Source organism: Anabrus simplex, chromosome 4 (assembly GCF_040414725.1).
Source record: "Anabrus simplex isolate iqAnaSimp1 chromosome 4, ASM4041472v1, whole genome shotgun sequence".
In the NCBI taxonomy this organism is placed as follows: domain Eukaryota; kingdom Metazoa; phylum Arthropoda; class Insecta; order Orthoptera; family Tettigoniidae; genus Anabrus; species Anabrus simplex.
In genome coordinates this window covers 318,441,194-318,585,372 of record NC_090268.1, presented here as the reverse complement: position 1 = coordinate 318,585,372, position 144,179 = coordinate 318,441,194, and the positions used below count along the sequence as shown (strand labels likewise).

Genomic DNA, 144,179 nt, shown 5'->3' with positions numbered 1-144,179 from the left:
CACACTGAACTGCATTTATTGCACTTGTTTTCTTGTGCTTCTTATCCGGTAACTGTGACTTTGAAAACATAATTGTATGTTCCTTTAAAATGGAGATAAAAGCAGACTGGAATTCCACACCGTCGCCTGCCATGTTAAGCATTGAACTACCCGGAAGTCATCGAAGTGTTATCACAGTCTAAGGTGTTATATACATGGCACGTGCACGACCTTGAATATATTTCATGAATAGGGAGTAATAATAATGCGATTGAGGCTCACGAACGCAATATTTGCGACTTGTAATCCAGGTGATGGTGATGATTATGGAATCTTATTGGAATCTTCAAATAAATTTCATAAATTTAGATGAATCTCCATCGTTGTCTGAGGAATATTTCAATCCAAGTGATATCACGAATTTCGATCACTAGCCACTGTTGAAGAAAGAGTATTTCCATACACGAATTCATCTTCCGAAACTATTAGTGACCATGCTAAAAATAATGGATAAATTTATAAGGGCAGGATTCGCTGTAAATAGTGTATATAAAAGGTACGTGTTACCTTGTGTGAATGTGGTGTGTGTGTTGTAATTATGAATATTTTCCATGTTTTTCAATTGTTTAATGTGATTTGATCTGATCGTGCATTTATGGCAACGACACAGATTGTGTTCAACGTTGTTTGCCACCATGAGGACTTTTAGCGCACCTTAAGGAAAATTTGATAAGATTAGTGTCGAGTAAGACTAGACTAGGATTTAATTTGCAATTTCTAAAGATTTAGGTGAAAGATCGTCTCGTTAATTTTTCCGCAAAGGCAAGCAATTTATAAATTAATCTTCAATTAACTCGCATGTGGATGAGAATATTTTCAATACATTTATATTCATATTCCGGAATATTTTCAAACTAACTTGAAACTTTGAATGCTATGTAAATATAAAAATTCAATGTTTACAAATGGCATAATCAACTTGAATTCAAGTGATAATGAATAATAATAATTAATTAAATATAAAATTTTGGAATTAATTTTGATTTTCCATCAAAGCTTAAATTGGTGTTATTAATGAATGTTACTCACTTTAAATACTGAAATTCATCAGAATTCAATACTGACCACACGTTGAGATTACTATAAATTCATGGAACGTTAAGTTAATTTTTCTGTGGAATAATAAGCGAGATAGCTGCCTACTAATTTTGTGCAAATCTTTATTGAAGTCTCTGGACTCTTTCAGTTAAATACTTTAATTTTTAAAAGGCAGTAAAGGCCTAATTTTTTGTTGTTAATTTTCATTCCAGAACAGTAAAGCTGGAGGACGAGGATTACTTTGGTTATAAAGTGCTACATGAAGATCAGACATTATGAAAATTCATTGTAATAAATCCAGCAAGGATATTTTGTGTTTGAACGCTTGTGTTGTTTTTAAAATTTATATTTTATTTTGCTTGGTCGTCACCTCTTTTCCCTTAAATGCCTCTAAAAACGGAAAGCCAGGAACGAACAGTCCACCTCGGGATCTCTCGCTCACTGGCTCAGCTTAGCCAGGCAATAATGGGGGCACTATGAAAGAAACTTATATGAAAACACGTCACTTATTTTTGAATGCAGTAAATCATAATGAACATCACTGGGCATTTTGTGTTGATTTGGAAGTAATAGCTTTGTTGCTTTGATTACAAGACAGGTTTACTAATTTTTCTTGTTTTTTTATGTTTGTGGGACAGTCGAGCAACAGCATAGCGTTATGTGGTGGACTGGCCTATCAGAAAAGGTTATATTCCTGGTGAACATAATATTAAATATCCTCCTCTAGAGCAACGTGGAAAAGTACTTCTTCCGCCTCTGCATATAAAACTTAGGACTAATTAAAATTTTTGTGAAAGCTCTAGATAAGAGTGGAGAAGCCTTTCAATACTTAAAGACTCAGTTCCCTAAGATCAGTGATGCTAAATTAAAAGAAGGCATATTTATTGGTCCACAAATTAGAAAACTTTTGAAGGACAGCATTTTTTAGGAAATACTTAACCCTAAGGAATTACGAGCATGGAAATTGTTTGCATCTGTTGTCAAAGGACTTTTAGGGAATCACAAGCAAGAAAATGATCGCCAATTAATAGAGACATTACAAAAAAAACTACAAAGAAATGGGCTACCGTATGTCACTGAAGATCCACTTCTTACATTCACATTTTGGACTTCTTTCCTGAAAACTTGGGGGCTGTAAGTGATGAGCGGGGAGAGCAATTTCACCAAGACATTGCTACAATGGAGCAACGGTATATCAAGGAAGATGGGATCCTCTGATGATGAACGATTATTGCTGGTTTTTACAAAGGGAAGATTCCAGTTCACATGTATTGCATGAAGAGTAGTTTTCGTAAGTCTTAAGAGCAGGTCAGTTCTGTCATATCTAAGCTACAATTGAAAATGTTCATACAAAAATTAGAACAAAGTAATTTTTAATAGATCAAAAATCCTGATTTATTCAATGTATCAAGTAAATTCTGTAACACAAAAAAGTGACATGTTACACACTTTTTACTGTCATTTTCGTGTTCAGGGCATGCAAATTAGTTAAGATCAGCCTATTTTATTAATATTATGGGGAAAAAGTTCCAATTTGTTGAGTAGGTGAATTATTTTTATATAATTTTCACAATTGTTGCTGTTTTGTAATTGTAATGCACATTTTACATTACCAGAATACGATCTATATAACAATATTTCAGAAAACTGTACTTACTTAGTAATCCATCAGATATTTTAAATTCGCAAAACATGGTATAATATATAAACAATTTTAAAATCTCAAGTGATAGCTGACATGAAACACACTACATTTTTCAAAACTAGATGCACAAACAAGCACAAAGAAAAAAGATCTATTAATCCCCTATAGGTACAGAAATATAACTTTTTAAAAATTCCCAGTCCAGAATGTTTGTTAGGGATATTCAGGTCCAGACTGGGATGGGTTAATTAGCGATAAAAAGAAAAATCATATTTAGAGGTTAGGATGGTTTTATTTTCATATATTTACATCTTTTGTGTTGGCCAGGAGTGAATTTAATTTAAATTGCAAAATAATGCAAATTTTGTGAATAACACCACAAACACCACAATCTGCAAAATAAAAACTTTTTTCCAACACCACTCCAAACATTTTTGTCCACAAACCGATATTTGAATTTCTTTGGTGTATATTCGAGAATGATCGACTATATTGTTTCACGACGGGCAATCAATACGGTACATTGTTGAGTCTCATTACACGGCGACTTAAGAGTACTGGAGTCAGTCTTGGATAGTAGAGCTGGGGCCGGTGGTGAGCAGCTGTTATCTTGTGACATGAATTGTTCAGCTGACTACCTCCAAAAGTTATGCGATTGTTGTTCAAATTGGGAACTACGTTTGCTTCCTGTTACATCAGTACTGAGTGTAAAGTAGAGAATTATATATAATTTAATAAAAAGTGTGCAAATTGTGTGTCATCATCAAACTAATCTGTTATTTGCGGGAATCAGTTTGTGACAACGTGTTTGTTAGAGTAGGCAAAGATAAGACGCAACGTAAGTTAAATATTATGAAAGGAATTCAGAAATAAATTTTGCGCGTGTTTACAACTTTATACTGGCATGTGACTACAATCAACCGTATGATAACAGTGTTTGTCACTGAGCATCGCAAAACTGGGTTGCCGAAGGTAGCAGTTTCTGCCAAGGACAGACTTTATAAGAATGAAGGATTAATAATTTCTTGTGGCATTCTTATGTGCAAATATTGTGATAGTCAGTTAGATTGTCACAGGAAAGATGCATCAGACAAACATTGTAAATCAGAGAAGCATTCAAAATGCCGAGAAACTTTGCGTCTTGAAGTTAGTGTTTCTAGTGTGGCCACATTGAAAAAAAGTTTTCAAATGCTAGTCACGTGAAGGATTCGAAAGAAGTGTTTATTTAGGGCACTACTACTGCGTTTGTAAAAGTTAACAAATACTGAGTGACACAAAAAACGCAACACCCAATAAATTATGTGTAATTATCCATTTAATCAAAGTGAAGCGCTTCAACCAATTTCTTAAGACCGGGAATGTTATTGGCGTTGCTTTGCGAGCAAAGAATGAAGTGTTGATTGTTTATTGCACTAGCCTCAATTGTTTTTTCCTGCACAATCTGGAAAACACATCGCTGGATGTGAGCCAATAGTGTTTTCCCGCTCTTGTAGTGCTTATTGTTGTACCTTTAATTGTTCCCCTTTCAATCACACGTGTTTGTAGGACCTTTCTGTGATTGTCTTAATCAGCTTTCTGGAGTAAACATGCTGTTAAGCCCTGAACAAGCTGCAAAAGCTGGTGTTTTGGTAGAAGATGGTCGCAGCATGCATTACGTTGCAGAAGTGTTGAGAACTACACTTTCCACGTTTTCCAGAACCGTACAAAGGTACAGGGAAACTGGAGGCTTTGCAAGGAGACCAGGATCAGGCCCGAGAAGAGATTGTGAGAGAAATGACCGCTTCTTACAACTTCAAGTTCTCCGCAACCACCACACCACTGCCGTTGAAGCATGAAATCGACTCCACCAAGTTCAAGGGGTCAATGTTAGTGACAGAACCATTCGAAGAAGACTGGAAAAGGCCAATCTCAAGTCCAAAAGACCTGCTACAGGTCCGGAACTCACTAGAGAGCATCGCACAGCTCAACTACGTTTCGCAAGGAACATCTTGGCTGGACAGTACAATAATGGGATCAAGTGTTGTTCACCGATGAGTCGCAATTTGGCCTTCAATAACCTGACGGAAGAGAGAGAGTTTGGAGAAGGCCAGGAGAAAGGTATTCCCCTCGCACATTTCCATTCAGGACACCTTTTCAGGCTGGTTCTGTGATAGTGTGGGCAGGAATCAATACAGCTGCAAGGACGGATTTGGTCTTCGTGGAGAACGGGAGCCTCACCGTACATCGGTAAGTGGAGTAAATCCATCTGGAGCATGTTGTGCCTTTCACTCCATTTATTGGTGATGATTTTACACTAATGCACACCCACATGTTGCAAGAATTATGCAAGAGTTCTCGGATGAAACAGGGATTCGTGCTACGGCTTGGCCTACTTGAAGCCCTGATTTGAATCCTATTGTGCATGTTTGGGACCAGCTGGGGAGAAGAGCCCGTCAGCACTATCCAGAGACCCTACAAGACCTATGAAATGCCCTCCTGGAAGAATGGGAGATGATTCCTCAACAGGACATTACCGCATTAATCAGGAGCATGTCTGAAAGGTTGAATGCCATCAATGGTGCAAGAGGTGGCAATACATGCTTTTGAAGGACGCGAACAGAGGTCCCCAAGATCGTGTCCGAGGTCTGTGAAGTTAAAGTGTGAAGTGTATAACATCAAAACAGAAGTGCATTACTTTTATGAACTTACTCAATATTTGATTAGGTGGTGAAATCAATAAATTAACTTATTGTTATTATTCCAATCAAATATCATCAACACGGATCAAGAATGATATTTATCACACGTAATTACTCAATATTCTCATGAAATGTGCATCTCTGGCTTTATTTGATCAATTTGTTTTATAATCCTTTTTTTCTTTTCATTGTTAGACATTTAGATGGGACCGTACCATAATATTCTATCATAAGATAGTGGATTAGTGTCATAAATTTAAAATAAATTTCAGTTTTGAAAGAAATTGAAGTGTTGTGATTTTTGCGGCGCTCAGTGTACCGGTAGAGAAACTAGACAATCCTGCTATCTGTACTTGGTTTAATAAGTATGTTCAAGTAAGTGGAGATTTACCATCAGCAAATCGGATTTGTCAGAAATACATCCCCATGACTGAGGAAGGAGGAAAGAAATTAAGGAAGAGTGAAAAAAAAGAAAAGAAGACAGGTTTCTGGTATGTGGCGAAACAACTGACAAGAATGGTAGGTGTTTTTAACATCCTATTTCATCCACCAGTACCATAAAATGAAATGAACACCTATCTGGCTGCCTCTGTTGTTCTAGATTCTGCCAATATACAAAATTGCGTCAATGCTATATAAGACACTTTGAATTCCAACGAAATTGAACAGGAGTATGTAGTAGCAGTAGTTATGGACTCTGCACGCTACATGACAAAATGTGTAACTACTCTTCAAGGACTGATTGAAGAAGTAGGTAATGTCCAGCGCTAGGCTCATAAAGTAAACCTTGTCAGCTGCATGTCAGAAAATGAGCTGGCCGAATTGAACATGTCAATAATAAAGACAAAGAATGCCTTCTTAAATACGCAAAAAAGTAAAAGCATTTCTAAGAGAGAAATATGAAAACACAGAACAAGAGGATGAAATTCTGGCTTTTCCAATGCTTCTGTTTACAAGATGGAATTCCTGGTTTAAGGCTGCAATGTACAGTCGGAAACAAAAGTCTATAAACACCTCAACATTTTGTGTAAATATAAGCTAATCATTTTACTTATCTCCACTTATAAAACAAAATGACAGACTTGCAGAGACATTTTGGCATTATTAAGTAAGTGTAGAACTAATGGTAAGATATCGTTCATTTCTGAAACAGAATAAATGTTAGGAACAAAAGTGACCATACATTCTCAATTTTTCACTCTCAGTACTTTGTGTTCCACCTTTTGCAGCTATCACAGCTTCCAAACGCTGGGACATTGATTCCACTACGTTTCTGGTGACTTTTGGTGAGTTTTATTCCATTCTGTCGGTATGGCAAGTTTCAAATCGTTCTTCCCCTTAATGGAATATTTCCTAATCCTCCTACGGAGTTCTTACCAAAGGTGAGAAGGTGAATGCAAATGCTTGGGAACTTTGTAAAGCAGCCATTCTTTCACTATTTTAGCGTTACGTTTAGGGTTGTTGTCTTGTTGAAAAAGTCCCAGTTTTTCAGCAGATTCAGATTTTCCTTTAATATATCCAGATACTTCCATTTATCTATTTTATTTTCAATAAATACTAAACTGTCCTCCCTACCACTGGACATGCAACACCAAACAAGAACGTTCCCACCTCCATATTTCGTTGATGGAACAAGATTTTTCTTATGGAGGCTTCCATTAGGTTTTCTGCAAATGTTCTGCTTTTCATCTCACTTTTTTCCGTGAAGAGAACATTATTCCAATAATTGGCGTCTTTATCGGCATGCAATTTTGCAAATTCTAATCACTTTTTTCCATCTTTCTTACTGATCTGTTCCAAAAACCCACACTTTTTTATGTTTTTCTCATTGTAATGAGAAGGACAGTCTTTCCACTAGTCTGTGTGATATCCACTGCCAGTTCAGTAGCTGTGGATTTAAGTGAAGAATTGTTCGTTCTAATGATTAATGATGTGTCGTTTACCTCTTTTAGAGAGTTTTGGAGGTTTACCACTTCTGGGTTTATTTTGTACATCACCTCGTGCCTTGTAATTTCTAATAACTGTGTGAACACTCGAATGGTTTCTTTTCATTATTTCAACAATTCTTCGCAATGATAACCTCTCTGCATGAAGTTCAGTTAGAACTTCCCTCTGGACAGTTGGCATTTCAGTTATTTTGGAACATATTTGTGAATAAAACTTCACACTTGATCCCACAGTAGTAAAATAAATCTTAACACACAACTCATATGGTACCAGTGATTGACTCTTTAAGTGTATGTTGACTTTTGTACCCTGCTCAGCACGACTCATAGGGTTGTGTGTGTTTAAAGCGCACGTTCCTAGTACAAGAACAGAAGTATTCACAGTCTGGGAGGACTGTCGCAAGTGCAGGTATCAAAAAAATCAACATTCAGTAAGGCTTGTCCAACAAATCATGGAATAATGGGGTGTATGTAGCTTTTGTTTCCGACTGTATATGGCCACACATGTGGAAGATTTGGTAGCATTTTTCAAAACACTGGAAGATTCAAATTCTAGGGTCAAATTTTTCCAACAAGCATCGACTTCAACAATACAAATTATAAAACAAGAGTTTTGTCCGTACATTGCTCAGAACTTGAAAAGAATGGCATTTATGTATCGGTCATGTCCACTGTAACAAGGAAATGCACTTCTTACTTTTCCGTAATTTCTCTCTGTCTGTGTGCATGTACACGCATTACAAGAAAACGGCTGAAGGGAATTTAATGAAAATCGGTATGTAAAGTCGGGGGGATGAGCGACTACAATCTAGGCTGTAAATAATTTTATTCACACTGAGTGAAATGCTAGTTTAGGGGAAGGCCTAAAATTTAAAGCTCAAATATTTATATTATTAGTGGTCCTATCGATAAGTACTACATAACTAAAGTTATATAGAATTAAATTTCTGATCATTTATGTTTTATACATTTTTTACCGTACCGGATATGATAACACAGATATTCATGAATTTGTATTTTTGTTGCTACGTCCATATCAATGCTGAGCCAAAAGAAAACGGGTTAACAGAATGAGTTTAGTTAATGTAAGAACCTGTAATTAATAATTTATTATTACCTGTGTATATGATGTGTAATCCACTAGAGTATTAAGCAACACATTGTAATATCCAGAATATCACTCGCTAAGACGAGTGACCTAAATAGGAACAAGGCACCTGGAATTGATGATATTCCCTCTGAATTACTGACTGCCTTAGGAGAAACCAGCATGGTAAGGTTATTTCATTTAGTGTGCAGGATGTATGAGACAGGAGAAGTCCCATCCGATTTTCAGCAGAATGTTGTTATACCTATTCCCAAGAAAGCCGGTGCTGACAGGTGTGAAAACTACCGCACCATTAGTTTAGTATCTCATGCCTGCAAAATTTTAACATGTATTATTTACAGAAGAATGGAAAAACAAGTTGAAGCTGAGTTGGGAGAAGATCAATTTGGCTTCAGAAGAAATGTAGGAACATGTGAAGCAATCCTGACTTTACGTGTGATCTTAGGGGATCGAATCAAGAAGTACAAGCCCACGTACATGGCATTCGTAGATCTAGAAAAGGCATTCGATAATGTTGATTGGACCAAGCTATTTATGATTCTGAAGATGATAGGGATCAGATACCGAGAACGAAGAATTATCTACAACCTGTATAAAAATCAGTCTGCAGTGATAAGAATCGAGGGCTTTGAAAAAGAAGCAGCAATCCAGACAGGAGTGAGGCAAGGCTGAAGTTTGTCCCCTCTCCTTTTCAATGTTTACATAGAACAGGCAGTAAAGGAAATCAAAGAGAAATTTGGAAAGGGAATCACAGTCCAAGGAGAGGAAATCAAAACCTTGAGATTTGCCGATGATATTGTTATTTTATCTGAGACTGCAGAAGATCTCGAGAAGTTGCTGAATGGTATGGATGAAGTCTTGGGTAAGGAGTACAAGATGAAAATAAATAAGTCCAAAACAAAAGTAATGGAGTGCAGTCGAACGAAGGCAGGTGATGTAGGAAATATTAGATTAGGGAATGAAGTCTTAAAGGAAGTAGATGAATATTGTTACTTGGGTAGTAAAATAACTAACGATGGCAGAAGTAAGGAGGACATAAAATGCAGATTAGCACAAGCAAGGAAGAGCTTTCTTAAGAAAAGAAATTTGCTCACTTCAAACATTGATATCGGAATTAGAAAGATGTTTTTGAAGACTTTCGTGTGGAGCGTGGCATTGTATGGAAGTGAAACAAGGATGATAACTAGCTCAGAAAGAAAGAGAATAGAAGCTTTTGAAATGTGGTGTTACAGAAGAATGCTGAAGGTGAGATGGATAGATCGAATCATGAATGAAGAGATACTGAATCGAATTGGTGAGAGGAGATCGATTTGGCTAAATTTGACAAGAAAAAGATATAGAATGATACTGCTTGTTGTTTTAAGGGGCCTAACATCGAAGGTCATCGGCCCTATAGAATGATAGAACACATCTTAAGACACCCAGGACTTGTTCAGTTGGTTTTTGAAGGAAGTGTAGGTGGTAAGAACGGTAGGGGTAGACCAAGGTATGAATATGACAAACAGATTAGAGCAGATGTAGGATGCAGTAGTTACGTAGAAATGAAAAGGTTAGCACAGGATAGGGTGGCATGGAGAGCTGCATCAAACCTGTCTATGGACTGATGACTCAAACACAACACAAGACGAGAACTATGTAGAATATTATTTACATTATCTCCAGGTTTTAGGCACTCTAGAAATTACTAGAAGATCTGTTATGGCATATCCTTCTAGAAGCCTGGTCAGGAAACCTATATAAAGGGACAGTCTCAATGGTGAACAGGAGTTATTGTTTAACAGGAGTTGTGTTGTGGTTAAGGCTGACATACTAATGTAACCAATCAGGAGTCAACTGTTTCAAGGGTGCAGTCTCCATGTGCTTAGTGATAGGCAGTTGTTAAAAATGGTGGTTTGTTGATGTTTTCTGTACTAGTGTTTTTTTTTTTTTTTTTGTGATGGCAGTGATTAAGGTTATGCGTGTTGATGTGTAAATAATTAGTTCTAAATAAATAAGTGTACCAATTGATAGTATTTTGTGTGCGTCTTTGTGGATACATCACTATCCCTAGAAAGATATTGGGGAAAAAACTACCTGGCAAGGAAACTGGACTAAATTACATGGGCATGATCAGCAAAAAGTTTCAAAGAGCACATTATGCATTTCCAGAACAATGAAAAGCAACAGATGAAGAAAGAAAAAAAAGGTAATACAGCACCATAAGGAGTAAGGTGCCATAGAACAACAGCGTGTTTCAAATAAAAGGATCCATCTAAGTAGGACAAGAGACTGCGCGAATTCACTTAAACGTGTGTTAAAAAACAAAACAAAAAACACAGCCTTGTAGTCAGGTTCACAATAGGACTAAAGGATACTTAGGACAAATGGAAATAATGTTCAATATCTAGTAAATTTAAAGACAGTCCTTTTTTTCACAGATTTTGGAATTCAGTGGGGAAAAATCAACAAGAGCAAATGAAATTAGACCAAATTACAGTGCACTCCCAATACTTATTCACATGTGGATAATTTGCTTTGCAATTAATTTGTGGGTCTCAAAGAGTTAATGTTTTAAAAAGCAGTAATTCTTACAGTAACTAATCATCACATGTAGTTAATTAATCTCTCTGTTGTTTACAGGAATTTTAATGTGATGTGATCCAAGAGACAAAATTACAGCAATCCAAAAAGCCTGGAATTAGTTTCTCTGCAGTGCAAACTGCTACAAGAATGCACACTTGCAAACATATGGGCATGGTACTGCAAGGTGGGTATAATACAAGCTTCCTTTACCTTCTAACCCGAGACAATACAAGAGCAATGCACTTTCACTCAGAATCTATCCTCCCTTTCTCAATCGCACTGCCCCATGGTCACTGACCTACTGCTCAACGAGTTGTGAAATGTAGGTGTGTCAGAAATCCACGGACAGTCATAACAGTACAGTTGAAAAGTGTGAATGCAGAAGACCTTTTGCAGTTTTCAATCAAAGTCAGTTTTGTGAGTTTTCAACTGTGATTAGCAAGGATGACAAAGCTGTTAGTGGTAAACTGTAAAAGTACTGTAAGGAAAGGAACAGAATTAAGTAACTTAATACATACCGTATAATCCTGAATACCACCCATACTTTTTTTTTTTACATAAATATTGATCCTTAAATTTGGGTGCAAGTCATATTTAAGCCTTTCGTACCGTGATCTCATAATACATTGTTCCGAAGATGCGTCAACAGTGGTTTCATGTCACGCGACTTGGCAATGAATAAAATCCCGCTCTGTTGATCACTTCAGTGTTAACAGAACCACACGGTGTGGTAGTTGATTAATACTTTGTGTTCTGAGTGGTAATGAGTTATGAATTCAAAAAGCATTTGTGGTCATTACTGTGAGTGAGAAAATGATGTAACAGAAGCTGAAACTATCAGAAACTGTGCCGCCGGCAGAAAATATAATATTGATGAATCATGTATTCATGATTGGAGGAAGAAGAAGAAAATATTTAAAAAATAAAATAAAAAAGTGATTGTAGAGCTTTCTGAGGACAGAGTGCGTAGTTTCCTGAAATTGAAGAACGGCTTTATAAATACATGACTGAAGGACGTTAACTAGGTTATGGTGTATCAATTGAAATGTGTCAACTAAAATCATTAGAGATTGCAAAGGAACTTTTAAAGGAGGGTTTTACTGCAAGCCATGGGTGGATAAGGAACGTTTATCGAGGAAACAGATTGTGTATGCGAAGACATACAAATGTTTCACAATGTCTCCCTGTTGCCTACGAAGAAAAGTTGACGGCTCTTTCATCGCCACGTTATTTGTTTGCGGAAGCATAATTCCTATTTGCTTTCTCAAAACTGTGAATACTGATCAAATACCCATTATTTTGAAATGCCATTAGACAATACGGTTCAAATTAAGCGTTTTAAAAGTGTTATTATAAACACAGGTGGTAATGAAAAGTAACGCTGCACGGTAATGTTATGTATGTTACAGTAGCTGACGGAACCAAACTTTCTGTGTATGCGGTTTTGAAAAGAAAAACACTTCCGAAAGGCAATTTTCCATCTGGTATATTTGTTTGAACCCAGGAATCCAGCTGGATGGACAGTGGGCTAATTAAGGACTGGGTGAAGTATGTTTGGCAATGTCGCCCGGGAGCTTTATTGCAGAAGAATAGCCTCCTTGTGCTCGACAGTTATCATGGTCATTCTACAGATGCCATAAGGAATTGATAAGTAAAGGAAAAACTGATTTGGCAATAATTCCAGGACAGCTGACCTCTCTGCTATAGCTGTTGGATGTTTGTGTCAACCGGTCTTTCAAAGATGCTTTGAAACAGTTCTATACCGAGTGGAAGGGTCTGCCAGCGATCATGCACAGACACTGACTGGACGACTGAAACGACCCAGAAGTGGAACTTCTACGCAATGAACACAGACTGCATAGGATTGTATCTCCAACGAATTGGTGAGGAAAAGTTTCAAGAAATGTGGAATTTCAAATTCTATGGACAGTAGTGAGGACGGCTATGTACGTGAAGGTGACGGTGATCGATGTTCCAATGGTGGTAGTTCTGATGATGTTGAATCGTGACTGATTTGTACACTGAACTAGTTTTATTCCTCATTGGGGTGTTTTTAGTGTTTTTATTAGGCCTACTTGTAAAATGTTTTAAATTAGCAATTTTGTGACACATTTGAAGAAATGAAAATACTTGGTAAGTAAACATGTGATTTTTTCTTCCTAATTTTGTTATTATAAATTCAGGTGTGCGGGTCTTATTTGGGGGTGGTATTCGGGATTATACGGTATGTATTTACCGGATATGACAATATTACAATAGAAGCTGAATGATGGCCTAGAAGTGATATTACGGAGGCAGAAATTTTCTCTCAGAACTGGAGGGTTTATTGCAGACACAGGATACATTTCAAAGATCTTCTCCAAATCAGCTTCAACTTCTTTTTCCATTCTTCTGTAAATAATGCATGTTAAAATTTTGTAAGCACGAGATCTTAAATTAATGGTGCAGTAGTTCTTACACTTGTCAGCACCTGCTTTCATGGGAATAGGTATAACAACATTCTGTCTAAAATTGGACGGACCGAGCTCGATAGCTGCAGTCGCTTAAGTGCGGCCAGTATCCAGTATTCGGGAGATAGTAGGTTCGAACCCCACAGTCGGCAGCCCTGAAGATGGTTTTCCGTGGTTTCCCATTTTCACACCAGGCAGATGCTGGGGCTGTACCTTAATTAAGGTCACGGCCGCTTCCTTCCCAGTCCTAGCTCTTTCCTGTCCCATCGTCGCCATAAGACATATGTGTCGGTGTTGTTGAATATGTTCCTGCCATCTTTCTGCCTTGTCTTCTTTCTGTAGAAGTGATTTTTCCATCTGAGCACCTAATATTCATACACCTAGTTCTCCTTTCACCAAAAGGTTTTCTTGACTCTACTGTATGCAGTATCTACCTCTCATATAATACAACCACAGGCTACATCTTTCAACATCCTTGGACTCCTCTTTCAGCCATTCTTCCTTAGCTGTCCTGCACTTTCTATCTGCAAGTTAGATAATAACATGTAAATAATTATGCCTACAATTATTGTCATTGCTTTATATCCTGAGCTGTGATCAATGCTTATACTGCACAACCTCAATTTTCATTCACTATTCATCCAATCTTATTACCATGCATAATATTTTTACCAGAGTAGGATGAAGGTGTACTATAATTAGGCCTTTCATCAAACTGGTATCGAAAACTTAACAACTGCTTGCACTAAACCTCAATTTACATCCACGTTTGTTCGATCTTATTATCACAAAGAATATGTAAGAAAATTGAGGTTTCCTTCAGGAAGAGGAAACATTTGATAATTACTCATATGGGATGGGCTGTTGAATCCCTGGCAAGCACGACACAAATGTGTCATCGACATATCTCAACCATTTGGAAGGCTTGAGTGTGCAAGACTGAAGAAAATGCTCTTCAAATTCTTGCATATAGAAATTAGCAATGACTGGTGGCAATGGCAATCCCATGGCAACATCATCCAATTGTTCATATAATGTTCCATGTGGTTGAGATATGTCAATGGCACATGTTATCTGGCTCCATGGTGAACACGAATTATCCATATTTTTGGATCACTTGAACACACATCCAATTTGCCACGGAGACTGAGTGTGGAGGATGTTTGCCATTCTTGTTTTGGTTTCTAGGAAATCAGACGGAACTTGAGGTCATTCGGTTTACCGTAAACACACCCATTCTAATATATATATATTATATATATATCTTATATATATATCTGTATGTATCCTCTTACCACCATCCTTGCCAAAAGCGTGCTGTGCATTACAACCTTAACAACAGAGCAAGGGAGGTTTGTGAGGAATATAAGTTAAATGGTGAACTCGAGCTCCTAACCAGCAACGGCTTCTCAAGGAAACAGATTGACAAAGTGCTACATCCTAAGCCAAAAGACAAACTGTCATGCGATTCTTGTCCTTTGAATCTGGCTTTCTTGTCATACATACAATCTGTCACGGATAGGATTGAAAATATTTCAAGAAGGCACAATATCAAGACCATCTTTAAGTCTAATATCATCATAGGCAATTGCTTGCGATATGTTACAGACTCTAATGGTTTAAGTGTGCTGGAATATACATGATTCTGTGGATTGGTTTATATTGGTTAAACATGTAGGAAGGTAGCAACAAGGGTTAAGGATCATCACAGGCACTTATGTCCTTGCTAGCCAGAGAAGTCTGCTGAGGCAGAGCATGCCATACTAATGACCATAAAATAATTTTTGATGCAACATCTGTCATTTGTAAGGAGAAACATTTTATACCTAGTCATCCATGAAGTGATAGAAATTGCTAAACACGCAGATAATTTTAACACGGGATGGCTATGTAATGAGTAGATCATGGCTATCCTCCATAGTTAACTCTTCAACATCTTTCTCCTTGACTCTGGAGGCCCTGGAATGAATTATGTAAACACTATCATGAGTCTAGTTACTGTGGAGAGGCAATTGCCACTAACATCTCTATCATTGCTCTCAAGACGAACCTAGTTGCAGGTTTGAAATGTGCCGGCGTATAATAATTATTACACGACCTAGCATCCCCTAAAATAATCTAATTATGGAAAAAGATGTTGGCCATACATAGGGATTAGAGGATTAGGCAATTAGGCCTAGCAGTATTTATATTGACAATCAGACCACTGTGAGGGTTGACAGTAGACCGAGTTCTTGGTTCAGAGTCATTTCTGGGGTTAGACAATGCTGTAATCTTTCACACTTATTGTTCATAGTTTACATGAATCACTTACTGAAAGGTATAAAATGACAGGGAAGGACTCAACAGAATAGAAATGTAGTAACAAGCTTGTCCTATGCCAATGACTAGGTGTTTATGGTGGAATGTGCTGAAATTCTACAATAAAAAAACTTGGAGCTTCAAAAGAGGTGCAGAGTAGGCTAAGAAAATGCATTTCTAATGCATGTTTACAGATCAATTTTGCTGCATGGAAGTGAAAGCTGGGCAGACTAAGGATATCTTATTTCTAAGTTACAGAAGAAGTGACAAACATGAAAGTAGCAAAAATGATTGTCTGTACAAACAGGCAGGAACAATGGGTACTCAGAATGAGAAGATGATAGCCAAATTATGAATGAATTAAATGAATGAAGCTGTAAACTAGCTTTCATGATGGAATCATGCTAGGCAAATGGCAGATGATAGGTTACCATGTGGAAAATTTAGTCATGGACAGGAAGAGATGCAGAAGGAGACAAAGATGACAAAGGTTAGACTCCGATTTAAAATTTCTTTAAGAATATGAGGTGTAGAACTAAATGAGACCACAGTGCTAGTTGCAAACAGAACATAGAGGAAGGATGGCAGTTTATAAAGATGTGAGATTGTGCTTGTCTTTTTGTGTTCTTATGTTTGTTTTGGTCTCCACTTTCTGTGCTCCCTCTTCCCACACTGACCTGTCATTGTGTTTCTCCTATTTTGCATTTATTTTCTTGTTCCTCTCTCTCTATTTATATGACTTGATTTGACACTTGTTTGTTCCTTTCCAATAAGAAAATGGACGTGTAAAGTTAATTTACAGAGGCTTTCAGACTGAAAGCTAAAAGGCACAACTATCTATAATGAAGACGTATGTATATGGATTCTAACGAATCATACCACAAATAAATAATATTAATATAGACTTTAAGAACACTTATGCTGTTGTTCTGAGGTGGTTGCAGCTTTTCTTAGGCACACTCTCAATAAAGGTGACCCAAATGTAACTTTTTAACCATATAACTGTACTCCTGCCATTCTCAAATTTCTGGTAGTACCCAAGATGAAATTCCTAAAAAGGATATTGGCCAAGACAAGATAGGACTGAATATGAAATACAGTAATACGAGAAACATTACGCATACGTGAGAGATAGAGAGAGAGAATTACTTATTTTTTTCCTAGTGGTTTAATGTTGCATTAGCACATCGGAAGTTTTTGGCGATGCAAGGATGGGAAAAGGCTAGGATTGGGAAGGTACTGTCAATGGCCTTGATTAAGGTAGGCCTACAGCCCCAGAATTTGCCTGGTGTGAAATTGGGAATGCAAAGAAATCTATCTTCAGGGCTGCCGATTGTGGGATTCAAATCCACCATCTCTCGAATGCAAGCTCACAGTTACATGACCCTAATTGCATGGCAAACTCGCAGAAAGAGTAGAATGACTGAAACTGAGATGGTATGGGCATGTGAAAAGAATGGGAGGAACAAGGATGCCAAAGTTAATGCTTAAGACCTAGAGGTACACTAGACCCAGATAACCATGGAAAGAACAAATTGAACAAGACCGAAGGACAACAGTAGCAAACTTTCAAGATAACTTTGATGAAGAATGGTGGAAAGACAGACAAAGATGGAGATCAACGACCTATAACTCAATCCAAGATCAAACTGTATAAGGTAAAAATGTGAAGTTAGGAATCCAACATGGAACAGCTTATGCAATAACACGGTACGCTAACTTACGTCCGGATAGTGATAAGACCACTTTCTGTATTACTTATGTCCGGTTAGTGACAAGACCACTGGTCTGAATTGGTTAGGTCAAGCTAGTGATGAGATCATTGGGTTAGGGACATGTAAGGAGGGAGGGGGGGGGGGCTGTCTGGTAGCATTAGTTCCCAAATTAGAGCAGCGAAATAGACCACAGGCCTTAGTATCCACCAAAGGTACAAGTGATGCAAACAGCCAAGACTCTTATAGGGGCATCGCACTTGAAAACGTTGCTTTCAAAATCTTTATGAAAATTCTTACCAGCAGACTTATAGAAGAAGTGGACACCCATCTACTATAATGTCAGTTTGGGTTCAGAAGAAACAGAAGTACTCTACAAGCCGTAAAAAACTTAATGGAATGGATTTGATAGAAGACTCATTGAAACATGTGGGTCATAAATATCATGAAGTCTTCATCAATTACAGCAAAGCTTTCGACTTCATAAACAGGGAAATTGTAAACAAAAAACTTGGATGCATGATTGGAAATTAACACTTCCTAACAATAATAACAACAGAGATCGGTGAAAGACACGCTAACAATATTGGACAAACCATTAGAAACAGTGTCAAAATCCAAATACCTAGGAATCACCCTCCAAACAACCCTCAGATCTTTTAGTATCCATATACAAGACAGCATAGCTGCAGCGATAAACGCAGTCTAGACTTTTAAGAACCTTCAAAGACTAACAACAAAAAACCACCCTAGAGCTACAGTGGCTGTATAGACTATTTAGAATAATCTGGAGGAAGAAAGATATCCCAGAAGAGTGGGGAAATGGTTTAATTATCCCGATATTTAAAAATAGGTGATAAAAAGGAAAGTAATAACTACAGAGGGATCACCCTCATTGCCCATGTAGTTAAGATATTTGAGAGAGTATTGGAAGGAAGACTGAAGAGGAAGCTAGGAGAAATGGAAGAAGAACAGTATGGTTTTAGGAAAGACAGATCAACGTTTGACCTGATCTTTACATTAAGACTATGATGGAGAAAAGATGGGAGTTTGGAAAAAGACATAGGCCTAGTCATGACATTTATTGACATTGAGAAGGCTTATGACAGTGTGCCCAGACAGTTGATAGAGGACACATTAAGGAAAAAACAAGTTAACAGAGTGGAAGTGCAAATGATAAAAAAGCTATGTATAAAAACTGTGTTAGTAGTGTGAAGACTGGTATAGGAAAAACAAAATGGTTTCAAGTTGAAATTGGTCTCTGACAGGGAAGTGTACTATCCCCCATACTATTCAGCATAGTTGTGGATGAATTTCATAAGAACATTAAACAGAGATTGGGAAGACACGCAAAAAAAGCCATGTTGTTTGCAGATGATATGATAGAAATTCAGTGTGACTTACCACACTTATAAAGCATGATAAAAATGCAATATGTTAGAAATCTTAACTGGAAAACCTTGTAGAGGAGAGATGTGTTCACTGCGACAGCCAAAAACCCACCCGCCATCCCCCAGAAATAATTTTGCTTTTATAACTTAAAATAACCTATCACGCGCCATAGTCCATCGCCTAACAATGTACCAGCATTTCTATTGGGTGAGATACAATGTGATATGACGTCACTCCCAGCAATGAAGTAAAATGAATTCTGTTACCAGCCCACACACAAGAAATACACAACTGCACAATACACAGGTGAATGCAATCTGTAAAGAAAGAACTCTATTCAACTCACCTTAATATAGGGGAGGGTACAGCATGCTTCCAGCTTAAAAAAACTCATGCACCCTCGTGTCAGCAGGAAAGTTCATCTTTAACAAGAACTCTGCCAAGTAGCCGGCAAAGTGGACTTTCCTTCGGTCTAAGCAATCCAGACCAATGGCTTTGTCACTAACCTACCCTAAACAATGGAGGTGTCACGCAGGATATTAGAGGCCTAGGGCCGCTTCTCGGCTTCTAACCTTTCCTTGATCCAGACCAATGGCCTAACCAATCCAGACCAATGGCTTTGTCACGAGATTCGTAAATTCAAAAGTAGCACCGCAGCACTAAGACTAGTTCTTTATATGAACAGTTGGCAGCTCTGTCCACCGCACGATAAAGCCCTTCGCGAGACGCAAGCATGAGAGAAACAAATGACAGTGCAATCGCACCTAGATGCATGCGCTGGAAAACGGTAAGTTGTTCTGAACGTTTGTCGATGATATAGTGATATGGGGTGAGGATGAAACGGAAGTGCAAAAACAAGTAGATGTATAGAATCAAGAGATAGAGAAATTTGGGATGAAAGTAAGCACAGAGAAAAGTAAAACAACAGTGATGACAAGGGGAAGGAAGGAAGAGGAAAGATAAAACTGAATGGTAAAATTCTGGAAGTGGTTAAAAGTTTCAAGTACTTGGAAGTGTGATCACAGAAGATGGAAAGATTACCGAGGAAATTGGGAAAAGAATACAACAAGCAAACAGCTTCTACCAGAGTGTAAGGGGTATTTTGTGGAACCAAGATGTCCCGAAGAAATGTCAGAAAGTATTATATTCAACCTATTATGAACCCATACTAACCTATGCAGCTGGATCGTGGACTACAACAAAATGAGAGGAGAGCAGAATACAGGTAGCGGAGATGAAATTCCTAAGAAGTGTCGCGGGCAAGACCAGAAAGGATGGACAGGGAAGGGCTAGGGATGGGAAGGAGGCGGCAGTGACTTTAATTAAGGTACAGCCCCAGCATTTGCCTGGTGTGAAAATGGGAAACCACGGAAAACCATTTTCAGGGCTGCCGACAGTGGGATTCGAACCTACTATCTCCCGAATACTGGATACTGGCTGCACTTAAGCGACTGCAGCTATCGAGCTCGGTAAAAAAAAAAAAAAAAAAAAAAAAGATTCCATAACCCAAGTGAGGACTGCAAGTGTGAGTTATGTGAAGTTAATCACCCCCTGGTGGAATGCCACTATCCAGAAAGCAATAAAGGAAAGGAATATGGCTAGGAACAATAAGGACAAGGAGAAACAGATGGGTGTAAGAAAAAATGAAATCAGACTGAATTAAATCAGAAGACGTACTTGGAAAAGGAGAAGAGTGGTGGAAAGACAGGCAGCGATGGAGGTCCTTGATTCACAACCTGACCCGGGAAGCTGGAAACGGGAAATGAAGATGATTATATATACTTTCTATAGCAACATATGGAACTGATGTAATCTGGGACAAACTGACAGTCAGTGACTTAATCAAGCTTGAAAAAGTAAAAGCGTGTTTCATGAAAAGAGTATTAGGAGTAGGGTTAACAGCACCATTGAGACTAACCTACGAGCTGTTGAGGGAGAGTTTCTTCATTGAGGATATCAGAAATCAACTGCACCAGCCAAATACACACGCTTACGATCCCACTCTCTAAACATTAGGTTACAGGGAAAGAAGAATGACATTTGCAACGACTTTTATTCAACTGACGCAATGATGACAGAAGAGTGGAACATATCAAACTACGAATTAAAAGACATTTAATGACACGTTTTGCACTTCATGGTTTCCACCACAAAGTTTGTATTATTAAAAGATTCCATAACCCAAGTGAGGACTGCAAGTGTGAGTTATGTGAAGAACAGTGTGATCAATACCATGTCGAACATTGTAAGAAGAGATCAGTAGCTTTAAAAACTCTTTAGATTGAAATATTGTAAACCTTCTAATGGCCATTAATATTATAGGCCTATCTGACAAAGAATCTGGAACACTCATCACAGATGTAAAGTCTTCACAAATGAAAGCCTCGATAGTGACTGTCGGCTAATAACTGCCACTTTGTGAAACATTCCAATGAGAAACGCAAAACCAAAGTGTACGCCATAGATAAATGTTTGGATCTACAATATCCTGAGAAAAAGGAAGCATACCAGTAGAAAATTAAAGACAACCTACCACATGATAAATTAAGACCAGACCAAGGAGAGGGGAACAGGTTTAAAGAAATAATTGTGGGCACTGCAGTCAATATAGTTTGTAAAACAAGCACCAAACTAAAGGATGAAGAAACCCCCTTGGTGGAATGCCACTATCCAGAAAGCAATAAAGGAAAGGAATATGGCTAGGAACAATAAGGACAAGGAGAAACAGATGGGTGTAAGAAAAAATGAAATCAGACTGAGAGAATTAAATCAGAAGTACAGAGACTTGAAACTTAAAGCAAAGAGATTAATCAAATTGGAGAAAGAAAGATGTTGGTTGGATTTCACTGCCAAATTAGAAAAGGACAATAAAAACAACAACAAGCTCTTCTACAGCATTCTGAAAACTAGAAGAAAACCATACATACCAGTGAGAGCTATAGAAAATGAGGATGGAATGGTTGTATGGAAAGAGACAGACATAAGACAAGTAATGAAGAACTATTCTGCGTAGTTATATACTGGAAAGGATGCAATGGAGAAGGAAGGAGAAGGTTCAGAAGCTCAGAGTAAGAGGAGTGAAAGTGAGCCTCCCCTGACCTGGTCAGAGGTTGAAAACGCTTTAAAGCACATCCGGAAAGGCAGATCACCTGGCATCGATGAAGTGAGTGTTGACATGATAAAGGCTTCAGGAATTCCTGGACTTCAGTGGTTTTTCAGGGTTATGATGCCATCTAGAAGGAAGATAAGGTTCCAGAAGATTGGGCAAAGGGGATTATATTTCCCCTCTTCAAAAAGGGAAGCAGAGGTCATTGTAACAACTGCAGAGGAATCACATTCCTGTCATGGATTATTTATATATTCAGCTTATGGTACAAGTTAAGCTGTGCACAAATTGAGTGGATTAAATGGATTAAAGATTATGGATAAAATTGTTGATAAACAGCTCAGGAACATCATTGAATCTCAGCTAGAAGAAGATCAATGTGAATTTAGGGGTGAGAGAACTACCACTGACCTCATCTTTGCTGTTAGGATGATTAGGCCTATGGAGAAATACTGTAAGAAAGGAAGAGATATCATGTTTGTCTTCTTGGACTCGAAAAGGCTTATGACAGTGTGCCTAGGGACAAGATCTGGGATTGTATATCAAGAAGAAATGTTCCAGACTCCCTTTTCAGAAAAGTGAAAATGCTGTATACCCATTGTCAGAGCTGTGTCCATTAGGGAGCGGATATTCAGATTGGTTTGTTACTTCTAAGTGAGTGCAACAAGGCAGTGCATTGTTACCACTGCAATTCATCTCTGTAACGGACAAAATTCTAAACAGGGTGAAACAACAGTGTGTGGTACTGATTTCAAGGCATTGGCTTTTGCAGACAATGTGGTGATTTGGGGTTGCACAGAGGATGAAGTACAGCAGAAACTAGGTGCCTGGAACAACCTTTTTAAGGAGTTTGACCGGTTACATCGTGCATTCCTATCTACGAAATGTCACTGTAAAATTTGTCACAAATGGAACATAATAATTGCCTTAACATAGTTGAAGTCTAAAATCTGCGGTAAATTAAGAAATAGCCTATATTATTTTTGGAGAATATTATGTATACCTACTTTACTACTTTACAAGTACTTTTGGTGCTACGCTTGCAGTAACACACGTATGTCTTTTGTTTGTCTTACACTTTCAATAATTTCGTGTGTGATGTCTGTGTTCACTGAAGTTCTTTGCTTTCGTTTCATTGCTTCAGTTGTCAATGACATCATTTCCTGAATTGTATCGCGATATGCAAAATTTAATAGGCGACAAAAGCTATGGCCAATGTACATAAGAAGAATTCTGTGGACTAGTGATTTATTGGTCCAGGGATCGTGCTACTTTCGTTCAAACAAAAATAAAAATATTTATCGGTCCAGGGATCATGCTATTTTACTGTTGACCTCCATTTTGCTGTTTGAACTGGCCGCTCTAGTCATGTGGACAAAGATAATGAGAATCCACAGACATAGCACTCCCATTCCTCGGTGCTAGCCCTGGACCTCAAGAAATTAACAAAAGACGGCACCAGCAGTGGAATACGACATAAAGGAGTCCTGTCTACAAGCCTTAAGTATGTTTTCATATTTCTCTAATAACGACGGTATTTCTTAATTTACCGCAGATTTTTCACTTCATTTAAGTAAAAGCAATTATTATGTTCCATTTGTGACAAATTTTACAGTGACATTTTGTAGATAGGAATGCGCGACATAACCAGTTTGACCTAAAAATTAGCCTTACAAAGACTGCAGCCATGAAGGTTAGCAGGCAAAGAAGAAGTAGGAACTAAGCATCCTAACCTAGGACCATATATCGGAGCAGCAGTTCGGTTTTATGAAAGAACCAAGAACACTTTACGCTGTTAAAAACCTGTTGGACAACATACAAGACACATTAAGATTACCCAAAGGAAAGTTTATTGCCATATTTGTCGACTTCACAAAAGCTTTTGACTCCTTGAACAAGTCCAAACTGATTACAAAATTAGGAAAATTGATCGGTCATGATAATCCATTGAAGGTAATAACAAACAACCTTTTGGCACAAAACGAAGTAAGAATTCATTATGGCAAAACAATTTCAGATCCTGTTAAACAGCGCAATGGTGTATCACAGGGTGATCCTATCAGTCCGCTTCTGTTCAATATCGCCACAGCAGACATTACAAAAATAATTCATAACTCAACCAAATTGTACCTATATGCTGATGACCTAGTCATAGGTTCTAACAACAAAAACGATCTTCAAGTAAATATGGACATCCATGAAAAATATGCTGAAGACAACAAACTTAAAATTAACCTGGACAAAACAGTGCAAATGGTTTTCAGAAAGGGAGGAAGATTACCAGTGGGTGTTGGCATAACATACAAAGAAGAGAGGTTGAAGATAGTGAGCTCCTTTAAATATCTCGGCATCACACTTCAGTCAACGTCGTTTAAATCCATATAAGGGAAAGGGCATCGGCAGCCAATGGGAGTCTTTATAACATACATATGACCCTACAAAATTGTCTTTAACCACAGCAATGTTCCTCTTGCAAGCAAAGGTTGTTCTAGTAATCACTTATGGTCTGGAAGTAATTTGGGATTATCTCATGTTAAATGATCTAAATTGCATAGAGAATGTGAAAGCCAGATTTCTCAAACGAACGTTAGGCATTTAAAAAATGGCACCATCTAGAATGGCATATGTACTGGCACAGGAACCTTTTCTTATAGAAGAACTTAGACTGCAGCTACCAAACAGGAAGCAGAATTCCTACAATTGAGAAGAAGGAAAAGAGAGGAAATAGAGCTAAGTTTCTACTCCATTGAAGTCATGATCAACAGGAGTTGAACTGGACCGAACAACAATTTAGGGGGCCCAATAAACAGACTGGCAATTCACGGTTTTCATCATAAATTATGCATGCGGAAAGGTTTCCATGAGCCCTCTACAGACTGTGTGTTCTATGTGGTAAAACAGTGTGAACGATATCATTTCAGCAACTGCGAAAAAAGAGTAAAGTCACTGATAAGACTACAGCAAGGAATAAATTTTGCACATTTGTATGCTATTCTGTTTAATAACATTATGCTCAATGAAAAGAAGGTAGCAGAAGTTGATCACTTCCAATACCTTGGCAGCATTGTTACCTGAGATGGCCGTTGCTCAGATGAATCATCAACAGGATTCAGAAAGGAGCTCATTCATACCATCAAATCAGGAACCTCCTCTGGGACAGCCAAATTATTTTAATATCTAAGAAAACTTTGTATCAGGCTTACTTTGTACCAGTAAAAACATACATCTGGAAAGTTGCACCATCAACAGAAGGGATAGCAGCAGACAGGTCAATGCTGCAGAAAATGAAACGAGATAAGATCCGGAATGAAAAGGTCCACAAAGACATCCAAGTGAAACCACTCATTGAAATTCTAGCAACATCAGGACTGAGATGGTTTGGTCACTTGAAGAGGATGGATTTGAAGACAGTAGCACGAAAATGGTTTGACAAAGATCTGGGGGAAAGCGACCTAGGGGCAGACCAAGGACACAATGGATCTCCCAAATAACAGATGATCTGCAAGAAAGAGGAATGGAATTGTGTAAAGTTGAAGAAGAAGAAGAAGTGTACTTGCATAGACATAAGTGGAGAGCAGTCTTGTACTGCACCCAGGAAACTGGAGATGGTCAAATGATTATGAATAGTTAGTTTCCTGTGATAGTACTGGCTAGTTCCCCACACTTTCACTTTTGGCCGGTTTACAGGTAGACAGTGTTTAGTACACTAGTAAGAGGTAAGTTACTATTTAACTCACGGTGGCTAGTTTAAATGTATGACAGTGTTTAGTATAGTGATAAATGGCAATTTGTCACTCAAGTCAGTTGATTCAGTCGTTCTTGCGTCGTCAACTAGATCAGAGATAAGATGATCGGCCACCAACAGCGAGTAAAACTTGTTAGTGACGTTATTCGTTGCGTGTTAGATTACATTTTAGAGAAAATTTAGGATTAGGTGACTGAAATTAGGAGTGAAAACGGATAACCAGAAGGAATTATGTCGGAACAAGTACAATTATTTTTAAATAATTAGCCGAGGAGGATCAACAGGAATATTCGTTAATAGCCGGGCTGAGCAGCTCGGACAGTAGAGTGCTGGCCTTCTGACCCCAACTTGGCAGGTTCGATCCTGGCTCAGTCCGGAGGTATTTGAAGGTGCTCAAATACATCAGCCTGGAACAATAAAAAACAAATCCTGTGGCACAGTCCATTGGTATTTGAAAGTCCTCAAATACATCAGCCCCATGTTGGTAGATTTACTGGCATGTAAAAGAACACCTGTGGGAAAAAATTCCAGCACCTCAGCTCTCCGGAAACTGCAAAAGCAGTTGCTGGGACGTAAAGCGAATAACATTATTTATTTGTTAACCATGCAAATGTCAGAAGTAACATTTAATGAGTTACTGTATAAAGTTGAACCTTTGGTACAAAAGAGAAATACTATCATGCGCAGTGCATTTTAGTATTCCAAAGCTACTCGTAATGAACGTATTCATTAATAAATTTTAGAGTGTTACAGAGGCTTGCAGACTGAACTCTGAAAGGCATAACGGTCTATAATTATGATGTATGCATGAATGTATCTTATGTCCATGTAGCCATTGTTCTCAGCAATTAGAACGAATGATCGAAAGAAAAAGAAACTCACAGGGATGATCAACTCCGTAATTTTAGCCACAAGTTATGAACTTTACTAAATTGCACCTATTCATACGTGGTAAGTAGCAAGTACAGTGCTTCCTCCACTGTTCCGATAGGTGCACACGCAGGTGGTGGGAGGTTCACTTGAAAGGGAAAATAGATGGGATTCTATTCCACTTGACTAAATTGTTTACTTACCACTTACCACTAAAGTAACAGTTCACACGCTACAAGTCACTTAAAATGAAGTTTAAAATTTAGTTACTACTAAATTACTGTCCGCGTGTAACCAGGCCTTTTGAGATCTCTGGTACAAAGCCCACAACAATTCATACAGTTAATTAACCCATGTTTAACTATATATCAGTAATCTGTTAATTTTACTTCTTGGGTAGGCTACTTAACATTGTAAAGTCACAGATACTGCAATACACATCATTTTCCAACTCCGTGGTTTAAGTATTTTCATGAAATGTGGCAGCAGTGAACCACACGACGTGAGCTCTATCAGCAACGATACAAACTGCCCTCCAGCCAATTAGAACACAGAAAATGGTCACATTTCAGACACTGACATAATGTCTGCTTTAATTTTCCTATATAAGTACGAATACCTCTAGAGACATATTGGTAGGTCCCCGGCAAGCACGAAGGAGGGACCTCTCCTCTCAGCTACATTAGATATTATTTCACATAATTTTTGCATGATTTCCACCTTCCTAAAAATCCATCCCCGTTAGTAGGGCCTAGGTCTAAAGTGTAACCCTAACCATGTTACAGCGGTACACATATGAACAGTCCTTCACCTTTAAAGGGAATGTGGAAAAATTACTACAAGAGGGACAGGGACAACTCGCTTTATAGGAAGATATTTGAAGATAAGCTGAGCTGAGTGGCCTTCTGACCCCAGCTTGGCAGGTTCGATCCTGGCTCAGTCTGGTGGTATTTGAAGGCGCTCAAATACGTCAGCCTTGTGTCGGTAGATTTACTAGACGTAAAAGAAAATTCGTGTATGCTGGAGTCTCGAAAACCGTCAAACAGTAAGTGGAATGTAAAAACAATAACATTATTATTAACTTGTTATTATTTGAAGATAATCAAAATAATGTAGTGTGCTCTTACAGTCAATTCCTGAGTCTTGTTCAATACTCTTCAAAAGATTCCTCACAGCTTGTACAGTTTTGTCTAACACTGCATCTTTCAATACCGTTCTTCTGTTCACTTTGCAATGACACATTGGACAATAAGCAGTTCTGTTTATGGTGATCAGTTTGTTGTAGCAGTCCGAGCAAAAATGATGATTGCAGCGAGTTGATACAGCATTCTGCATTGGTTCTAAGCTGTAAAGTATAGGTAAACAAAATATAAGTTAAGTAAGGTCACTTTAATACATACTACGGGTGCACAAGTGGAATCGTAGAAACCTACCATATCGGGCACAAAATATTAGAACGAAGCAAATTTACTGCTTCTGACAGTTTCTCTAAATCATTCATCTTTTCTACACACTATATTAAATCTTCCACGCAAAAAATTCGCTACGTAACACTTCCACGGTCGTTCCACACTCGACGGAAATCAATTTTAGTAACACAATGACCACCTAATCATCTCGAAATTGAATTATTTATAATTCATAGATAATATCCTATATTCAAATGCAACTTCATTACTACGCCGTAATACAATAACCTTTCTCAGAACCACTGTCATCGATAACAACATGTATAGCTCCTGCCTGTCGTTTAGTTTTGGCGGTAATAGAAACATTTTGTGCAGATAATCGCAATTAGCCAACCTAATGTTAGGGAATATATATTGTTCTGGTTCTACGCATAAAATGTCGCATGGATTACATCACGAATGAAGTATCAACAATAGAGTGCTCGAAAACCCTAGAGTGTATAGTGCATCGTTTCGTAATATCATTCATTCCAATTGTTCATATTCGTTTAAATGTTTTTCATCTGCATGGTCATAAGCAATGTTGGCTACGGTTGGCTATACTCAAAAGAGCATCGTATTAGGTGCAATGGTGGCGCGTGTGTGTTTGATGTAAACAAATCAGTACCCTCAGTACCTGTAGATGCTCTAACGGATTCTCTTTAGTGTTTGGTTAAAAATAACGTTGAGTGTCAACTCTTACCCATTATCTTTGTTTAGTGTGGGTAATCTTAGAAGATTGCGAATAGACTTGGACATTTAACTTACATGACTTTACGAGTTATTTTATGGAAGGAAGATGTTTGAAGCCCACAGCATTAATGCCGAACATAAAGATCTCATACACGATGTGGCGTATGACTTCTATGGTCTCCGAATGGCAACATGTTCCAGTGATCAGTTTGTAAAGGTGAGAAATTCTTACATTTAACTGTTAAGAGTGGGATGAAAGATAAAGCTCATTGCAGGTACCTGATTTAAAGTTTGCATGGAGGTTGAGGGCAGCACAGTTTCCATGGCCCTTCGCCTGTAATGATAAATTCGTGGTCTCCTCTACCAAAAGTTTTAAATCTCGCAAACCTTTTTCACAGGAAAGAAGGGAAAAATTAATTGCAGGACACAAGAGGTATTGGGAACGAAAGGAAGCATCCAAAAGAACTAGTCATATGCACTCCCAAGTGGGCTTAAATCACTAATAAATAATTGTTTAATTAACTTGAGAGGTACATTTACTTGTAGGCCGTTTACTCTGATGAAAGAAAGACATTATAATTTTACCTTCCGCAGCCCAGCACTTGCTACATTCAGCTGCGCGCGGAACAACTGTCGTTTGTTTACACGCTCGGGAAGGATGTCAAGAGGCACTCAGTGCTGCCAACCTCCGTACTTAGGAAATAATGGGTGGTACTACGAAAGGTGGTGGTTGTGATTATTGTTACATTGGTTAGACCCTTGGTCTGGCTTGGTTCTCGCCGTGCGGATAGTTAGGATAGGATCCGGACAAGACCCTTGGTCTGGACGGTTAGAAGCCGCGAAGCGGCCCAACACCCCTAGTTTCGTGAGGAAACACGATTGGTCTGGACGGTTAGGATTCTTGCCGTGGACAAGACGATTGGTCTGGACTGTTAGGTGCCGTGGACAGGACCATTGGTCTGGACGGTTAGAAGCCGCGAAGTGGCCCTAGGGCCCCTTGTTTCGTGAGGAAACACGATTGGTCTGGATGGAAGACGATTGGTCTGGGCGGTTGGGATTTGTGCCGTGGACAAGACAATTGGTTTGAACGGTTAGGATTCTTGCCATGGACAAGACGATTGGTCTGGACGGTTAGGATTCTTGCCATGGACAAGACCATTGGTCTGGGCGGTTAGAAGCCGTGAAGCGGCCCTAGGCCTCTAGTTTCATGTGGAAATACGATTGGTCTGGACGTGCGGACGGTTAGGATAGAACCTGGACAAGACCATTAACGTAAGTATTAAATTAATTTACTGCTGTTGTGTATGTCACATTGTTTCCTTTACATGTTGTTTTTTCTTTGGGCTTTTATTCAGCCGGGGTTGGTAACGCATTGTATTTATCAGCATTGATGGCAATGACGTAACATTCTGTTCATGGTGACCAATGAGAATGCAAGTACACTGACTGACAGAGCAAATGCAACACCAAGAAGGAGTGGTTCGAAAGGGATGAAAGTTGGGGAAAAAACAGAGACGGCACGGACGTATAATTGATGTTTATTTCAAACCGATATGCAGGTTACACAATGCGCACGGCATCGACTCAGTAGGATGTAGGACCACCGCGAGCGGCGATGCACGCAGAAACACGTCGAGGTACAGAGTCAATAAGAGTGCGGATGGTGTCCTGAGGGATGGTTCTCCATTCTCTGTCAACCATTTGCCACAGTTGGTCATCCGTACGAGACTGGGGCAGAGTTTGCAAACGGCGTCCAATGAGATCCCACACGTGTTCGATTGGTGAGAGATCCGGAGAGTAGGCTGGCCACGGAAGCATTTGTACACCTCGTAGAGCCTGTTGGGAGATGCGAGCAGTGTGTGGGCGGGCATTATCCTGCTGAAACAGAGCATTGGGCAGCCCCTGAAGGTACGGGAGTGCCACCGGCCGCAGCACATGCTGCACGTAGCGGTGGGCATTTAACGTGCCTTGAACACGCACTAGAGGTGACGTGGAATCATACGCAATAGCGCCCCAAACCATGATGCCGCGTTGTCTAGCAGTAGGGCGCTCCACAGTTGCTGCCGGATTTGACCTTTCTCCACGCCGACGCCACACTCGTCTGCGGTGACTATCACTGACAGAACAGAAGCGTGACTCATCGGAGAACACGACGTTCCGCCATTCCCTCATCCAAGTCGCTCTAGCCCGGCACCATGCCAGGTGTGCACGTCTATGCTGTGGAGTCAATGGTAGTCTTCTGAGCAGACGCCGGGAGTGCAGGCCTCCTTCAACCAATCGACGGGAAATTGTTCTGGTCGATATTGGAACAGCCAGGGTGTTTTGCACATGCTGAAGAATGCCGGTTGACGTGGCGTGCGGGGCTGCCACCGCTTGGCGACGGATGCGCCGATCCTCGCGTGCTGACGTTACTCGGGCTGCGCCTGGACCCCTTGCACGTGCCACATGTCCCTGCGCCAACCATCTTCGCCACAGGCGCTGCACCGTGGACACATCCCTATGGGTATCGGCTGCGATTTGACGAAGCGACCAACCTGCCCTTCTTAGCCCGATCACCATACCCCTCGTAAAATCGTCTGTCTGCTGGAAATGCCTCCGTTGATGGCGGCCTGGCATTCTTAGCTATACACGTGTCCTGTGGCACACGACAACACGTTCTACAATGACTGTCAGCTGAGAAATCACGGTACGAAGTGGGCCATTCGCCAACGCCGTGTCCCATTTATCGTTCGCTACGTGCGCAGCACAGCGGCGCATTTCACATCATGAGCATACCTCAGTGACATCAGTCTACCCTGCAATTGGCATAAAGTTCTGACCACTCCTTCTTGGTGTTGCATTTGCTCTGTCAGTCAGTGTATTTACTTTAGCTATGGCCGATGGCGGGTGTTGCTCTCATTAGGTTATAAAAGTAAATGTACTTCTGGGGGTGGGCTGGTGAGTTCTTAGACATCGCAAAGTAAGACATCCAAGTAAGATTTGCATTATTTTTGCTTCCTTATTATGTTACAAACTCTGGGCTGCGGAAGGAAAAATTATACCAAGAAAGAAAATTAGCTCCCATTCCTTCAAGAATATTGATATCAAATTACTCAAGTTGAAAGGCCAAATTAGAGAGATATGTTTTAGTAAGGTTTAACCTTTTCAATATAGATTAAAAGTTGTATAAAATGTTATCTACAACATTTATTCAATAGAGGTACCAGTTTCGACATATACAAATGCCATCATCAGCCTAAATCAGACAAATCACAAAAATTGAGCAATAACATAGTAATTAAAATTGCCGTGGTGGCATGTAGGGATACACAACATCATACACAATTTTTCACCAAATAAATACATTGATTAAAATATTTAACATGCTTTAGCTGTTTAAAGATAAAAATTTCATTGTTCCGTATTGAAAGTATTAACGTTAAAAATTAAATAATTGAAAGAGGTTCAACCTATTCAATACATAGGAAAGAAATGTAGTGATTACATTTTATTTAATAGTAAAAATAAATGGGACCGTTTTCGACCTTAGCCCAGGTCATCGTCAGCCGTGAAAACATGTAAAACAATGCATATGAAAGAGAAAAAGAAAAGGATTAATTAAACTCTGGATCGGTATAAGATGAAACAGTACGTAATATTAAGAATGGTAGTATGGCACACGCAATGATAGGCGAAGATTCACAATGTTTATGAATATTGGAGAACAGTCAAAAGGGTCAGTTTCCACACTCTGTCAGGCACAAAGTCACAACACTATCAAATAATATATGAAGATCATAAATAATTTGAAGTCGCAGACGAATAGATTTGTAGAAGCAAACCGCCAGCTCCCGGTGATCAGCGCGGCACATTCAAGGTCATGCGCTGCGGTCTCGAAGGCCAAAGTAGAATGGAGAATATCCTGAAGGTCCAGTATTTGTCTCGGTTGCGGGAAGTTAAGTACGTGTATATAGAAATATACAACGCAAATCAGTATAATTGAATGAGTATTTGTGCTCCTGCTAAGTTCTTGGAAAACAGTTGACTTGAAAAAACTTTTGCGTTGTATATTTCTATATACACGTGAATCTTCGCCTATCATTGCGTGTGCCATACTACTATTCTTAATATTACGTACTGTTTCATCTTATACCGATCCAGAGTTTAATTAATCCTTTTCTTTTTCTCTTTCATATGCATTGTTTTACATGTTTTCACGGCTGACGATGACCTGGACTAAGGTCGAAAACGGTCCCATTTATTTTTACTATTAAATAAAATGTAATCACTACATTTCATTCCTGTGTATTGAATAGGTTGAACCTCTTTCAATTATTTAATTTTTAATGCTTTAGCTGTACCATCAACCTTTTCTAATCCATTTCTTTTACACTCTGAACGTGTGAAAGTCTTTAAAAGTTTCTTGTTACTGTGTGTTAAAATTAAAGTGATATACTCATAGCAAATACATATTAATCTGATCGTTCTCATCTGCTTACATACAAATGCTCAAATCATCTCGCGCCATTTTACAGTTGCTTTTAAAATCTTTTAGTGATTATCTGTCAATTCGTTAAAACCACTTCTTATTCAAATGCCGTTCAAGTAAGAACAGAAATTTAGTTGGTAACACATTGCTCGTGTAATGGAGCTTGTGGAACTATGCATTTGTATATATCATAAAACACGACTTAGAAACGCTTCATATGCTTGTTAATATTTACACTGAGAAATATATAAAATTGTTTAGTATAAGACGGTATAGTTTAAATACGGTAGTTGTTTGTCCTTCCGTTCTTCACTTTGGGCGTAATACAGGTCATCTAAAATTTCTCAGTCCACTCGGGAATATTTAAAGAAGTCTAAAGAGAAACCAAACCAAAAGAGGAATATATTAAAGTTTAATGGGCCTGGACAACTGATTACCTGCCGGCAAAATCGTTGTAGCCCTCACTTTTCTAGAATGCTGGGTTTCCATGCATAGACGATTTATGCGGTCAAAGTGAGGCGTATAGGAAGTTATGTTGGTGAACATCTACGTTAAGCGCCACACAAGTGTTATTGCCATGGCAAAACTTCATGAACTGGGGTACGAATTGTTGCCACATCCACCTTATTCACGGGTGATACATCGATCGGAATGTTGTATCGATGGAGGAGGAACACGTGTGTCGCTAAGTCTTAGTGTGGGCAACGATATAAGTAGGGGATGAAAATGACGAAAATATAGTAAATGGAAGAGGAATGAAAAGAAATACAAGTGGAATTCGGGGCAACCATATTTGGCCCACAATAACAAATCAGTGCCTGGGAAAATCCCCGTTGAACAGGTGGGTGCAAAAACGTTGTACGAGGACGGTTTGAAAAGTTCTCGGAATCACCTCTAGATGTCACTGCTAGAGCAATGAGGTTCCCGCACAATAATCACACATCCTTTGTGAGTGAACATGTGGCGCGTCAGTGCTCTAGCTGCAGGAGTGTGGTAGTGAAGACTCTTTGTTGTTGTTCCCGCGTAGTGATTTGTGACAATGGAAAAAACTGAGATTCGAGCAGTGATTAAATACTTTGTAAAGAAAGGTATGAAAGCAAAGGAAATTCATGCCGACTTTCAGAACATTCTTCTTCTTGCTATTTGCTTTACATCACACCGACACAGATATGTCTTATGGTGACGATGGGATAGGAAAGGCCGGAATTGGAAGGAAGCGGCCGTGGCCTTAATTAAGGTACAGCCCCAGCATTTAACTGGTGTGAAAGTGGGAAACCACGGAAAACCATCTCAGGGCTGCCGACAGTGGGACTCGAACCCACTATCTCCCGATTACTGGATACTGGCCGCACTTAAGCGACTGCAGCTATCGAGCTCGGTACTTTCAGAACACACTGGGGGACTCTGCTCCTTCATTTTCAACTGTTGCCAAGTGGACCAGCGAGTTTAAATTTGGTCGGGAGAGCTTGGATGATGATCCGCATAGTGGACAGCCAAAAAGTGTTACGACCCCAGAATTTATTGCAAAAGTGCATAAAATGGTCATGGAGGATCGTCGACTGAAAGTGCGGGAGATTGCTGAAGCTGTAGGGATGTCTTCTGAACGGGTATATTATATTTTAACCGAAGAATTGGGTATGAAAAAATTATCCGCAAGATGGGTGCCGCGGCTCTTGACATTGGACAATAAACGCACCAGATTGGAAATGTCCGAACAAAGTCTGGCCCGTTTTCAGTGCAACCAACAAGATTTTTTGCGCCGGTTTGTGACTACAGATGAAACTTGGGTCCACTACTATACCCCAGAGACAAAACAGCAGTCAAAGCAGTGGAAACATGCTGATTCACCACCACCAAAGAAAGCAAAGGCAGTGCGTTCGGCCGGAAAGGTCATGGCCTCAGTTTTCTGGGATGCAAAAGGCATTCTGCTGATAGATTATCTTCCTACTGGCCAAACAATTACGGGGCAATACTATGCAAACCTCCTAGACCAACTACAGGAAAAGATATGCGAAACAAGGCCTGGTTTGGCAAGGAAAAAGGTCATCTTTCATGAGTACAGCGCTCTGCCCCACACAAGTGTTATTGCCATGGCAAAACTTCATGAACTGGGGTACGAATTGTTGCCACATCCACCTTATTCACCTGATTTGGCACCATCAGACTTTCATCTATTCCCCAAGCTGAAAATTTTCCTCGGTGGACGGAGATTTCCTACAATGGAAGAACTGACAGCCGAATTGGAGAGGTATTTTACAGGCCTGGAGGAATCTCATTTTCGAGATGGGATCAGGGCATTGGAACATCGCTGGACCAAATGCATTAGTCTACAGGAGACTATGTTGAAAAATAAAAGCAGTTCCACTGAGGTAAGATACTTAATTCTAGTACATTCCGAGAACTTTTCAAACCACCTACGTAAGCCAATGGAAGAAAGTCAACGTGTTTAATGGGAGATTCATGTCTTATATTTTAATGCGTAATCAGAGCTTTTATTATCGACTGTATTATTTACATGTAGGGCCTATAATGTATTATAGCCTATGTATTATATATACTGTAAATGCATATAAATATGTTTTGCTCTCTTTACAGATTGCTACCTGTAAATGTAAATACCAATGTAGAACACTGAGTTTGGAGGACAACAGAATGCTGTTTCAAGAATTCTACAATTTAGACTACAATGCACAAACACGACATTTAGCTTCGTCATGCATTGAAATTGCAGTTATCAAATGCAGGGAGACCGATGAGGCCATTTTATGCAGACACTGCACATTTAAGTACTTTTAAAGAATAAATGCAGAACAAATTCAGGTATACCAAAAAACCTTATGCACGATATATAGAATTACTGCTAGACGTTTGCAAATGCTCCAAGAGAAGACAAAATGTGGCATTCCCTTTGAAGACAGAAGAGGTACACGTAAGAATCGTCCAAACAAACTTCAAAACAATGTGAAAGATTTGATAAGAAAACACATTGAGAAGCTACCAAGACAAGAAAGCCACTACTCGATACATAAGAATGAAAAGCTCTGCCTGAGTTCCAATTTGAATGTTACTAAGCTTTGCCAACTCTTTAAAGAAGAGAATCCTACATTACAATGCAGTGAAAGAGCGTACAGGGATATTTTCAGGGGAGAATATAATTTTCGCTTTGGAGTACGACGTTCGGACTCATGTGGGTATTGTGATAGACCGTTCTTTCAGACTGTTAACAGTGAAAATTAAACTGAAAGAAAGAAAATAGAATCAGAGAACAAACTGCACCATTTACAGGTGGAAGCAGCCTATTCAATGCTGCAGAAGGATACTGAAAAGGCTACAACAAACAAAACCTACATTGTCATATGCACAGACCTCCAGCAGGTACTGTACTGTCCTACCGTTAACCATTCTGCAGTATTCTATCAACGTAAACTGTCAACTTACAATCAAGCAATACATAATGTTGGAGAAAATAAGGTGTGGATGTCTGTATGGCCTGAAAATGTAGCCAGACATGGATCAGCAGGAATAACCTCTTGCCTACTAAAGTACATAACCTGGGCCGATGACCTTAGATGTTAGGCCCCTTTAAACAACAAGCATCATCATCATCAAAGTACATAACCTCTGAATTTTCAGTACTAAAATCAAGTGAAGAAAGAACTTTCAGTGGTGTGGTCAGATTGATGTACAGGGCAGAATAATAACTGGAAAACTATTGTTTTGTATCAGTATCTGCTGAACTTGAAGTACTTCACACCTGTGGAGCAAAAATTTCTAAACACGGGCCACAGCTTTTTGCCTTGTGATCAAGATTTTGCATTAATTGAGAGAAACCAGAAGAACCACATTGTGTACAAACCGTTTGAATGGGTCCAGGTAATACCAACTGCAAGACCAAGCAACTCATTTTTGGTTTGCTACATGCAGCAAGATGATTTCATTGATCTGAGCGCTATTGAAAAACAAATCTGCAAAGATCCAAATTGCAAAATGACGGATGGATGATGGTATCCTCAGATTCTCCAACAGTACTTCAGTGTCGCAAGAGCCATAACTACCTACAACCTTGGTACTACGCAAACTTAGCATTACTTTCTAGAGGTAAAACCAACATCTCAGTCCCGCCTGTTCTAATAAGCTTGGATAGACTACCCAGACTGCATAAAGACCCATTGCCTGTATTTGCGGAAAAGAAAGCTAATCTTTTAGACATTTGTCGATACATTCCTGAAAAATATCGAGGTTTTTATGAGAACCTAAAGACGAAGTGACAGTGTACTGTAATGTTTATTCATCATTGCAAAACATTCTCACAACAATATTGCTGGTGTTCGGTGAATTCTGTTAAAAAATGGGAAGCTCTAACAATGTACAATGCAAATTAGAAGTGTGGTTACTGTTTCATTATTTTTATACAGAGTAAAGCAATAAATGATATTAAAAGCTATAAATATTTTCAGTAGTATAAACATTGTAACCCGCAATAACGTGCTACTTCCGTTACAGTTACAGCCTTTTTGCACAGACGTCCAACGATCATCTCTTATAGCTTGATTTTAAAGTCGTACGTTGCCAAAATTATTATGCATTAATAACTAGTGAACTCATTTAAACTAATTGTCAATGGCAGAATAAGCATTCACAAACAATTCACTTGTATATTTGTTTTTCTTCTGTCCTGAAAAATTTGCATTTTGAGGGTTACGTTTTTGCCAGCAGATATTCAACTAATGGTATATGCAAATACGGTATATGTGGCTCACCTTGGTCAGCATGCTGAGAAGTTTGACCTGTGAAAAGGAGGTGCGGACTAACGTGCTGACATGTGGAGAGTAGTGAGGAAGATATTAGGCTGGAGAGGAGAGTGGGGGGGGGGGGGGGGAAAGAAGTGGTGGGAAGCTTGGCAGAGTTCAAGGCAGGTCTTGTGAATAGTGTGGTGGGGGTTTGTAACGTGATAGGGTATTGTGTATCACGTAGAATATTGAACATCTTTTCGGAAGATCAACACACCCAAACTCTTTAACTAAAAAATCAAAGAGGATGTTGGTTTTTTCTGAGATTTTGTTCAGGTTCGAATTGAAGTTAAAGAACTGATCCAAGTGAATGAAGCAAATTTCAAGATTCGAAGCATAGCTTCAGCAGCGTAAAGTAGGATTTAGAGGTTCTCAAGAATGTAAAGAAAGGCCCCGTTCTCGACGTCACAGAAAGTTGCTTCATTCACTTGGATTAGTTCTTTAACTCCAATTCGAACCTGAACGAAATCTCAGAAGAAACCAACATCCTCCTTGATTTCTTACAAACCCCCTCGACACTGTTCACAAGCTGCCTCTGTGGATCCATGGTAGAGTGTCGGCCTCCGGATCCCAAGATAGCGGGTTCAAACCCGGCAGAGGTAGTCGGATTTTTGAAGTGCGGAAAAAAGTCCACTCGACACTCCATGTCGTACGATGTCGGCATGTAAAAGATCTCTGGTGATACATTTGGTATTTACTCGACAAAATTAATTAAATCTCAGCCATAGACGCCCAAGAGAGATCCAGTTTACTCTGTCTGCCATCTAGTAGGCCTAGAGTAAAACAGAACGTCGAAATTGACGAGTAGACAGCCAGATGGCGTCAAATCGAAATGTCTGCACACGGTAGCTGAGGCCATACGATTATATATACTGTTCACAAGACCCGCCTTAAACTCTGCCCCTCCTCCCACCCCTTCTTCCCCCTGCCACTCTCTTCTCCAGCCTAATATCTGCCTCACTACGCTCCAAATGTCAGCACGTTAGACCGCAACTCCCTTTTCACAGGTCAAACTTCTCGGCACGTTGTCCAAGGTGAGCCACATATACGGTATTCATATACACCATTAGTTGTCCAGGCCCATTAAACTTTAATACTTATTTCTCTTTTGCTTTGGTTTCTCTTTAGGCTTCTTTAAATATTCCCGTTCGGACTGAGAAAATTTAGATCACCTGTATTATACCCAAAGAGAAGAACGGAAGGACAAACTTCTACCTATTTAAATGATACCGTTTTATGCTAAACAATTTTATAGATTTCTCAGTGTGAATTTTAACAAGCGTATCAAGCCTTTCTAAGACAACATGTTTTATGAGATATACAAACGCATAGTTCAACAAGCTCCATTACACGAGCAATGTGTTATCGATTAAACTTCTGTTCTTACTTGGACGACATTTGAATAACAAGTGGTTTTAATAAATTGACAGACAATCACTAAAAGATTTTAAAAGCAACTGTAAAAATGACGCGAGATGATTTGAGCATTTGTATGTAAACAGATGAGCAAGATCAGATGTATTTGCTATGAGTAGGCTATATCACTTTAATTTTAACACACAGTAACAAGAAACTTTTAAAGACTTTCACATGTTCAGAGTGTAAAAGAAATGGATTAGAAAAGTTGGTGGTACAGCTAAAGCGTGTTAAATATTTTAATCAATGTATTTATTTGGTGAAAAAATAGTGTATGATGTGTATCCCTACATGTCACCACAGCAATTTTAATTAATATCTACTTCCTCAATTTGTGTGATTTAGGCTCATGATGACATTTGTATATGTCGAAACCGGTACCTCTATTGAATAAATGTTGTAGATAACATCTTATACAACTTGTAATTTGTATTGAAAAGGTTGAAACTTACTAAAACTTATCTCTGTGATCTCAGTTCAATACAGAAACAAAATTAAGTTTATATCTTTGAATAACGAAGCTCACCAAGCAAAATTCAACGCGTATCAATATAGTAACATTAAAATCAAAATTGCAAAATTTGGCAAGGACATTAATTTTTTGAAACAATGCATAAAACAATCTAACGCCTAACTTCCTCAAAGTGAATATAAAAAGACACCAAAACTCACCTCAACACAAGAGTACTCAAAATAAAGTTAATAGGATATGGATTAGGAACGAAATTAAATTCTTGTACAAGAAAAAAAATATTTTATAAATAACCAATTATATGTGACACACCTTGTAGCAGCGTGCCTCATCTCAAAAGCCTAATGGAACATTTTCCTTGACGAGGTTAATAGAAAATTATTCGAAGAGTTAGCTCAAAAACAGCTCATGTTAGATGAGAAGCTCAACATACTTAAGGCTAATGTAACGGAAAACAGGGATACTAAAGAAACAACTGAAAATCATAATCATTTAGAGAACTTGATTGAGAAATTCCACCCTTATGTTGTAAATTTGTCAAAAACAGTATTAACAGGGCAGGACAACGTGATACAAGAAAAAGGTCCGAAGCATAACTGGCCGAACACGAACATAATCAGTGCCACCACCAATTTCTCTGAAATTTTATTTAGATTGAAGTTAGGATTGAAAAACTGTTCCAGATGGGTAAAACAATTTTCTGTAATATTGACTAGGGGGCCTTTTTGTATAATTTTCATGCCTTGGTTGATATTGTTGTTGTTTGAGTCATCAGTCCATAGACTGGTTTGATGCAAGCTCCATGCCACCCTATCCTGTGCTAACCTTTTCATTTCTACGTAACTATTGCATCCTACATCTGCTCTAATCTGTTTGTCATATTCATACCTTGGTCTACCCCTACCGTTCTTGCCACCTACACTTCCTTCAAAAACCAACTGAACAAGTCCTGGGTGTCTTAAGATGTGTCCTATCATTCTATCTCTTCTTCTCGTCAAATTTAGCCAAATCGATCTCCTCTCACCAATTCGATTCAGTATCTCTTCATTCGTGATTCGATCTATCCATCTCACCTTCAGCATTCTTCTATAACACCACATTTCAAAAGCTTCTATTCTATTTCTTTCTGAGCTAGTTATCGTCCATGTTTCACTTCCATACAATGCCACGCTCCACACAAAAGTCTTCAAAAACATCTTTCTAATTCCGATATCAATGTTTGAAGTGAGCAAATTTCTTTTCTTAAGAAAGCTCTTCCTTGCTTGTGCTAGTCTGCATTTTATGTCCTCCTTACTTCTGCCATCGTTGGTTATTTTACTACCCAAGTAACAATATTCATCTACTTCCTTTAAGACTTCGTTTCCTAATCTAATATTTCCTATATCACCTGCCTTCGTTCGACTGCACTCCATTACTTTTGTTTTGGACTTATTTATTTTCATCTTGTACTCCTTACCTAAGACTTCATCCATACCATTCAGCAACTTCTCGAGATCTTCTGCAGTCTCAGATAAAATAACAATATCATCGGCAAATCTCAAGGTTTTGATTTCCTCTCCTTGGACTGTGATTCCCTTTCCAAATTTCTCTTTGATTTCCTTTACTGCCTGTTCTATGTAAACATTGAAAAGGAGAGGGGACAAACTGCAGCCTTGCCTCACTCCTTTCTGGATTGCTGCTTCTTTTTCAAAGCCCTCGATTCTTATCACTGCAGAATGATTTTTATACAGGTTGTAGATAATTCTTCGTTCTCTGTATCTGATCCCTATCATCTTCAGAATCATAAATAGCCTGCTCCAATCAACATTATCGAATGCCTTTTCTAGATCTACGAATGCCATGTACGTGGGCTTGTCCTTCTTGATTCGATCCTCTAAGATCAGACGTAAAGTCAGGATTGCTTCACGTGTTCCTCAATTTCTTCTGAAGCCAAATTGATCTTCCCCCAACTCAGCTTCAACTTGTTTTTCCATTCTTCTGTAAATAATACGTGTTAAAATTTTGCAGGCATGAGATACTAAACTAATAGTGCGGTAGTTTTCACACCTGTCAGCACCGGCTTTCTTGGGAATAGGTATAACAACATTCTGCCGAAAATCGGATGGGACTTCTCCTGTCTCATACATCTTGCACACTAAATGAAATAACCTTGCCATGCTGGTTTCTCCTAAGGCAGTCAGTAATTCAGAGGGAATATCATCAATTCCAGGTGCCTTGTTCCTATTTAGGTCACTCACAGCTCTGTCAAACTCTGACCTCAAAATTGGGTCTCCCATTTCATCAGCATCAACAGCCTCTTCATGTTCCAGAACCAAATTATCTACATCGTTACCTTGATACAACTGTTGGATATGCTCCTGCCATCTTTCTGCTTTGTCTTCTTTCCCTAGAAGTGGCTTTCCATCTGAGCTCTTAATATTCATGCACCTAGATTTCCTTTCTCCAAAGGTTTCCTTGATTTTCCTGTATGCAGCATCTACCTTTCCCAGGACCATACAGCCTTCGACATCCTTGCACTTCTCCTTCACCCATTCTTCCTTAGCTACCTTGCACTTTCTATCCACTTGATTCTTTAATCGCCTATATTCTTTTCTGCCCTCTTCATTTCTAGCATTCTTGTATTTTCGTCGTTCATCAATCAGGTCTAGTATCTCCTGAGTTATCCACTGATTCTTAGTTGATCTTTTCTTCCTTCCTAACATTTCTTCAGCAGCCCTACTGACTTCATTTTTCATGACTCTCTACTCTTCCTCTACTGTGTTTCTTTTGGCCTTTTCATTTAGTCCTTGTGCAACATGTTCCTTGAAACGATCCATCACACTCTTTTCTTTCAACTTGTCTAGATCCCATCTTTTTGCATTCTTTCCTTTCTTCAATTTCTTCAACTTCAGATGGCATTTCATGACCAACAAGTTGTGGTCAGAGTCCACGTCTGCTCCTGGGAAAGTTTTGCAATCCAACACCTGGTTTCTGAATCTCTGCCTAATCATAATGAAGTCTATTTGATACCTTCCAGTGTCTCCAGGTCTCGTCCACGTATACAGCCGTCGTTTGTGGTGTTTGAACCAAGTATTGGCGAGGACTAAATTATGGTCAGTGCAGAATTCAACCAGCCGACTTCCTCTTTCGTTCCTTTGTCCCAATCCAAATTCTCCTACTGTGCTACCTTCTCTTCCTTGGCCTACCACTGCGTTCCAGTCTCCCATCACAATTAGATTCTCGTCACCTTTGACATATTGTATTAAATCTTCTATCTCCTCATATATTCTTTCAATTTCTTCATCATCCGCTGAACTAGTAGGCATATAGACCTGCACTATTGTGGTGGGCATTGGTTTGGTGTCTATCTTGGCGACTATAATTCTTTCACTATGCTGGTCGTAGTAGCTTATCCGCTGCCCTATTTTCTTATTCATTATTAAACCAACTCCTGCATTACCCCTGTTTGATTTCGTGTTGATAATTCGGTAGTCGCCTGACCAAAAATCCTGTTCTTCCTGCCAACGTACTTCACTTATACCAACTACATCTAACTTTAGCCTATCCATCTCCCTTTTCAGATTCTCTAACCTACCACAACGATTCAAACTCCTAACATTCCACGCTCCGACTCGCAGAATGTCAGTATCCATCTTCCTGATGATCGCCCCCTCTCGTGTAGTCCCCACCCGGAGATCCGAATGGGGGACTAGTTTACCTCCGGAATATTTTACCCGGGAGGAAGCCATCATCAGTACATCTTTCATACAGAGAGAGCTGCATGTGCTCGGGAGGTGGTTACGGCTGTAGTTTCCCGTTGCTTTCAGCTGTGTAGCAGTATCAACACAGCTAAGCCATGTTGAGTATTATTACAAGGCCGTATCAGTCAATCATCTAGACTGCCGCCCTTGCAACAACCGAAAGGCTGCTACCCCCCTTTCGATGAACCATTCGTTAGTCTGGTCTCTCAACAGATACCCATCCGATATGGTTGCACCTGCGGCTCGGCTATCTGCATCATTGGGACACGCAAGCCTCCCCACCGCGGCAAGGTCACATGGTTCGCAGATATTAGTTGATATTGGTTGATATTAGTGAACTGAAATGAAATGTCATATGGCTTTTAGTGCCAGGATATCCCAGGACGGGTTCGGCTCGCCAGGTGCAGGTCTTTCTATTTGACGCCTGTAGGCGACCTGTGCGTCGTGATGAGGATGAAGTGATGATGAAGACAACACATACACCCAGCCCCCGTGCCATTGGAATTAACCAATTAAGGTTAAAATCCCCGACCCGGCCGGGAATCGGACCCGGGACCCTCTGAACCGAAGCCCAGTACGCTGACCGTTCAGCCAACGAGTCGGACTTAGTGAACTTATGGTTAGTATCACCCATGTACTGTCCCATTGCTGAAAATCTGTTATATTTCAGGGCGTTAACATGCTCTAAGTATCTTGTTTGAAAGCTCCTACCTGTACATGTTGCCCGGTCGGATGCTGTGTAGCACGTCTGTTGCTCCATCTATGCAGCACAGCAGTGAGTTGTATGGCCCATTTCTCTGGCATGGTCGGTCACATATCGAACTGGGCCTTGAACATTGTCTGGAATGTGTGGAGGTTTTACTTTCACGACTCTGTTACCATTGTGACTACTGGTGGACCTCAGTCTGGCTTTCAGGGTTATTCTTCTATTTAGATCACTTGCGTCTTTCCTCAAGTCTTGAACATCAGATTCCACAATCTGAAGTATTGCCTGAAACAGTTCAGAACTGTTTCATTAATTTCTTGCTCAAGTCTTAATCGTTGGACTCCACAATATTAGGTATTGCCTGGAACTACCGGTACCCTTATCAACCATTTCACTCTTCTTTTGCCTCAAGTCTCAAACACTGGACTCCTGTTCTCACGTGCTCCCCTGCCCCCCCCCCCCCTCCCCCTCCCCTCTCTGTTTCTCTCAATAATGTTTAAACCCCTTATTTCTCACTGAACCCAGTTATGTTATTAAGAGACCAGCAGTGGGAAATCAGTATACTTGCATGTCTAAATGAAGTTTTAACACCATACGCTGACTTTGCTCAGCATGTATTCAAAAGAGGCCAATAATTTTATATTTCACACATAAATTTATTGCCATAGTTGTGATGACTGAGTTTGATGACCCATCATCATCACAACTTTGAATTGGCACCCACTATGTGAGAGTTTTACTAAGAATGACAACAGCAAGATCATCAGACCAATTGAAAAAAGTGGAAATATATCTAACAGAAAATAAAAATTAAGAGTACTGGAAGGCAAGTTATGTAAGAGAGAGAAGCATAGAATTGAGATGCAGATGAAGGGAGAGCAAAATGTAAAATGGAGGAGCAGAGACATTTAAGAGTATGAGAGACTATTTTTACAATTTTGCAATGGTTTTCCGCTTCCTTCCCATTCCTAGGCCTCATCGGTCTGGAAACGTCGACCATATGTACTTTTACAAGTTAATAATTAATAGCATCATTACCAGCATTTCATCATGTATTCTTCTGTACTATAGAAGCACCTACTCAGCAGGAGATTTTTTAAAGCTGTGGTAAATGAATTGAAGGGACTAATATCTTTAATCGTATTTGGAAGCTTATTATATAATCTGATTTAACGGAGTCTACATGTCTTGTGCTCGATGAAAATATTATTTCTTGTTCGCGTCTGGTAATTGTGATTGTCAAAATTCTTTCTGAAGTGATCAATTTTTTTTTTCACGTGTAGAATGCATTGCGTGATGTATATGCTTGGTACTGGGAGTATCGTTAGTCACTTAAATAATGGTCTGCAATGATCTAACCTGTTACGCATCGATATAATTCTGATAGCGTGTTTCTGTATTTGAAAAATAACATCAAGATTTAATTTGTAGCAACCCCAGAGACCAATAGCATAAGAGATGACTGAATGGAAATAATCCAAAATATGCTATTCTAACATAATCTTCACTACAACTATTAGACAAAATCCTTAAGGCAAAGCAAACAGAACTCAGAGACTTCATATAGATGAAAAATTAAGATGGGACTGTCATATTAAAAAAAAAAAGGGGGGGGGGGGAAGTCTCTGAGTTTTGTGGTCAACGTATTTTCAATTGCATTTGCATTTAATATGAAGTATTTGTTTTGCAGTTTTGTGGTCAGATGCCTTAAATTCCATGTTTTTTTTTTAAGTGTTAATTTGTTTTTCCTGAACCATGATTCTAACCTAGACAAGACTGCATTTGCTGCAATTTCTATAGACGAAGGGTCAGGATTATTAATAATAATAATTATACAGATCTGCAGTTTCTACTGTATTATTGTGAGGGAGATCATTCACATAGATGAAGAAAATAACAGGCCCAAAAATACTACCCTGCAGAATACCTGTCTATGTTTTTCACCTGAGAGTGATATGTCTCATTATGCCCTTTACTGTTATAATGTGTTATTTCAACACTCTGGATCGTTTATCCAGGTGTGATCTAAACCAGTTGTTAACAATTCCTGTAACCCCAGTCTGATATAATTTGTGCAACAATATTTCATGATCAGCAGTATCAAATGCCTTTGAAAGGTCAAGAAATAGTCCTATCACAGTTTCATCATTATCAAGAGCACTGTGTAAAATGTGCTAAAGCAGACAAAGTACTTCTCTCAGCTCTAAACCCGTATTGTGCATTATTTAACAAGTTATATTTGAGAAAAAATTTAGTAAGCCAATCTGTCATAGCGCATTCAAATAATTTTGAAATAAATGTAGGTATTGATATTGGTCTGTAATTATGTAAATTGTGTAAGTTTCCTCTTTTAAAGACTGGGTTAACTTTAGCTATTTTTAAGAGATTAGGAAACTGACCACTAGAAAATGATTCATTGATGAGATCATTTAAAGGCTGTACCAGATAAGGAGCACATTTTTTAACACGTTGAGTGCCGAGCCGATTGTAGCACACTATTCCACTGGTGCCAGGCATGGTTTTGAATTGCATTCCGCTGGTGCCAAAGCAATTGTACACGTTGTAGTCTGTTTATATAATCTTGGGATGTATTTATATGATGTACTAAGTAAATTTTATCTCACCATACCATGGTCATGTGTGACGCCATATGGTGTCACATCAATTTTTTAGGAAAGATAAAATATAGCGTGACGCCATACGGCGTCACAGAATTTTTTGTCATGGAATGTGCAATACATATTTCAAATACGGGATATTTATTTGCTAATTCAGATGAACGCAATATTTATGAAAACCTAGTAAAATGCAAAACAAGTACTTATATTACATTACATATTGTTGTGAACAGTTTTCTGATAACTCTAAACAATGGAAATATGCGTCTGGGCATGCCCAAGTTCTTGTTACTCGTTGTAATTTTTCAAACCTTATTGGCATCGTTGTTCTAATATCGTCCTTTGTACACTTGTTTCATGTGCTATTTTCATATTTACGTTTGCACATCTGATCGGGAAGTTAAGGGGAGCGCGCTAACTATACGCTACTTGGCTGCTAGCGCAGCTCGACGCAGCCCGGTTGGTTCACGTCCGCTGCTTCGCTCCTCCCTACCTCTCCGCCACACCCCAATACTCCCGCGGCACTTCTAATTTTATGACTATTTATTTGTTCAATTTTGGCGTTTAAACTTGCGCTGGGTACATGCAGTTTTCACCTTAGCATTCTACTGCCTCCCACGAATATTCCTACCAAATTTCAACCGAATCCGAGTGTAACACATGTATGTGTTCCCTCGTAAGATTATTTCCAATATCTTCCATTTTTTATATTTTTGCACAACTATGTAAACTGAGTGATAATACATACGTAAACGAGGAATAAACAATGCCTGGTGCGCTTTCACCTGTGACAATGACTGGTAAAACCAGGAAAGGACAGGGAGTAATTCCCAGTTTTACGGGAATGAATGATAAAAGGATCAGCAGTCAACAACATTTATTATAATCTTTCAGAAAAAAAAAAACAATAAATTATTTGAATAATTTGATCCATGATTAAATACGAAATTCAAGTGACATACACCTAGCCTTGAGCCGAACTGACCACCGGCCGTGCACATGATAGTGATTATAAATTGAAACTGAGAAAACTCAGAATTATCGGAATATTGCATTAAATGTGAAAGGCTGGCGCAAGCCAAACCAGTATTGAAACTTTACATAGTAGTAAATGAAAATTCAAAAACATCAAATGACGAAGCTAAATAGAAAAAACATGGGTTGCTTTAACAATAGATTGAAAAGGACACGAACTTGAGGCAGACTTGCAACATTAAATTCTCCACCGGGGAGATAAAATTAACAATAATGAAAACATTGAGCTGTCAGATTAATAGTCCAACACTGCAGTGTAAAATACAAATCCTTTTAGGCAAACCAGCTCAGTAGAAAATGTCATCTTCTAAATCAGACGTGCTGACATACATAGATTAAAAGTGTCCATAAAAGTAAAGCAGAATGCTAACTCCAAGCTGGCATTAATGAAATTTAATAAAATAGAATTGCTGAAGAGGCCAGCTGGTGCGAAGTAGAAGGTACTCGGGTTGACATTCTTCATCTATACAACAGGGCAAGCCCATGTCAACAGCCGCAAGCAGGGCAAAGTGAATACATGTGGTGAGAAAATGCCGCTTCTAAACACGCCGCGAGGCTAACAGGCCGGATGCATAGTCCGCATGGACATTGCAGAGAATTGGCAATTCTATTGAGCTGCCCGAAGCAAAGTGAGGAACCGAGTCCTCGCGCCGAGTCTTCAAGTCAAGTTCTGGAGCAGAGTCCAGTGCAGAGTCCAATACGGAGTCCAGCGCGGAGTCCAGAGTGCAGAGCAGAGTGGAGTGGAGCATGTTGAGTAGCAGTCCTTAAGAAGCACTGCAGAATATTCCAGATTCAACAAAAAATAGTGCTGCAAGACTAACAATAATAATTACTAAAAAGTACATGAGAAACCTTACCAAAAAATACAAAATAATGAAAAAAAAGAAGTCCAGAAAGAATATTCATAATTTCCATACAATTAATAATATAATAAAGGCAAGGGAAAAAACAGAAATAACCAATGAAAAAATAGAAAGACGCGGAAGAACACATTCTCGGTACCAGAAGGAGGCAAGTTACCGGTGACACAAGCAGTCATGTGAAGGTAATGTGACCAATCAACAGGCGACGTAAAAATGATGTAGGTTAGCGAAGCGAAAGGAAGAAATAAGCAAACAGTGTTCGTAAGACCTGTAACATGATTGCACGCCACGGGGAACTTGTTATAAATCAACGAAAAATAACTGAACGTAACATAATTAAAGGTAAGCGCAACATCATACTTAAAATCAAACAAGTAGAATAGTACCGAAAATAGTGAGAATTGCCAATAAATCATACGTTCATGGGCGCATGAACCAATGACCACTGGCCAGTCAGTGGCTTCGGAAGAATACTGTGGCGCCACATGGTGGCATAGAGTGAAAATACATAGGTGGAATAGACCCTGAAGTTCGCCCTTTCACGTAGTAACAATTTTACGCGCATAGATGTCACAGCTGATTATCTATGGTGCATCGCCTGAAACTCAACTGTGCCGCCATATGGCGTCACGCCATCTCAAATTTGAAGACCACCGTGACACCATATGGTGGCACGTGGCACCCAACGTGTTAATGATTTTTGTGAGAATTTCATCTACACCTATGGAAATTTTTTTCTTCATAGACTGTATGATTGTAAGAACTTCCAATTCTGTTACTGGAGTATATTGCATGGAGTTTTGCACAAAGGTTGGGAGTTCGGGTATTACACCTGATTTATTTGCATTTTCAAGTTTGTATGGTAGGGATAGAAAGAAATCATTTATATAATTAGCCAAATGATGAGGGTCATTCATTTGTATTCCCTTATTTTTTATGGCAGCAACTTTATTTCCAACTGCTTATCTGTTGGTTTCTCCCTTGATTTCATTGCATATGGTTCGTGATTTATTGCACGACTCTTTGACTTTCTTGTTATTGTGCATTATCTTAGCCGTCCTAAGAACTCTTTGATAGACTGATTTGTAGTTTTTAGCATACTTGCAAAAATCCAGCTCAAACTCTGCCGTGCTAATCTACTTAGTAATTTGCATTTTTGACGTGAAATCTGTGTACCCTTCGTGATCCATGGCTTTTTTGAAGTTTCATTAATTACTGCAAGTTTTTTTTTGGAAAATTTAATTCAAATTTCATTTATAACATGCTTTAAGAGTTTCTGTACTTTTTTCCATTGCCATGACCAAATGTTACTGGAGCCTAGGTCTGAAGTTTAAGACTTTCGATGAAACTGCCACATGCATCTGCAGTGAAAAAATGAGTTAATTGTGTTTGCTTCATTTTGGTTGAATGCTTGTTAACATTCTCAATTTCTAGTTGCAAAATTTGCGCATGATGATCTGATAATCCCAAATTTATATTTGTCGCTTGCATTTTAGAACAATGGAAATTAATACAAATGTTGTCTATCGTAGCTGAGGTGACAGTTACCTGGGTGGGTGTAAAAATTAAGTGTTTTAGATTACAGCTTTGAAGAATATGCAGTAGTTGTAATGTTGGCAGAATGTTTTCTTCAGCGAAAACCATCTTAAAATCACCACAAAGTATTACTTCTGCGCGAACGCTAGATGACTGTTCAAAAACATGCTGCAGGTTTTCCTCATACTGACGTAATGCTGGGTGATGGCACGTTGAGCTTTATTGGTACTGTCATTTCCTGTCTCAGCTGCATATAGTGATCGCAGCAGGGGTGGGCAGATAAGCCACTATGTAAACATACCGAGGTCGGCCGAGAATACCATGCCACTGTACATTTAAGGAAAATAACACACAAACCAAAAATGTTATATGGCACAGTTAATGTTGTACAAAATTTGAGTTACAGAATATATTTTGCTTCTAGGGAGGAAATGTTTGCTTTGAGAAATCAAGAAATTTGTGTAATTGAATTTTGAGTAAAATAGAGAAATAAATGCATGGGAAGAATAGGACAGACAGCCGGGAAATTGAAGTTACTTCGAAATACTGAAAATTCAAGTAATGTGGGTTCGAGATATTGATGTTCGACTCTAGTTACATTGGAGAAAGAAGACAGTGAGTGTCATGCAGAATGAATCAACTAAAATAAAATTTCACAGAAAACAAAAAGCAACAAAATAAAAATCTGGTATTTTAGGAAAAAATTAGATTATCAAGCAAAATTGAAATTGAACTTGCAAAACTACAAGAATTGAAGAGAAGAAATGGCCTTATTGTGTCAAGCAAAATGAATTGAAATTGAACTTTCAAAACTGCTTTTCGTTTTCTGTGACATTTTATTTTAGGGAAGAAATGGCCTTATCGAGGAATGAAGTACAACTTTTTAATACAAAGGAATTATCATTGTTGCACAATAATGGGTGATTTTTTCTTGTTTTCAATGTGCACATAACTGTTTTTCACACATGGTTATTATTTAAAAATTACTATAATTATCATGCAAACAAACTCATTTTGTTAAATATATTGCACTCAAAATATATAGCACTCAAAATTCTTTAAGAGAATAGATTACAAGCTCCTGCACTTTGTGAAATGTTTATTATGTTCTTTTGTTGACTTTTCTTTACATTGTGCTTGATGGAAGTGTATTTATGGTTTATACATGTTATGGTTCAAGTAGATTTTCTTTTTCTTTCCGATATGTTGCAAGTTAAAGTAACTGTTTAGAATTAACTTAGTATTTATAAAAATAACTTGGTTACTCATGCAAAAACCATATATAGTATATTTTTATTTTTAATATATATAAAATAGATAGCAGAAATATAGTGGACACTGTATGTTGTAATCACGGATAATGTTATCAACCGTATTATATAATCATTTTAATGAAGTCCCGTATGGACAAATACTGAAACATTGAAAATCTTCCGTTTATTGTGATCATGAATTCGGTTTATGTTATCACATTTGTTTTCAAGGTTTTATTCTCAAGTAGGATATGTGAGTAGAGTGCATACAAAGAAAACACTCCCAACCTTTAAAAACCCGTTTTTACACTGCGCCTGTCTTCAAGGCCACTTTCAAGTCTCATCTTTTGTAGCAGGTGTATGGTAGAAAACTAGTCAGTGCAGATGAATATCCCTCCTGCATACACTTTCTCTTTTGTTTCTTCCCTTACAGTAGTTTATCCAAGGACCACTTGCTTGAGTTTTACTAAAGCTTTTGCACTGTACAGTTCTTAGCGTTGTGGTGCAATGTTAGCTAGTGTGAAAAACAAACATAAAGACTCAACCATTAAAGAGAAACTTTCAATTATAGAATGTTATTGCAAATTGCCTACAATGAGTTAACGCAATGCTGCTGTAGAGTTATGAATTTCGCAACCTCTTCCATGCAAGCTATTGAAAAATTGACACAATATTCATAAGGCAGCAAAAGAAAACAAAAACTTCAACTGCAAGCAAAATCGTGGTGGAAAAGTTAGTCAAGTTGAATCTCCTCTAAAACTTTGGTTCTCAAATGTTCGCGAGAAAGATGCTCATGTTGACGGTCCTCTGATGCGGAAAAAGGCCAAAGAACTAGCAAAAAAAATTGGGAAAAATTAATTTCGTGGTAATGGAAGGATGGTTTCACCGTTGGGGAAGGAATGTGAAAATATAGTGTACAAACGAACGCATGGTGAGCAGAAGGATGCTGATTCTGTCGCTGCTGAGAGGTGGATGGAAGAGGAGTGGCCTAAAATTGCTTCTGAATTCCCTCTGTAAAACCTCCAAGGAACGATTAACAGTTTTATGTTGTGCGAGTATACCTGGTGAAAAGAAGACTGTTAGGGATTGGAAAAAGTAAGAACCCACATTGCTTTAAAGGCATTAGTAGGTTTCTAGTGGACTATAATTCCAAGTCTAATGCATGGATGACTGCCCTGATTTTCAAAGAACCGGGCGAGTTGGCCGTGTGATTAGGAGCGCGCAGCTGTGAGCTCGCATCCGGGAGATAGTGGGTTTGAATCCCACTGTCGGCAGCCCTGAAGATGGTTTTCCGTGGTTTCCCATTTTCACACCAGGCAAATGCTGGGGCTGTACCTTAATTAAGGCCATGGCCGCTTCCTTCCCAGTCCTAGCCCTTTCCTGTCCCATCGTTGCCATAAGACCTATCTGTGTCGGAGCGACGTAAAGCAACTAGCAAAAAAAAATTCAAAGAATGGCTACTGATGTGGGATAATAGGCTGGACCGTAAAATAGTTTTGCTGGTTGACAACTGTGCAGCACACATTGTGAATTGTGAGCTCAAAAACATCAGTGTGGTTTTGTTACTGGTGAATAAGGCTTCATTAATTCAATTAATGCGATCAAGGAATCTTTCGCACCATGAAAGTGTATTATCGCTATGAAATGCGCACAATAATCTTAGGAAACATAGAGGACTCACATAAAACTAGTGCCAGTGCCCGTGCCAAAACAATCAGCCTTCTCGATGCCCTGCATCTTGTAGCCATGTCATGGGATAATGTCTCAGCTCATACAATAAGGAACTGTTTCTGGGTTGGAGGATTTTTAAGAGAGTTACCGGAATTAGAGGAGAATGTTGAACTTGGTCCAACAGGCTGAATGGAAGATGAATTTCAGGAATGGCTGAACATTGATCAGGGCATCATTACCGATGCGAAACGGACAGAAGATGGCACATGTGAGGCAGTTATTTCCAAAGAATTAGATATGAGAGGTGAAGAACATGGAGCAGAAGATAGCGATGCTGATGATGACAATGTTGCCGAAGCTTCCCGAACACCAGCGTATGCTGAAATGCGACAGGCGCTAGATATCTTGCGACGAGGTGTTCAGCGTAGGTCAGTATACTTCCGAAAACATTATGAATGGATTTTTGAGAGACAACCAGAAGCAGACAACAACTAGAAACTATTTTGCATAGCTGAAAGCAGTTAACTGTATTGCAGTGCTGTGTACCGGTATCTCTTTCATTGTAGTGTATGTAGGTTATGATTCAGTGTCTCATTGTAGTGCGTGTAGGTTATGAATAAATACAGTAGGCTACCTATCATTTTTTATTTCTCGGCTACTGTTATCAATCGGTTAATGTTATCAAATTATCTGCATCCCAGGGTATATTAGATCTTTGTAAATTCTGATGATGAAGTCTTTTCCACTCCTATCCAAAAGCAAAGCTGTTACACCAACTGGGAGCTATAAAGTTTTGTTGTAATTTTACTCTTCTAGGTCTGGGACCAAGATGAGCATGAGAACTGGCATTTAACAGCCAGTTGGAAGGCACACAGTGGTTCTGTATGGAAAGTAACTTGGGCACATCCAGAGTTTGGTCAAGTCCTTGCCACTTGTTCTTTTGATCGAACTGCTGCAATTTGGGAAGAAATTGGTAAGTAAAGTCTATAAGCTCATGAACTGTTTATTGGTTAAGTTTAGAGATGAGTCGATACCGCCTTGTGGCGATACTTGATGCCGGTATATAATCTTTGTCTGAATACTCCAAAACTTTCATTCTTGAAATAGAACAGTAAAACACAAATTTCTAATCATCATCTTCATCATCATCTTCCTTCCAAGTATGGGCCATATGTCCTGTTACGCTCTTGCATTTTTCTTTTTGCAAGACTTGAAAGCAATTAAATATCCTTCCGACAGGTTGCTAGCCTGAAGGAAGTAAGACTATTGGTGGAGCTGCCACCTCTCAGCTAATGGACTAGCTGAAATGACAGCATTTCCTCCGTAATTGATGTAACGGTTATACCGCCGTGACTCAGTCGACAGAGCCTCGTCTGTGAGAACAGGTTTATTCATCCTGGGAAGGTGAGGTTGGCATTTGGGCAGGAGAGGTTCACAAATTTCTAAATACAGTATTATTTATTAAATAGGCATTTTTATATTAACACTTCAGTATATGTATAATTTTAAAGGAAACTGAAAATATATTGTGATATGTTGTTCTAGTTATTAGGTAGTTAGTCATCATTCCCTAAACCAACTGTTAAAAAAGTATTCTACATAATTTTGAAAAATCAAAATCAAATTAATGATAAAACAGAAAATAGTGTTACGAGGCGACATGGTCAGTGCCTGCGATAAATCTTCTCAGCCGTTACTCTTGGCTTTCTAGACCAGGGCTGCTATTTCACTGTCATATAGCTCTTCAACTTCAAGTCCTGTTTATTGAGATATTGCCAGATATGAAATGGCAAAAGGGACGTTCTTTATTGAAAACCTATAAACTCAGCTAACGCTGCCCTATACAACGACTATGGGGAATTCTTGAGTAAAATGAAGCGGAAGAAACACAAAATATGGGACAACTTTTATGTCACTGATACTCTAACGACAGAGTGGACAATAGTGTATACAAACTGAAACCCTCAGTAACTCATTTTGCCAGACATGAATTTCGTCACAGGGTTTGCCAACTCAAGAAGTTTCATGTACCAGATTCACAGTGTTTATGAATGTGGTGTCATCGGCAGTGTGATAGATACCATGCTCTTAAATGCAAGAAATTGAAGTTTTCTTAGACTGAACTAAGCACAGATTAAATATGTGCACATGTATTTGAATATTTGTACATCTGTATAATTCATTGTGTCACTAAACACTTTATGTATATGGCCATTGGCTGCAATAAAACTTTTAATAGCTCCTCAGCTGTAATCACATAGACTGAGTAGACCTCTAACCCTCAGGTCCCGGTAAAAACCCCTGACCTGGCCTTGGTCTCCGAATGAGAGGCAGGCACATTACCCTTAGATCGCGGGGCCGGCTTAGGTTTCTCCTAGGTACATGAACTAATTTAATCTTAGGATAATCAAGTGCATACAAGAGTAATGTTCTGCATATACTTCGAGTTACAGAAAAAAAGTTCACACTTGGGTTTGAAATATCTTTCCAGATATTGAAGAATGAGTAAAAGAATGCAGAGTTGTCAAAAATATATAACACATGAATTAAATAGGATTCCATCAGGAAATGAAAATTCCGTAGAAATATTGAGCCCTTATTGAAGTGCTCATTTAGTTAATTAGTCATTTTTTCAAATGTACAGAGAATATTTTATTTTTATTAAGTACTAGTAACTGGCAGGGAACATCCACATTCATCAGCACGTATCGCAATTTCTGCAGGGAGCTTGGAGGTAAGATAGGTAACTTAAAGGGTCCACCTTTTCAATACAAATACATGTTATAATGTTTATTTACAAGATATTTTTACTTGGAACTAGTTTCAACGCTATTTAGCGTCATCTTCAGCCAAAATGTGCGAAATAGGGATAGGTGTATACATGCAGACATGTACATTACATAAAATGTTACATCATTATTATTAAATAAGAGTAAAAGAGACATGAAATAGTGGATTACAAGGTCAGAAATTGTCAGTCATAAAAATGGTCCATGAAGGATGAATCAAAAACTTTACAAACATGAGTTGGGAATCAAAAACACAATCCCCCAAAAACACACAACACAACAAAACCACGTGGAAGTTCGAGATGAACTTGGCATTGAAGATTCAAATCTTTCAGTCACTGTTCTATTGAATGTCGCCTGCCACGAGTGTAGTATAAAACATAAGTTAGAGTTCAATAAACACAATCTTCTCAAAAATACACATAACATTTAAAAAAATTAGGATTGAGATGAACTTGGCAGTTAAGGATTCAAATTTGTAGTCACTGCTTCACTAAGCGCCAATTCAAAACCTGCTGCGAAGGGTGAAATAAAATTGTACAAGCATGAGTTTGGACTCGTTAAACGCAAAACATAAGTTAGGGTTCAATAAACACAATCTTCTCAAAAATGCACATAAAAATTTTAAAAAATTTTTAGGATGGAGATGAATTTGGCAGTTAAGGATTCCAATTTGTAGTCACTTTTCCACTAAGCGTCAATTCAAAACCAGCTGCGAAGGGTGAAATAAAATTGTACAAGCACGAGTTTGGACTCGATAAATGCAGTCTTTTGAAATACATGTAACACATTTGAACTTTGTGTAAGCTCGTGATGAACTTGGCACTTAGATTTGTGTTCACTTATTCATTGAATGTCACTGGTGCGAGTGTAGTTCAAATACGAGTTAGGACTTAACGGAATCATTCTCAAAATTGCACACGACATTTGAACCTTTGGTTCGAGATGAACTTGGCAGTTAAAGATTCAAATTTTTAGCAAAACAGTCCATGAAGGGTGAAATAAAATTATAACAACCATGAGTTAGGACTCAATAAACAATAACATCTAAATACATATAACACATTCAAATTTTGTGTAAGTCATTAAGGATTTATGTTGGTAGTTCTCTTTCCTGTCCTTTCACCATTGTTATTTTGTTTTGGTGTTTTCCAAATTTGTACTCTTCTCATCACCAGATGGTTCGCTCTAGGCTATGTGCTACAGTCAAAGATAAAGGTAGGGTTTTCCACCTGTTCAATACTACGAAATAGTGAAATTAACATCGCATTTTTGTTGTCATTTTTGGTACCGGCTTCGGCAACTTTATTTGCAATCATCAGCCCAGGAGATTGTTGCAGGACATTTTGATGGCTACATTAAAATATTTATAACATATGTATGTACATAAACAGAACCTTCTAAAATAAGTTTGGTTATTTACAATTGCGTATATACCGTAAAATTTATGTAGTTGAAAAACAGAGACTAAATCACTCCTTATGAGGTTCTAGAAAAGGCGTAAACAATTTTCTATATACAATCTTTTAAATGTACATCTCCTTGCATTGTCAGCTGTTTGTAACTATACAAAAAATTAATTATAACACCAAGTTTCAGGTAAAATTTCCTTTTTAAGTGTATCTGAATAAGATTGTAAATTTTGTTTCAATACGGACCAAAAATAAATTTTTTGACATTAAATATGTGCTACGGGTCATAATTTCATAACCTATGTGCACCTGTTACTGTATTATTCTTATTTCTTTTCATTCCCATGCCTTCAACCTCATTGCAGTACATCCTTTCCCGCCCTGGCTTTACTCACCCTTATTTGTCTATTTTTTTTTCTATTGCCGGGCTGAGCGGCTCAGATGGTTAAGGAGCTGGCCTTCTAACCCCAACTTGGCAGGTTCGATCCTGGCTCAGACCGGTGGTATTTGAAGGTGCTCAAATACGGCAGCCCCGTGTCGGTAGATTTACTGGCACGTAAAAGAACTCCTGCGGGACTAAATTCTGGCACCTCGGCATCTCCGAAGACCTTTTCTTTTCATCTTTAGCTCTATTCTATTCTTCTATCCTGTCAGTCTTTCGTTGCATTTTATTTTATTTATTTCTTCTACTGTACCACATTCGTCCCTGATTTGTCTGATGACCTTGCTGTTTATTCGGCAACTCACGTACGATGGAACAAGAAACATCTTAATTGGAGCTAAGATAATTTCGTCACCTCCCACTTGGAAGGTTAGCGCACAGTGGCCATACAGTGATGAATGAGAGTACTATTGCCCCCTATACCCGGATAGGCTCAGCCGGTGAACAAGTGTCCCAGAGGTGGACTGTTCGTAAACTGGCGTCACTTATTTTTAGGGACAGTTTTAAGGAAACCAAGGACCGGCGACAATGGAAAAACAAACAATTAAAAAAATAAGGCTTGACATTTATTACAAATAGCACTCCTTTAAACAAAATGAAACAAAATATTATGAACAAAATCTATGCTTCTAGCAAACCCTAGCACTTGCTCCACGCATACATAGGCCGTTCGAGGTGAGTCTCCTACTGAACTTTATAGTGTTTTGCCCTATTTCCAATATTTCATTTTAACTCTTAACTTTCTTTACATACTTCAGGTTCCGAATTGGGTCGAGAACTTTCTGGCCATATATCTACTTTCTCTTTGCCTGCAATGTGATCCACTTCTTTGAGTACCTCATAAATGACGGCTTCTTTTTATGAGTTGATGTTACAAGCCACCATCAAACTTACTTATGTTACTTTATTATCAATACTCTGTGGAAGGACTGCATACTACATCAGTTTTTGGATGTCCATGTTTTATTTTCACCTAGTGTTTAGCAGTGCTACGCTGGAGACTTTTTAACCGTTCCAAAGTGATCAAGTCTTTAAACATTTGTTAATATGTTCACTTTCATTTTATACTTTGACAAACAAGCACATAACTTGTTTATATTCTTTCAAGCATTTTATTTTTACTTCATCCTTTTAATGTCACTTATTACTAAGGGTCTATTATATGTACTACATACTTGTATATCTTTGTTCATACGAACTGTTTCAGCTGATGATGGTGTCCGTAGATACCGAAACCAGTACTGAATAAAAAATGTTGTGATCATATTAACAACATATTATGTATTGAAAAAAGGTGAATCAATCTTCTTTCTGTTGTATGTTAACTGGACATGTCGGATCTCAACAGGATGGATGTGGGCGATGTCATGGAGGATATGGTCTTGATATGCGAAACTATGAGGGATGTCATATACTTGATTGTGCAGAGGCTCATGACCTAGTTGTGACCAACACATATTTCAAGAAAAGGATAACACATATAGCTACATATACCAGTGGAGGTCATGTTACATCGATTACTGGATGGTTTGACAACAAGATATGAAGATAGTAATGGATACCTCACCAGCAATGACGTACGATAGATGGACTAGAGAGTGCAACACACAGCACCACATCATAACACGACTTTCCATACATGGGTTTCACCACAAGATATGCGTAAACGAGAAGTTCCATGAGCCAGACGAAGATTGTAAGTGCATTTTGTGTGGACAGAAGTGTAGTAGATATCACATCATGACATGCACGAAAAGACCCAGGACAGTTACAGACTATAGCAAAGACTGAAATCTTAAATTTAATTAATGCTGAAACTTGAATGTACATTTCTCTATTAATACGTTGAGTGCCAAGCCGATTGTAGCACACTATTCCACTGGTGCCAGGCATGAATTTCAATGGTATTCCGCTGATGCCACAGCAATTATACGTCTTGTAGGTTGTTTATATAATCTTGGGATATATTAATATGATGTATTAAGTAAACTTTATCTCATCATACCAAGGTCATGTGTGATGCCATATGGTGTCACATCAATTTTTACTAAGCATAAAATATAGCGTGACGCCATACGATGTCACGGAATTTTTTGATGATTTATATGGGATGTACAACACAAATTTCAAATATGTCAAATTTATTGATAATTCAAACTAACACAATATTTATGAAAACCTGCTGAAATGCAAAACAAGTCCTTATATTAGGTACATTACATATTGTTACCCCCCACGGGTGGGGGACGCAGATGAAGAATAGACCCCCGGTATACCTTGCCTGTCGTAAGAGGCGATTGAAAAGGGGCGACCTAGGCGCGGCCACGGATTGTGGTTTGGTACCATCTTTTGGACCACTTGTGGGTGGGAAGGCTTGAATACATCCTCACGTAATTCCTGCCTGTCGTAGAAGGCGACTAAAAGGGTCATGTGACCATCAGTCTCTGCTTTTTTTTTTTTTTTTTTTGGTTAGTTGTAGACTGATTCAAAATTCTTGATGTGCTTGCTCCTGTGGCTGAAGAAGTATCAATTTGAAGATTTAGATGCTCCTGGCTTGTAAATGGAATATCTTTCTATGTCCCTACACAAGGACCTCGGTCATCGTTGTTCACATGATTGTGTACACCATTTGCACCAGCATCGTCCCCACCAATAATGTCACTATCAGTATCGCCACTGTCTTCCGCATCACTCAATACATCCATCATGCTGTCAGTGCACTCATCGTCACTAGCGTTATATTCACTGTCATCAACACTTACCTACATCTTTCTCTCCATAAGAATCCATAATTCACAAATATACAATTCACTAAGTAACTTATCATTTCTACCAAGAATATTAGCAGTATCTTGCATTTCTTTATATTTTTGCACAACTATACAAACGGAATGATAATCCGCACATAAACGAGGAAAAAAACAATGCCTGGGGCGCTTTCATTTGTGAGAAGGGTCACTGGCCAGTCAGTGATTTTGGAAGAATACTGTGGTGCCATAGCTGGAATAAACCCTGTAGTTCGCACTTCACGTAGTACCAATTTTACACGCATAGATGTCACAGCTGATTTTCTATAGCGCATCGCCCGAAACTCTGCTGTGCCCCCATATGGCGTCACGCCAACTCTGATTTCAAGACCTGTGTGCCGCCATATGGCGTCACGCCATCTCAAATTTGAAGACCAACCTGACACCATATGGCGTCACGTGGCACCCAATGTGTTAAATGTAACGGATACCAAAGTGATCCCAATATAACAGCATTCCCCTCCAATACCACTTGCTTGTTCTGGATATTTGAAAAACTGTCAAACTTCCTAAGGCACCTAAAACTGGACCTGAGCGTATCAGGTGGTGGAAAATGAATGTCCACAAGAACGAAATGAAGACGGCTTTAACCAACTTCTTAGTGAAGCCTGACCAGTCAGTTGAGGACATGTGGAAAGATGCTGCAACTCTGGGAAAAACAAAAGCCGGGCGAAAATACATTGATAAACAGACCTGGTTTTGGGATGATGAAGTCCAACAAGCTATCAAGGAGAAAAAGGTAGCCATTAAGACTTGGTGGAAGACACACCTGGATACTCACCTTCAGAGATATCAAGTGCTGAAATCAGCAGCAGAAAGAGTAGTGGCTGCTGCAAAAGATCGTTGTTAACAGCTGGACACACCAGCAGGAGAAAATAACGTTTATCGCCTTGCAAAGTCCCGCAATCGTTCAATCCAGGACATTGGATATGTCATGCATATCATGGGAGCTGATATCAATTTACTATGAGACCCACAAGCTATCCTTCAACGATGGTGATACTATTTTGCAGATATCAGCAACAAAGAATTTGATCATTCACCAATTGCAAGCTCTGATCCCGTCTATGGACCTGTGCCTTTGATTATGGCAGAGGAAGTAATGATTACCATAAAAAAGATGAAGAATGGAAAAGCAACTGGCCCAGATGACATACCAGCAGAAATCTTGAATATTCTTGGCAGGGCCACTGCAGAATTCCTTGCCGCACTCTTCATCCAGATCATCATCAAGAACAAACTTCCCCATGCATGGACAACTAGCACGATAGTCCTAATCTGGAAGGGTAAAGGAGACATGAGCGACTGCTCAACATACCGTCCTATTCAACTCCTCTGCCATACACTGAAGATATTTGAACGAGTGCTGGACAACATTCTCAGAAACATTGTCACAGTAACATCCAACCAGTGTGGATTTGTTAAGGACTGCAGCACTATTGATGCCATCCATGCCACACGTCTATTGATGGAAAAACATAGGAAGAGGCAGAAGAGTGTACACAGGCCTAAAAAGCATTTGACCGAGTCCCACATGACCTCATCTGGCCGGCTCTTCGAAGTCATGAAGCCCATGTAAGCTGGATACAACTTATGTGTCACAATGCAACTAGTGTGGTCCGGAGTCCAGCTGTAATCTCTCCGCCTTTTGATATCACTGTGGGTGTACATCAGGGCTCAGCTCTATTACCATTATTATTTATCCTCTGTTTGGATACAGCAACGGCTGACATACAGACATTGCATCCCTGGATCCTTCTTTATACGGATGATGTGGTACGTGCCCAACAAACATGCCTTGGACTCCAATGCCAGACACAAACTAGGAGTGACAAATTAGCTGAGAATGGTCTGCGCCTCAACACCCTGAAAACCAAATACCTAGAATGTGGCCCCCAAACTAGTGGGACCATAAGGATCAGTAATGAAGACTTGCAGAAAACCATGCATTTTAAATACCTAGGGTCAGTTGTCACTTCGAACTCTGATGCCACTTTTGATACCCGAGCGTGGGTAAATGTAGCTTGGCTCAAGTGGAGACAAGTCACCGGAGTCCTCTGTGATAATGCCTCACCATCTAAAGGCAAAAATTTACAAGACAGTGGTACGCCCAGGAGCTATTTTCGGGGCTGAATGTCGTCCAGTGACAAAAAAGCATGAGAAGACTCTTCATACAATAGAAATAAAGATGCTTCGATGGACTCTTGGACTGACTCGATGTGACCACATAAGAAATGAAGACGTTCAACAAAGGCTTGGCATCGCTCCAATTGTTCAGAAAGTGAGGGAGATATAAGAATCATTCCGTATTGACGGTTTTGCACGACATTGGTTTAAAACCTGAAGATGTCAGCAGTGCCTTCATAATATACAGGCCATACTTATCAGATGAATTCAGATGTATTCTTGGTTAAACCATGGGAAATTTTTGATCAAACTGAGGTAATTGAATAGGAGACCATAAGGCTGTAATAATGGATGTAGGACTCGTACCAAAAAGGCTTAATAAGAGGGTTACACAAGACAAGAAATTGTACAGAAAAACTAAAGTTGATGAATTTGGGACTTACCTTAAATCACAATTCAGTTGTTGGATAAGTGAAGGGAGTAATGTGGATACACTTTGGGCTAAATTTAAAGGAATCATTTGAGAAGGAGAGAAGAGATTTGTACCTGTTAAGAAGCGTAAAATGACCTCAGACCCTGTTTATTATACAAGGGAAATAAGAAAATTAAAAAGAAAATGTAGAATAGTAAACAGGAAAATCAAAGAGGGTAGGGAGAGTAGAGAAAGTAGAAAGCAGCTAATGAGGAAACTGAATAGAGTGAAAAAGGAAGCAAAAGAGAATTATATGAATGGCATACTTCAAGAGGGTAATGACCACAAAGGGAAATGGAAAAAGCTGTATTCATATATCAGGAATCAAAAAGGAAAAGGAATCCAAATTCCTACAATGGTGGGAGAAGGGGGTGAACACTATTTAACAGATACTGAAAAAGCAAACCTATTTAGTAGGGAATTCAGAGATTCAGTAGATGATTGTCAGGAGTGGAAACTGAAACAGAAGATAGAGAGGGAGAGACACAGAGGGAAACAAGAAGCTTCTCATTCACAAATGAAGATATTTTCAGAGAAATCCAACTGCTTCAGCAAGGAAAAGCAGCAGGAAGTGATCAAATTACTGGGGAGGTATTAAAGACAATGGGGTGGCACATAGTGTGTTTATTTAAAATTTCTCTTTGACTTTGTCATAAATAATAGTGTAATACCAAAGGAATGGAAGGAATCTATAATAATACCAAGTTATAAAAGAAAAGGTGATAAAAGGAAACCAGAGAACTACAGACCAATCAGCCTGACCAGGATAGTTTGTAAAATACTGGAGAGTTTAATATCAAAGTACATCAGAGGGATATGTGATGATAAAAATTGGTTCATGAGGAGCCAGTATGGATTTAGAAAGAAATTTTCTTGTGAGGCACAACTGGTGGGATTTCAGCAGGATATATCAGATCAATTGGATTCAGGAGGTCAGTTAGATTGCATAGCCATAGATCTTTCCAAATCCTTTGATAGAGTGGAACATGGAATATTATTAAAGAAATTGGAGGGAATAGGATTGGACGTAAGGGTTACACGTTGGATAAAAACATTTCTAAATTCAAGGGTTCAGAAAGTCAAAGTAGGAAATAATGTATCGCAAGAAGAGAAAGTTTGGAAGGGAATTGCACACGGTAGTATAATCGGTCCGTTACTTTTCTTAATGTATGCAAATGATTTAGGGAACAATATAACGTCAAAAATAAGATTGTATGCAGATGACATAATTGTTTGTAGAGAAATACACTGACTGACAGTGACAATGCAACACCAAGGAGGAGTGGTTCGAAAGGGATGAAAGTTGGGGAAAAAACAGAGACGGCACGGACGAATAATCGATGTTTATTTCAAACCGATATGCAGGTTACACAATGCGCATGGCATCGACTCAGTAGGATGTAGGACCACCGCGAGCGGCGATGCACGCAGAAACACGTCGAGGTACAGAGTCAATAAGAGTGCGGATGGTGTCCTGAGGGATGGTTCTCCATTCTCTGTCAACCATTTGCCACAGTTGGTCGTCCGTACGAGGCTGGGGCAGAGTTTGCAAACGGCGTCCAATGAGATCCCACACGTGTTCGATTGGTGAGAGATCCGGAGAGTACGCTGGCCACGGAAACATCTGTACACCTCGTAGAGCCTGTTGGGAGATGCGAGCAGTGTGTGGGCGGGCATTATCCTGCTGAAACAGAGCATTGGGCAGCCCCTGAAGGTACGGGAGTGCCACTGGCTGCAGCACATGCTGCACGTAGCGGTGGGCATTTAACGTGCCTTGAATACGCACTAGAGGTGATGTGGAATCATACGCAATAGCGCCCCAAACCATGATGCCGCGTTGTCTAGCGGTAGGGCGCTCCACAGTTACTGCCGGATTTGACCTTTCTCCACGCCGACGCCACACTCGTCTGCGGTGACTATCACTGACAGAACAGAAGCGTGACTCATCGGAGAACACGACGTTCCGCCATTCCCTCATCCAAGTCGCTCTAGCCCGGCACCATGCCAGGTGTGCACGTCTATGCTGTGGAGTCAATGGTAGTCTTCTGAGCAGACGCCGGGAGTGCAGGCCTCCTTCAACCAATCGACGGGAAATTGTTCTGGTCGATATTGGAACAGCCAGGGTGTTTTGCACATGCTGAAGAATGGCGGTTGACGTGGCGTGCGGGGCTGCCACCGCTTGGCGGCGGATGCGCCGATCCTCGCGTGCTGACATCACTCAGGCTGCGCCTGGACCCCTCGCATGTGCCACATGTCCCTGCGCCAACCATCTTCGCCACAGGCGCTGCACCGTGGACACATCCCTATGGGTATCGGTTGCGATTTGACGAAGCGACCAACCTGCCCTTCTCAGCCCGATCACCATACCCCTCGTAAAGTCGTCTGTCTGCTGGAAATGCCTCCGTTGACGGCGGCCTGGCATTCTTAGCTATACACGTGTCCTGTGGCACACGACAACACGTTCTACAATGACTGTCGGCTGAGAAATCACGGTATGAAGTGGGCCATTCGCCAACGCCGTGTCCCATTTATCGTTCGCTACGTGCGCAGCACAGCGGCGCATTTCACATCATGAGCATACCTCAGTGACGTCAGTCTACCCTGCAATTGGCATAAAGTTCTGACCACTCCTTCTTGGTGTTGCATTTGCTCTGTCAGTCAGTGTAAATAACAATGAGGATTGTTCAAAATTACAAAGAGACCTAGAAAGTATCCAACAATGGGTTGAAGAAAATAATATGTAGGTTAATGGAGGCAAATCAACTGTTACAACTTTTACAAACAGGAGCTTTAAAACTGAATTTGAATATACTTTGGTTGAGGTAGTTATCCCAAAAGATGGCAAGTGGAAATACTTAGGTGTGAGATTTGAAAGTAATTTGCACTGGAAGGGTCATGTTGATGACATTGTTGGGAAAGCATACAGATCGTTACATGTCATAATGAGGGTACTTAAAGGATGCAATAAAGAATTAAAAGAAAAAAGTTACTTAAGTATGGTTCGTCCATTATTGGAATATGCAAACAGTGTTTGGGATCCTCACCAAGAATACCTAATAAAATAAATAGATAGTGTACAGAGGAAAGCAGCAAGATTTGTAACAGGGTATTTCAGGAGAAAGAGTAGTGTATCAGAAATGTTAAAGGAACTTGGGTGGGAAACTTTAAGTAAGAGAAGGGAGAAAACTAGACTTATAGGATTATATAGAGCCTATACAAGAGAAGAAGCATGGGGAGATATCCGTGAGGCTTCGGTTGGAAAATAATTATATCAGCAGGACAGACCACAAATATAAAATTAGAAGGAATTTTAGCAGAAGCGATTGGGGTAAATTTTCATTCATTGGTAAGGGTGTGAAGGAGTGGCACACTTTACCAGGGGTAGTGTTTGATCCTTATCCAAAATCTGTACAGATATTCAAGAAGAGAATAAACAACAACAGAGAAATTAAATGAAGTGTTAGAGGGCATTCGACCAGTGCAGGTTATTGTAAATAAAAAATGTGTGTGAATAAATTAATTCCATCCCCTGGTCTAAGGAGTTTGGACAGCCAAAGTAGGGGACTGCCTGTAGGGGTGAAGTACAGTGGGGACTTCGAGGGCCCTGGGACCGCTATGGTAGCTGTGAAGGCCCTTCAGGAACTCTGAAAAGTGGTGGCAAAAGGGGCTCTGGTTAAGACGCAGCAGGTCGTTGTGCTACTCAGGTTCCAGAATGGGTAAAAAAAAAAAAGTAAATGAATGCAATGTAAAGTTTAATCTTATACCAGTTGTATAGTATCATTTGAAGTAATTCCACATACTGTATATCAGTTGACTATATTTGTAAGTAGTACAGGAGATATTATAAGTAGAATTTTGTAAACAATATTAATTTATTAAGGATGAGCTGTGTGTTTAATAGAAAAAATTGTTAGCATAAATTGTAAAATATTGTATTATAGGAAAATTTTCTTCCCTTGTTAATTTAATATTTAGTGCTTGACAATAATGTATTTTAGTGTACCATTTGCCACTGAGGTAGACACCTCATTCGCAAATAAAGAGATTTGATTTGATACTGTAGAAAGCACACCAAGCCCATCAGCTGATCAATTGAGGTGAGCTAAGCGAATGTTACAAACTGTACTTGTAAATGTAATTCATAAGCGTTGGGGACATTCTCTGGATATTTGTGACTGCTAAAAGACAGAAATTTATATTTAGGTATATTGCATGTCTGTTCTTTAAATTTAATACATCAGGATTTATGTGAACAGTTGTTATTAAGATAATGAGACCTCATAGTTTAGGTTAGGTATGGTCTCTTCATGTGGTAATAAAATTTCAAGGGACGCAATACTTCTCGTGGAATATATTCATTTAATTGTAATCGTATAACACGTTTTTGCAGAAATATAATGTGTTGCGAATTTAAATATAGTGTGTGAAAGTTCGCAGTTTGCTACGATGCTAAGAACGTGTGTGTACCACGGCGAAAATACAACTATACAAGTAAATATACATTAATATTTTCATTTTCTTCGTACGAGAGCAGGTTACCTTAATGAAAAATGAAAATCCCAACCGAAATAATACCTGTTACGAAGAATAAAGGAGTATGTTTCACTCATTTTTCCAGGCTGATTATGAGTTCTGCTTTTGACTTTATTGTTACTCAGATTTACAGCAGGCGTTTTATTGTTAATACAGAATAAGCATAAAACTGGACATTAACCAGTCGAAACTATGTATGGTTATTTCTTAGGTGTGTAATGTTCAATACGTGCTGCCTTTTCTCCCCAGAATTAATGCGAGTAAAAACAATTCCTCGGCAGTTTCCGGGAATGTGGGAAGTAACTAACAGATCTTGCTGGTCAGTGCAATAATATTTGGGAAAACATGGACTATTCCTAAATAAAGTATGATACAAATGTTTGTGTAGAAGAAAGGGTCTGAAAGATTGTGCTAGAAGTGTCAAGAAAAAGAAACAAAATTGCAACAAACTAAACTACTTAACAACTTTTAACCACTATTGTCGATTTACATCCCATTCAATCACACCTTTTAAATCTGCAATTTCAACGTATGGTCACCAACGTCAACAAGAGCTATTTATTCAACAGCACTCGCCGTGGTCAAATGACGACAAGTATGTAAATCTTATGAAGGTCAGTATTGTCTTATTACAAGTACAATTATCAAATCGACGAGATTTTTGGATCTTCATACACTCTTATCCTTCAGGGATATAAAACTTTCACCAGACCTCATTACAATGAAATTTTCAAATTTAGTTCTTAAAATTAAATTTCAAATCTTTCTAATATGTTAGACATGCTACTTGTTTTAAATATTTTAGAACAACTCATTCTACTACAATTTTAATGTGTCTCTCCTGCTAAACCCTAGTTATTAAGACATGTCACCAAAGATTCTGATTTTATGATACTCTAGTAAATTCAGTTTGAGATTATGAAATAATGGTTTAATAGTTTTTGAGGCATTGTTTTCAAAATTGACGAGATCTTTGAATCTTTATAGACTCTTATCCTTAAAGGATATAAAACTTTTTTACCAAATCTCATTACAAAGAAACTTTCAAGTTTAGTTCTTAAGATTGAATTTCACCTATTTCAAAGATATAAAACATGCTGCTTGTTTTAAATATTTTAGAATAACTTGTTCAACTACAATTTTATTGTATATCTCGTACTAAGCCAGTGTTAATAAAGTATGATCAAGGTTTGTGTAATTTATGATATTCTAATAGAGTAGATTTAAGTTTGTGAAAAATGTTTCAATAGTTCTGGAGTCATTGTTTACGAACATAACCATTATTCGAGATTCAGATCTGGCTGATGATGCTCTATAAGGGAGCGAAACATGTCCCACAAATAACTTGTCAATTAATGAAGATATTTTAAATGTGACAACATTATAATGTATTGAACAGGTTGACTAGAATAAAAACTTTGTTATTACAAATAGAATAAAAACTTTGTTATTACTGTATTTTTGACCATCTAGAGGTATGGAGGTCCTCCCCCCCCCCCCCCCCCCTCCCCAACCCCATGGTGCAACAGTCCCGCTTGGTCATGGCCTACCAAGCGACCACTGCTCAGCTCAATGTCCTGCAGATTAAGTGGTGCCCTGAGGTCAGCACGACGGATCCTCTAGGCCGTTATTCTTGGCTTTCTAGACCGGGGACCGCCATCTCACCATCAGATAGCTCCTCAATTGTAATCACGTAGGCTGAATGGACCTCGAACTAGCCCTCAGATGCAGGTAAAGATTCCTGACCTGGTCGGGAATTGAACCCAGGGCCTCCGGGTAAGACGCAGGCACGCTACCCCTACACAATTATTATTATTATTATTATTATTATTATTATTATTATTATTGTACGTTTGTTGTCTCCATATTTGTGTTAATGCATAGGGTTTAATAATTATTTGTTGGTTACATTGACGAGTAAAACCCTCAAGCTTCAACTGTGTGGCTCACTCTTCAAACCTACTTCTCCTAAAATTACATAGACCTGAATTAAAACTTATGATGCGATTACATGTGTTAATGATCTCTTCTGTTATATTAATAGAACATTTGTGAATATTTCATAATTGTAAGGTACAGACGTATCGTGCTTGCGTTGCACGGGTCGGACGAAGGAAACAGTTCGCCTCTTTGCGTGACGTAATTGGAGCTACAGAGTACGGCCTGTACATCACAAAGGCAGTAATGTCAGCAATAGGATAAAATGGAGGAGATGTAACAAAACAGCAGACCCCATACTTCGGGATAAATGCTAGAAAAGCGAGAGTTCGTTGTCCTCAAATCTCGGGCAGGTCGATCACCATAGCTGCACTTTTAGCGAATGAATTCAACTCAGTGTGAAATTCTGAAACTTATGTTTATGCACAAAACTAGTTAAGGGCACCATATATGTATTTTCATTTCAGAGGTCTTGCTACAATTAATAGGTAATTTCTTTCCCAATGTTTAAATTACAGGAGCATTTTGTTGTATACAGGTAGAATTTTGCACCATGTGTTGAATGTTTTGAATGTTTATCAAGTGTGTTTCTGTTTTATATTTATTGTGTGTCTATGAAGTGCTTATGCACGGATTATGGTTATATCCGAATATGATTGTTTATTTTTAAATTAGTGTGGAGTAGTTACTGAAGAACCTAGGTGCAGTTTCCGCCAATTTAGTAATTTTCATTGGGTTAGGTGAAGCTCGTAGTGGATATACCAGTATACGGCACTGGGAGAGAAGAGAAAATTATCATTCTCTATCTGAATTGGAGGGATCCATTTAGGTGAACTCTAGCGCATACATTGCAGATTTTTTGGTTAATGATTTTACCTTTTTATTAGTTAATTTCAAGCTTAAGGCAAAGTAGTTAGTGGTATTTCAAACAATGTCCAATAGTGAGAAAGTATCACTAAATAATGTTACAGGTATGAGTTAGTAGTTGTGCACATTGATGTTTCTTTTGTACAGGAGAATAAGATCTTTATAAAGACCATGTTAAAAATGTTCATTCTGTTGTAACATGCTTAACTTGATATGTCAGAGTAAATTAAGTATTTAAAAAATCTATGATCATGATAAATTCTTTTATTTACATCTTTTTAATATTGTGCGGTTAAGTTCTAGAGCACCAAAATAGCTTTTAAATCATGAGACCCTACCCAGTGACTACTCCTAGTTTTAATTTCTTCAGTCCTTTCCATTAGGTCTGTCATATTTTTCAATTATTTTCAGTTGGGGAAGGTTCAGTTCCTGGAGAACGAGGTATGAGGCATTGGGTAAGGAGGACTAACCTCGTCGACTCTCGAACATCGGTGACAGACGTGAAGTTTGCTCCTAAGTCACTGGGTCTGTTACTAGCCACGTGCTCAGCTGATGGTGTAGTGCGGATATATGAGGCTCCTGATGTTATGAATCTTAGTCAGTGGACTTTACAACATGAGATTTCTTGTAAATTACCTTGCAGTTGCCTTAGTTGGAATCCTTCATTTTCCCGGTAAGAAATGATTGATGCATAAGAATGTAGAAATTAGTGGATAACCTCTGTGTTCATTTGTGTTTTATATATATTATTTTTTGTTTCTAATGCTCCAGTTATTTATTTTTTATATATTTTTTTTTATGGGTACGGCACTGGAGAAAGAAGGCTGTCTAAGGTACAGGCTGTAAAGACAGCTGAGCTGTACTTGTCACACCTGTCTTCCCAGCACAACCCAGTTCACTCATCCTCAATACACACACATCTACAGCTGATAAAGCAGATAACAAAGCCACTCCTGTTTTTGGGCTACAACTGTATCCTTTTAAGAAAGGAATTGCACATTAGACCTGCATGCAATGATGGTAGAGCAACTGTCATTCTAAAGTAACACTCATGCAGTTTAAGCGTTAGTGTGAATAGTGGATGTGTGATGAGTGCACCTAATGCAATAGGCTCTACGCTGGGCCGGGCAAGAAATGACATCACAGCAGTTGCTCAAGGTGACTTGCATTGGTACACTAGAGACAGTGCAGCATGATGTGCATTCTCCTCAATGTTGACATACTGTAATTAACAAACATTAGTAGTGTATTGGACCATACTTCATGACTTACTATCCTCCAAATCATTGCCCCAATCACCTCCTGTGTTTTGTCACTGAAGAGAGACTCATTCTGTATAAGTATAAAGTGTGCAGTGGACAAATTATGGCACTTGCACATAGATTTAGTTTTGGGTCTGCAGTTAGACTCATTCATCATAGTCCCTTGAAGATTGTAAGTTCAGTCCAAAGCATACTATTGCTCATCTTCCTTATTGCTATATCTAGTTAATCTTAATTATTAAGTTACTAGCTGCAGCACCCGTTGCTGATGGGACAATCGTATAAAATGTGCAGTTATCTAACTCCCTAGCTACTATCCAACAATATTCAGACATGCTGTTTTACTCGGGACACAGCAGTAATCCCATATATCGGAGATGAGTGGCAGCAGAAGAGACAAATCACATCATAAGATTGGTCAATATAATGTTATTGTTGATCTGTTTTATGGGCTCTCGATATTGTAGGCCTTCACATTTAGTTTTCTTCCGACTCTGGGATAATAGAGCACCCATTGTAAAGGAAGGCCTTCCTTCTTTCATGACTCCCTCTTGTTTTATTCTTCAAGCGATCGTTCCTTTACGATTTTTCTCATATAAAGAATGTGGATACCCGACACAACTTGGATTGGGAAGAAGCTTGCGGGAGAGCCTTGAAGTGAAGAGATTGCAATGGTATGGTCACATGAAAAGAATGGATTCCCATAGGACTCCTCGAGCATACTTTGACTGCAGTGTTCCTGGAAAGAGCCCAAGAGGAAGACCTCGTGATGTTTGGGAGAAGCAGATTTTAAAGGACCTTGAAATCAGGGATGCAAACTGGTATCACAGATATGAACATCATCTATGGATGAACGGGACAAACTGGAGGAGGCTCGTACACAACTGCACCTGGCTTGCTGGACTGAAGAAATGATGATGATGATATTACAGAGTAGCATATTAGGCTAGCTGCTGGCTCTCTTGAATTCAGCCTTTCTGCAGAGACCTGGTCAAAGGAGTTTAAGACTTTGGATTTTGCAACCAAACCATTTTATATTACCTTCTTCTTCTTCTTCCTGTTCTTCTTCTTTAATCATCCAATTTTGGTATCATGAAATTTCGATTGTTTTAATTCTACTTGTAATGTTATGCCATTCAGTTCTATTTTCTACCATTCTAATGCACTATTATAACGGAGCATTTGTAGTGTGCTTAATTTGGATGATATGTTTTATTAGTCTTCCACATTCTCGAGCCTTCAACCATCCCTTGCAGGGTAAGTTTTTCAAATCCATCCTTCCTAATAGTGTGCCTGAAATATTTTGCAATTCTTTGCTTCAGTACAGAATTCAGGCACATTTTGGTCTGTAGCTCATCAAGTATCTAATAATTGGTTCTCTTGGCAGTCCATGGAATTCTCAGTATCTGCCTTCAATAGAACATTTTGAAGGCGTCAATGTAGCAAAGATCAATCTTTTTTCAGCATCCAATGTTCAGATGCATATAGGAAGATGGTGAACACCTATGGACCAGACTCATTTTAGTAGTGATAGTAAAGTAAAGTGAACTCGTGTTCCATTTTAACCACATACTAGCCCACTGCCAGTCTTAAATTTCTGGCAGTACCGGGAATCGAATCCAAGCCACCAATGACAGCAGCTAACACTGCTAACCATTATGCTCTGGAGGCGGACAGCGATGATAATATCATGGCTCTTCCCTGTTCTTGTAAGCTGCACCATAGCCGTTTCGGCAATAGCTACTCTTCTTTTCATTTTGGCAGTGTGGCAACCCATGTTTGTAAGAAATGACCCTAGATAAACAAATTGGTCCACCACCTGCAAATTGTTCACGTTTCATATTTTTGAACCGTTTTGATCTGTTAATGATCATCACCTTGATCTTCTCTCTATTAATATGTAAGCCAGTTTCATTGCTTACCTTTTCAACTCTGCGAACGGAGCATTTTCAACTTCAAATGAAGCTGTTGATGTGTCATTAGCATATCTCAGCTTGTTAATCAATTTTCCTCCTATTTTGATACCACCCTGCCAGTTGTCTGTTGCTTTCCTTATTATCTCTTCTCTTTAGATGTTAAATGAAATAGGGCTCAATACACAGCCGTGACGGACACCTTTTTGCCATCTTGAAATTATCACTCAGTTTATTGGCAACTTTGACTTTACCAGTGCTGTTCTCATACAAAGATCTTATTATGTAGACGAGTTGGAGTGACGTTTCTATTTCAGTCAGTATGCCAGTATTTTATGCCACTGCACACAGTCGTATCCTTTCTCGTAAACGATGAAGCAGATGAATGCCTGAACTTTGAATTCTCTGCATTTTTGAATGATTTGTCAGATGTTCAGAATCTGTTCACTAGTTCCTCCTGGCATGAATCCAGTCTGCTCTGGTGGTATTTGTGGCATAAGATATGCTTTAATTCTTTCTAGGATGATATAGAGCATTACTTTACTAGCATAGAATATCAAGGCTGGTGTTTTGTAGTTTTGGCAATTGTCCCAGGGTTTTTTCTTTCTTTTTTTCTTTTTTGTAAATTGGAATATAGATTGAATTTGTCCAATCAGAGATGCCCATTCATTCGTTTTCCAGATTTCTTAACTGTGTGGAAGATTTCTACTGCCGTATTATCCTCTTCTACAACATTGAGTGGTTTCAGCCTCTGAAGGGCTATTGGAACTTTATCTTTTAATATTTTTCTGTTTGTCTTCTTTGTTACGTGTTGGTGTTTCTGTACCTGTTCTGTCTTGGTTTTCAGTTTACATTAATTTCTCACAATATTCTCTCCATTTTTGACATCCATTTCCTTCTGACATCTGTCTCCGCCAGTGTCTCACTGTCTTCAGCCTTTATCGCAGTGTATTATGGATAGAAGTGTTGTATTATGTGTTTTATTTTGCAAAACATGTCTCATTTTTACCCCTGTGAGCTTCCACTGGCTTCACAGATTTCATTCAAGAATTTATTTTTATCAGCTCTACATTTTTGTCTGGCTTTTCAAGAAATTTCATAATATCTGTGTACCAGTATTTCACTCTCGTTTAATCCATTTTTTTGATTTTCCTTCATGGATTTTTGGTTATCCATGTTTAATTACTGATCTGTGGTTTTTGTTTACTACATGCCGGATTCTTTGAAGCCAAGGATGCCTGATCTGAGATGTTTCTTGTATGTGCTCAGATAGTATCAGCACCTTTGTGAGGATCTGTACAGTAGTGTGTAAAAGTCTTTGAACTCCAGTTTTGGCTGCATTCTTGTGCTCCAGATACCATCAGTTATGGACAATCGTCTATTGCGTTTGCCAGAATTTTAGCTTCAGTTCACTTCCACAGTCTTTTCCAGGATATGTTTTGATGTCTTTCACTGAAGACTTCCACCTTGAATGGACCAGGATACAGTCTATCTTATCATGGAACTTCTCTCTAGGTGAGCGCCATCTGTACAATCGTCTTGGATGATGTTGGAATCCAGAATTGGCTATAAAGAGATTGTTGCCTACACAAAATTTTATTAAGAGTTCATCTCTGCTATTCTGAATTCCAAGGCCAAGTATTCCAACAACTTTGTGCAAATTGTCATCTGAAGTAGTGTGCCCAATTTTTGCATAGAAATCGCCAGCTATTACTTTCATTTCTTGTGCTGATAGTTTCCTGTTTGTTTCTTCCACGGTTTCATTAAAAATTTAATTCATTCGTCCTCTGCTTCACTGGTTGGGGTATAAACTTGTGTATTGTTCAAATTCACTGAATTTGCCTTTATTCAAAGAATCTATTCGATCATTGATTTGTTCATATCCAATTACTGTGTTTTGGATTTTCTTGTTTACAATGATGGCTACTCCATTTGTAGAACAGTTCCTGTTGTCAGAGAATATTTAGCATTCCCATTATTGTTTATAAAGTGACCTATGCCTTCCAGTGAGTGTCATATATCCCTACAATTGCATATTCAGGTATTTATCTTTCAATGACTGCAAGTTTTCCTGCTTCATTTATGCCACGAGCATTCCATGTACCTATCTTAATGGTCCTCCAAATAGGTACTCATTCCAGTTGCCTTCTTTCCATTTAAGGCCTGGTTTTCTACATCAACCTAACTGGTAGTCCAATTCATTCTCGCACACCTGGAGTTCGAGTAGTGCTGATTGCCAGTCGGATAGTTTGACTGCACATTACTACATAGATCCATAGTCTGCAATTGTTCTTGGGGTGTTTGAAATGCAGTGGGACCCTGTTTACTTCTGCGTATATATGTAGGTTGCCCGTAACCTAGGCACCTTTGGTGGTGACTGCTCCTAACATGGATGAGTACAGACACTACCTGATGGATTTCATTAGCATTTCCTCCTTTGAGGGTCCCTTGCCCTCCTGAAGGAGTTCTTCCGCCTGAAGTCATTGGATCCTTCAGAGTGTCAGGTTATTTACTGCCACCCAACCTTCACACTGAGTCTGACTGTACAGTCTATTACATCATCAAACCAGAAGAAGACTAGCCTGACATAAATATAACAGCTGCAAAATAATGTGAAGGAGCAGTACAGAATTATTATATAGGAGCTACATAGCCTACAGTATATCAGTATTGAAGATGTAGTTATAAATAAGTCGTTTTGATAATACCATGGGTACTCATTGATTTATATTACGGACATGGCCCCATGGTGAACAGGAATTATCCATATTTTTGGATCACCTGAATAGCATACATCCAGACATTAAATTTACCATGGAGACTGAACGTGGAGGATTTTTGCTATTCTTGGATGTTTTGGTTTCTAAGAAATCAGATAGAACTTTAGGTCATTTGGTTTACTGTAAACCTACCCATACTAATAGGTACCTTCATGGGTCCTCTCATCACCATCCTTGCCAAAAGCATGCTGTACTTAACACCCTAATCAGCCGGGCAAGGGAGGTTTGTGAGGAGGATAAATTAAACGATGAACTTGAGTTCCTGACCAGAACATTTCTGAGCAATGGCTATTCAAGGAAACAGGTTGATGAAGTGCTACATCCTAAGCCAAAAGACAGATCGTCACCTGATTCTCGTCCTTTGAGTCTGGCCTTCTTGCCATACGTACAATCTGTCACGGATAGGATTGGCAATATTCTCAGAAAGCACAATATCAAGACCATTTTTAAGCCTAATATCATCATAGGCAATTGTTTGCTATCTGTCAAAGATCCTATTGGTTTAAACTGTGCTGGAATATATATGATTCCTTGCTTCTGTGGATTGGTTTATGTTAGCCAAACATGTAGGAAGGTAGCAACAAGGGTTAAAGAACATCGCAGGCGCTTACGTCTTTGCCAGCCAGAGAAGTCTGCTGTGGCAGAACATGCCATACATAATGACCATCAAATAATTTTTGATGCAACTTCTGTCATTTGTAAAGAGAAACATTTTATTCCTAGAGTAATTCGTGAGGCGATAGAAATTGCTAAACGCCCAAATAAATTCAACAAAGGTGATGGCTATATACTAAGTAGATCATGACTACCCTCCATAGTTAACTCGTCAACATCTTTCTCCGTGATTGTGGAGGCCCTGGAATGAACTACAGAGGAACCTTGATTCTACGTTTTTGAAGGGACCACGAGAAAAAAAACGTACATCACGGGAAAATGGATGAACGAATGAACCATCAACAATTTGGCTAAATATCACAAAAATGAAATGTGTACACTTATAATATTACAAATGCCCCTAAACCAAACCAAACTACAGCCCTAAAGGTCCTTCTGCCTACCTCGGTCCGAAGGGCTGCAGATTACGAGGTGACTCATGGTTAGTGTGACGAATCCTCTCGGCCGTTATTCCTGACTCTCTAGACCGGGGCCTGCCATTTCACCATTAAATAGCTCCTCAATGTTAAAGGTAATCATAGAATGACTGAACCTGGAACCAGCCCTCATATCCAGCTAAAAATGTTACCTGACCTGTAACCGAACCCGGGCTTTCCGGGTGAGAGGCAGGCAAGTTGGACGTCGGGGCTGGCTTCAAACGTTAATTACCAGTACGTGACTTAAAAATCTCAAAACTTTACATTCAGTTTTACCGGGGAAGCTTCGTCAGTTTCCTCTGAAAATTTCGTCATATTCCTTTAAAAACTTCTTTCAGTTCAGCAACTTTGATCAGCCAAACTCTTCGAAAAATCTAATACCCGTAACGCCAAGCCAAACAACAATCGACCACAAGTAGTTTTTCATTATCTAATCCAATAAAATAAAGCACATTAGATACAAAAGCGTCCAACATGGTAGCAAAATCCTTTTTCTTTAATCTTCTATTATAATTTGGTCACTGGTATAGTGTTCCTACTCAGTTTATGGAAATCTTGTACCATGTAAATTAGGCCTACATCGACTTTTAACCCTCAGACACTCGTGCTAGGAATTGGCGCAGTGTTACTCGCGCGGGCTACATATGTAGTCCAAACCGAAATTCAATCTGAATGACTCATACACGCTATTTTTAGGTTTCTTTGGTAATAATATCTTAAATAGTAGTATATATTAATATTCTAAGCCAAATTTGAAGACCATATATAGGTTTATCTTTTGTTGAGAAGAGGAAATAAAAACCCTTGAAGAAAAATTTGATTTCACCTCACACAAAGGGAAATCTGCCATGGAAACAGAAATGAAAGAATTACAGCTTTTAAATTTATTTAAATGTATACCCAAATACCTACATTAGAACATATTTGCATGGTAAATATATACAAACAATATCAGGTTAAAAACTGTCTTAGTGTTTCTGTGAATTTTTTAAGGAATTTTATCACTATCCAAGCAGGTAGTTCTGTAGTATCGGTACATTTTGCATCACAATCACGTTCAAACTTGTCTCTTAATTCACGTATATACATATGTGTCGCTGTGGTTATCATGTGTATTATATTGCTATCTATAAAATGTTCTAAGCATTCAAGTTCAGTTTTCACAGTACGAGCAATTCCCTTATGACCAGGAAATGCACGATAAAATTATGGGCTCTTGTACGCACATTAGTACATGGTTGATTCCTTCTTCTTCTTCTTATGACGCCGTCTCCCTCCGAAGGTTGGCGATCAAATTGATTATGATTACACGCGAAACAGCAGCACGGAAGATTTCTATTGACGTATGTCCATACCACCGCCACAAGTCTTTCAGCCACTTAAAATTCTCCTTGGCAGTAAACCATCTGGAATTATTGCTGCCGGTACCTACATCGTCATTTGTCACTGGACACTCGGACGGGGTACCTTCCTCACTGCTTGCACCTTCTTCAGATTCAGTTTGGTGTAATCCGTGTGTAAGTATGCCTTGTTCCTTATCGTCACTATCACTGCTAACAGTACTATCACTACTTTCATCTAAGCACTGACTGATTTCAAAGTCATCTACTTGGCCGCCTGCGCAGTGAAGTTTCCTTTGCTTGGTCATTGTCAGCACTGAAACAGCAATGCTCGCTGTAGCCCAGACCACTTCAAATCCGTCTGGCGCCTAAATGGCGATCGTCGGTGAACTTGCATGAGGGATCATCTTAGCATCGCATTCGGATAGTATTGTTTAGAGAATTCTTGGAAATCATAAAGCAGAGAGTGCCCACGACAATTGGAAGGAGACAGAGTGCATTTCGACAGCTCTATTTGAAGACGGAACGAGTTTTGTCAAATGTTCGTACTTGCAAAACGTCTACATTATATCCAGTGTTAGATGTTTATTTATTTTACATAACCAAAGTTATATAGTATTAAATTTCTGATCATTTATGTCTTATACATTTTTACCGTAGCCCGCTATGATCACAGAGATATTCATGAATTTGGATTTTTGTTACTAAGTCCATATCAACGCCGAGTCACGAGAAAATGGGTAAAAAGAATTTAATGAAAACCGGTATGTAAAGTCGGAGAATAAGGAACTACAGTCTACGCTATTCATAATTTTATAAGACACCCTAATATCACAGAGTCGGAAGTAAACTAAATGTGAAGGCCTACAATATAGGAAGCTCACAAAATTGATCAACAATAACATTACGTTGACCATTGTTTGTTTTGATGTGCTTTGTGTTTTCTGTTGCCACTCATCTCTGATAGAGAGGATTACTGCTGCGTACCAATTTTTTTTAAAATGCTTTACGTCGCACCAACATAGATAGGTCTTATGGCGATGATGGGATAGGATAGGGCTAGGAGTGTGAAGGAAGCGGCCTTGGCCTTAATTAAGGTACAGCCCCAGCATTTGCCTGGTGTGAAAATGGGAAACCACAGAATACCATCTTCAGGGCTGCCAACATTGGAGTTTGAATTTACTATCTCCCAGATGCAAGCTCACAGCTGCGAACCCCTAACCACACGGCCAACTTCCCCGGTCGTACCGAGTGTAACAGCCTGCCGGAATATTGGTGGGAAGTAGCTGGGGAGTTAGATAACTTTCTTCTTTAGCATGCTATTCCTCTGGTTTATAAATTTTCTTATACTACTGGTACATAACACACTGGTTCTTCATAGCAATCAAGCTATTCAATCCCTACTCTGAGGCACTGATTGGAATGAGTAGCGTGCATATTTAATGGAATAATGGCAGAGGAGTGTTCACGGCCATCCACGGCCTGGACATTCCTGCTCTGGAACTTTGGACTGTTAGATTGGCACTGTAGTACTGTTAAAGATATTGATTCCCATAGGGAACCTGAAATATTTGTTCCGAATGAGTAAATTTATAATACCAATATAGTTCTTCCGTTACTGGACATTATATATTTTCCAGCTAACTCATTCCTGGTTGCCAGCGTTTCGCCCCATTGTGCTAAGATGGGTTCATCAGTTGGTAAATAGCACACCTACCAAGACGCATGGCTAGTGCATACCGTGGAGGTCACTGCGTAGGCTATTTGGAGCCACCGGCAGTGCCAATGCACTATGAGACACTTTGTCTCATTTTCAAAAATTGATGCCTGCCCGGCCGTCAGGTGATAAAGATACTGATTCCCATAGGGAACCTGAAATATTTGTTTTAAGGAAACTTAAAATGAGTAATTTCCAGGCACCCATGTTAAAGGAAAAAGAAAACAACAGGATTAGCAGTTTAGACAAAATATAACAAATCAATTAATAATAGAACCAGTTAATTACTAGAGGTCACGATTGCAATTCACTGCTACCACTGTGACGCTCGGAGCTGGGGCACGTTAATTAAAAATGCTATAACATAAACATACTAACGTGCAGTAAATAAGATTTAAAGATAACACAGGGGCTTGGTAAATAATAATAGGATATACATAAATTTACCGACTAAAGGGGTGAACAGAACATGCTACCCAGTATCAGGTTCAGGTTAGGTTAACAACAACACACACAGTACATCTACACCCACAAAATCCACAATGGTGTCACCAACCCCAAGTAAAATTAAAATAGTAAATATTAAATCAACGTGCAAGAACAACAAAACTTACCTCAAAGGGGTAAATGAGTGGAGAGCGAGCAAGGAGTGGATCATGCAAGGTGACCTCTGTATCAGTACCAACTTACCAGATTTAGAGTTTAATACCAACGGTTGTCACAAAGGATAACACAGTTTTAGGAAACACAAATTTAATAAGGATATATAATGGTTACAAGGATGAATGATGTGCATTGGTTTTAGGATAAATTGGTAAGCAAAGGATCAAGAAATTAGTAAAATTAACAGAGAAATTGCGAGAGAAATGAAATCAGTATCATTGTCACTATTTATATAATTTTGTCACATTCAAGTGTTCATATATTACCATTTTATGTATATCATCATAGGTCATCTCACCGAATCACTCTGTTTTAGAAATATAATTTACATTTGTCTTGGCTAGGCTGATGATGGTCCTTATAGGACCGAAACTAGTACCTTATAATATTGTAATGTTATTGTAAACATTGCATGATTGATATGTATTGAGAAGGTGGAAATAACAAGACTTAGCATTTACTTTACGTGTAATCAAATCATCAGGCCGAAGTTCACAGGAAGGAGAAGACACTCCCTAATTCAATATTTGCATAAATAGAACAAAACAGAATAGAATAGAGGTTTCTGTTGAAACGGCAACAGCAGACTGCACAGTTCGGCAATAAGGTTAGCGTGGGCTGGCGAGCGCAAGGTGGCGCTCTTCATTAGATGTGCTGCACTGTACTTGTTGGTGTTTATGTCTTGCTTTGACTCTCATACTCAATCAAACTTTAATCTAACAGTCCCAAAAGATCTCCAAGACACTTTATATAGCATCATATTATTCATGTGTTAAAATATTTGGCCTACAGATATCCTTGTATTCCACCGGGCGAGTTGGCCGTGCGGTTAGGAGCGTGCAGCTGTGACCTCACATCCAGGAGATAGTGGGTTTGAACCCCACTGTCGGCAGCCCTGAAGATGATTTTTCGTGGTTTCCCATTTTCACACCAGGCAAATTCTGGGGCTGTACCTTAATTAAGGCCACGGCCGCTTCCTTCCCATTCCTAGGCGTTTTCTGTCCCATTGTCGCCACACGACCTATCTGTGTCGGTGCGACGTAAAGCAGCTAGCAAAAAAAAGAAACCCGTTTATTCCATTGACGAAATATCGTCAGTTGGTCTTTTTAGCCAGTGTGGCCATTGATGATATATCGTCAGTTGGTCTTTCTTGCAAGGACTGTCACTGATGATATATCGTCAGCTGGTCCTATGAGGATTAATTGTTTTTAGTGCCTATAAATCCTAACGCTACTTGTCAGATTCATGACTACCACTTCGACACTTTCTGATTGTTCAATATCATCCCTTATATATTCTCCATCTTCCTCATCAAAATATTGCTCTTCGGAATTGTTATTTATTAGGAAATGTTCAATTTCTTTGTCAACAAGAGTTGAATGTGTATTCAAGTCACCATGATGGCTACATGTAAGCGAGAAAGGTGTTTCATTCCAACTGAGCCAAAATAACATCAGATAGCTTTCAAAACAATTGAAATGGAGTGGTTGACATAGAGAACTTCTTTGAACATTTCCACGGAAATTCAAAGCATGACACTGTATCCCTTATATATATGAGCTCGGCAAAGTGGACACTGCAACAAAATGTATATGTACGGGTATGGCACATGATGCACGGGGCTTCAGTAACATGCATTATATATACATGTTCGAGTATGAATGTCACTCAGACCCTTACCTTTGAACTGATTGCTCCTGACATCTGGTGACTCTACAAGTAACTACAGGCTCTTGAGATAGTTACTAGATATCAATTAAGTTCAAACTTCTCCAGCAGTCTAATTTAGAAAGCCCTTAAAAGCCGAACATGTCTACTGGCTTCGCTGCATCGCTCTAGTGTGACTGCTGGATCAGTCCATTGGCTAGCCTGCAAAGCTGTCCCCTGACTGCTGCTACTACAGTCCACCGGAGTGAATAAAAGTTAAGTGTACATTTAAGATTTTGCATCTCTCAGTACCCTTATTTGCAAGAAATAGGTAGGTGGTAAAGAGAACCGTTAAGTGTTCCTGAAGTTGACAGGTATGTTTTCATAGTTGTTCCGGTATTGAAATAACTTTGCTGGTATACACTCAGTGGTTTATATTGTAAAAAGGGTATTTTCTCTCTCCCTCCCCCATTCTCTGACATGTGAGTTGCAGAGTTGCGTTTTTCACATGCACATTTCCGTCGGGACTGTGCATTACTCGTGTGCTGTATATGATATGTCACCGCTGAAAAGGGAGTGTATTGTTTTCGGTACTGACCTACAGACAGATTATCCATATATTAAATAGCAATTTAAACTCAAATGTTATAGATAGGGTGTAAGTGTTCATCTACTTTCGGTATAACATAATGTATAAACAGTGAAAAACATAAAAGAAATATAAGAAATTGTCATATTCGATAAATTGAAGAGCTTCTGGTAGAGTAAGATTACTTTGAAAACACACGGAAAATATATTCAACAGACCATAATAATGGACATCATTGTATATTTATTGTTTGATATTGGTGAAAGTATTGATGTTTAGTTTGAAGACAATTAGGATTGTTGTATAGAACAAAATTATTCATATTTGTATCAGATAACATGCAGTTTTATATTAAATAACATTAATGACTCATTGCTAAGATTGGTACGTGATGGCACCTGACCGATGTTTTACATCATAGGAACAGTATCTTGGCAATCAGGAATCTTGGTATTGGTGGGCAAACAATGGCACAAACATTAAGGCAGGGATTTCAGATGTGAGTTGTAACCACCACAGGAATTTCTTCATTTGTTCCTCATAAGAGTTTAGAAAAAATAATAAACAATACACAACGGTTCCAAATGTAGGCGCTTGAAGTTTAAAGCAGTTTGGCTGGGTATTTAGTTCAGTAAAGGAATTCCAGAATTGGCTATTAAAATAATTGTTGTAATTATTTAGTAGTTTAAATGTAATTTGTGGTAAATCTACATCTAAAACTTATCATATTTAGTTGTTTCATTCACAGGAAATTGAAATACAGTAAGTACATATAAAAATTAAGGGGAAAAAAGAACAGAAAAGTATACAAACTATACAAATCTAAATCAGTTCATTGTTTACATAATATGGTAGAAATGATATTTTATAATCTAATTATAATAGAAATAAAAACCAAACCTCACGGCACTTAACGCCCTTGAAAGGGCTTTGGCCTGCCTAGCGACCGCTGCTCAGCCCGAAGGCCGACAGATTACGAGGGGCCATGTGGTCAGTAGAACGCATCCTCTTGGCCGTTATTCTGGGCTTTCGAGACTGGGGCCAGCATCTCACCGTCAGATAGCTCCTCAATTCTAATCATGTAGGCTGAGTGGACCTCGAATCAGCCCTCAGGAAAAATCCCTGACCTGGCCGGGAATTGAACACAGGGCCTCCGGGCGAGAGGCACGCTACCGCTACACCACGAGGCTGGCTTATAATAGAAATTAATAATAATATAATAATTAAGAAATGTGCACTTTTGTGCAAAAACACAGATTAAGAATAGGTTTACAAAGTGCTTCTTAGTATCAAATTAAAATTTCCGTACATTACGGATATTACATCTCCTAAGCACTTACAATATTTCTTGTGAACCACATTTACATCACTACCAGAGTCAAGATGTGATGAAAAGTAATTAATTGTTATAAACTTCCTGAATTATGTTAGGAATATTGGTGCCACTAGAAGAAGATTTACAAATATCTAAAACACCTTTCTTGTGATCCATATTTCTGCCACCTGTAGCTTGAATCTTTGACCAGATGACCTAAACAGGGAATAATTATGTTGTAGTGCAAGAAGATTTCATAAAATATACAATACCTTACTTAAAATTCCCATTGCAACTTCAGGTATGGAGATGCTAAATTGCCAAAATATTTTGCTAATCAAACAAAATTTTATTACTGTATTTTTTAATGAAGAAATTGGCAGCTATTACTATAACTGAAAAATAAAAACTATGGAAATACTTGATTGCATTTACTTACATAATAAATCTGTTTTATTCAACATTTTGTGCCTGGCCAGCATTTTCTGTTCTGTGTTTTTCAGAACCTTTTGTTTCTGACAACAGTGTATTCAGAGTTTGGATCTAGGTATTTCCACTCAAGACCCATCAAAATGTGCATCCATCATGAAAATTACTGTAACCAAATTAAGTGGAGCCTGATATTTTTTCACCATTCGAATAAATGTTCATATGACCATGCTTTACATTTGCATTTCTACAACGAAGACGCAACATAAACACTACAAGTATTAAAAGGTACCACAGAAAGAAAATAATCAAGAAGGCATTGACTTTTCAGATGAAATTTGTTTTGTTGCAATACAGACAACTATTGTTATGGGCAAGTAATTGATTTCTAAAAGCTGAGACATTTTTGTGTCCCAAGAAAGTTTATCGAGGCACTGGGACAGCGCTTCCGAAACCAAACCTGTGGTCACACTGTTCATAACCTGTATTCAGGACCATTTTGGAGACTCCGGAGCACTGATAATGCTGTTGATGCAATCTTCATGTAGTTTATGGATCAGGCTTAACAGATGGTACTGAAATCAATTGGGAAGGTAATGTGAATGACAGGAAGCATAACCAATAAATGGCTAATATGTTAATATGCAAAGGACAGCTGAATCACAAAGTGATAGAACCAACTAGAGGGAAAAATATTCTGGATGTGGTGCTGGTAAAACCAGATGAACTCTATAGAGAAACTTGATCATGCAGCTGTTTTTGTTGTACTTAAAAATAAATGTGATAGAAAGGAAGGTTGTAAAAGTAGGGCTATTAGGAGGTACCAAATGACTGATAACACAGTCATGAGGGAGTTTAAAAAAATTAATTATGATTGTTGGGAACCGGTAAATAGAAATCTATTTTTGTAATTTTCAAAATCTGTGTCCACTTGGCGGCTGCCTAAGACAAAGACTACACTAAAACAGTTTCATTTAAAAATAAAAGTAAATTGTAAGTCTGGTAACTGGTGTCTGAGTATCAAAAGACTGGATGGATTTAAAGAAATTGTTGAGGAATGTGAAAACAGGTATGTACCTTTAAAGGTGGTACAGCTGAACCTGCTTTATACGTAACTCTGTTCTGCGTAATTCTTATTTGTACGTAATTTCCTTTAGGTCCCAACAAAATGTAATTTAAAGGCATGTTAATTAAACCTTATTTATACGTAATCCGTTTTTACGTAATTCTCTGTTGTACGTATTAAGTGTCAGCGAAATATAACTGAGTTGTGCGTAATTGTAATGAGCACGTGCTTTTTTTAAAGAAACTACTATATTTACGAAGTTTCCTCTTTCTCGGCGTAGGCGGAAGTAGAGCAGACAGGTTTCGGTGCTGAAACAGAAGACAAAGAGTTTCGCCAAGTGACTTTGTTGACCCTTACTTATTGGCGCCGTAACAAAAGCCAACTCGCTCCTCCTCTACCTTCGTCGTTTTTGACCTTCATAATGCCAAAGATTAAGATTCATAACAAGCAAAGTGGGCGGTTTCGGTGTGGAAACAAAAGAAAATACAGTAAATTTGTTTGAATATCAGAATTTCTTTAGTGGGAACAACAGAGAAGTAAAATATTCACTGTGCCGGTATCTGGTGTTTACTGTTGAACAGTAGTTTTGTCATTCAGTTGCTTTTGATTAGCCATGGAGGACAGTAAAAAGGAAAAGTCACTATGTCTTATGGCGACGATGGGAGAGGAAAGGGCTAGGACTGGGAAGGAAGCGGCCGTGGCCTTAATTAAGGTACAGCCCCAGCATTTGCCTGGTGTGAAATTGGGAAACCAGAGAGCTGTTATGTGGGGCAGTGACCTGACTGTGTTTAAATGACCGTGTTGAGTAATTAGTCCTTCTGTTTGGTGTTGAACTCCATCTGGTTTCATCATGTTCTCCACTGTAATGGGTGCCAGGAAGGAAGCCCATACAACAGGATTGGCCGTACTAATGCCAAATAGGCTGTGTGAACTGCTTTCTTTCTGGCTCCCAGTAGAGATCTGCGGATGAATCCCAAGACTATGTATGCTTTGCACCTTATTTCCTCATCATGCTTGTTCCGTTTTAAATTGCTGCAAATGTGAATGCCAATCAGTTTTATTGAGGTGCAAGGCATTAGGTTTCTACCACACAGTGAAATTTGGTATTGTAATGGTGATTTTGCTCTAGTTAAGCAGATATATTTACATTTCTGTACATTTATAGACATTCGACTAGGCAGATGGGTGGCTATATTTCTATAAAATAGAACTCGGAGAATTAGAGTAGTTGAAGCATTATCTGATTTTGTAATTATTAAGAAGGGAATTCCTCGAGGGAGTATTATTGGGTAAGTTTACACTTTCCGTCTTACTAATAAAAAGTCTTTATACAGTTGTTTAACACTTGTATAGTTATACAGTGAATAAACCCTGTATAAGCGTTTCATATTTTTCTTACTAATAAACGTGGTATACGCATTGTATTACTATACAGCACGTATAAACTCGTTCCAAGGCGTAGGAATCTCTTCCTGCAGTTCACTGGCGTTTTTCGCACGTTCACCGCCTTTATGATCCCTTGTGCTGGTTATCTACGGGCAAAACTTTCCGGAAAGTCGCGCAGTAGCACGGCATATCGAAAAGACAGTGGCAACACAAGCTGAGTCAGCTAGAAATTGGCTTATACTGATGTCAACATTTCTTCAGCTTGCTTGAGTAATGAACACCAAAAAATAAATGGAAAAGCTTAAGAAAAGATCAGTAACTCCTAACTGGGATAGTACGGAAAACGTAGGCAATTGTAATTGAATCGGCGAGTTGAAAAGTGTACACATTCCAAAATCCTTACTTTTCAGGCGAAAAGGGAAACCTGTTTTGTAGCTAAAAGAAAGGTTTGATCAAAAAAGTTTTTATTAGTCATTTATACATCATATTTCTGCGTATTCAACTACAAAGTATGGAAATCATACTACGCACGGTTTTCAAGTTATACCATTTTTTATGTCGAGGAATATGTCCCTTTTTAGGGTACTCAAATTTGATAAAGATCTTTGTAGAGGCAGATAATGTATAATAAACTCACAGTTTCAAAAGTCTATTAAGCAGTAACACATTATTACACAAAAATACACCCAACCATCATTTCTTTTATCGTTATTTATTGTCATTCCATGAGACAGTTGGAAATGGGCTTATATTGATATCAACATTTCTTCAGCTTGCTTGTGTAATGAACGCCAAAAAAGAAATGGAAAAGCTTAAGAAAAGATCACAAGCTCCTATCTGGGATATTTAGGAAAACGTAAGCAATTGTAATTGAATCGGCGAGTTGAAAATGGTACGGTACACATTCCAAAATCCTTACTTTTCAGGAGAAAGGAAAAACTTTTGCAGCTTAAAAGAAAGGTTTGATCAATAAAGTTTCTATTAGGCATTATAACATCATATTTCTGCGTATTCAACAACAAAGTATGGAAATCATATTACGTACGGTTTTCATGTTATACCATTTTTTATGTCGAGGAATATGTCCCTTTTTAGGGTACTCAAATTTGATAAAGATCTTTGTAGAGGCAGATAATGTATAATAAACTCGCAATTTCATAAGTCTATTAAGCAGTAACACATTATTACACAAAAATACGCCCAACCATCATTTCTTTTATAGTCATTCATTGTCATTCCGTCTCTTTAAAGTGTTTTACTTTACGAAGATGTCTAGCCTCCATAACCTCTGAATGGTGTATGTCTTTTATGTGTTTAAAATACCGTGAGGATCATCAGTGTTATCATCCATTCTTTCAATGTGTGTTCTATGTTATATGGATAAGTCGAATATTTCACCACGATCATATTACTGTAGACAATAAATACCACAAAAATAAACTGCTCACTCATTTCTTTTTTCACTACTCGCTGCTATACAATGCTTATACAAGGGTCCTGGTCTGTACAAGCAATTCAATGAATAACTATAACAGATGTATACACAGGAGGCTTATACACGGTTTATTAGTAACGAATTTAACATAAACGGTGTATAAACCTTGTATAAAAGTTATACACCGTTTATTAGTAAGACAGTTATTGTACATTTGATAAAACCATGATTGATATGCTTTAAAAACTTGTGAAGACATTGGTTGGTTTGGGTTATTTAGTCTGTAATATCCAATGTGCAAGCTCTTACTGGAATCTTCATGGACTTGAGTGTCGCCTTGGGAATAAAATTGGGTAGCGTATGATCCGTTCGCTCAGTGTTGCTTTATGGTGATTAAAATTATGTTAAATCTTGCTGCCTGTCACTGTGTGGTTTTTTTAGACAGAGCAATTGTATGCAAGCTAAATGTGTTTACATATATGATATATAAACACAGTTCACTAGTCATAACAATCCACATCAGCCAGATGTTTCTACAGAATATATAATACACATAAAAATATTTTTCAGTTAAAACAATACATGCAGCTTTAGCATTGTAAGTATTTTAGTATTAAACAAAACTCAGGTTTCTGGTTATTTTAATCTTAGGTAGTAAGTAGGAACAGTGGCTGAAGATGCCTGAAAAAAATAGGCGAAACATGTCCCGCTTAAGACATAACAATAATGTTAAAATATTTATGTAAATCAATTTTAAAAAGTATTGAAAAGGTGGACTCTCAAAAGAAATTATTTTAGAGAGATATAAGTACTGTGTTTTGAATTATCAGTGGAGAGATGGCTTGGAATGACATTAGTAGGCAAATAAGTTTGAGTGGTGTTTTTAAAAGTAGGAAAAATCACACACAATATGAATACAAAGTTGGAAATCAAAAGGACAAATTGGGGCAAGTATTAGTTTATAGGAAGAGGAGTTAGTGTATGGAATAATTTATCAAGGGATATGCACAAAAAAATTTCCAAATTATATGCAATTACACTGTCAAAAAAAAAAAAAAAAAAATCCAAACACCAAGAAGGGGTTGTGCTAGATTAACGAATGTTGGTAGGTGTGTTTATACATCTGAAAGATGATGATTCAAATTTCCTGCAAATCGCATTAGTGTGGCACTAGTAGCGGCCCCATGACGTTGCAGATCAGGTTTGCTTTAAATACGGGCTGTACTGTGCGACAGCGTTAGTTACCTGCGAGATTGGATGGAGTGACTGTGAGTGGGTCAAGAATGCCTTTACGATGACGAACAGGCCGGTATCAACAGCTCACTGCGGTTGAACGAGGCCGTATAATAGGACTTTGTGAAGGTGGATTTTCCTTCCGCGCTATTGCGGAATGCCTTTGCAAGAATGTCTCCACTGTGCATTTTTGCTGGCAGCAGTGGTCACAAGAAGGTACACTTGCGAGAAGACTGGCTCCAGACTTCCCCGTGGCACCACCAAAAGGGAGGGCCGCCGTATTCGGCGTATGGCTGCGGCGCAGCGGGCTGCATCTGCAGCAGCATTTTGAGTGGCAGTTGACACCACAGTGACGCAACGAACAGTTCAAAATCAGTCACTTGAAGGACAGCTCTGGGCCAGACCCCCTGCGGTCTGCATTCCACTTACCCCAGACAACCACCATCTGTGATTTCAGTGGTATCAGATGAGAGCTCATTGGAGGATGGAGTGGAGGACAGTTGTGTTTTCTGATGAAAGCCAGTTCTGCTTCGGTGCCAGTGATGGCTGTGTGTTGGTTAGAAGGAGGCCAGGTGAGTGCCTGCATTCCTCCTGTCTGCGGCATCGACACATTGGACCTACATCGGGAACTCTGATCTGGGGAGCAATTTCTTATGAAAGCAGGAGCACTCTCGTGGTTATCCCACGCACCCTGACTGCAGATGTGTACGTCCGTCTGGTCATTCGACCTGTTGTGCTGCCATTCATCATAATCAGCATTCCCGGGAGTGTTTTCCAACAGGATAATGCTTGCTTCCATGCCACTGTTGTAACCCAATGTGCTCTACTGAGTATTGACATGTTGCATTGGCTTGCCCGATCCTCCGATCTGTCCCTAATCTAGCACGTATGGACATCATTGGATGACAACTCCGGCGTCATCCACAACCGGCATTAACTGTCCCTGTATTGACTGACTAAGTCCAACAGGCATGGAACTCTTATCCCCCCCACAAGCTGACATCCGGCAACTGCATGACACAATGCATGCACGTTTGCATGCCTGCATTCAACAGTCAAGTGATTGCACTGGTTATTAATGGACCAGCATGGCAGATATGCAATGGCTTTTCTCGTGCAGATATTAACCTGTAGTCTTGTACTTTTAATCAGTTAAATCTGTTATCGCAACAAATATATTGCCAAAATTTTCATATTCTACCTTCCTTATTTCATGGCGTTTGGATATTTTTTCCTGCCAGTGTATTTAAGAAAAGACTAGGTAAACAACAGATAGGGAATCTGCCACCTGGGCATCCACCTTAAATGCAGATCGTAGGTGTTCGGTAATCAATGAATGAGTACTTTTTACACACGTCGTCTTTTTTCCTCGTCCTGTTAAACCTTGCTGCGTGACTTGAGGTGTGGGGACATTTGCATATACTGATTATTAAGAGAAAAATGAGATGTTATTGTCCAGCAGGAATTTCGACAGATAGTCACAATTTGCCTTGCTAATGCTTTCGACATTCAGTTGTAGGAGTCTAATAGATGGACCAATATTTCTTGTTAATGAGTTCTGAGAAGAATTGTTTCTATTATTTCGTCGATATGTCATTGCCAGGAGATCCTGTGAATAGTGTGACTGCCTATTTTTGCTGTTGCTCAGTTAGCACCTCCCAGGAGGCACGTGTAGGGCAAGATTTGAGCATATCACAGTGATGAAGATGACTTCCCACTGGTAACCACAGATGCTGTACGCTGGATTGAAAAACTAGATATTCAATTGTGAAACACAAATTACTTTGTTTCTCATCTGTAAATATATATGTGTATAGACCAGCATGGCAGATATGCAATGGCTTTTCTCGTGTGGATATAAACCTGTATATATATACATTACTGATATTGTCTGTATAAGCCATATGCTAAATAAGAGAAAAATATTTCTTTCTTGTATTGGTTAGTGGAGTATATATATACACACCATGTCCATTTTCTATTGTTACACTAATGATTATTTCTTATGTTGTTGTAGGTTGCATCCTCCCATGCTTGCTATTGGTAGTGATGATAATAATACTTCTGCTGGAGGCAAAGTTTTTATTTATGAATATAGTGAAAACACTCGTCGGTGGACAAAGACGGAAACTTTATCTAGTGTACAAGATGCTGTCCATGACTTGTCATTTGCACCCAATCTTGGTAGAAGTTATCATCTGTTAGCCATAGCAACCAAGGATGTTCGTATCGTCACATTGAAACCATTACTGTAAGTTGGGATGAGTAAAGCTTTTTGAGATTTTTATGTTTTATAACTATGTATAGTTAGTGACAGTTACACAACTTGTGCTTTATATATAAAGTGTACTACTACCTGGCATGGACAGTTCAGGAAAAATCTAAGAGCCAGCAAAATATTTTATGAGCCAGGCATAAAAAAAATAAAATTCACTTGTTTACCTCCCATTATTAATCTCATCACCTTAAGCCATCATCACTGCTTCCTTCTTATCCGCTCCTCCTAATGTGTCTGTATACCTTTGTTTGAAAATGCCAGCCAGTGCTCTGCCGATATTATTGATTCAAAATCTTGTAGGCTTGGGTCATTCATATTGATCATCACTAGGTGACGTTCAAAATCTTGAACAATTTTTACTATACAGAACACTTTTAACGTTAAGAATTTCATATTTAGGTTCCGTATTGAAACAAGATTTACATCAAAGAAAGGACAATAAGTTCCACCTTTTCAATACTATATATTGTGTGAAAGTTTTACATTACAGTTAAAACATCACAACTTTTGTACATTCGGTACCGGTTTCGACAGATTCCCTGTCATCATCAGCCGAGAATAATTAAACAAAGACAAGTATAGATCATAATTCTTATGGTGTGATTACAATGGTGGATTAAAAATATACACTATATGATTAAAATAGTATATATATATATATATATATATATATATATACACACAAATTAAAGGTAAGTAAAATGGGAATGGTCATTATTCTATGAGTGTACACCTTAATATTTCTAATTAAAAGGTTAATTTGTTAAAAGAAATTTTGTTCTTGTAATATATAATTAGGGCCTATAGTGAAATTTGATTGTAGTCCGACTCGTTGGCTGAATGGTCAGCGTACTGGCCTTCGGTTCAGAGGGTCCCGGGTTCGATTCCCGGCCGGGTCGGGGATTTTAATCGCTTCTGATTAATTCTTCTGGCTCGGGGACTGGGTGTATATGTCCGTCCCAACACTCTCCTCATCATATTCAGACAACACACTACACTACCAACCACCACAGAAACACGCAATAGTGCTTACATCCCTCCATAGAGGGTTGGCGTCAGGAAGGGCATCCGGCCGTAAAAACAGGGCCAAATCCACATGTGCGACGCAGTTCGCACCCGCGACCCCACAAGTGTGGGAAAAGCGGCAGGAAAAGAAAGAAGAAAGAAAGAAAGTGAAATTTGATTGTAGGCTTAAATCTGTAATATTTTAACTTTTTGACCAGTCAATTCATTGAAGTTATGTAGCCATGTTGGACACATTAAAAAGGTAAACAAACATTTAGTTGAATGGTGTTCCACATAAAATATGTACAATAAAATTCGATTGGAGCTTCAACTTGGACTTAAGAATGGAAGAATTATATTAATGTTCAATGCAAGCAGAAAATTAACTCATCTAACTCATCTATTTCTGCTTGCAAGAATTATATTAATGTTCAATGCAAGCAGAAATAGATGAGTTAGATGAGTTAATTTTCTGCTTGCATTGAACATTAATATAATTCTTCCATTCTTAAGTCCAAGTTGAAGCTCCAATTGAATTTTATTGTACATATTTTATGTGGAACACCATTCGACTAAATGTTTGTTTACCTTTTTAATGTGTCGAACATGGCTACATAACTTCAATGAATTGACTGGTCAAAAAGTTAAAATATTACAGATTTAAGCCTATTCTCAAATTTCACTATAGGCCCAAATTATATATTACAAGAACAAAATTTCTTTTAACAAATTAACCTTTTAATTAGAAATATTAAGGTGTACACCTCATAGAATAATGACCATTCCCATTTTACTTACCTTTAATTTGTGTATATATATATATATAAAAAAACCCATGGCACTACAGCCCTTGAAGGGCCTTGGCCTACCGAGCGACCGCTGCTCAGCCCGAAGGCCTGCAGATTACGAGGCGTCGTGTGGTCAGCACGACGAATCCTCTCGGCCGTTATTCTTGGCTTTCTAGACCGGGGCCGCCATCTCACCGTCAGATAGCTCCTCAATTCTAATCACGCAGGCTGAGTGGACCTCGAACCAGCCCTCAGGTCCAGGTAAAAATCCCTGACCTGGCCGGGAATCGAACCCGGGGCCTCCGGGTAAGAGGCAGGCACGCTACCCCTACACCACGGGGCCGGCTATATATATATATATACTATTTTAATCATATAATGTATATTTTTAATCCACCATTGTAATCACACCATAAGAATCATGATCTATACTTGTCTTTGTTTAATTATTCTCGGCTGATGATGACAGGGAATCTGTCGAAACCGGTACCGAATGTTCAAAAGTTGTGATGTTTTAACTGTAATGTAAAACTTTCACACAATATATAGTATTGAAAAGGTGGAACTTATTGTCCTATCTTTGATGTATACAGAACACAACAGAGAAATTCTGGCACCAAGATTGACTGCTTAGCTTCTTGATATAACGGTTTTCTTAACATATTACTAATATAAGTTTAATCAGTAGTAGAAAATAGACTTACCTGGAAAGTGTCATGTTCCATTGCTGAAAGAACAATAGATTCTATCGCATCACTTTTGTTTTTCGTATATATTTTATTTTAATTACTTTTTGTGAATAGGTGATTATTATGAGCAAGTGCATAAACATTTTATGTTAAAATTTTTGTGTTCAGTGCCTTAATGAATGTGGAAATATTTTTTGAATGTCCTCATCTCTCAGCTGTGAATTCTGGGCTGTGTCGTGCAGTCCTTGGTGTTGCGCTAGGTGGTTGGTCTCGCTGGTAACTTTCTGCTTGTTATGCACTGGTGATGTCTCTGGTTTTCAGTGGAGATTTACTTATAGTCTGTTTTTTTGTTTTTATTTGTACTTGAAATTGTTTATGAGAAATGTGGAATGTCTTATTTTGCATTAGTGAAAATAAAATCTAAAGTTTAAAATGAGTGTAAAATATTGTACGTTATCAATATGTTGGCTCATTTTAGTAGAGTGAATGGCGGGAAATTTTTCAGCTGTGTGTATTTGTATTTAATTAATTGCTATTATTTTCACTGTGTTAATGTCTGTGATACGATGGGAGTTGTCTTACATGGAGAGGTGCCAACTATTATGGATTGTTCGTAATTATTGCAGATTTCACCTCACGATTACTGCATTGCGTTTAAAGGGGAAATTATTACAGACAAGCAACCTTATCGCGACAAAGGGAAAAAGCTAATTTTTTTTTCTAGTTGCACCGACACTGATAGGTCTCATGGCGACGATGGGACAGGAAAGGCCTAGGAATGGGAAGAAGCAGCCGTGGCCTTAATTAAGGTACAGCCCCATCATTTGCTGGGTGTGAAAAATGGGAAACCACGGAAAACCATCTTCAGGGCTGCCGACAGTGGGGTTCGAACCCACTATCTTCCAGCTGCGAGCTCACAGCTGCGCGCTCCTAATGGAAAAAGAGAAGAAAAGAATATTCAATCCCTTCGAGCATTACTGTTCAACCCACCTTGTTTCAATGTGTATAAGTTGATAGCTATGCGTTATTTGATCGTCACGTCCTTTTGCTTCCTGTGAGCAAGCATTGTGAAATTCATTGCGAATGAAGGAGCTCAACTCTGCGCTTATCCATTGTATACTCTTTACTCTTCTCCATTGCGAGTCTTCGGTGTGTGTGGTGTTTCTTTGTACCTGTGTATGTGTGTATTTATTTTTTGCTTTAGTGTGTTACAGTTCTAATTACTGTATTATAGTCGTAGATTCTAAAAGAAGTGATTGGTTTTGTGGAATGAAGTGAAGCAATTGTCATATTAGATCTACTTCTAAGGTGACAGCGGTGCCAGTGTTACAAAAATATTGAGGCGGTTACACAAATGAATGGCCACACCTAATTGCTTCACGTGTTAGTGGAACTACGCGTTCTGCAGTGTGTGCTCGTGTGATTTTTCTGTGGCTTATGGTGGATGAAGTGATTGAAGAAGTCATGTCGAATCCAAGAATCATAGCACATACGGTGAATCAAAATGGCGAAACACGTCTATTTTACCATTCTTTCTAAAAAGTAATAAAACTGCAGTGACAAATGTATAGTTGCTGTTCACATCATTTCTTTAGGAGCATAATAGTCCATTGTGTGTTTTGGATTGCACAGGATACTTATTTAGAGCCATGTTCCAGACTCTAAGATATCACAGAAATATGGTTGTGCAAGAACTTAAACCTATGCTTTAGTTCAGTACACAGCATTTGAGAAAAAAAATAAAAATAAAAAAAGGAAATATTTGAGATTTGTAGAAAAAATCTTTTTCTTTAGCTACTGATGGTAGTACAGATTCAAATGCAGTTAAACTTTATGCTATAGTTGTTTCCTTTTTTAATACTCAAATAGACCAAATAAGCCAAGTGGTAGGCGGCGGTAAATAATCTTACTTCCTAAGGGTGCCAACGGCTTCGGGCGGATGAGCTTCTTTAGGTAGGGCGATGGCGCCTTCAGAGGAGGAAATGCCACTGGAAGCCATCGCACCATGTCTCATGAAACTTCTTTTAAAGAATCAAAATAGAGGTCCATGGGACTCTGCTGACTGCCAGTATCAACAGTAGGACTGGTGGCGGATGAACTCGATAGTAGAGTCAACTGCAGCATCCAGGTCTCAGTCAGCGAGATTTATCTATCTTGGCATCGGGTGGCAGCTGGCTGTAAAACATTTTGCCAAACCATGCTGACCATAAGAGTACGACATATTTGTAGAAAGATAATTGATAGGTCACCTCCCGCAAAAGTGAGGCTACAGATAGGTCGCCTCCCTGCAAAAGTGAGGCAAAAGCTAGGATACCTGCCCCCAAGCAGAAAGCAGGAAATATATTGCCAAAATTGAGAATGAGCATGTGGAACTTTGGCACACTCACCGGAAAAACCTCTGAACTTGCAGACATCCTAGAAAGGCACTGATGGACGTCGGAGCTGTGCAGGAGACAAAATGGAGAGGAGGAAAAGCCAGAAACATCAGTCATGGCTGTAAGCTCTTCTACAATGGTGGTACCATTGTAAGAAATGGTGTAGGAATCATCCTTGCCAATCATCTTATCAGAAGGCTGATTTCAGTCACACGGGTCAGCAACCATCTAATGGCAGTAAAACTAGCCATAGATGATACCGTCTGCCTGAATGTGATCTCCGCATATGCGCCTCAGGCTGGCTGTGATGGAATCAGGAAACAAATATTCTGGGAGAACAACGATCATCTAGTGCAGCAGATGCCACATGAAGAGAACAAGATTGTGTTGGGTGACCTTAATGGTCATATTGGAAGGACTGGCGAGGATTATTCCAAATGTCATGGAGGCTTTGGTTACGGAATGAGGAATGACCAGGATGTCGAGATCCTCCAGCTTGCCTCAGCGTGCAATCTAGCTGTAGTCAACACATACCTTCAGAAAAAGGAATAGCGCCTTATCACATACAAGGTGAAGACTTCATCAATGGTACAAGACTGAGTGGAAGAAAAAGTCATATGTACGCATATCGACTACATTCTCTGCAAACATGATCGGCTGAGACAGTTTTTTGACTGCAAGATCATACCAGGAGAGCCTCTGACATCTCTACATAGGCTTTTGATCGGAGAGCTATTGCTACGATGTCCGTTCAACAGCAGAGTCAGACCAAGTACGAAGATTACTGCACGTGGTTCAAACTGTGAGATAAAGAAACAGCACAACCACTCATTGATGATATCGGGCCATATATTGTCCAGGACATGCAGGAGAACAATGACACCCCAGATCAAATGTGGACGAGATTCCAGAAGTACTGTACCAGCAGGGCAAGACATCACCTTGGAGTTTCTAATGGCAGACTGAAAATAGACAAGGAAACCTGGTGGTGGAAATATAACATCCAGGAGGCACTGAAGAAGAAAAAGACTGCATTTAAAGCATGGTGGAAAGGGAAAGACAACCAGAATGGACAAGACCTAAAGGAAGAGTATAAAATCATAAAAAATCAGGCCAAAAGAGTTGTAGCAATAGCTAAGTGAAGCGCAGCAAGGCCTCTATGATGACTTGGAGACACCAGAGGGTGTGCAGCGGATCCACAAGGTCGCTGCTTAGCGCGAAAGACAATCCAGGGATATTGTCGCCACCAAATATATCCATGATGATTGGGGAAAATTACTGACTAATGATAAAGCCATTAACAACCGCTGGAAGAAGTGTTTGTAAGGGTTACTAAATGAGGAGTTTCCACGAGACAGCAGTTTCGCAGTGTCCAGTTGGGGGGGGCCTATGGCTGAAGGATTTTTTTTTTTTTTTTTTTTTTGCTTTACATCGCACCGACACAGATAGGTCTTATGGCGACGATGGGACGGGAAAGGCCTAGGAATGGGAAGGAAGCGGCCGTGGCCTTAAGGTACAACCCCAGCATTTGCCTGGTGTGAAAATGGGAAACCACGGAAGACCATCTTCAGGGCTGCCGACAGTGGGATTCGAACCTACTATCTCCTGGATGCGAGCTCACAGCTGCGCGCTCCTAACCGCATGGCCAACTCGCCCGGTGTGCCTGAAGTCACTCCTTCTAATATATTGCAGCTGTGTCAAAGAAGAAGAACAGCAAAGCCGTTGGCCCTGATGATATTCCAGCTAAACTGTGAAAAGTCCTAGGTGCCAAAGGAAATGTGTGGTTGACGAAATTGTTCAACAAAATCCTCGCTGGATTGACAAACACTGCGAGCTACGTAAAAACCTCCATATGGTATTCATCGATTTGGTGTTCTTAGTGATATAGTCTGGGCATCACTACAACATCAAAAAGTTCCTGAGGTGTATGAGGAGATGATCCAGGATATGTATCTACGCCCATCTACTATGGTAAAAAGCACTGCAGGTGTTTCAGATAGTTTCCGTGTTGATGTACATCAGGGGTCGTCACTGAGCCCGGTACTGTTCAACATTGTCATCAACTACCTGACGGAGCAGCTGATGACAGACCTGCCGTGGACCATACTTTATGCAGACGATATTGTTTTGGTTGGAGTATGTCAGGAGGTTGAGGCAGTCTTGGAACAATGTTGAGTGGTACTAGAGGCAAATGGATTAAGAATAAATCGCAAGAAGACAGAGTACATGTTCTTTAACCTTGCGTAGCGAGGGCAAGCGGGCCCAGACAACACTGTCTTCCGTGCTGGAGAACCACTGATGATGACCGACAAGTTCAAATATCTTGGATTAGTCATCACAACTGATGGTAATATCGATGCAGACGTCAAGCACCACATCAGTGTTGATTGGATGAAATGGCAGTCTCTTACTGGTGTGATAAGCAGATACCAGTGAAATTAAAGGGCAAAGTATACAAAACCACAGTCCGGCCTGCCCTCATGTTCGGCTCCGAATGTTGGGCAAAACAGAAAAAGTTTGACCAGCGAATGCGTGTTATGGAGGTGCAGATGTTGCGATGGTCGGCTGGAGTCACTTTGCGTGACAAAGTGCGCAATGAACACTTGCGAGGATTCTTTAAAGTTGTGCCCATCCACGACAAGATGGAGGAGGAACAGCTCCGCTGGTATGGTCATGTCAGAAGAAGAAATGAACACCATTTAGTACGGAAAGCTCTTGCTATCGAAGAGAGGAAGAGAGCGTTCTAAGGCAACATGTAAACAAACTGCTGAGGCTGCTTCAACGAAAAGTGAAGTCCCATTAGACCTGGTTCAAGAACATCGGACATACTCTCTCTGAGTCAGACGAGCCGACCCTGAGTGAGCTTGAGAGTGCCCATTTTATGGGAACATATATGGCCAGTAAAGAAGAAAGCTAATTATCAACTCTTCTGTTGTTATTGTTAGAGAGCACTGACAACACAGGTGAGGGGAATTTTCTGTTATTAATAGTGCGTTGTCTTCTCTAGCCATTCCATGGGAAAATTGCATTTCTTTTTCTTCTAACTATGCATACACAGTGATAGGGACAAAGAAAGTTGTTGCCAAATTTGTGATGCACAGGCATTCTTCTGTTTATATTTTGGTTTGTTCGTGTCATCTTATACACATCTGTGTACAGAAAGCAGCAGTGCAATTACCTGTGATAGTACTGAGAGGAAAAACACATTGAAAGTATACCAGGCTATTTGTGGCACAGAGGTTCGCAAAATTTTGAAACTTGTCAGTACCCATTGGCTCTTGCTTCTTCACTCTATTGAGTTCTTGAGCAGTGGCAGGCTTTGACACTCATATTTTATAGTGAGCCCTACCATAAAAATGAAAGCAACAAGCAGTTTGAAACTGTAAAATCTTTCTTGTAGGACCCACATACAAAAATATTTTGCTATTTTCTTCATTGAATTTATTTCTGCAACAACATACTCCAGCCATACATCTTCATAGAAGACAACTTAATGGTCTTCTAACTGACCTATTAGTCAGATTTGTTCAGCCATGTTTTATTCAGTCAGAATCTACCTTCCTTTTGAGTATGGAATTCAAGTAAAGGAAGGGTACCAGAGAGACACTGATGACTTGGTAATTGGAGCAAAAGCCAGAGCATACTTGAAAGAGAATGACTGTGATGAACAGATATTTTATAATTCTGTAAGAGAATTTGATATGATGGCTTGCACTTACATTATCAGAAAATTTCCTCTTGATGATGAATTTCTTAAGCATGCCAAAGTTGTAGACACCTCCCTTATGCCCATTGCTCACGGTCAAATTTTTCACCAAATTTATTGAACAACTCCTTGTACAATACGGAGTGATTGGTGCTCACGTTCAAATTTTACCGAACACATGATTTGGTAACATGTTTTGTCAAATAGAGCAAGTCCTATTTTCCTCAAATTATTTCATACAACAGCCAATCAGAGCAGCATATACGGTGAAGGTCTGTTTTGTAGTGGCGGGTCGGTGAAACTCAAGTTATAAACAAACATGTCCAGCTGGACGAAAGAAGCAGTTGAAATTTTTATTCAAGAGCATAGGAAACATGCGTGTTTATATACAGTTAAGTCTCCAATGTATCATAACAGGAATACTAGGAGAGATGCGGAGGAAAAAATTGCGCGGGCACTGTGTGAAGTCTTGCCAAACATGGATTCTTCAGAGGTAAAGTCCAAGATAAGTGGCCTACGAACACAGTTCAACAACGAAAGGTTAGTGGAGTATTCATCCTTCACTTTATTATTGTTCACGGTCTGGAAGATGATTGTTCCTTTATTGTAGTTAGTACTCGGCCTGTGATAAATTATTCAATGATTTATGCTCTATCTCAAGTTCAATCTAGCCCTTCATAGATAGGCCTATGTTCTTTAAGCAGTAGTAACTAGGTACTGTATGTGTTTTAATGGTTTAACATTATGGTTTCAGAAATAAGGTTAACAAACTGAAAAGTGGAATGAGCTCTGGGGATGTATACAGGCCATCATTTGTGTGGTACTACAGACTGATGTTTCTTGCTGACCACATCATGCCAAGAAGTAGCAAATCTAATCTTGACATGTCACAGCTCAGTGAAGATGGATTTGCTGAGTCTACAGTCATGGTAAGTGCACTGAATAAGAAGTATATTAATTATTTTATGAAATAAATAACTTGCATTCTAATGATCATCATAATAAAATATTCTATACCAGTGAAGCAGCAGCATATTTTAAGAAGTAAGTTAGAATAGTATGTAAATAAAGAAGCCTTTCTGAAATACTGTTTTTTTAACAGAACAAAATCACTGATGCTTAGTTCTAAGGTTGCTATGGTATAAGTTGTTCATTAAAATAACATGAGAAGTTTTAGTGCAGGCAACACTTGTAACAGTTTCGTGTGAGAAGAAAGATAGTGGGATTTTAATTTTAGTGCTTCTTATTCATACTGGTCTCTACTTTTGCTAGTGATGCTAATGAGTTGAAGTAAAGCCATTATGTAATTGTAGGAATCATTTGGTTACTGAGTTCAAATACCTGCATTACTGAGTTGTATGTCATTTAGGTCTATTCAGATTATGAAATAATACTTTATTATATTTACATATATTATCAGACTAATTAACAAAAGTAAAACAAAACAGGAAATAGTGAAATCAAAAAAGTGTGTGTTCTGCCTTGAAAATCTGTAGCTATTCACACAGTGTTCTTGCCACGTCACTTGTCCTACTCCACTGAAATAATCTTTAAAATTTTTTCTTATGTTCAGAGCTGCTCTGTTTCCACTCTGCCTCCCAATTCCTTCCATTGACTGACTGTTTTTCCATGCTGCAGCCTTTCTTCATTTATGTTCTCCTGATCTGTGCTGTTTGGAGACATGTAAACTTCTTTGTTCTCTTCCACAAGGAAGTTATGCAAAGCACAGGTGGCTTGAACAATAGCTTCAACTTTGTTCACTGTATTTTACTTAAAAGAACTCTAAATATATTAGCCATAATACCAAAGACATTTTTCACAATACACCTTGCCCTACTCAACCTGTAATTGAAAATCTTTTGCTCCGTTGTCAATCCTCTGTTTAGAAAGGGTTTCATGATGTTCGTGGATAGTGGAAAAGCATCATCAGCCACAAAAACAAAGGGAAACTCCTTGTCACATCCAGGCAGCTGATAAGAAGGAGGTATGTTCAGCATTCCGTCACACATTGCTGATGGTGGTGGTGGTGAGTATTGTAAGAGGAAGTTCAACCAGGCAACCATCCTCTAATCACACATTGCTGAAAGTAAATCACTTTTCTGAAAAATGCCCCCATTACTCACACGACCATTAGTTCCAATGTCCACATAAATGAATTTATAGGTTGCATCAACCACTGCTAGTAAAATAATGTTCTTTGTGCCCTTGTAATTATAATAGTGTGTTCCACTTGATTGTGGAGTTGCAAACTGAATATCTTACCCATCAGTTCCTCCTATGCAGTTTGGGAAGTTCTACTTCTCTTCAAATTCTTGAGCAATATTTAACCATTTTTCATTTCTGTCTGGAATCTGATATGAAATTTAATCTTATAGGATTTTGAAGGAGGCTCCATGATGACGATGGATGATATAGCATTAGATGATGACAGGGTACTGGTAGACCTAGCTCAGGAGTCTGACACAATCACACCTGCTTGCAGCACAAAGAGATTGATGAACCATCCTCCACAGAAAGAAGGTACGGAACATTATATACCCAGTAAAATGGAGTTACTGCACTTAATTTAAAATAATATTCTGAGGAAAGCATGGTTTCATTAATGATATTTTTACAATATGAGGGATTTTCCACTTTTCAGGTACATGTCAGAAAAAGAAAAAAAGGCTTCATTTGAGGACCAAGTGCTGGCAAGTGCTAGTCAGGTATTAGCATCCATGTCAGCTTCAGCTATAGATCAGAGGAAGCATTTGCAAACTACATTGCTTGTGAACTCCGTCAAATAAAAAACAAAGGACTGAACATTTTTACAAAACAAAAAAATACAGAACCTACTTAGAGGCTCTACTTGAAGATGTGGAGTAAAATATATGTCATAAAATAAAATAATTGCCTTATGTAGTGATATTTTAATTAATAAATATACAGTCCCCTTTAATGCATTGTGTATCTCCCTACATGTTTCAGGGATTATACGAGCCAGGGTACCAGAAGGTATTCTTATAGCATACATGAGATTTGTATATGATTCACCAGTGGCAAAAAATCGCAGTGTTACCTGCAGTCTCATTGCAACTGGAATAGCTTGCCTCATATATGTATCATTTCTTGCTATTCTAGGTCCAACTAACTGGAGTAATTTTTCAAAGTTCACTTCACTCATCGTAAGAAGTTTCTGTACGATTTAGTGTCCTCTAACCTCAATTCATTCTGGACTAAAGACAACAATCCCCTTTCACCATCCCTTCTAGCTACCCAAGGTCCGGTCCACCATCTTCTAGCTCTCTTCCTACTGTTTTTTTCTTTTAATAACTGCACATGCAACTATTGCAACTTTAAAGCTGCAATTTATTTTCTATGTACTGATGGCATTTGTGATTTATTCACTGACAATAGAACCTACTCATCTGACAGCCAAAAAGTAAAACAATCAGTTTCAGTAATTGAGACGTATTCCCACAGAGGTCAGGCCAAACAAATTTAATTCTGAGTTTTGGCCAACAGATGGCAGAGGGGTCATTGGTACGAGTTTGAAGCAATATTTTACTGTGTACAACACAACATACTTTATAAAAGATTTTAGGAAATTTTTGTCAAATCTTTGTTGAATAATTTTACCGTGAGCAAGAGGCTTTAGAATGAAGGTTTCCTCAAATATTTTACACACTGGGTGAGTTGGAATGCGGTTAGGGGCACGCAGCTGTGAACTTGCATCCATGAGATAGTGGGTTCGAACCCTACTGTCGGCAGCCCTGAAGACGGTTTTCCATGATTTCCCATTTTCACACCAGGCAAATGCTGGGGCTGTACCTTAATTAAGGCCACGTCCGTTTCCTTCCCATTCCTAGGCCTTTCCTATCCCGTTTTCGCCATAAGACCTACTTGTGTTGGTGCGACATAAAGCAAATTGAAAAAAAGAAAAGATAATATGAAGATTCCTCCTCCCCTCTGAACCATGTGACCTTGGCACAGTGGGGAGGCTTGCGCATCCCAATGAAGCAGATAGCTGAGCTGCAGGTGCAAGCAATCAAATGGGTATCTGTTGAGAGACCAGACTAACAGATGAAATATAAAACTTTAAGAAATGTTGTATTTGCAGTATTAACCCCTCAAGCCGGCAATTCAAAAGCTTTTTAGGTCCTGTGTATGTATCCCGTGTAGAATTATCAACAAAATGTAAATATTGCAAGATGAGTCAAACCTGCCCCTTGCCATTGTTTGAGGGAATGTAGGGATTTCTAAAAACCCATCCCTGATGAAATAGCTCTTCACGGTGGGTTCCTGTCTCCATGAACATTACAAGCCCCAAGAACACATCAGTTTCTTCCCCTGCCACTGGCTTCCACTTCCGGGCGCGCGACCTTGGTTTCAAGGGCGCACCAAATATACACTCTGCCGTATACCTATTTGTTTTAATACCAGTATAGTTGGTCCGTTATTGGACATTATAAATTTTCCAGCTAACTCATTCCTGGTTGCCAGCATTTCTCCCCAGTGTGCTAAGTTGGGTTCATCAGTTGGTAAATACTCATTTGGGACAACTATTTCAGGTTCCCTATGAGAATCAACATCTATACCTATTTGTTTCTCGAACAATTAGGTCAATCACTTTGTCGTCAAAAATAGCAAACTAGCAACAACAACAACAAAAAAGAAACCATCTAAAATAGACACGAAATGCTTTCTTGAACCTCTGGCACACCTTTGAAGGGGATCTTTTATGTGCTCGTGACAACATCTACCGCATGCCACAACCATTGAATAGCGGACAAAGTTATTATGGCTCAGGCTATTTTTTTTTTCAGCTTCCCGATACATCACTTTCACTAGTCATCTATCAAACCAATAATCTCTGCGCTCGTAAGAGAATGAGATGGCCCAGCCATTCCTCTGCGACTGAGTAGCCGCTAGCCTGCAAAGCAAAAAATATCTGCGCATAGTTTGCTTTCGGTGCTTCCCATTCATAAGTGGCAAGAATTTTCAATTTAGATATACTTCACAAAATATTTTTGAGATGACAGGAAAGGACATGATATCCTTTAAAGCAAATACCTTGAAACTAAATAGAGCCCATCTCTTGTTCTGTACCTTATCGATATGATTCAAAAGCAACAGATATCGATCAGTTTCATAGTAATTCTAATTTTGAAACAGAGATGGCATGACAGTACGTAACTTCTCGATTCATGAGGTGAAAACAAATCCCGCGAAGCAGCAGTGTTACATGAGTAATAGGCATTCTAACTTCTGCCTGCTCCGGCCGTTTGTGGTATGTCAAACCGGCTGAATGAGTAGAGTCCCGCGGACATAATATGTTCCTCAAACCGGTCTGAATAGTTAAGTGTACCTCACAATAACGAAGCCTCCGCATAATTCGCCAATCAATCTACTCGGTAATAATAATCTCATGTGGCTATTTCTAGCCGAGTGCAGCCCTTGTAAGGCAGACCCTCCGATGAGGGTTGGCGGCATCTGCCATGTGTAGGTAACTGCGTGTTATTGTGGTGGAGGATAGTGTTATGTGTGGTGTGTGAGTTGCAGGGATGTTGGGGGACAGCACAAACATCCAGTCCCCGGGCCATTGGAATTAACCAGTGAAGGTTAAAATCCCCACCCAGCCGGGAATCAAACCCGGAACCCTCTGAACCGAAGGCCAGTACACTGACCATTCAGCCAACGAGTCGGACAATCTACTCAGTATGGAAGGACCATTGACTGTCAACAATCTCCAAGCGGTTCTAGACGCTATCAGGGACCTACACCAACATAACACATAGGTTGACCAACACCTGGATCGCGTCATTGCCACCCTGGCACAGGAAGAAGAGGATAATGATGACCAGTGCAGTGCTCAGGATGGGAAACCCCACCAGCAGCATTGCGGCAAATCGCGGACCCCCATTTAGTACGTGTGGCTCAATGGAGTGCCACAAGATTACGGAAAAGCAATACCACTCCCAGAAGAAGAGAAAGTCATCCACATCTTGGAGGCAGTGAAGGTGCCACACCAATTGCATGCCATCGGCACAAGGCACTGTCCATCTTATTGGCAATATCTCTTTGGCCTTATATGTGTAACGGGCAACGCACCTACTTTTACACTTGGCTCACCCTCCTGTACATCACGCTCACGAAAGGGTGGGCATACATGTTGCAACTGGACTCAGTGGTTTGAGGCAGTCTCCTGCAGCTTGTCCAAACGTGGCAGGGGCCATGGATCTCGTGGGAACTGGGGAGCAGCCTCTACAGCAGTTACCTCAACAGGCGGACCTAGCGATCTCTGCCTCGCTGTGGAGCTCCACGTGTGCTGTCATTCCCAGTCATTTAGGACATCAACCATGGACTTGTGATTTTACTGATGTTTTGCTTGTGATTCTGTTTTTAGTGACCTTTACGGTTTTACTGTTGTTTGTCCCTAAATTATATGCTTGATCCTCATTAGAGGAGAAGTGAGAATTGCTCCTTGTATGTATTGTATGTTTGGACCAGGTAGCATCCTGTATTTTGTATTGAAATAAAGGACAGAGGGGACGACCAGAGACTGATCTAGCTCCCAGATATCTCCTCGTCTGCTCTCTTTAGGCCACCACGACTGTGCCAGTTCTAATGGTATAATGGTACACATGCTGCCAGTTTTGTTATATATGCCGGCAGTCCGTGACCTCCTGGAGCAATCGTTGAGTGGTGCAGAAGGAGGGCAGGCAATAATATACATCTTCATGCAACTAGTTCTTCAGTATTCTTGACTACCATTCGATGCCTGCAAAGTGATCCTACAGTATTCTTGACTACCATTCAATGCCTGCAAAGTGATCCTACAGTATTCTTGACTACCATTCAATGCCTGCAAAGTGATCCTACGTAGCCTGACCTACCCTGTCAAGGAAACTAAACTTCGCCGGATGGGAAAGTGTACTTCCATGGGCACCCCCGAGACTGGCACTCCGGCATGCAGCCTCCCCATCCGGCATAATTCCCTGACCAGTCTACGCAGTGTGGACTGTCAGTAATCTCCAAGCAGTTGTCGACGATATTGGGCACCTACACCATCATAACACACAGGTTGACCAACGCCCGGATCGCATCATCGCCACCCTAACACAGGAAGAAGAGGACGATGATGAGCGTAATGCTCAGGATGGGGAACCCCACAAGAAGCATTGTGGCTGACCTCAGACTCCTGTGCAGTACGTGTGGTGCAACACAGTGCCACAAGACTATGGAAAAACAATACCATTTCCAGAAGAAGAGAAAGTCCTCCACCTCTTGGAGGCAGTGAAGGCGTTAATTCTGGCCACACCAGTTGGACACGATCAGCACAAGGCACTGTCCATTTTATTGGCAGTGTCTCTTTGGCCTCATATGGACAACAGCAACGTGCCTACTTTTACACTTGGATTAACCTCATGTACATCACGCTCATGAAATGGTGAGCGTATGCGTTGTAACTGGACCCAGCAGTGGGAGGCGACCTGTCCCTGTGGGCTGGATTACAGCTTACGATTCCCACCCGGGTATCCACGGTTTCCTGCAGGACGTCCAAACGTGGCAGAGGCCATGGTGAACCATCACTTTGCTTTCGCCGACTGACACCACCTCCCAATTGATATAGATGTTGATTCCCATAGGGAATCTGAAATATTTGTCCTGAATGAGCAAATTTATAATATTACCACCTCCCAAGGCGAACCTCTATTTATAGGGAATCGAGGCTCACATGTACTGTTGCCAGTACTTCGCCAGAGGGCGCATCCGCCGGATTGTCAGCAAAGGCGATGGCTTCTTACGAAAGGGTTAGACCCATCTCAACAACTGTATACAGAGTAAGTACAAATTGCTTGTCTTGTAAGACTGCTCCGCGCCCTCTATACAAGGTATAGCGAGTGACCTACACCAAGATCCACCTGATCCAGAGGTGGGTGAATCCCAAGTGTCCCATGTTGAATATGAAGTGGTGCATGGCCAGGTTTGCTGCTGCCATTTCCACCACAGTTATGTGTGCTGGTCGCTCGAATGCCTGTGCCAGGGCCTGGTGGACTGCGGGCACAACGGCTGCCAACGACCATAGCATCACATCCACTAAGATCTGGATACTGCGTGGAGCTGGCTGCGTCTGCCGGGCTGTAGCGATGAACGGAGGAGTGATTAATCTCCGGACCCAGAAGAATTTGCCTGTTAGTATGTGCTTGGCCAGGAAACAGGGCCATCCCATGACGCACCCAGCCATGAGAAGTAGCCTGCTGGAGCTGATAGGATGTCAGTTGAGGCAGCACGCGCACAATGTGATGGGCGCGTTGGTGGGTTTCATGATGAAGTATGATCTCCTGGGTAGCGAGATCAATCGTGACACCCAGGTAAGTGAGGATTGGTGTCGGCTGCAGGACCAGCTTGGTATAGTTAATGGAGGTGCCGAGAATGGCCAACAAATGGAGATCGATGTCTCGAACAGTGTTAGCGGACAGGTTTGGGACGTGGATGGGCTCTTGGGAAAGAAGTTCTACACTGTGGTGGCCCAGCATTGCATGATGGATGGGGCCAGGCTATGTCCCATTGGCAGACGTGTCCACCGATACTTGTGTCCCTGGTAAAGGGTACCATAAGGGTACCAGGTATGGCGGTCAATAGGGATTTGGAAGAAACCTGACTTAAGGTTGAGTTTACAAGCAAGATGATGGGCTGGAATGGAAGAGTGTGCCTGTGCTGGACCACGGAGGGAGAAATGGGGACAATAAATGTAAGAGTTCCAGGCGTTGAGTTCATAAATGACCCGAGCAGCACCGAATTCTTTTGGGACCAAGGAAACTAGGAAAACTGAAGAGCACTCATCCTTCTGGATGATCTTGTGGATGAGCAGGTCCTGGATCATCTGGTCCAGCATCTCCGATGGCCGATTCCGGTGGAAGATGGTCGGGGCGTCGGGTGGGCACCGAAGATCCACCCCGCGCTGAATGAGGCAGGTGGCTTAGCGGCTGCAGTCAGTGCCAAGGTATGGCACGGAGTGAGGAAGCGGCACTGTGGCAGAGGTGTCAGAGTTCAGATATTTCCTGATTTATGCTAATGCCTGCTTAACGTTATTACTATGATACTTAAAATGTATATTTTATGTTTTCAGTGATGCAATGGGAGCACAGAGTGGACTGAGCAGATTCGATATTCAACTCACAGCCCAGTTTGAAGATCATTACTGCACTGTCTGGCGAGTATGCTGGAATGTTACGGGCACCATCTTGGCCTCGTCTGGTGATGATGGATGTGTACGCTTATGGAAATGTTAGTATTTGCCTTTTTTCTACATAATATTAATGTACATGTGGTATTAAATTGATTGGAGTCAATTAATCAGTGGAAGAGAGTGTTATTGGTTAATTTTGCTTTGAGGAAAGGGGAAATGTACCACATTGTTCATTTCTGTGTTTGAACATAGAACTGTGCTGCATTTTTTAATGTAGAAGGCAAGGAATCTTCTGTTATTGGTCTCGTGGGGTTTCATTGCTTGGTTAATATTTGACTTTTAAAAGGATTCCCAACAGAACAATTGTTTTTAAGTCTTTTTTTTTTTTTTTTTTTTTTTTTTTTTTTTTTTTTATGACTAAAAGTCTATGTTTTCTATTGAAGATGTTTCAATCAGTCACTACTGATGTGCATTCAGGTGGCAGATTCTCTATCTGTTGTTTTCCTAGCCTTTTGTTAAATGATTGCAAAGACATTGGAAATTTATTGAACATCTCTGGGAGCCTCCGTGGCTCAGGCGGCAGTGCGCCGGCCTCTCACCGCTGGATACCGTGGTTCAAATCCCGGTCACTCCATGTGAGATTTATGCTGGACAAAGCTGAGGCGGGACAGGTTTTTATTCGGGTACTCTGGTTTTCCCTGTCATCTCTCGTTCCAGCAACACTCTCTACTATCATTTCATTTCATCTGTCAGTCATTAATCATTGCCCCAGAGGAGTGCGACAGGCCTCGGCAGCCGGCACAATTCCTAGCCTCGCCGCAAGTTGGGGGCTTCATTCCCGGTCATTGACTGGAAAACAGGTTGTAGGTTTTCATTGAACATCTCTCTTGGTAAGTTATTCCAATCCCTAACTCCCCTTCTAATAAACAAATATTTGCCCCAATTTATCCTCTTGTATTCCAACTTTTCTTCATATTGTGATCTTTCCTACTTTTGAAGACACCACTAAAACTTATTCATCTACTAATGTCATTCCACGCCATCCCTCCACTGACAGCTCGGAACATACTACTTAATACCAGTATAGTTGGTCCGTTATTGGACATTATAAATTTTCTAGCTAACTCATTCCTGGTTGCCGGCGTTTCGCCCCAGTGTGTTAATTTGGGCTCTCTCTCTCCCTCATTCTCCTCAACCTGATGGTTGGTGGGTAGCATGACTGTCCTCGTTCAATGACCTTCTCTCCTGAGCCAGCTGCTTAATTAGTTGATATGGACGTCGCTCTTTAATGCCATCGAGGAACTCTGCTCTTGGTTGCCCTCTTTTAGTCTTTCCTTCCAGTTTCCCTTCAAGCAGTGTGGTGCACCATGATGAATGCCGGAGTAAATGACCACTGTTGCATGCATCATGCGAACATGATAAGCAAGATTAAATGTACACTAGCGTCAGAAAGTTTAGACTCAACCATGAATTTTCACTTACCGAGCTCGATAGCTGCAGTCGCTTAAGTGCAGCCAGTATCCAGTAATCGGGAAGTAGTGGATTCGAACCCCACTGTCGGCAGCCCTGAAGATGGTTTTCCGTGGTTTCCCATTTTCACACCAGGCAAATGCTGGGGCTGTACCTTAATTAAGGCCACGGCCACTTCCTTCCCATTCCTAGGCCTTTCCTATCCCATTGTCGCCATAAGACCTATCTTTGTCGGTGCGACGTAAAGCAAAAAAAAAAAAATTCACTTACCATGAAAGATAGGGGCTATTTGTTGAAAATCTATGTTTTAAAACTAATTAGTTTTATTGCACACTTCACTAGATTTTATTTTACACTGATCATTCACAGGGAGCTAGAAATACAATCACAACATCTTAAACAATCACACTACCTGTTCATCACTGTGTGCATCCTTTGCTTTGATTACTGCTTTACAGATGCGTGGCATTCTAGCTGTTAATTTTTCCAAAGTCTTGGTATTTATACATCCCTAGGTTTCTAACAGACATTGTCACAACCCATCCAAATTGCCTGGCGCCTTTTCTTTCACTTTCCTGTCAAATTCTTCCCACAAAAGTTTAATAGGTAACAAGTCGGGTGTTTGAGGTGGCCAGACCATTAATTCCAATTATCCTTCAGCTTGTTTTCTTTCCAGATACTACTTGCACAAATTAGAGATGTGTTTAGGATCATTGTCCTGCTGTAGAACAAATCCTTCAACAATCAGCTTCATTCCAGATGGCACGGTATTGCGCGAAAGGATACAGTGATATTGTTTCTTTTCCAGCATTCCCTTTACTTTCACCAAATCACCAACCTGATTATATCCCAAACATCCCCACACCATCACATTTTCTCCTCCATGCTTCAGAGACGGAATTATGCAGGATTCCATAACCCTTTTGCAGGACAGCAAAACATTGTCGGTTTTACACGGTTCTCGTTATATGCCGTACTCGCTATAGCGCACTTCTACTGTAGTTGGCCTGTTATTGGACATTATAAATTTTCCAGTTAACTCAACGTTTCGCCCCAGTGTGCTAAGTTGGGCTCATCAGTTGGAAAAATAGCACTCCTACCATGGCTAGTGCATACCGTGGAGGCCACTGCGTAGGCTACTTGGAGACACCGGCAATGCCAATGCACTATGAGAGACCTTGTCTCATTTTCAAAAATTGACGCCTGCCTGATCTTCAGATGATATAGATATTGATTCCCTTGGGGAACCTGAAATATTTGTCTCGAATAATCTCGGTAATGCCGCTTCACCATGTGTTACCCTGATTCAGTAGCTGCAGAACTGAGGTAGTATTTGGAGGCAAAAATAAAACTTTCATATGCTCCAAATGGCAAGGTACATGATTGTGAAAGAAGCAGTTGTCTAAGATGAGAAGAATTCTCCTCTCTTCGGCCTTCATCTGACGTTCCAGGCACAACAACCACTCTTCCAAGATTACTGATGTCATCCATGCCTTGCTGTTGTGCCTATAATCACAAGGCAGATGTTGCACTCCCTTGAAGCACCTTGGCTTCCGAAACTTCCCAATTATGAGAGGCTTCAGTTTATCTGTCCCTGTGGAATGGTGCACAAAAGAGCCGTTGTCCGTTCTTTTGAGTTTTGCCCCCAAAACACTTTTTTCCCTTGAATTCAAAGGTTTTGTTCTGCATTAATTTGTAGAATAATGCAGTCTTGTCATCATCATGATCATCATCATCATCATCATCATCATCATCATCATCATCTGCAGTTTCCAGCTGTTGGCCAGGTCTGCTTGGAACATATCTCTATCTCCTCTTGTCTTCCCCCCACTTCTCCCTAGTCACTCTTGCCCAGTCCTCTCCTCCTCTCTGTACACACTCTTCCACTCCTTTTATCCACCTGTCTCTTGGTCTTCCTCTTGGCTGTTTACCTGTTATCTCCATTTCGTGCATCCTTCTCGGTATCCTTTCCTCTGTCATTTTCATGTGTCCATACCATCTACCTCTATCCTATTCTGTAGTGGCTCTTCTTTTACTATTTCTCGGACCTTCTCATTTCTCATCTTATCCCATCTTGTCGCTTCTATTCTGCTTCTCAGAAATTTCATTTCACTTGCCTGTATTCTATTCACAGTTCTCTGCCTCATTACCCAAGTCTCAGCTGCTTACGTCAGAATAGGTGTTTAGTACACCCTGTATATCACCCTTTTGCTTCTCTGAGGGACATCCTTGCTCCAAACCAGGCTTCTGACACTTTTCAGGAATACTCCTGCTTGTCTTCCACGCTCGATTATTTCCTTATCATTTCTTCCACTTTCCTCTATGATACTTCGTAAGTACTTGAAACTCTCTACTTCCTAAGCTGTTCCTCTCCAAACATTATCCCTCTCGTAGGTCTCTCCTTCTTTCTAGTTGTGATCACTATCTCACTCTTTTGGGCATTAAATTTCATTCCATATTGTTCCACCTCCTCTACCCAAGCTTCTAACTGTTCGTGGATATCCTCTTCCTTTTCTCCCCAAACTAACAGCTCATCTGCAAACCTCATCACTTTCATTTTTCCTTCTCCAATTTTCCTTGCCACTTTTGTCATTATCTCATCCATTGTTACTATGAAAAGCAAAGGTGACAGAGCACTCCCTTGTTTTAACCCACCTTTTTGCTCAAACCAGCCTGTTCTCTCTCCTCCTATTTTCACACAACTGACACTCCAATTGTACATCTCCTTCACTCCTTTACAGTCTGTTCCTTGACACCTTTTTTCTGTAAGGCTTCCCATACCTTGTTTCTACACACACGGTCATAAGCTTTCTCAAGGCCATCACAAGATCCTTACCCCATTCATAATGACGCTCTTGTAGTTGCCTTACTGCAAATATAAGGTCTACTGTGGACTTTCCTGATCTGAAACCATACTGCTCTTCTCTTAACTTTTCTTCCACCCTCTTTCTGATTCTATTCTCCAAAATCTCAAACACCTTTGCACAGTGGCATATCAATGTGACTCCCCTATAGTTCTTAAACTCTTTTCTATTCCCCTTCTTGAAAATGGGTATGATCACAGTGGCATATCAATGTGACTCCCCTATAGTTCTTAAACTCTTTTCTATTCCCCTTCTTGAAAATGGGTATGATCACCCCCTTCTTCCAATCTTCAGGGGTCTTCCTTTCCTTCCATACTACTTTCAACACATGATAAAGCCACTGTTTCCCTACCTCTCCTGCTGCCTTCACCATCTCAATACTCACTTCATCTAACCCTGGGGCTTTCCCTCCTTTCATCTTGTCCAGTGCTAGCTCCACTTCTGCCCATGTTAAGTCTTTTTCTTCTTCCGTATTTCTTACTTCCTCCCTGCTTCTACTTTCCTCCACAGTGCATCCTTCTGGGTTTAGTAAAGCTTCAAAATACTCCTTCCACATTCCTTTGAGTTTTTCCATTTCCTGCACTTCATTTCCATTTTTGTCTGTCATTATAACATCTTCCCTCTTGCCTTTCCTCGTACTCTTGACCATTCCATACAGTACTTTTTTATTTCCTTTGCTATCCTCTTCCATCATGTTTGTCCACTTTTCCATCCATTTTTTCTTCTCCTCTGTTACAACCTTTTTAGCTTCTTGCTTTTTCGTCTTATATTCTTGTCTTGTCGCTGGTGTCCTCTGTTGAAACCACACTGTGAAAGCTTTATTCTTCTCCCTAACTGTAGCTTTGACTCTGTCGTTCCACCATGGGGTCTCGTTGCATCTCTTCCTGGCACTAGTTCTCCCGCAAACTTCCTCTGCAGTTTTTACTAGTGTTCTCTTGAACCTTTTCCATTCCTCCTCTCCTGTTTTTGTATCATCTGTTGGTCGGTTAAATCTTATTTTTTTCCTGAGATTCTTCCTTGGTTTCTTTTTTCTTTGGTTTCCATATTTTGATGCGTCATCTCTAACTTTCCTCTTCATTTCCCAGTTGTAGATCATGTAATCTACAATGGATTTCCTAGACCAGTCACTGCTATACCACGTTATCTTATGGCTTTCCCTCTTTTTGAACCACGAGTTCCCGACCATCATCCCATTTCTTTTGCACAAATCCAGTAGTCTTTCTCCTTCCTTATTCTTATTTCCCCATCCTTCCGCTCCAAGCACGTTCTCATAACCCTTCCTTTCCATGCCTGCATGGGCATTCAAGTCCCCCATTACCACGTTATTTTGTCCATTCAATTGTCTCTCCAATTCTTCCTCAAAGTCATCTTTATCCTGTTGCTTGCATCCTGCTTGTGGAGCATACACTTGTACAATTTCCCAGGTTTTACCTTTGACTGTTATTTTGACTTTTAACAACCTGTCACTTATCCCTTTTACTTTCTCTTTCAACCCATTTCTTACTACCACTCCTACTCCATTTCACTTTCCCTCATCATTTCCTTTTCAGTACAACCAAAAAGCATTCCGCAGCTCTCTCCTACCCTCACCCCTCCACTTAGTCTCTGCCAGCCCTAGTACATCCAGTTTTCTTCTTTCCAGTGTATACAACCTCTTCTACTTTTCCAGTCAATGTTTGTATATTCAGTGTAAAAATTCGTAATCCTGTTCCTTGCCGGGGTCGTCGTCTGTTACATCCATCCAGCTTATCGTTTCTTGTTTCCTTCAAAGCGAGTTAAGAGGCGGCCGGAGCTGGAACGGTCGGCCACCAGCTCAGTAGTTGTTGTAACATGGGTCAAAAGTTTGTAAGAATTTCTATAAGGAAACGGAACAAGGTAAAATTATTTTGTTTTTATAGCGTACGGTAGTCTGTGATACACTTCTCATTAGTGTCAAAACATTTTATAAAGAAATGCAAGTATAGTTATAAAATGGTAGTTAAAATAACGAATCTCCATATGAAATTGAGCTCTGAACCGCGGTTTTCCTAAACTTGTTTTAAGTCAAGATGGTGTTCAAATTAGAATCAAACTATACCGTAGGGAAGTTAATTTTTTTCTCTAAGCGGCTACTTTAACATACTTCAAAATTAGGGATTCTTTATATATTTAATCGTGATTTTAATAAAGCTCTGCCTATAGACTTCCGAGTGTCGGCCGAATTCTAGTGCTGGTAGTTCAGCCAGTTTCCGTATGCCGCAGCGTCACAAAGCCTTGTCCTTGAAGAGGGATGATGACAGATGAGCTCTTACCCATGCAGGGATGTGGTGAGTGAGATTTTCAGCTGCTATCAGTTGCTTCCTCACCCTTGCTTCATAACAAGCGGCAGTGGACACGCTGACAATACTTCGTTACTCGCTAGTTGTGGTATGACCTTTCAGTAGCACGTTATATTTTTTACCAAGTGCAATGGAATGGCAAAATGCTTGATTTGTAATAAGACATTAAACTTTATTAAACATTTTAACACTGGGCGAGTTGGCCGTGCGACTGTGAGCTTGCATCCGGGAGATAGTGGGTTCGAACCCCACTGTCGGCAGCCCTGAAAATGGTTTTACGTGGTTTCCCATTTTCACACCAGGCAAATGCTGTGGCTGTACCTTAATTAAGGCCGCGGCCGCTTCCTTCCAACTCCTAGGCCTTTCCTATCCCATCGTCGCCATAAGACCTATCTGTGTCGGTGCGACGTAAAACCACTAGCAAAAAATATTAACATTCATCGACATTATTCTTTAAAACACGCCGAAGAATATGACAAATATGTTGGTGAAGAACACCATGAAATTGCGAATGAACTTAAAACAGCTGCCTTATCTGAGGTAGATGTTACCTGACTTTAATGAATTGTCTTTGTTATATTAGTGACGCAATGATGCTTACTATTCAAAATAAGACAATTAACTTATTTTTATTGGTAATTGTAGGTCGGAAGTGAATCGTCAGTTCGAATAAGCTACAACATATCTTACTAAAAGAATGGCTAAATGGCGTAACGTTACAGAAAGAGATGCAGTAATGGTTGAGAATCCGCATACTGAATAGTAGTTGCTAGTAGAATAAGACTAAATTGCTATAAATATACGTTGTTCCTCTTTCAGTTGTAGCCTATTACAATATGGGCAGTGGCGGTTCTAGATTCTTAAAACCCGAGCTGGATAGCTGCAGTCGCTTAAGTGCGGCCAGTATCCAGCATTCGGGAAATAGTAGGTTCGAACCCCACTGTCGGCAGCCCTGAAGATGGTTTTCCGTGGTTTCCTATTTTCACACCAGGCAAATGCCGGGGCTGTACCTTAATTAAGGCCACTGCCGCTTCCTTCCCACTCCTAGCCCTTCCCTCTCCCATCGTCGCCAGAAGACCTATCTGTGTCGGTGCGACGCAAAAAAAGGGGGGGGGGTGCTGTTTGGAATTGAAAGTCTTGGTAACGGAATTCAAAAGAAAAGTAACCATGTTTATGAAAATACAATGGGCAACATTAGCACAACCATTAACATGTTTATTTCAAATACGTTATATCTGTAAATTATCAATTCCTTTATTAATCAAGGAATTTAAAAATAATTAATTCACTAAAACTGAGCCCCCAGCCCCGCCAGGGCTAAAATCGCCACTGGATATGGGTTTAAATCTACGTTTGTTACTAGTGTGCATGGAAACTTACCGCTGTACTGCTTCCCTTGCTCTCGATACGAGGCTTGCAGGCGGACCTCCCCTGTTTCTGCATTACAACCCTCCTTGAGGCTCCGTGCATGTGTCACTGTTTATAATACCCATTACACCTGGGACAGATAGAACGCAACCGTTTCGGGAACACAACCGTTGTTGAATGAAACAATTACAAGAATATAACCGTTTTTCAGTTGCAGTGCGGTGGTGGTGATTATTGTTTGGTTTTTTTGCTAGGGGCTTTACGTCGCGATTATTGTTTTAAGAGGAAGTACAACTAAGCAACCATCCGCTATATAACTCTAATCAGAGAGAAAAAATGGAAGGGATCCGACACTTCGAAAAATGAAGGTATCGGCCTAGGAAAGACAAGGGCCACGAAGGGCGTGAAAATGAAAGACTCCATAGGCCTCCTTACGTAATACCGTCGGAGTCGGAAAAGAACAAGAGTTGACTAAATGTGGTCGGATAGGATAGATGAGAGAAGAGAATATCGTCTACTGCAGCTGGTTATTCAAGGGAAGATACAAGGCAAAAGATGACCAGGAAGAAGGTGCATTCCTTGGATTGACAATTTGAAAACTTGGTTCAACCGTTCTACTACTGAGCAACATCCAAAGCAAGAATCTCTATGATGGTAGCCGATCTTCTGAAAGGAGATGAACCGAGCTGATAGCTGCAGTCGCTTAAGTGCGGCCAGTATCCAGTATTCGGCAGATAGTAGGTTCGAACCCCACTGTCGCCCCCTGTGGGTGGGGGTGGTAGAACAACACCCACGGTATCCCCTGCCTGTCGTAAGAGGCGACTAATAGGGGGCCCAGTGGCTCTGTACTTTGGAGCGTGGGCTGGCGACCACAGGGCCCTTACCTGAGTCCTGGCATTGCTTCCACTTACTTGTGCCAGGCTCCTCACGTTCATTTATCCTATCCGACCTCCCTTGGTCTACTCTTGTTCTCTTCCGACCCCGACGCTATTAGGTATGCGAGGGCTAGGGAGTCCTTCATTTTCGCGCCCTTCGTGGCCCTTGTCTTCCTTTGACCGATATCTTCATTTTTCGAAGTGTCGGATCCCTTCAATTTTTTCTCTCTGATTAGTGTTAATAGAGGATGGTTGCCTAGTTGTACTTCCTCTTAAAACAATAATCACCACCACCCCACTGTCGGCAGCCCTGAAAATAGTTTTCCGTGGTTTCCCATTTCACACCAGGCAAATGCTGGGGCTGTACCTTAATTGAATCGATTATTTCAGAAACCAGTCAAGCGCCAAGTCTGTTATTTTTGGGAAAATGAAAAAACTGTCTAGCATCAGAAAAAATGTTATGGTGGGGGTTTTAACATTTTAGCACGAAAGTATTATATCTCTTAATAATTTCTATCTAAGGAAAAATATTTTGTGCTTATTAACTTTGCTATAAAAAACCGGAAAATATTTCCACTTAACTGGTTTCTGAAATAAACGAGTGTTGCAAACATATTTTTATGGGATAATTCTTGAGTTTTGAAGGGATTTTGTCATAAACCACATATTTGTTTTTAAAAAAATATTTTAATAGGTTTAGACTGTATTGCTGATACAAAAGGATGAAATCAGCAATGCCTGCTCATCATGACAAGAGGTAATCAGTCCTCATAAACTCCACAGCACATTCTGTCTCTGTATTCGGCCATTGTAAAATGCTGTCATAAAAGTGTTCATATTCCATCAGGAAAGGTTTTAAGGCATTTAATTCACGTATCGTCTTGATATTGACGGGCACCTAAAACAAACAGTAACAAAGAAAAATGTAGGGCTCAGACCAGGTATTTCCTTGTCTGAGTAAGAAATATAACCTTCTCCTTTTACCCTTGCATTCCGAATAATATTACACGTGTGAGTTTGTTTGTCTACCACTCCTCGTTTCCTTTTTAGATACAGGTTCGTCTTCTGAATTTTTATTATTATTATTATTTTTTTTTTTGCTAGTAGCTCTACGTCGCACCGACACAGATAGGTCTTATGGCGACGACGGGATAGGAAAGGCCTAGGAGTTGGAAGGAAGCGTCCGTGGCCTTAATTAAGTTACAGCCCCAGCATTTGCCTGGTGTGAAAATGGGAAACCACGGAAAACCATCGTTAGGGCTGCCGACAGTGGGATTCGAACCCGCTTCTGAATTTTCCGACATATCACTAAGAATATAAAAAACACTGCACTAAACAAAAGAAACATTTTTTGAATCAGTTGTTCACAAAACTAGGAACATACGATTCCAGAAACACAACAATTACAACAAAAACAGATGAACAGCTGGTTATTCTGGATTCAGAACAGCAGCGCCAACCGGAAAGATACCAGCAGTTTACCACAGAAACCAACCAAGCGGTGTCACTTAACTGGTTTCTGAACTAAATACGAAATTCAACGTAATGCCTGACCATTATAGGACAACGTTTCTTGACTAGTTTCAGCACCAAAATGTGCGTATACCCTCTTAGTAACATGTTCTGCCATTAACTCATTTTTCCATTTTTTGGCACTTGACTGCTTTTTGAAATAATCGATTCAATTAAGGCCACCTCTGCGTCTCCGAAAACAAGTTATTTTATCGAATTCAAATTTTAACACAATATGCAATGGGATGTTTTATACATTGTTTATATATTTCAGAACTGTTTGTTTCCAAGGGAAAAAACTGTTATAAATTTGTAAGGCTTTTTCTTACTCAGGGTTGTTGGAAAATTCCGTTCTTGGTCGCGTTACAATCTTTATCGTATGTCCAAAGTATCACTGTGTGACTAAAAAATGCGTAAATGAATTCTTCTGTTATATCAGTTTGTATTTTCATTGGATAGAATTATATTATGTATCACTGACTGGCCGGTACAGGGAAAGACATTAGGCGGGGACGGGGTTGATGCACTACTTCAAGATCGGAAACAGTGTCCGGCATGCTAGCCGTTGGTCACAAGGGTCCCGGGTTCGATTCCCGGCAGGGTCGGGAATTTTAACCATAATTGGTCAATTTCTCTGGCATGGGGGCTGGGTGTATGTGTCGCCTCCATCATCATTTCATCCTCATCACGACGCGCAGGTCGTCGCCTACGGGAGTTAAATCAAAAGACCTGCGAGCCGAACTTGTCTTCGGACACTCCCGGCACTAAAAGCCATATGCCATTTCATTTATTTTTGTCGGAAACAGTACCTTATTTTGACTGCTTTGCTCAGCACTAACCGATGCTCAATAATTTCCTGGATGTTTCGCATTCCGTACAAATTTAAAGTTAAGAACTTCATTTTGGTCCGTATTGAATTTAGATTTACACTATAAATTGAGGATAGTTATGTCCACCTTTTCAATACAAAAACAATGCGAGGTCATCAACACATCACATACTTATTACCTTTCAAACACTGGGACCGGTTTCGGCATTATTTGTATGCCATCATCAGCCATAGGAAACTTAGTGACAAGGCCTAAGTACAATATTAACATAACTTACAACATACATATATGTATATATAAAAATGAACATATTCTTACAATGACTATTAAAAAAATTTTTTTGGTGTACACCATAAAACCTTATATTAAAATTGGTAGCATATTTTATGCGATATATTATGACTTTATACAATTATTTGACTAAAGTTAAAGCTTATTGTCAGTTTTTCTAAATATTACCAAATGTTAAAAGAGCATCCAGATAACAATTTTCAATCTTTAAAAACTTTTATAACTCCTAGGCGTTAAAGATAATAGTACATTTGTTTGGTCGATAGTACTAAATTGACATGCATTAAAATGAAATCGCCTACTGTCAGATGGGAAACAGTGACCTATTTGTACTAGGTATGGAGATAAGTTACATTATAAGTCTGTAGTAATTCTATAACTTGCGTTAATATAGTTTGGTTATTTAATAACAAGTCGAATAAAATGATAAATTCGGCTGATATTTTAAACTTTAAAATATTAATTGTCCATTGTAGAGGTCCCTTTTTCAGTGAAGATATATAGTGAGCAAAGCAGTTCCTCTTAGAATCGATTGCAGGTTCACTCTATTTTAGGTGGATTTTGGATTGAATAAATTTCTTATTTCGCAATGTAATGTCGTTAAGCAATGATCGTAATGTAATATTCCGTCATTTATGCTAATGTTGATAAAATGTAGATCGACTTGGTCGAAGTGGACTGGTGAACCAAATTTTCTTGGACCATAACATTCAAGGTCTTTGAGGTTCTAGAAATATCTCGATCCAAGACGGACCTAAGAAGAAAGAATATATATACTATGTATTAGCGTAAGAATAACTAAGTTTAATAGGCATTATTTTCGTTTAAGTAGAAACTCACCCTAAGCACTGTGTTGTCGAGAATGAAGCCGATGAGGAACTGTCTACCGGAAAGGCAGAAAGCAGACTACGAGTATTAGAAGAGGGGCGGAGCATGTTATGTAGGGGAAGGGGGATCGCGATAATGCGAGGTTATTGGTCGGGAGGGCGTGGATTACGGAGGGGATGGTATATGAGCATATTGCGCACCATTTTGTGTACTGGTTGATTTATTGGTCTTTTTAGACTGTTGATCACTGAAATGAGCGTATCAAACAATATCGTGGGTTTTTCGGAAACCTCATTCAGATTATAATTCGGGTTAAAATACTGATCTAATGATATAAAACATTGTTCCGTTATGTCAAGTAAGGGCCCTTTTTCCATTATTTCTACGACGTCAATATCATGGTTGATGTCATGAAAACTGTGTTTATAGTCATTGATGTGTTGTCCTATAGCTGAAAATCTCCTATATTTAATGGCGTTGACGTGCTCATTGTACCTAACCTTAAAGGATCTCCCTGTTTGTCCAATGTATGTACTATTACAGCTGTTACAGTGAAATCTGTATACGCCCGATTTATCATATGGGTTTGGTGCGTTGACCAGTTTAGCGTTATGAAATATGTCGAGATTTCTGTTGTTGGTTTTAAAATGTCAACACCATCAGCTCCGTGCAAGTACTGTATCACAACTTCCTGGTGACAGAATATGTGACGTTGGAGGGTGAGAGGGGATTCGCTCGTTTGGCCTTGGCCTTTCTTACAGCCATCTATGCACCCGCGATGTAACTATCAGTGGAGTTAGTTGTCGACATCAACGAGACTAGTGGTGATATTTTGAAATAAAAGATGGATCTTGAGCTGACTACGGCCGTCTCTTAATATCCATCACTGGCTTGCTAGGCCTGTTGTGACTTCACCAGAGCCCCGTTAGCTGCCATCTTTTTCAGGATTCCTGTAGGGCCTTCACAGCTACCGTAGCAGCCTCGAAGCCCACACAGTCCCCACTGTACTTCACCCCCACAGGCTGTTCCCTACTTGATGATGTTGCCCATCTCCCACGACGTGGACGAGGGGTTGGACTTGTGGGAGAAAATGCAGTCTTGTCTGCATTATAAATATCCGCCGGCAAATATTCTTTCGAGGCAGGTGATAATGTCTCCATCCGCCATGAAGATGCAACTTTTTTTGGGACACTGCTTCACCATTTACAACCTTGTAGGAGATGTCATATCTTTCCTGTAACTTATGAAGCCAACCAGTACTCCCCATAAATTCCAGAAATGCAAGTGAACGTGCAAAGGATCATGCACACTCGCATAACAGTGGGCCATTGACAGGACTGTTTCTGGTCCGCATTGCGACAAACTACGTATAAATGGCTTTGTCCACCTCCTCATATTCTGCTATCCTCATCTTCTTTCGTTGTAGGCCAAGGGCATCAGCATCAATATTCTGCTTTATCTTACTTTTCTTTTTTAGAAAAGTAGATAGTGGTGAATGGCTGATGCCATACTTCTTTGCTGTTTCTCCTTTCTTTCCTCCTTTCTCTACTTCCCGAAGTATTTCACATTTTTCTTTTAAAGAAAACTGCTTTCGCTTCTTTTGATCCATATTGGCGAAAGAGTTAACTGGCAAACTACTATACACGTTGCTCCACGAACAAAAGATAAACAATGAACGCGTCGTGAGACGTGAATAAATGAAATGCAGTACTGAAGGTAGAGATGTGAAACTGTAACGTTCATTGGTTGTTTGTAAATGTGGCAATCTTGCCCATCCAATAGCATTACTTCTTACGTATTGGTTACTTTAAAATCAATATCCAGCTTGACCAATCATGTACATGTATGGAAAATGGTTACCTGAACTGTATTCTATAAACGCGAATACTGTAATCCAATCCGTGCACCCTATTATTTGAAGATATTTTTATTAATAGAAAATTGGCTTTAATTTGCTTTTTATGTATAAGAAATTAATCCTGCATAATGACGTTCAGTACCAGTACACCAAAACTGAATCAGGTAATCTTCACGTGCTGTTGAATAGTTAACCCACTTGTCAGCATTGTGCTGTGTCAGGGGAAGCCCTAATTTGTAATCGGGTAGTTTCTCCTGTATGTTGTACAGATTGTGCCGTCTGGTATTTGCTGTATAAAGACATGCTGTGCGATATACCCAGCAATTAAAACCGGATGAATTTCAAGTATATATTGAAGGGAAAAAATATTAAATATAAGCAAAAAGCTGCATTTTAATTCGTTATACTGAAAGTTGGAAATTCATTACAATGAAATATTTTAACTCACATTAAATAGGGAAAAGGGAAGGGGCCTAAAAATAATTTCACTATTCTGAACATTTCGTTAAACTGGTTTTCGTTACAATGACACTTTACTGAACTGAGTCCCTACATCCCCAGTCCCTGCACATAGAAAGATTCCATAGGAATCTAAGAGCCTGTCTGAGTGCATACCACAGTGTTGATCAACAGTATTGGGATATCACTCTCTCTTATTTTACCCTTGGTTTTAATAGTGCTCTCCATGAATCCAATTGGCACACGCTGAATTGGGTAGAATTGTTACTGATACACTGAAATTAAATTGGAAACTTGATTATTCGTCACAGCCGTCAATACAGCGGAACTTGCGAGAGAAGTGGGGAGAAGCTGTACAATATTTAAAATGCAAAAAGATGTGGAAATAAAGGTAGAATGCCACATGCCCAAAGAATGCCTTCATCTTAACAGAGTTAGGGAACAACAATGTCTCCCAGAGAATGATAATCAAGAAAGGACAAGGGAAATAAAATAATGCCAGAGACCAGAGCCTTGCTGTCCCTCTAGTGGACTGGAAGAGTATTACAAGTGAAGGAGCATGGAAATGTCATGGAAGGAAAATAGGTAGCGCTTATGAACATAATCTCCCAAGAAAATGAGGCCAGTATAAGTAAAACATGTAATTGTGAACCGAGGTTCAGTTCGCCTTGAGCTGTCGGTGCAAGATCGTTAGCATACAGAAACCTTTCTGTATTAGCAGGAGAGGGCTGATTATTCATATGTATTAAAGAGGCAAGGTGTCAATGCGCTTCCCTGTGATTTCTCCGTTTATGGAGTGTTCCTTGGAATTCTACAAAAAATGCAAAATGAATGGGTAAATTTGGGGAAGATAAGGAAGCTGGATGAACATTCTATAGAGTTGTCCGAGACCTAATATGGAACCCAAAAGTACCATTGAAATGCAAGCGAGCAATTTATCTGACTTATTATATGCCAATTTTGACATATGGGAGTGAGACCTGGATCATGAGAAAAAAGGATGAAGCAAGGATTCAGGCAGTGGCAAAACAAGACGAGATAAAATTCGTAATGAGAACATCATGGACATGGCTCAGGTTGGCAGAATGCAGGATAACATAACTCTGCGTAGACTCAAATAGTATTGGTCACATATGAAGGATGGATCCTGATCGCATACCCAGAAAAATGTATGATCCGCAGTTAAAATATTCAAGACCAAGAGGTCAGCCAAGAATGCGATATACAGACATTGTGAAAAATGACATTCAGTAACGAGGAGGGGACTGGGACAGCATTGAAGAAGGAGAAAAGTACAAAGACAGAAGTTGGTGGAGGGGCTTCATTCGCCAACCCATCATATAGATGGAACAACGTGGGATATGTATGTAAGGAAGCTAATAGGAATGGGAAGCATTTACTGAACTTTTGTGTTAGTATGGGATTAGCAATTACGAATACATTCCTCAAACATAGGCACGACCTAAATAAATATCCATAGTCAGTCATTAACACACGGCTCATTGTCTATAGCGAATGCACAGTTCAAATAAGCGTTTCACAGTCTATCATTAACTCACAGTTCAATGTAGGGAGGGTAGGGGCACCAGATCCGTGATAGACTATATCATAACCTACTTTGAATACAGAAAATCTGTTAGGAATGTGCGTGTATTCAGGAGATCTTTAGATGGATGATTCAGACCACTATTTGATCTGTAGTGAACTATCTCTAGGCTTAGGATAGAGAAAGTGAAATCTCTGTGCAGATGAATAAGGATAAGGACAAGAAAATTAAACAGAAGTACATGAATGATATTAGTGAAAAGTTACAAACAATTCAGTAAGCAGGTTCAGAATATAAAAAGAGAATTGGTGGCATAGGGAATGCTGTAGTAGAAACAGTAAGGGAATGCCTAGGAACAATTGTGTGTAAAGATGGGAAAAAGCGAACATCTTGGTGGAATGATGAAGTGAGAGCAGCTTGTAAATGTGAAAATGTGAAAGAAGATACATCAGAAATGGCTCCAAACTTGAACTGACGCGTTTGTATGTAGATAAAAGAAACAGAAACAAACAAATAATATTATTTTATTACCAGATATTAGAATCATTCTGTATTGACGGTTTTCACTTCACAAAGGTAAAATTAAGTGTATCTTCCTACCTTTCACGATTGTTATTTTGTCTCGGTTTTTTCCAAATTCATACGTTCCTCGGCGCCAAATGTCTCATTTCAGGCTTGTGTCTATATCATACACCTGTCAAGTTCATATGTTACGTACACACGTTATCTGAACCGCTTAGTCTGATGGTTCGGTCAGCGTCCTGGGAGCCATCTGGTGGCGACTGAACGTACCATTTTTCCACTTCTATTATAACGTCTAAATTTTAACGAGTCATTGTTTAGGAAGCCTTTCTCGTGGACAGTCGAGATTTCTTCTGAGGACGCAGGGCACATTTCCCTACCTTATTTTCTTGATATGGCATAAGCCCAGAAGCCTATACAGCATCATGTATCTTCCTAATTCAATACATCATATAATTCCTTCATTAGATGGAGTAATCAAATTCAAACATGTTTCACCTCGTTTGAGCCATCTTCAGTGAAAAAGGGTGGGTGGGGGGTGGTTGAAGTAATTTACATAATACAAGCTAAAAATGTGCCAAAAAACACAATGAAGGAACAAATTAAAAAACAAAAGGGAGACGTGATGGAAATAAGAACAGCACCATGTACAATATTTACATCATCATATGGAGCAATAAACAACTCGCTATGATAAAATTCAGTGAAAACAGGCGTTAGTACAAAACATAATTGAATCTAAAAAGTGTGTTAAGCTAAGAAGAAAAGAAATGGAAACAAATGATGCAGATGGAAACAAACAATATGTGGCACATAGCGAGGTTGCGGACCTCTTAGTTTACAAAATTTTGGTTTTATAATAGTTCTAAACAGGATGAAATCACTGTGTCGAAAATTCAGGCTGAAAGTCTGCCTTTGTAGAAACACCATCACATCGAATGGCCAGGAGGGGAGCGAGAGCAAAAAAGTTTGAGAAACCAAGCCTGGGATAATGCGCAGGCGAAGTGCATGTGACAAGTGATGGAAAAACGCCGATGAAATGTAAAACTTTAGAACAGTGGGATTCTCAATTTCTTCTCAATCTAGCGGTCTCATTCACGATTATTATTTCACAATGTTGGCTGGTTTGTTTGTCTTATTTTAAAAGGTCGGGAGGGCCGTGAAAAAATTGGGAAGCTGTGTTAGAGAACGTGACAGATGCATGGTAAACTGTAAGTGACCATAGTGGAAACCGTCAATGAAGTTCCAATCTGTAATGAAAAAAAAATGAGGTTGTGTGAGAATCTTGGGCTGATAAGTAAAAAGTGTAAAGTGGGTGTGAAGAAAGCTTTAAACTTACGGTGTTAAGAAGGTGGTTGTCTTCTCAAAACGGCCTGGCCTTCTCAAAGTTAACGGTTCCATTCGTACGATCGAGTCTATTGTTGGCTCAGCTGTGTTTGCGAGGATAGAAGGAGCGGAGGGGGAAGGGGTGGTGCAGAGCTGGTGGTGAGTTGGAGAGATGGAGATGGGGTTTGTTTATATTATGGAAGTTCTGACAAATATATGGAATGAATGTTTCAAGTAAGATATAATTTGTCAGAACTTCCATAATATAAACCCACCAGCCCTGCACCGCCCCTTCCCCCTCTACTCCTTCCATGTATGTATGTATGTATGTATGTGTACACATCTTCAATAATAATACTGGGAATTATACACTATCTCTTTGCTATTATATAAATACCTCTCTAATAATAGTATAAATGACCCCAAGTCTTTTAAAAGTTTTGTCTGGAAATTTTCACATAATAGCTGTAACCCTTATTTTGGACCTTTAAATTGTTATAGGAAATTTGGCTGATATGTGAGTAAATATGATATTCTATTTTGTACATACTGTATGATGAACTCTGCTCCGGCGCAAGACTTCATGGAGCCCCTTTGAGACATTTCAAAAATCATAAAATGAAAACAGCTGGAATTAACACGCAATCCTGGGATACACTTGCTGAGAATTCTACACTTTGGTGCCACACTGTTTCTTCATCAGTTACTGTGTTTGAAGGGGAAGGTCGTAGACATTAAGAGGCTAAACGACAAGCACGAAAGCTTCGTCAAGCTCAGCTGCACGCTTCCCCAGCCATTCCTCGTGATTTGTGTGGACGTATTGTAACAGTAAATATTGTACTTTGACGAGCATGAATTAGACGCACGAATGCACGACCTAAATAAATATCCATAGTCAGTCATTAACACACGGCTCATTGTCTATAGTGAATGCACAGTTCAAATAAGTGTTTCACAGTCTATCATTAACTCACAGTTCAATGTCACAGTCTGAAAAGTTCTGACACAGAATTTGCGAAATATTTTGATTAGTTCGCAATGCAAATATCGTTCACAATTTATCACTGTTCGGATTGTTTCATCAATCACGGGTTATGAACACTTGTAAGAAATGTAAGTTTGAAACATCTGTCCAAATAAATCTCCATTAAAGTTTAAATCAGTCTTAAATGAGGCTAGATTCTATCATTCGTGAATCACTGAAAATTTTCAAGTCCACACACAGTGTTATAAAGTTTAAGTCAGAGACTTGGCAAAATAAGACTATCACTTGCAATTCGCGGAAATATTTATAAATGATATAGATGTTGATTCCCATAGGGAATCTGAAATATTTGTTCCGAATGAGTAAATTTATAATGCCAATGAAAAAAATTTATAATGTCCAATAACGGACACTACGTACAGTCTTTTGTAATAACTTTCAAATTATATTATATCACTATAAAGTATATTGTGGTTAAGTGAATGTAAATTGCTGAAGAGAAAATGTGAACTGCTGAAGAATGTGTTTATTTGGATACAAGTTTCAGTTGACGATGACACTATATACAGTCTTTTGTAATAACTTTCAAATTATATTATATTATATCACTATACAGTATATTGTGGTTAAGTGAAAGACTTAGGGATAGCTTAAATCCTACAGCTTGTTGAATTTTGTAGTTAGTCACTTTGCAGGGGTCTTACAGAGTCTTTTTAAATCCTACCCTGTCCCTCTGTTTTCTTTTACAAGCCATGAGGAAGGATATTTATAAAGTTCGAATTTGGAGTTTAAGTCTTGAACTCGGCGAAATGAGACTATCACTCACATAGTGTCGTGGTCCCCCACGAGCCGACCGCCCACTGCTTGTCGCACGAACTCCACACACACACTGTGACACACACTGATCTGCTTAGGGAAGCAGCTCTCAATTTATACATGATCCAAGCCAAAATATGTCTTTACATTTCGCTCAACAACTTCGTTGTCTCTTGCTGGATTTTTACCAAACCTTGTAGGAATAGAGATAAAATATGGGGCTACATGATGATGTAGTTGATTTTACCCATTTATTACCATGAGGGAAGTTATTAGCCTAAGAAACTTTTAGAAAATTCCATTCTGACATAGGCTCTCTCTGTGTCACGGGGAGGCAGGCTGTGACGTCAACCTGCTCTACGTCACATGCACAGGTTGCTCGCTGTCCCCGGCTGTCTTCTGCTCCTGAGCCAGCGTATAGCACGAAATTTAAGTTTTAATTGTGGGGACTTAGTTCCGTACGGCTGTTCCCGGTACAGTATGTTTCATGCGGAGATTGGGCTACTGAGTCATATGAAACATATTCACAAAGCATTGTGAGTGTGAAAATGTAAATGTAAATTGCTGAAGAGAAAATGTGAACTGCTGAAAAAAGTGTTTATTTGGATACGAGTTTCAGTTGACGACGACACTATATACAGTCTTTTGTAATAACTTTAAAATTATATTATATCACTATACAGTATATTGTGGTTAAGTGAAAGACTTAGGGATGGCTTAAATCCTACAGCTTGTTGAATTTTGTAGTTAGTCATTTTTGCAGGGGTCTTACAGAGTCTTTTTAAATCCTACCTTGTCCCTCTGTTTTCTTTTACAAGCCATGAGGAAGGATATCATCAGTGTTATACTTAACAAAGTACATTAAATTACTACACTGATTTTTTTCCTGACAGCATGCAGAAATTCTGAATGTTTTGTAGCACAGAGCGTTATTATAGGTTTCTTGATCTTGTACGTTGAGTTTGTGTCAGGTTGCAAGTATGATTCACTAGAGTCAGGGAAACTACTGCTGGTGTTAGATTACAGAGAGTTAGAGTGCCTTTCACATCTACCTCTTACAGTTCTGTAATTTCTAATTCCTTCTATTCTACCAGGATTTGTTATTGAGTTTAGCATTGCTTCTTACTCTTTTTACTAGACCACTCTAGGTGGGGCAGGGCCTGTTCTTTTTACTCTTCTTCAAGCAATTCAAGTTTTATACATATGTTCTTACAAAATTAAAAAATATGCTCTTGGACTTTTATGATAGTGAAGCATTGGTTTTTTGTCCTCGGCTTAATTTAATCTGCTCGCACATGGTTTAATGTTTTTAGATTCAGAGGACTTTTATCAAGAGGACGTATATTCAAAGTTTTAAGACAGTTGGTGCTATTTTTAGGTTTAAGTCATAAGTTAATGTTTATGGATCTTGGTTTTTAATTAGGTTTTGCCAGTTTTGTAAAATTTGTGTATACTTTATGCATTGTTTATTGTAACCTTGTCTATGTATATTTTTCTTATTTTTGGCTGATGATGATGCACACCAGCATCGAAACCGGTACTAAGTATAATAAAATGTTATAATTTTCTTATAACATTAAATGGTATTGAATAGGTGAACCTCTCTTGTTTCCATTAGTCTTCTTCAAGCTCCTTAAAGTTAAATATCATTGAAGTTTCGGATTGCTAGAAAAATGTATCACGTATTATTTACATTGCAGCTAACTATTCCAATAATTGGAAGTGTATTGGAGTGCTGAAAGGTGATGGAACACAAGCCCAGGGTGAATCAGCTTCTCCAGCAGTTGCTACCCCTGTGGGAGTGATGGCTACGCCCACAAATCAGAGCACCACCAGGTATTACAAGCTTGGTACCATTAGCAACCCTAATCAAGTACCATGGCACTGAAATTCTCCAAGAGTTGAAAACAATTTCCATTTTTGAAATAGAAGCAAGTTCTGGCTTTACATGTGTTGAAGTGATTTCTTACAATTTTATATTGTCTGTGTGTAGAAACATTGATAATATACTAGAACTATTGGCTTCCCAGTTTGTATGTACTGAGTGAGTGTTATCTGAAATAAAAATGATGTATTCATACATACTTTGAAATTATTAGAAATATCCCTTTATTGGTGATAAGAATGATCAATTTTCATCTCCTCAAATTCAAGACAAAAAATTGCTTTCATTTTCTATTACTTGATAACATGTTATTTCCATACATCAGTCCTTATTGCATGTTCAAAATATTTTAGATGACCTGTTTGGTACTGAGTAGTACAAAATAATTCAATATTCATTGTAGTAATATTAATTTTGAAATATTATCTATCACCTGTTATTATGGGCATTATATAATAATTTGGCACCCATTATAGTATTGATATTGGAGTTAAAATATAGTGACAGTGTCACAAGCTTCTCGTTTAGGGGGCCGTAGTTCGAATCTTGGCCAATGTGTGTGGGGCATTGTTTAGTTTTTTGTCCATATTAAATTGAAAATCCCATGACTGATCATGAAAAGATTATCTTCCAAATGTGTGCATTAAGCATCTTAATCTCTTCTATTCTTGATATGGGCTTATACACTTGTAATGGCACACACCTGATGTTTGTTCTGTAATTACTGGGTGGATTGAGCAAGCGAACTCAAGAATAGAATGTGTATTTCCACTTTACATTTTGATGTGGCATAGAATAATGTCAGTTTTTGAAAGAAAGAAATGCTGAGTGAGACATGTGATCATTGTTCTTTATGCGAGGTAGGTTCAGTTTCTTGTAAGGAAAAAAAGAAAAAACTGTTGAAATTTATAGTAGATACATTGGTATTACTGCTTATGCCAACATATCTTTATCCCTACCAGAATAGCATTAAAAATTTGGATGCATACTATAAGCAATAATAGTAGCCTCCGTGGCTCAGGCGGAAGTGTGTCGGCTTCTCGCCGCTGGGTTCCGTGGTTCAAATCCCAGCCACTCCATGTGTGATTTGTGCTGGACAAAGTGGAGGCAGGACAGGTTTTTCTCTGGGTACTCCGGTTTTCCCTGTCATCTTTCATTCCAGCAACACTCTCTAATATTTCATTTCATATGTCAGTCATTCATTGCCCCAGAGGAGTGCGACAGGCCGCGGCAGCTGGCACCATTCCTATCCTCGCTGCAAGATGGGGGCTTCATTCATTCCATTCTTGACCCGGTCACTGACTGGAAAACAGGTTGTAGGTTTTATTCACTATAAATAATAATTTTATTGGCTTTACGTCCCACTAACTACTTCTTACGGTTTTCGAAGACTTCAAGGTGCAGGAATTTAGTCTGGCAGGAGTTCTTTTACGTTCCAGTAAATCTACTGACACGAGCCTGGTGCATTTGAGTACCTTCAGATACCAGCGAACTGAGCCAGGATAAAAACTGCGAAGTTGGGGGCAGAAGGCCAGCGCCTCATCCGTCTGAGCCACTCAGCCCAGCATACTGTAAACAGTTGTGTGTTTGTTTTTTATATATATGAGTATGTCTAGTTATTGGCAGGCCTTATTTCTGTCTTGAGCATCCTCCTAGGGAGTGGTTGGATCTTTAAAAGGCACCACTAAATACAGGGTTTTTCTTTGATAACTATGCAGCAGCACAACTCATGTCATGGCAGATTGCTGCATTGATGCTCGTCTCCTGGCAGGAAAATGTGCGTCATATCTGCGCACTACTCATTGTCAAATAGCAGTTATAGAAGGCTATATCTAGTGAAACAAAGAGAGTAAAATAATTTAACTGGCATTAAAGGAAATGTTCAAGGTGATGTCCCTCAACTCTCAAACATGTTTGCAGGCACTTGGTAAATCTCATTCTGTGAGACTTTTTGATATAACATGCCAAATTCCCTCCTATAGTTGTTCTCTTGTGTGAGAGTTGTTGGTATACCCTTTTCCTTTCAAATTCCCAGCTTATAACTATCACAGGGATCTAAAAAATTAGAGAATGTAACAGACAACAGAGATTTAGAGAGAGTTCCTTTCCAAGAGAACTCCTCATCTCCTACTTTTTCTTTTGTGAGCAGACCTAGTAGTGTGGATCTTCTTCACTATATTATTTATTTTTATTGGAAGACAGATGCCAGAAAACTGGTACTCTTTGAAACACAAGTATTTTGCTTAGCACTCCACTTTGAAAACATGCTCTAATGTAAACATATCGTTTTAAACAACAGCATAACATGAAACATTCATACAGCAAGTACACTGCCAAACAATACATTTAACATGGGAGTGATGGAAACAATTTAAAACTCTTAAGTCAATAAGGTGACTTCATTGATCAGTTTCACATATTAATATTTCATCACCTTGTTCAACTGCCAGCCTGAGGCTGCAGGTAACTCCGCCACTGTGGCTGCATGTGGTGAGGAGGTTATTGTATAACTAGCGTCACTCCTACCTTGCACTACTTAAATATAAAGATCCTGTATTATGTAGAGAACTCCAAACATTTCCAAAATGGTAGAGCCATAATGAGGTGTACTAGGCAAGATGAGGAGTGAGAAAGTTTGCTATTGCTTTCATCACTGAGCCATTACGTATTGTAGTACACTGACCTTATGAATAATGCTTCTTAAAACATCCACAGTCTTTGGTTGTGTTCCAAGTATAATTACTCAGTGCTCCACATACCTTCTTAGGTTCTTCCTAGTTACTATCTTATTATGCAGTGCATCATTTTGTTACTTTACACTGTAAAGTTAGCTGTACCTAATAATAGAAAATTGCCTATAATTGAACTTGAAAGGAATATATTACTATTATAGTTAAATACTGTAGCTGTCCAAATGGAATCCAGAAATATTTATTTTCCTGTCAGTGCAGTATTAATTCCTTTATTCTAAATAATTGTTGGAGACTTACCTTAAACATCCCTTGTTGGGCAGGAAACCACAAAGAATGTTTATAACTTCCCATAGTATAGCAATACAGCACTAAACTGTTGGTTTTCAAGTTATGACTATTATCGATAGCAGTGAAGCTATGATTGATGTAATAAAAACGTTGGAATCGAAGATACACTCAAAGGAAAATATATTACTCTCGCACTCTCTAACTTGGTATACAAACGGTTGAAGTAATGGTTTAATTTTTAAGATTAAAACTGAAATCTACAATGAAAATTAGATGCAGTGATATATGAAGTATCTAGCAATGTCATTTTCAGTCTTCTTTCTGGTAAGTAACTTATATCTTCTGTACTATAATGTATTTATCTCTTCATGGAAACTACTCCTGTATTAATGTGCTGTATTTTTTATTTTTTTCAAGGTTTAGAAATTAATCACATTTATTTTGGATTCTGATTCTGATTATCTTCATAGATATCTCAGTGTTGACAAGCTGTGATGATTTAAAAGCAAATTTTATGAAGGTATGTACATAGATACTGTTAACTGTTCTGAATTTAAAATATCATACACGCTATTTTGCTGTCGATAAAGCTTCTCAAGAACTTCATAGAAGTACTCAAGTTCTTAGCAATAAGAGGGGAAACTATAGGAATTGATTTATGCTGTGGTGTACTGGCAGTTATACTAAGAACACTGTAGGACAATTTTCCTTCTTTGGTATTTTTTTTGCCTGCTTTCTCTTTCCTCAGGGACTTTGCCCATGTTATCTGATCATAATCTGACTTCACTGTTTTGATGTGCTTTCAGCTTTTTTGAAGTAAGAAATGTTGCTCTTCATTTTTCAGATACATATTGGATGTTAACAAGGATTGGATGCATTTTGCAAGATACAGACAAGTTGATGTTTTTTAAAAACAATTCAGGAGTCTTTGTTTCTAGATATTTTTATTTTGACTCTAAGAGTAAATTAAATTAAAATCAAATTGGATATCTGTCCTTTTGTCTCTTATAATTTACCTGAACATTATTTTGCATATAGGTAATCTAATAGTTGAAGATATGCGTGGAAAAACGGGCTAACCTTCAAAATTGCTGCTGTCTCTTATCTGTAATGAGAACAACAGTTTTAGTAAATTGGGCTGAAGATATGCATGGAAAAATGGGCTCACCCTCAAAATTGCTGCCATTTCTCATCTGTAATGAGAACAACAGTTTTATTAAATTGGGCTAACTCAAACCATATTTTTAGGTTATATACAGCAAGTAGAAACTGCTCTCTAGTGGAAAGTAGTGCAGCTGTGAGATAAGCAAGGTAACCAACCTGGAGTCAAATACAGTGGAACCTTGATTATCAGTTCCCTGAAATTACGAGTACATTTTCCTGGATTATTCATTCAAATAACGTGATTCCATGAGCATCCTTTTTAAATCATGTTTTAAAAATCGCACATTATCCGTTCCTCGATTAAACGATTTTCACATCACTTGTGTAGAAATTTCAGTCCCATAAATGCTAAATCATTGAGCAAGCATTTTTCAAGAAACAGTATCTCACGAAAGGATAGCTACGACATATCTATGGATTTTGACATTAACGTCTCGTCATTGCGATAATTAGAGCAAGTACAGTACTGGGAGAGCGATTGGCGGTGAACTTCCATAAGAGACCATCTTAACATCGCATTCGGCAGGTATTATTTAGGGAAACCTAAGAAATCATAAAGCAGAGAGTGGCCGCAACAGTTGGAAGGAGAGACAGTGCATTTCATCAGCTCTACTTGCAGACAGAACAAGTTTTGTCATAATATGTTCGTACTTGTAAAATATCTACATTATGTTCAATGTTAGATATTTATTATTCAAATTTTTTTTATTGTATCGCCGAACAGGTTTCCGGCACTTCTCTCAGGACACTGTAAAGTCACTGGGCTTTGAGACAGGAATCAAAATTGCTCCTTCCTGACATGAATCCAGTATTTTAATATGATGGTATATAGTTATGTTCTGAAGGCTAGAACAGATGTTGCACCTTACATATATAAAGTCATGGGAGGCCTTGGGATAGCCTGTTACCATTTTGGTTCTAACATAAGATGGCAATTTTTATGTTTACTTTTTTATGTTAAAATGTACTAATAAAAGATGCATTGTTTTATACGTGCAGCATAACATTTTAAAAGTTCGAGTCATTTTCCACTCATACTGGCTTGTGCAGCGTCTCAGCGTGCTTTGCAGCTGAGCTCAAGGTAACGATTAATCCAAAATTTTTGGGGTTTTGATGATTTATTTTCTCTTTTTAATGTGCTTGTGATTACTAACATTCAGAATTGAATATAATGCATGCATATGTCTCCGCGTTCTACCTTGCCTGCCTCTTACCCGGGTTCGATTCCTGGCCAGGTCAAGCATTTTTACCTGGGTACGAGGGCTGGTTCTAGGTCCACTCAGCCTGTATGTGTATGTTCAGTCTTCCGCCCTAAGGCTGGTTGGATCCTCAACAGCTCTGCCATCAGCTGTCGTAAATGGCCTAAGCATCACTGAAGAGGCGTACTAGGAAAATGAGGAGTGAGGTAGTTTCCCATTGCTTTCCTCACCGGCCAGAAGTTGCTATTACATATCAGTCTGCTAAGCCCACTGAAATGCATGCACCAACCGACCCTATGAGCAACATTTTCACACCATTCATAGCAGGGACTGGCTGCACAAGCAATGGCATTTCTAAAATCGCTCATACCTCAGTCACTTTCACATTGTCAAAGCCAAGGATAAGACAGAGACAGATCAGTGTGATTACTATTGAGGAGCTATCTAATGGTGAGATGGTGACCCTACTCTAGAGAGCCAGGAATAACAGCCGAGAGGATTTATCACACTTACCATCTGTCATCTCATAATCTGCAGGTCTTCAGGCTGAGCAGTGGTCACTAGGTGTGCTGAGACCCATTAGAGCTGTAGTTTGGTTTGGTTTAGGAGTGTTTCTAAGATTATAATTGTACATACAGTAGAAGTCCGCTATAACGAGTACGGCATATAACGAGAACTCCGTTATAGCGACGACTTTTTTCTGTCCCTTCAAAATTCCTGTGTTAAACTGTGTATCGTCCTTTGTTTACAGCGAGAACCCTATCACTGGCGCATCCATTATTACGAGCAATTAAGTGATACCGATATTTATGTACCCCAGCGATGATATTGCTTGTGATCGATTGCCTTCGGCATCGTTTCCCCGCTATGTGCACTAGCAATTTCTCTCGTCGACATTCGAATTGGTAATATCCGTCGACAGCTGTTCCGTAAAGAAAATTCAAAATGAAAGAGAACATATTTTTGTAATAAATGCGTAAATAACGTGCCCGATAACGGTTGTTAACTCATTAAAAATTAAGGCTGACTAAACAACCGCTTAATTTTGAGGCTAAATACTGCAATTAAGTAAGAATGGGATACACCTCGAGATATGACAGAGTGCTTAATTGATTTCGGAGGTTAGTTTACATTTTGTTGCGTCTGGTTAAATTACGGAAAGGCTATTATTAAAATTTGTAGCAAGAAAGGTATAATTCCTCTACTGGCGCTTGAAGTGTGTTTTCATCATACGTATAGTACGGTTAATTTAGGATACGTGACGCTGTTTGAATAAGAAAACTGAAATGTTTGCAACAAAATGCGATCGATCATCTTTGGTACGGTACAGTTTCTCACATTGTGCATTTGCAAGCTCTCTCGTTGACATTCAAAGGCAATGTTGGAGTTGATTAGTAATACACATTGACTGCTGTTCTCTAAAGAAAATTCGAAATGAAAGAGGATAACATGTTTTCGTAATAAATGCGTAAATAACGTAGCCGAAAGCAGTTGTTAACTCGTTAAAAATAAAGACTGAAGTAAACGATATCCTAATTTTAATGTTATATACGGAAATTAAGTAAGAATGTGATACACCTCAAGATATGGCAGAGTAAATCACTGATTTCAGAGGATATTTCATATCTTCTCGCGTCTAGTTACGGCTATTTCTCTACATGCTGAGGTGTTTGCCACAGAAATCTCTGGAGTGATACCGTATTTCTCCGAATCCAAGACTTTTTTTTCTCAGAATCTCATGCGAAAACTCAAGGGTTGTTGCATTCGCGGCCTAACAGTAAGTTAATGGATACCACTGGCAACTACTGCGGTAACCACGCTGCTTCTTTTCACACGCACACAGAATTCGTTGACAATAAACGACCGCCTCTTTACTACACATCGCTAGCCGCGAAAACTGGTTGTACAGTGCCTGTGTGTTTCTCAAATCTGCAGAATGGCATCAAAGCATGCGACACTTCGAATTCTTAGAAAAGCCATGACTACTCAGTGGCAGAGTCATAACGCGTCTATTGTACTTGCCGCTTAGTAAAATTAAGGTTTATAGACAGCAGGAATATTTTCGTGATGGATAGTGGTATTGTAAAGATACGTGGAAAAGGTATTGCCGGCAAATTTTCAACGGATTGTAGTTGATATTATGATGCCAATTTTAAGTTAATGTTTATCAAACACTCGGAAATGAAGAATAATTGTGCAGCCGCAAGAAAATACGACATTAGGCCTAACTAAAGCCAATATTTGGCATTAGCGTGAAGACAAAGAGCAAAAAAAATGTGTATTGTACAAAAAATGCATTCAATGGTCCGCTACAAGGACGCTTTAAAGAAGTCGAAGATGAAATTGTAAGGTATGTGCACGAAAAACGCAAGGGCGGAATGGCCATACCGTGGCGCAATAAACTCGTTCATTGACTTTTAACGTTCGCGATTAGGCCTATACATCGCTAGCCGCTGAATTTGGCCGAACCCGACAAGTGAGACGTGCGTGTAGCGGTAGCTGGTTATATCTGACACTGCGTAAAAGTAACAGTTTTATAGACAGCAAGAATAATATCCTGATGGATCGTTGTATTGTAGAGACGCATGGAATAGGTAATGCCGGAAAATTTTTAACGAGTTCTCTTCGGTATTATGATGCCAGTGTTAAGTCAATGATCCTTAAACGCGCGGAAATAAAGAATAATTGTTCAGCTGCAAGGAAAAAAATAAACATGGCGTGACGAAAGTCAATGTTCGGCGTCTAAAAATAGTCTAAAAATGCGTAGGCCTACTGTACAACAAGGCATTCATATGATTTTACAAACTTTTTTTTGAGCCTGATTAAAATTTTTTGAAGGAAAAATTGGGGTTCATCTTGGATTCGGAGAAATACTGACTTTATATTTTTCATTAAACATACACTTTCACGTAGTACCAGATTACGGAAAATAACAAACAAGTAAGCTGTAGTGTGGATATCATCTGCAGAAACACAAGTTTTGAACAAACTGATTGCCGTTTCATACCGATTTTAAAGTGCATGAGGGGTTTTCCGACTTTTATACAAGAATCGAATATAACGACAATCCATTATAGCGAGTAAATTTTTTGCTGTTATGAATTCTCACTATAACGGACTTCTGCTGTATTTCATTATTGTGATGTTTAGTCAAATTGTTGATGGTTTTAATTTATTCCCTGATTATCCGTTTTCCTGTATTGTACGTTTTTTCCGCAGTTCCTTGGTACTTCCAAAACAGAGAATCGAGCTTCCACTGTACTCTAATGGAAAGATATATATATATATATTTTAAGAAACTAATATGTAATAACCACGTAAACCGTGGTGTTTGAACTGTTAAGATGTAAACAGATATAAAGGCATAAATAGAAGATGGAAATGTTGCTGAAGCTGTGAAAATTTTAAAAATCATATGTAATAAATATAAATTTATACTGTCTGTATAGTGAATAGAAATAGCAAGTGAGAGCACTTTGACTCTCCCATTACAGCAAGGGAGAAACTAGTGGCTACGATACGGAGAGTTACCACTTCAGCATAACTATCGCTTTGGAAGCATAGGTGGCATTGTTCATACCGGGTGCGCACGTTTTTACTTTGTATCACTGAAGTGACTTTTTTTAGTATATTAACTATATTTGGAAATATAGTGAGTGATAAAAGGCTTCATGCTTTGTGCCGAAATGGCTATCTGGTGAGAGGTCAGATAAAGGTAAACATTTTGTCTCACCGCCTGAAAATCGGGAGCATTTCTCTAAGTGGACTAGAACATTCCCAAGAAAAGATACTTTATTTCACTGCATATTCATTGCTACTGCGTAAATCATCACATCCTTTATTTTCAGTACAGGAATCAGATTTTAAAATTTCATCGCATAATCATCACATGTCCAAATTTTGTTCATCAATCTGTTTAAAAGGTAAATGGAACCACAATGTAAGTTGCATATGAAGGCGCAATTTCTTTTTTTCTCTACCGCTTTTCTCACACTTGTGGGGTCGTGGGTGCGAACTGTGTCACACATGTGGATTTGGCCCTGTTTATGGCCTAATGCCCTTCTTGACGCCAACCCTATATGGAGGGATGTAACCACTATCGCATGTTTCTGTGGCGGTTTGTACAGTAGTATGTTGTATGAATATGAAGAGGAAAGTGTTGGGACAAAAACAAACACCCAGTCCCCGAGCCAGATGAATTAATCTGACGCAATTAAAATCCCCGACCCAGCTGGGAATTGAACCCAGGACCCTCAGAACCAAAGGCCTCAACGCTAACCATTCAGCCAAGGAGTCGGACAAATGTGTAATTTAAACACAATATAAATATTGTATTTACGCGAATAATCCCTGCACATTAAAAAAAAAAAAAATTGAGGCACGAAATTGGGGTGCAAGTTTTATTTGCGTCAATGTTGCCAAAACACTCCCGGCTCACCTAGTTTTTGATGCTGATTGTACTGTTATGCTTTGTGCAACTTAGATGGAAGAAAACTGTCCCCATATATTATTTTTAAATGGAAAACAATTCAGACTTTTAATTCTAAACTGACTTTACATTTTTTTAAATAGTACCGTATTTTACAGAGTAATTTAAATTCAAAATGTCTTCGCGTCAAGACAGAATGCATCTTCTGGAACATGCAGGGGTAGCATTCTGCACTTTCACTCACTTCGGTGTGTCTATAGTGTGTTTCATAGTTGAAAATAGAGTGAAATTGTAATTCTTTTGTATTCAGCGTTTTAAGAAACCGCACAATATCATGTAGCGGGCAGTACCTGGAAAAGCAGAATCCATGAAAACTGGCGAGGGTTAGCATTTCTGAATTACAAGATGGCTGTTAATTCAAAATCACGTAATTGGAAGTCCGATTTCTGTATTACAAAGACTTAGAATTAACAAGGTTTTACTGTATCGCAAAACTAACATCAGATTTCACCGGTGTGTCTATTTCAAGTGTTTACATTGCACGAAAAGAATTATCCACCACCGGTCGTGTTACTGTCCAGTAAAATGTCACGCAGTAGCACGGCATATCGAAAAGGCAGTGGCAACACAAAGTGAGACAGCTGGAAATTGGCTTATATTGCTATCAACATTTCTTCAGTTTGCTTGTGTAATGAATGCCACGAAAGAAATGGAAAAGCTTTAGAAAAGATCAAGAACTCTTAACTGGTATAGTACGGAAAACATAAGCAATTGTAATTGAATCGGTGTGTTGAAAAGGGTACACATTCCAAAATCCTTACTTTTCAGGAGGAAGGAAAAGCCGTTTTGTAGCTAAAAGAAAGGTTTGATCAAAAAAGTTTTTGTTAGGCATTTATACATCATATATCTGCGTATTCAACTACAAAGTATGGAAATCATATTATGTACGCTTTTCAAGTTATACCATTTTTTGTCAAGGAATATATCCCTTTTTATACTCAAATTTGATCTTTGTAGAGGCAGATAATGTATAATAAACTCTTAATTTCAAAATGCTATTAAGCAGTAACACATTATTACACAAAAATTTGCCCAACCATCATTTCTTTTATAGTTATTCATTGTCATTCCGTCTCTTTAAGAGTGTTTTACTTTACGAAGCTGTCTAGCTTCCATAACCCCTAAATGGTGTATGTCTTTTATGTTTAAAATATCGTGAAGTTCATCTACGTTATCATTTGTTCCTTCAATGTTGAATGGATAAATCGAATATTTCACCACGATTGTATTACTGCAGACAGTAAATACTACGAAAATAAACTGCTCACTCGTTTCTTTTTCTGCTACTCGCTGCTATACAACACTTATACAAGGGTCCTGGTCTGTATAAGCAATTCAATGAATAACTATAAGAGATGTATACACGGGAGGTTTATACACGGTTTATTAGTAATAAATTTCACATAAACGGTGTATAAACCTTGTATATGGTAAAAAGAGACCACGTGTTGAGAAGTATTTTAGACGAACATCGGAATGCGCCAGCGTATCTGTTTCACGTGTTGACTTTGCACGAGAAAAATTATCCTCCACCAAGTAAAAAGAGACCGTGTGGGAAGTGTCTAGACGTAGTGTGTGACAAATTTGTAAGTAATTTAGGAGAGGATTCTACTGATGCAGGAGACAACGAATCTTCCCATCTACAGGGAATCGAGCCTATTGCAAGTTCAGATTAATGTAATACCTGTCACGTAAGTAGACCTACTTGCTCATTTTCATGGAAAATATATTTCATAGCAGTGATAATGTATTTTTATCGTCTAAGGCATAGTAGCTATATCCGTAAATTTACATGTTCATATTTGCATAAAGACCATGTGGACCTCGCGGAGCGATATGAAATGTTTGTTTATGCCTACGTTACTCTTTCGATGGAAGGAATTTTAGTTCTTTTTTTTTTTTTTTCAAAATGAGCCTTTCTAAAATGAGGGTGCGGGCATTATTTGACGGCGGGGATTATTTGGGTAAATACGGTATATGGCTTATTGGCAATTTGGCTACACAGTCGCGTTTACGAGATGTCGTA

General features: G+C 39.2%; 1 protein-coding gene across 1 annotated transcript; it reads left to right on the top strand.

The window, feature by feature from the left end:
• Window positions 1-28,634: 28,634 nt before the first annotated feature.
• On the top strand, window positions 28,635-132,515 carry Nup44A (nuclear pore complex protein Nup44A). Its single transcript, XM_067146492.2, has 6 exons — window positions 28,635-28,950; window positions 54,118-54,274; window positions 71,100-71,361; window positions 92,572-92,805; window positions 110,508-110,665; window positions 132,136-132,515. The coding sequence occupies exons 1-6, from the start codon at window positions 28,840-28,842 to the stop codon at window positions 132,321-132,323; spliced, it is 1,110 nt and encodes a 369-aa protein (XP_067002593.1). The 5' UTR covers window positions 28,635-28,839; the 3' UTR covers window positions 132,324-132,515.
• Window positions 132,516-144,179: the final 11,664 nt, after the last annotated feature.

Bases quoted from the DNA above. Each gene is read 5' to 3' on its own strand.
- Nup44A (XM_067146492.2), top strand. From the start codon at position 28,840: ATGTTTGAAGCCCACAGCATTAATGCCGAACATAAAGATCTCATACAC. The intron at 71,362-92,571 runs GTAAGAAATGAT...ATGTTGTTGTAG, and splicing joins TGGAATCCTTCATTTTCCCG to GTTGCATCCTCCCATGCTTG. The intron at 110,666-132,135 runs GTTAGTATTTGC...TTTACATTGCAG, and splicing joins ATGTGTACGCTTATGGAAAT to CTAACTATTCCAATAATTGG.